At 41.5% G+C, this 143635-nt stretch overlaps 6 protein-coding genes and 1 long non-coding RNA gene across 14 annotated transcripts in view; 4 read left to right on the forward strand and 3 right to left on the reverse strand.

Annotated features, from left to right (window-relative positions):
* Positions 1-2885: 2885 nt before the first annotated feature.
* LOC146562193 (uncharacterized) lies at positions 2886-5789 on the reverse strand. The gene is made up of 4 exons (XM_085295176.1): positions 5680-5789; positions 4274-4367; positions 3807-3899; positions 2886-3170 (listed from the first exon to the last, which is right to left on the reverse strand). Exons 1-4 carry the CDS (start codon positions 5787-5789, stop codon positions 2886-2888), a joined length of 582 nt encoding a protein of 193 aa, XP_085151302.1.
* A 4947-nt stretch (positions 5790-10736) lies between these two features.
* Positions 10737-21049, forward strand: lgi3 (leucine-rich repeat LGI family, member 3). Its single transcript, XM_085293729.1, has 9 exons — positions 10737-11492; positions 12278-12349; positions 12962-13033; positions 16621-16692; positions 16834-16905; positions 17211-17380; positions 17490-17654; positions 17750-17840; positions 18969-21049. The coding sequence occupies exons 1-9, from the start codon at positions 11290-11292 to the stop codon at positions 19696-19698; spliced, it is 1647 nt and encodes a 548-aa protein (XP_085149855.1). The 5' UTR covers positions 10737-11289; the 3' UTR covers positions 19699-21049.
* Positions 21050-21291: 242 nt separating this feature from the next.
* chmp7 (charged multivesicular body protein 7) lies at positions 21292-25415 on the forward strand. Its single transcript, XM_085293730.1, has 10 exons — positions 21292-21908; positions 21998-22169; positions 22488-22673; positions 22770-22903; positions 23050-23098; positions 23214-23333; positions 23417-23515; positions 24279-24336; positions 24435-24650; positions 24730-25415. The coding sequence occupies exons 1-10, from the start codon at positions 21646-21648 to the stop codon at positions 24783-24785; spliced, it is 1353 nt and encodes a 450-aa protein (XP_085149856.1). The 5' UTR covers positions 21292-21645; the 3' UTR covers positions 24786-25415.
* A 1046-nt stretch (positions 25416-26461) lies between these two features.
* Positions 26462-34725, reverse strand: ccdc92 (coiled-coil domain containing 92). 5 transcript variants are annotated; one of them, XM_085293735.1, is made up of 6 exons: positions 34614-34725; positions 34244-34431; positions 33398-33519; positions 31463-31635; positions 30936-30977; positions 26462-28308 (listed from the first exon to the last, which is right to left on the reverse strand). In XM_085293735.1, exons 4-6 carry the CDS (start codon positions 31596-31598, stop codon positions 27500-27502), a joined length of 987 nt encoding a protein of 328 aa, XP_085149861.1. In that variant the 5' UTR covers positions 31599-31635; positions 33398-33519; positions 34244-34431; positions 34614-34725; the 3' UTR covers positions 26462-27499. The 5 variants fall into 5 exon arrangements, with proteins under 5 accessions (XP_085149861.1, XP_085149858.1, XP_085149860.1 ...); XM_085293732.1 differs by lacking the exon at positions 33398-33519; XM_085293734.1 differs by lacking the exon at positions 33398-33519 and having other exon boundaries at positions 34244-34381; positions 34614-34701.
* LOC146562197 (uncharacterized) lies at positions 34486-53878 on the forward strand. Its single transcript, XR_014894631.1, has 3 exons — positions 34486-34752; positions 35181-35411; positions 53116-53878. It is a non-coding gene; the product is annotated as an uncharacterized LOC146562197 (long non-coding RNA).
* Positions 53879-97199: 43321 nt separating this feature from the next.
* rflna (refilin A) lies at positions 97200-105422 on the forward strand. The gene is made up of 4 exons (XM_085293737.1): positions 97200-97482; positions 97593-97936; positions 102057-102166; positions 102270-105422. The coding sequence occupies exons 2-4, from the start codon at positions 97718-97720 to the stop codon at positions 102601-102603; spliced, it is 663 nt and encodes a 220-aa protein (XP_085149863.1). The 5' UTR covers positions 97200-97482; positions 97593-97717; the 3' UTR covers positions 102604-105422.
* A 6588-nt stretch (positions 105423-112010) lies between these two features.
* Positions 112011-143635, reverse strand: part of ncor2 (nuclear receptor corepressor 2) — a 90568-nt gene continuing 58943 nt past the window's right edge. The window contains exons 16-46 of one of the 4 annotated variants that reach the window (XM_085293742.1): positions 142189-142349; positions 140886-140948; positions 135604-135746; positions 135337-135475; positions 134322-134748; positions 131493-131613; positions 130659-130920; positions 129441-129605; positions 128838-128965; positions 128610-128709; positions 128319-128426; positions 127771-127874; positions 125040-125190; positions 124754-124903; positions 124563-124655; positions 123822-124027; positions 123392-123728; positions 123021-123212; positions 122622-122867; positions 121829-121963; positions 121447-121731; positions 121175-121355; positions 120668-121050; positions 118685-118803; positions 118304-118473; positions 118036-118170; positions 117017-117162; positions 116861-116914; positions 113983-114171; positions 113069-113248; positions 112011-112978 (exon numbers count right to left, since the gene is read on the reverse strand). In XM_085293742.1, coding sequence (XP_085149868.1) covers positions 112776-112978; positions 113069-113248; positions 113983-114171; positions 116861-116914; positions 117017-117162; positions 118036-118170; positions 118304-118473; positions 118685-118803; positions 120668-121050; positions 121175-121355; positions 121447-121731; positions 121829-121963; positions 122622-122867; positions 123021-123212; positions 123392-123728; positions 123822-124027; positions 124563-124655; positions 124754-124903; positions 125040-125190; positions 127771-127874; positions 128319-128426; positions 128610-128709; positions 128838-128965; positions 129441-129605; positions 130659-130920; positions 131493-131613; positions 134322-134748; positions 135337-135475; positions 135604-135746; positions 140886-140948; positions 142189-142349 — 5476 coding nt within the window. In that variant the 3' untranslated portion in view covers positions 112011-112775. Of the gene's footprint in view, positions 112979-113068; positions 113249-113982; positions 114172-116860; positions 116915-117016; positions 117163-118035; positions 118171-118303; positions 118474-118684; positions 118804-120667; positions 121051-121174; positions 121356-121446; positions 121732-121828; positions 121964-122621; positions 122871-123020; positions 123213-123391; positions 123729-123821; positions 124028-124562; positions 124656-124753; positions 124904-125039; positions 125191-127770; positions 127875-128318; positions 128430-128609; positions 128710-128837; positions 128966-129440; positions 129606-130658; positions 130921-131492; positions 131614-134321; positions 134749-135336; positions 135476-135603; positions 135747-140885; positions 140949-142188; positions 142350-143635 lie in introns of all 4 variants that reach the window. The other 3 variants (XM_085293741.1, XM_085293739.1, XM_085293738.1) reach the window with 3 other exon arrangements.

Genomic DNA, 143635 nt, shown 5'->3' on the forward strand with positions numbered 1-143635 from the left:
GCCCTTCACCTCTCCGCCACCTTTGCGGAAGAGGAGATGCCATGTCGATCGGATCATTTCTCAGCTTTGCAGGGTTGGGTAAGAGGGTCCTGGGACTCATGGCCCTGATGATGCATGTGTGTGTTTCTGCTTTCTTAAGCCTCTGGGAAACAAGGGACTGTGACACATCAGGTTCTTCTCAAATGAATTGATTATTTATGGGAGCTGTCAATGCACACGAAAAAAAAAAGACTGATAGAGGGGTTGAGCAGTACAGTACTGGAACTCATGAATATCATTCTGGCCAGCATCCATATGCAAGGTGAAGGAGACGTGTCTCTTGTCCTGACATTCCTCCTTATGCCAAGTACATAAAAAAAGGAGCTAAGACAGTTCAGGCACTAAGTGTGTGGGTAACCGCAGCAGACAGGCTTAGCTCCAGAGCACCACAGATTGATTTCAACATGGACATGGATTTTAAATTTTCTTGTTGTTTGCTCGCTGTGACAGATTCCCCACCCTTGGAAACAATAGTGAAGATGGTGTACAGCTGTTTTGGGTCTTTATGTGACCGCTGTGGTTTCGGGTGTTGTTTGCTTTTTTCTGCAGAATCAGAAATCTAATATTGATGTAAATATTTTGTCAACAGATTGTGAAAGCACGTAAGCCTTCTGCTGGCCTTCTCAAGTAGAAATGACAGTCAGAGTCCTCATCCGTGCACTTTGGTTGTTGATGTTCCAGTATCCACGGAGGATCGGGGCCTCTGTTTGTGAGAAGACTTGTCTTTATGACAGGTCCCCGGTGCCCCAGCCGCTCTCGGGGACAGACATGACAGACGGGGGTGAGCCCAGGGCACGCCCTGTCACTCACTGCGTGTTTCACTATTTTCTGTCTCTACATCATAAAAAACATTAGGAAAAAAAAGGTTCATGGGGAAGTATCTGTTTCCTATGTGGTAATTACAGTTATAATTATGTACTGCAAGGTATCATTAAAAAACTATTTCTCATCTGGTATAATAAACACAGGGAGAATGTCTAAAGGCTGTTTTTGTGTTTTGACTTTTCATTTAGTAACTATGCATTCCTACTAGTACTAAAAAAGAAGGAAAACTGTGGGATAATATTCAGACAGGGCTTTTTAATAGCGTCAGTTATTATTTAAATACTGTTACACTTGAAATACTTAAATGTTGGCTATATGGATGAATGGATTGATAGATGGACAGAGAAGGAAATGATAAAAATAATAATATAATAAGAAAAATAAGTTAGAACAAAAAAAAAATGCTGGAAAGTTTTCAAATGTCAATAAAATGGCTTAATGATTTGTACTATGTACAAATGGTACCATATACACAGAAAGACACAGCATAGAGATGTTTTATATGTAAATGAAGTGAGAATGATGATATGTATTTCATAGCTGGTATTTATCATATGTGGATATTTTACAGTCTGAACAGGTACACCCATTTAACTGCTTGTTAACACAGTCCTCTAATTCGCCATGTACAGCATTTCGGTGCATTTAGGCATGCAAACACATCAAGACAGCCTGCTGAAGCTCAAACAGAGCATCAGAATATTGAATGTGTATCCTAAAACTGTGAAACGTCCTTTCAAACCCAGATTAAGACTATTTGAAATACTAGCACCTTTGGGATGTGGTGGAAAGGAAGATTTGCATCATGGATGTGCAGCCAGCAAACCTGCAGCAACTGTGGGAAATCTCTGAGGAATGTTTCCAGCTCAATGTTGAATTTTTGCCACAAAGAATTAAGACAGCTCTGGAGGCAAAAGACAGTCCAACCCAGCACTAGCACTAAAGTGTCTGGTGATTGTAGGTCTGTTGCCTCCTGCTCTTTAAGTATCTAAATGTCCTGATAACTCTGGAGAAATACGCCTATAACAGCACTTTCCTGCAATTTCCAGTCTGACCTTTTGAACCAGCATTGTTTACATAAATGACCCAACATACACACTGCTGCATGTAAAATGACAGCAACACACTGTATTTAAACAAAAAATGTAAAACACTGACAGTATTCATTTAGGATCTGCTACAGTGTTTTTACTATATCTATATATTTCATCTATTTTTAACAGCTTCCTGATATTATTTTTAACTGCACACAGGCTGTAAAATAAAACCAGTCTCCTGTTAGCCCATTTTTCAAAGCAGTTATAAAGTGCTCCGTGTGTGGGCTACAGCACTTTATAATAATGCCGGTGATTTACAGTATCACTTTGATGTATGGATCGGGTACTTACTTAGTCCTTGGCGGTTGTTACTGGTACTTAAATGTAGGTGCAGAGGATCACAACAAGACTAATGGCAACAAGTGGATGAGCGCAGGGTTTTAAAGGTAAGGAGAGAGAATGTTGTACACTCAAAAAAATAACTCTTCAAATGAACATAAAAAAATCATGGAAAGAATTTCCACGTGATTAAATTGCTTTATTTTAGCACTATGCAATTCTGTTACTCCAACTTAATGCACTCATGTTGGACCAACTTAATTAAAGATTGATGAATCAACGTATTTACTGCATTTTGATCCAATATATTTCAATAGTGTTGATCCAACTTGAAGAGTTTTGTTCCAACTCAATTCAGTAGGTTTTCTCCAACTAATTTACTAAATTTGGTCCCAGCTTAAGTTAATTGAGTTGAACCAACTCATACAAATTAAGTTATTCCAACACAAGTCTTTAATGCTAATAGAAAGCAATTTAAGCACATGGAAATTCTTTCCATGATTATTTTAAGTTAATTTAAAGAGTAATTTTTTGGAGCATTTAACAAAGTCTAGAGTCTGGTTAACATAGATTTCACTATTACATCTAAAAATTTGTCATACACATCTTTTTGTTTTCTCCAATTTATTGAATTTATAGCAAATTTCACATAACGTATAGTTCGTGTGCATCTAATTCCATAAGAATCTTCTGCAGGACCTCAAAGGTGTACCTGAGTTCCAGAGGGTAGCTCAGGTTCAGTGAATAGACCAGACCAAGCAACATTGTCACTGCAAAAACTACATTGCCCAACTCACCCATCACTTCCACCCCCTCTAGAACAATGATAACATCCTGAGGGTCATCGCCAGGCTCCGCACCCTCTGATCGAAAGACACAGATGCTAAAGACTGTCTCTGCTATGGCAGTGGCGATGCTTTTATCAACTTCCTGTAACAATAAAACAAACAAACAAAAAAGATAAGGATTTCTCACTAATATCCATTGCAAACCGTTTTAAAAGTACATATCTGTTTTACATTAATGTAAAATACCTAAAAGCTTTATTCATTCAAGCTTTATAATAATGTAAATGTAATCAAAAATGACTGCCCGATATTTTTCCTGACTCAAGAGAAGTTCATTCAATACCTCAACAATGTCCTGTCTTTCAAAATCTTGTGATAGGGGTGACTGTGGCACAGGAGATAGAGCAAGTTGTCTACTGGTTTAATCCCTGGCTTCTCTAATCTGATACTAAAACTATCAATGGGTAACATACTGAACCCCAAGTTGCTCCTGATACATCCATTGAAGTGTAAATGTTACATAAAAATCTTGTATGAATGTGTGTATGAATGAGGTTATTATAATGATATTATAATAAGGTTAGTATAAAACACTCAAGAATGGTGCGTGTAGTATCCAGTGAGAAACATAAAGCTCTTACTTTTCCTATTTTAAAAGGTCATTTTTTACAGCCACCGGTAATTTACAGGAAAACCCCATCCCCTGAAACTTTTTGTATGTAGTTCAAGCTTATCTTTGATCGTCTCCTTAGTTAAGGATACAGGCAAGTTAACATACCAGGTAATCCTTCACCAGCTTCTCAGGATCTTCATTCAGGTACACGCAAAGACCTTTGGCGATGTATTCTCTTCTGATTTCAACAGCATCAGTCTTTATACACAGAGGGGGAAAAAAACAAATATATACGGAAATCCATCTCAACGACCTAGCAGTGGGATTAAAGAACTTTTAGTTGAATTACCAGGAATTTGTGAGAAATACAGAGGCTATTGTTTTACAGTCTTAATCTTTTCAAATAGTATTTATGCATTTTAGACAAGTCTGTCATTTTAATATTGTTTTTTACTTTGTGTATTAATTTAATCAAGCCATACCCCCAATTCAAGAAAGTTTAGATGATGTGTACATAAAATCAGAATGCAATGTTTTCTTGGTCTCAAAACTACATGTCACTTACAAATGAATACATTTGTAAGTGACATAACATGGGAATGTGATCATTTTTAAGAAAAATATTAGCTCACCTTGAATTTGATGAACTGGCCTGCCAGCTCTCCAGACCTTTCACCACCTGATAAGATTAAACATTTATTATCTTTACAGGAGGGAACTGCAAGTCTGCAAGTTTATTAAGTAGAAAAATATTTAATTTCAAAAAAATTAAAAAACAGGAAAACATATCTGTTCATGTTTTGTCTTTCCTCCTCAGTGTACTAAAAACACATAAATTGTTAAATAAACCACTGTCCATCAGTTGCAACTTACAAACTTACAAATTTCAACAACCCACACGTAAAATGTAAATTTATCACAACAGTCTCTGTGGTAGAGCCAAACTAGCTTATGTGCAGAGGTTAAGTTATAAACAATATCTATATTTGGAGTAGCTAAGTCTTTCATATTAGGCTATCATGCTAGCATGACATTGTGCTATATTCTTCCAATAACGTGTTAGCTAGCTAGAATGGCATAAACGAACAGATATTTGTTGTTGTTTTTTAAAAACAAAAAAACAAATGTGAATAAATAGAACTGAAAAGAATCGACAAACTAATGATACCTTTGTGCAAAAAGTATTTTCATCAAGATGGATGAAGATAGATTCACTCTTACCTTTCCAAGATGACCACGAAGCAAACCATGTGCTTTCCTGCCTCTTGTTGTTTAGAATCTCACATCGCAAGTCTTTAAGGCAGCTAACCACTCTTGTTAGATTTTATCATGTCATATCAACAAGAATAAATTTAAGAGGTGCTAAGTTGGTAAATTTCATGTAGATCCTATATGATTTTATTACGTTCACCTTAGAAACATAAATTCATTGTGTTTAAATTACATGTTAGAGTCTTGTAAATGCAATAACCACCAAATTTCACTTTTTTGAGTGTAAGTACCAGGTATGCCTGCACTATGTGACAGAAAGCTGGGAAGCATTATTAGTAGTTTTTCAAGTGTAAGCGTTAAGGTCACTATGATTTGAGTGACTTTAGTCATAGTGTATACTTTACCAAATAAAGCCTGCATTAAAAAAAAACTGAAAACAAACAAACAAAATGCAGTCTTTTGTATGTCTGTCATGATTTGTCCAAAGAATATTCATGGCGTCTTGAGGCACAGGTGTGGTCAGGTAAATGAGATGGGTGAGTGTGTTTGTTTGGTGTTAAGCTTGCAGAGGGGTGGAGAGGGGGTAGTGGCAGTGGTGCCTGCCTGACAAGGTGTGTGTGTGTGTGTTGGCGTCCATAGAAAAACTGACGCCTACAGGCATGGTCCCGCCTCTTTCCCACCAGATCGACTTTCTTCAGCACAGGAATGAGACACAGACACCTCCTCCAGGCTGAGACATATAATCTGGGCCTGTCAGGGCCTTTATCAAGCGAGATCAACTGGCGTGCCGGGTCTTCCTCCACAGTCCCCACAGGCGGCAGGATACCTGCACACGCATTCCTCCGACACATCCCTGTCCCAAGAGGCGTATCGCTTGTCTTTTATGGCAGCTCCGCTCGAAGGGCGGGGGTACGGGGTACAGTTGCTCCTCTGCATTGTGAGGAATGGAAACCAAGACAGTAGCACAGTCTTGAGTTTAAGAGGATTTTCCTGACGCTCAAGGTCTCAATATGACAGACTGATGATAAACTGAAAAATATGTAGCATTTTCTTGTCTGCAGCCGGTTTCCAGTGAGAAGACAATGACAACATGACGAGCTGATTGTAGGAGGTTAGCTCAGCAAGCCTTTTACAGGTCCACCTGGGAGAGCTTAGTTGTTTCAGCACCAAATACCCCCCCCCCCCCCCCCCCCCCCACACACACACACACACTCACACTGTGAGTGACCAAATGAAAGAGGGTATGAATCAAAGCTGCGGCGTCCTCGTACAGAAGACTCTAATCATATCACTTGCCCCTGAGCCATATGTCTTTGTACTCTCTTTAATTGAATTGAGCCTAGGATGAGATGGGCTGACATACCTTCCAGCGACTGTGCCTCACTTAGAGATAGCAGGGCAAGGAATTAGAGCAATTTGGAATGGTTGTTTTCTTGGCACAGTTTGGGAGGAAACCTTGAAAGTATCCAGCCTGCTTGTGCTCTGTCCCTTGCTTTCCATTTCACTGGCTTAGTTGGAGTAGTAACACCTGACTGAGAGCTCTAGCTTTATTGTCTTATATAAAATGATTATCAGTTTTACTGGCATGTTTGCGACTCTGCGATTGGCCGTCAAAGACAGGTTCAAACGTGATATATTCGTGTGGCCTGTTGTGACAGACACTTACTAACTTATTGAATTTTTGGTCACGTGTGAATGCATCAATGGCTCCTGACTCACCAGGCCTGACGTCAGCTTGTCCTCAAATTCAGTCAACTCAGTTACTGGCATGAATCGGCCGACGGCCTCATGGAGACACCTGAAGATGAAGTTAATGATTTAATGCCTCAGAATCCCCTGTTTATTTGTGCCCTTGTCTATCTCTGTTAATCAACTCGTGTAAAGAATTCCAGAGGAAGTGCACACGCTGCGCCGTGTCTGCGTGTGCGCACGTTTGACTGAAGCCTTGACAGTTTTGTGAATCCGCTGCCTGGAGCGGCTCTGATTTTCCCTGAAAAGAACTGAGGTGAAGCAAATTTCACCTCTCCTCCTACTCAGTTTTTTTTCTCTTTGCCTTTTCCTGAACAGTCACCATGCCAAACTATGAAAACCAAACAGAAATTGAAACAGAGTGACAGAGAGGTCTTTTCAGGCTGCTTGGCACATAATCAGAATGGGATGTGGGTTTGAAACGGAGGAGAACGGGGACGCTGTTCAAGTTGTGACGTAAAGTTCCAGTTGTCCAAATAGGGTTGATTCCCGGTAAGGCAGGGCTTTGGGGAGAAGAGGTGAAAAGTCTGGATTTTAGAACACCTTCGTGCCAGACAGCAGAGGATATAATGGGATGGTGAGAGTTTGGCAGACGAGAACATTTGTAATGTTCAATGACTAATTTTTGCCAAACTCAGCAAGTGTTCCTCTTAATGTTGAGCTCTCAGAGTGAGTGGTAACTTGGCTGAACTTTCCTTGATTGCCCGAAGGGCTGATATGAAACAAAGCAGTTCAAAAGGCACAGCTGTTAATTCCATATAATTCCTGACTGAGAGATGTGCTAAGGGTGCACTGCCTGTAGAAGCACAGTCCTCGAAGTTTATCCTCGGGGCTGTTAATGCAGTTACAGAATAAGCCTTGGATTATTCATGTTCTACTCGTCTTATGAGAAAAAATATCAAATTATTTATTTCTGCTGGCTATAACTAACTAATTGAAACAAAACTATGAAGAATTAAAAGTGAAAATGATGCGACAGTGTGCAACTTTTTTCTGTTTAATAGTGTTTTATAGACAGTTTTTGCTCAGTGTTTGCTATATAGGCCACAAATGTTATGCACAGCTTCATTTGAACTGCTTTAATCGCAGCCAGAAACAAGCAGACAGGGATATATTCCTCTGGAATAGGCAGAGACCAAAAGGAGGGCTAAAAATGGGTAGAGATGTGATATTAAACAAATGATGACACACACACAAAAGCTGTAGTATTATTTGCTTCTTGTTGAGATTCACAGTGCTGTGTAACACTCTTGACCCACCCCTCGTTTCTTTATATTTTGCTAGGGAAATAGGAAGTAGGTGCGGCAGTTTACTGAAACATGCAAACATACACGGATTTCCATGTATGTATACAGTATATATGTGAAAAAACAGAGTTTGCAAAGTTCTAATAAGCTTGAAAGTCAATATTAGGTATGACCACAGTTATTCTTCAACACAGCCACACTGCTTCAATAATACGTGTGTGTATTTTTCTATAGGTATGCTTTTCCTGCATTAGCAGTATGTTGGGATGATTAGCATGCTGAAGGATGAAACCACTGCCAATCTGACACTTATTGGTACTACATGGTTACCGGTAATCAAAATCTGACTGCACAAACTATGACAGAGCCTCCACTGTGTTTTACATATGGCTGTAGACACTGCTGTACCTCTCCCCTGACCTCCTCTGTAAATACTGCTGACAATTTGAATGTTTTAAAAACACACTGCACTCCACCCTAAAATCCCGAGCCACGTTTCTGGCTAATATGTCCTCGTGAGTAATCTTGTTGATAAGAAAATAATATTTTAAAGCTGTCAGACTGTGTTATCTTTGGCATTTTTTTCATGGATTAAACTAAAGAATTTGGAATAAATAATTTAGTCTGCTAACAACAAAGATACAATTTAAATTAGCTTCTTTGCCAATCCCTTGATTTAGGTGCCTTTTTTAAATGCTTGATTGATCCACAGGTCAGTGTTAAGTGGCTTGACAAACAAAAAAGATTCCTTTGAGAAAGGGTCAGATACAAGGACTGGACTGACAATGAGTGAAAAAGCAGCCAATATCCAAAGATCAACTTTGCAGTACACCTGGAGAACTATTGCTCAACATCACTTCTCAAAGCAAAATATAAAGAAATGAGGGGCGACATTTTTTTTTGCACAGTACTGTAGATTGTAAGCTCGGTGCCACTTTGATGCACTTCTAAAACTGAGTGATACTTTGTTCTAAGCCGAACTAAAAGCCTGCTGTGGGTACACTCACATCATGACTAAAGCTGACTGGAAGACTTCTCATCTATGTCTTGGCAAACAAAGTAATTCAGTGTTTAATTTTTTAAGGGTTCATTGTTTAAGACACTGAAATCATGCATGCTCTGATGTCATGATCGACTGAATTCACACAGCACATTTTTCCAAAACAGTATTTAAAACCGAGACCTATGATTTACTAAGTACACTTGTATGGGGAGAATTTTGTGGATTAAGCTCAGCGGCATTTCAGATTCCTCCGCATGGGCCATGTTAGGGTTTCCAGCTGCTGTTTCATGCTCCCTTCTTTATGCCATGCAATTATGCTGGTTCCCACCGGAGGTTTCGGATTGGGTGGAGCTCTGCAAGGACTTAACTGCTCCTGACTTGGCATAACTTGCATAAATCTACAAATACAGTTAGCACAAAAAAAATGAGACAAGTGCAAACACGCCACATGGAGTACAAAAGAAAATAAACAATAAAAATAGCTAATGTACAGGAAATGGCATTCCTAAACTGGATGAGGCACAAAAGAGACACCACCCAACTTTGTAACTGCTTCTCGAAAGCTGTTGCTGCAGCTTCACAAGTTTGAAGATTTTCAAAAACACTACACTCTTTAGAAGCTGCTCATAGATATGAATCAGACTGTCCCAAGGCAAAACAAATATATGCCCCATTCAGACATTTTTTGGTATTTTCTGCTTTTGGACATCAAGTAATGGGTTTGATTGTGTTTCACACAGTAAATCAGAAGAGAATATGGGACTGAAAAAAACAAAAGCAAAATCACACTTTTGGTTACATGTGTCTGTTAAGAGTTACCCTCTACTTAAAAAAAAAAGTACAAAGAGCTGCTGCTTTGAATCAGATGATTAAAACCACATGCTGTGCGTCTGGGTTGGGAACAATGTGCTGAGACCTGGACAGACAGCACGTCGCAGGGTCTCTGCACTTGTGACAACAGAGTCGTTGTGCAGGAAAGCTGGTAATGCCTGGCACTGAGGTTGCAGCCCCTGCCACCAGCTACTTGGCCACAGTGCAGCTGACAGCCCTAAACATGCTGTACATTTTATTGACAACAGCACCACCTGGTGTCTGGAGGCAGTACTGAGTTTGACAGGGATTGCGTCTAATTCACGCTGGCAATCTGATGTTTATCAGATATTAGATGATTATCTTCATAATCCTGTTGCTACTTCTTTTGATAAACAAAATGAAAATATTCTAGAGAAAAAAATATTTGTTTTTGTAGAAAGGCACAAAGAGAGACTCTTACAGCTCCCATTGTGCATTTTATTGCATTTAGCAGCATGTGTTTTACAACATTTAAGCAATCAAGATTTCAATTTATTATTTAATTGAAAACGCTTTTTTGAACATCTAAAGCTCACCTAAAAAATTAGGTGATGGAACTTACTTTTAGGGTAATTGCTGTGTAGACAGTGGTTTTAGTTGTGTCAACACAAATAAATAGTACACTTTTCTTATATTTGTAATTGCACATTTGTTTATTCTGATCCCCATTACCTGCATTATGTATTTGAATATATTAAAGCAACGTGTATCACCATATAAACAATCTGTAGCAATAACACACAAAAAACAAGGGTTTGTTTTTCAGCCATTGTTGTTACTGATTACACTTTTTCCTGTTTACTTACACATTTGACTGCCGAGATTGAGAAACTCATTTCAGATTATTTCATAAGATAATAATACACTTCTGTATATTGGGTAGCATTCATATTCTCCTTCTCACTTTTTTCTTCCTTCTTTTTGAGTCATGTTTATTTTAATACCTTCAAAATAAGAGAAATCTCAGCACTGGCTGCTGTTTAGAAGCAGACAGAATAAAAACACCCTCCCACACATACAACCACTGACACATGAAGTCATGCACGCACATATTGCCTGTGTCTTTGATGCCTCCTTGTCTGCTCTCCTGACTGCAGAAGCTTGACAGGATTCTGCACCTGATGAGACGTCTTCTACAAGACCCTCTCATCTTTATCCCGTCTCTCCCTGCTGCCGCCGCTGTTTTAGAGGTTTTCTGCATGCGTAATAGTAAATAATTCACTGTCAGCGGCACTGCAAACAGGTCCTGGTGGAGAGAAAGCAGTCTCGCTCATCATTCCTGCAGTGTGCATCCTGGCAGCAGCTCCTGACAGAGACACAGAAAAAGACTGCACAGATCCAGGGAGGCTGCAGAGCACCCACGCCCACCGAGGATACACAGGCTTACCCTTATTCGCCCTCCTTTCTACCTTCCTTTCCTCTCTCACCCACATCCCATCTTATCTCTCTCTCTCTCTTTCTCTGTCTTTTGTGCGCTTGTGTTGTAGGCAGGCTGACCACCGCCTCTCAAACACGCCACTTGCTACTGATCTAAAACTTTAAGAAGAAGCTCACTCAGACAGCTCCCCTTTCCTCCCGACCAACGATGCTGGAAATCGGACCAAGATGGGTGAGGCTAGCCTGCTTGTCGGTTCTGTGTCTGTTTCTCTGCCTGCCGGGGCAGTCAGACAGCAGGAGAGCCCCAAAGATACCCCGCTGCCCTGCAACCTGTTCCTGCACCAAAGACAGTGCCTTCTGTGTGGATACCAAGGCTATCCCCAAGAGTTTCCCCCCTGGAATCATCTCTCTGTGAGTTCTCTGTTTATATGTTTCCCTCTCGCTCAGCAGAAGCATCTTTATCTTAACCTGTGTGAAATCTCGGCAGTCTGCAGGCTGGCACCGACGGCTACATCACTGATGTCACCCTGCGTTATGTAATGATGCATGAAAAACCCCTCGCTTGCCTTTTAGTTACTTTAAAGTGAACAAAGGTGCGTCTCCTGCTGATGTTTTCACAATGCAGCTCGCCTCTGCATTGGCAGTATTATGTAACAGTGACAATAATGTCCCTTTACGGCGAAGGCATGGTAAACTTAGTTGAGGGAGCATGGCAGTAAAAATCCTATCAAGCTCCAGGGAGGAATACTAACAATAGCTCCCCTCTCTCACTGCAGGAGACCTGCTTCTCCTCTGAGAGATTTAATCTTGAAGAGGGCACAGAGAGCTGCTCGGTAAATGGAGCACAAATAATGAGGAGTGAAAGCTTGACTGGGGCAAGGTTATGTTTCACCGCAAAGGTTACAAGGCGCTGATGATGTTAACCCCCATCACTGGTGTTTGACTGTTGGGTCAAGGGAATTGAAGAGCACGGGCTGGTGGTGGTGCCCTCATTTAGTAAGAGAAAAAAGTAAAGTTCTGTTGGCCTATCGAATGATGCAGCCACGACTGCAATTCAAGCTGCAAGCACATGACAGGCAAAGATGACAGGCTTATAAAATGACAAAGAAATATTAAAAATCTGGTGTTTTCAACCCTTAGACACAAACATGGCGTGTGACACATCTGATGACATCTGCTGTTGTTTGTCTACACAGGACAATGGTGAACGCAGCCTTCACTACGATCCCTGAGGGAGCCTTCTCACACCTTCACTTGCTGCAGTTCCTGTGAGTTGCCTGACCACGCTACACCCTTAAAACTGCACAACATTGCAAACTTTTGACTCACAAGCTCTCAAGCAACCAGTGTACAGCTATTACCCCCTTTATAAAACGCACACACGCTGTCACGGCGCTTTGTCACACAGGTACGCTTTCATACAGCACGCGGGCATCTTTTGTTTAGCAGGGACAATGAAAGGACTTGAGCCACTGTACTAGAAATGAATGGTTATTGAAAACAGTGGTGACAGCGCAAGTAATAAGGGTTAAGTGGCTCTGTATCAGTGTCATTGCCAATGACTGACTCCCTTCACTTGTGCTCTTCTAAACAAAAGGGCCTTTATGTCCTCAGATGCAATCATAAGTAAGGCGCTCGTGTGCACATCTGCATTTGTGCGTCTCCTTATAGTCCTAATGTGTTATTGTTCAAAACATTTGCCTTGCATTGAGATTTACACACTGAAATTGTGACAAATCGTTTTAGGATAGCAGGACATTGGCTTTTTTTGGTTGTTTTTTTTTAACACTTTAAATGGCAACCAGCTGCTTTGTGTCTTCTGTTGTTGGACATGTAGAACTCTAACAGTAAGGTGATTTAACTTTTCCTTCTTTGCGCAGACTCTTGAATTCCAACACCTTCACTACTATAGCTGATGATGCTTTTGCTGGTCTGGCTCACCTGCAGTACCTGTGAGTGTCTCACTTTCCTCATTTGCAAATTACTTTTATTTTATTAATTTAGTCTTTAAAGCAATAAAATTCATTGTAGTATCATATTTCAGTTTACTGTCTTATATGCACTGATAACAAAAATGGTATCTTTGGTTTTTGTTTTAAAACAAGAGTTTGTATAGTACAGAGCAAAAATCTCCAGTCACCCCTCATTTCTGTATATTTTGCTTCCAGATTTTCTTGTGATTTCCCAAAGTGGTCTTGATCAATAGTTCTCCAGGCTTTCTGAAAGTCTTTTGAAAGTTTCTTTGTTTTTTTTGGACATTGGCTGCTTTTTCTCTCATTTTCAGTTCAGTCCTTGTACCTGAAATATTTTGTTTTCTTTGTTTAGTGTTTTATTACCAAACTCACTAAACAATTTTGCTGACCTATATGTAGTTACTCACAGATATAATTTTAATATTAATCTTAATAAAGCTATTGATGCTTCTGGACAAGATTTTATTTTCACCCTGGATAGAAAATGTGTTCATCTTCCTGCCCACATTAAGGGCTATATGCTCGATTTAGTCTGCCGTTCTGGGGTCACACCTTTTCATTTTAATGCTGTGGAGTTTCCCATCTCAGATCAAAGCTTACCCTCTGTGACAATATTTTGCCTCTAAAAAATCTCAACAGAAACATGACACTTCCCCCTCAAAAGCATTAATCTCACCACACTCACCAGTTTAATTATTTCCTCACCCTTTATTTCTGCTGCTGCTTTGGTAAATGACTATGATTACAGTTTAACCTGTGCATTCAACTCGCTGGATCTATTTAAAACCCGCACTGTCAGAGTCTTCTTCATGATCAACCTCTGAGCTCTGCCAGCCTAAACCTGTGGGATGACTCAAAAGGCTGTCTAAGAAAATTGAATTGCCTGTGCATGTAGATTGGCTCAATACTTACAGATACTGCCTAATCAACAAATTACTCAGCTTGGATGAGACAAATGGAATAACCTTATATTCAATAACCTCAAACAGCTCTTGTTAAAATCACTGGTGACCTCTTTTTTGGATTAGATCCCATGCTTCTCATCATCCTCATCCTCCTTGACATTCAGTCCCAATTTTGATATAATTCTCCATCCTCTGTTAGAATGACTGCCAGCATTGGAATCCAGGACACAGGACTACAATGGTTCACATCCTACTTTTCTAACAGGAAACAGTTTGTTCAAGGCTCTCTATCAGCCTCATTCACACATGGTGTCCCTCAGAGATGCTGGGACTCATAATTTGTAATACTTTCATAATTTATTCATAATTTATTTATAATTTATTATTTCTAATTTTGGAATACAGTTTTATTTCTATGCTGATGAAACACAACTTTATGTTTCCAAAAACCCAACACATACGTTCCCCCTTTTATCCCCACCACCTGCCTATAAGCCATCACCACTTGGATGGCAATCAATCAGGTCAAACTAAATGGCAATAAAAGTGAAGTTATCCTTATTGGCTCAAAGTAATCTCTTTCAAAAATCTACCCTTTTGTTGTCTCTATAGATAGTTGTTGGGTCCACACTTGTGCAAGTGTCAAAAGTCTTGGATTCATCTTGGACAATACTCTCTCGTTTGCTGCCCACCTCAGTGATTATTTACTGTCAGCCTTCTTCCACCTGTGTGACATTTCCAGACTACGCCTTTTTCTTTGGATTATTTTTAATGCCATTCTCGTCGGTCTACTTAAAAAACTCATTCATCAGCTCCAAATGGTACACAACTCTGCAGAACAGATCATCACTAAGTCTAAATTTAATGGATTGCCATTGAACTAAGCGAAAAAAAAATATTTTGCTCATTACTTTCAAAGCTCACAGTCAGTTGGTATCCCAAAATCTCTCAGACCTCCTTTTTCTCACAAACCTTTCTATATTCTACTTTCCTGACTGGTCCCTGTGTCAGTCATAACACTGTGTGTTTCCAGTCATAGCAGACAGTTCAGAAAAGAATTAATTTCAAAATATGACACTTCCAATGCAGTGAAAACATACCTGGACAGGTAAAAGATACTGCAACAGTATCGGTCATGGATTGGCCACCACTGAACCTCAACCTTATTGAATCAGCATGGGATCATGGTGACAGAGATCAGAACAAAAGGCAGCAAACATCCAAAGAAGAACTTTGAATGTCTTTCAAGAAGCCTGGAGAACTATTATCATACCAAATATTGATTTTTCATTGTATAAATATATATTGTGTTTTCCTTATATACTCCATTTCCATATTTCTTTTATGTTTGCCCATTTCAATAAATCGCTGCCCCTCCCATTTCTTGGTAAAACATAAAGAAATGAGGAGTTTTGCACAGCGCTGTATTTTTTAAATAGAAATAACATATTTTCCAAACTAATAAACTGAATCTTACTGTGCTACTGTTACATTATGTTTAAAAATAATTATTTCATTGGAGCTGTCAGGGATTCATTAAACTATGTCTATAAAGTAAGTCTTTTATATGGAGGACCACAACGGCAAAACTAACAAATAAATAAATAATTTTAAAAACCCAACATAAAATGTAGGAGACATTAGCAGGTTTGTTTCAGTTTGTGTCTATATTTCTTTATATTTGTATTCATTTCCATATTTATTTTCACACTTTGATTAAAGAATTCATTTTTCTCTTTAGATAGCAAAGCAAAAGTGTAAAAATAAAACACAGAAATACGTTTTATTAACAGTTTTGGGGAAATAAAAAGGCAATGTGAAAATAGTACATAAGTAGCTACGTAAACAAATTACTTTTAGATAATAATTTGATGGATAAAAGTCAATGGAAAAAAATATATAGCTAAATAAATACAGAAGCAGTTTCAATGTTATACAATAATTAACTAATTCAATCCCAAATATATTCATTTAGTCAGTAACGGTCCTCCATAGAGGGCATCTTATTTCTCAGTGAAGTGCATAACAGTAATCTGCACAGAATTCCGCAGTATTGCAAAGAACGCCAAAAGTAAACCAGAAAATAAATTTGCCCGCGACAGCAAGTGTTTTGCTTCTGCAGTGTGATCAAGCTGAATATGCCATCTGTGAATCGATGAGCTTTAGAGAGTCGTTAGCTGATGCTCTGGGGTGTGCAGCTTTCCATGATGGCTATGCCTCAGGCTGCTGGCCTGCATCAGTGCCAGTACCATCGCTACCCGCTGTGAATTCTAATAAAGTAATAATATCATATCCAGCCAGAGAGTCTGCATATGATGTACAGCATGTCCTCGGATATCAATAGACAAAGACAGAACAGGATCAAATGATGCTGAACACAGAGCTCTCTGTAAGACTGTGGGTTTTAATCAGATAAAGCTAAGACGGAAATATATTTTTTAACATTTAGTGTTTCAATTCCTTGCAGTTAATACAAGGACCATTCAATAAGAATACATCCAATACAAAAAATACAACACAAAAGAAAAAGTCAGCCCTTGAAAAAAATTGACTAATCCCTGAAAACCCTGCTGCTGCTACAGCCTCCGTCCAATGACGAATGGCTGAATTTCAGAGTTTAACATCACTGTGTGACATATGAATAATTTGTTCCCTCCTCAGGTTCATTGAGAACAACGACATCCAGGCTCTCTCGAAGCATACCTTCAGAGGACTCAAATCTCTGACTCATCTGTGAGTACTTTTCTGGTAACGCTTTCCAATAAAGAACCTGTTACTTAGCAACACGACCGAGCTAATAATCTATGCATTTATGCAACTAACGCAGCCAACTGCTTACTACAAATCACGACACGATGACAACTGTTTTTTCAGCTCTCTCTCAAACAACAACCTGCAGCAGCTGCCCAGAGATCTCTTCAAACATCTAGACATCCTCACAGATCTGTAAGTGCGCCCACACTGAAATCCGCCTCAACATCTCGAGTGCTTTGACCCTACAGTCTGTCACTATGAACAGTGGTTTGCTCAGATTCCCCCAAGGCCTCAGTGGAGCGCCACACTCCAGCCAAATGGTCCACAGAGCTGTCTGACTGGAGCATGAGCTTTGTTTCTATTTCGGTTCTTGTTTGAAACACACACGTGTTTTTAAAAAATGAACTGTTTGATTTGCACTCTTTGCTGAAAGATTTAAGTTTGAGCTTTCAAGACTGAACTTCACATGTTTTCCCTGATCACCACCTGCTACTTAGAGACCTGCGTGGGAACTCTTTCCGCTGTGACTGTAAAATCAAGTGGCTTGTAGACTGGATGGAGAAGACCAACACTTCTGTTCCCGCCATCTACTGCGCCAGCCCCTTTGAATTCCAAGGACGCAGAATCCGCGACCTTACACCACGAGACTTCAACTGCATCAGTGCAGGTTTAACCTTAATCTTTTATTAGACTACTAAGACTGAACTCCTGACTGACTACTTAGACTTCTCTTATGTCTCTGGCCATGACGCTGCCTCTGGTTTCTCCTCCTACAGATTTTGCAGTGTACGAAACCTTCCCTTTCCACTCTGTGTCAGTTGAGTCCTATGAGTTCAATGGAGATCAGTTTGTGGCCTTTGCTCAGCCTGATTCGGGGTTCTGCACCCTGTATATATGGGATCACGTGGAAATGGTTTTCAGGAGGTTTCACAACATTACCTGTAAGTTGCTGAGGATGAAGGCATATGAGTGTGTACAGCGCTGTGTTAAGGAACGGGTCCTGATGTTTTTTGACTTCCGTGTGTCTCTCTTGAAGCTCGTTCCGCCGTGTACTGCAAACCCGTGGTGATTAACAACACACTTTACATGGTCGTGGCTCAACTTTTCGGTGGATCTCACATATACAAGTAAGATTTGTTAGTTATTTCTCACATACCACTGGTGACCTGTAAAATGTCTCCAGTATATTAAATATGAGCAGCTAAGTACATAGTGCTTTATTTCCCTTTATTTTTGAGAGAGTAACTCCACTCTAATATCTGCTGGGTAAATTTGAAGCTTGAGTAAATACAGGGAAACAGGGAGAATCAGTGGAGCTTTAAATAGTGCAGGAACGCCACAGATCCACACACACAGGTCAATATTGTCTTTAGAACTTTATGCCAGGTTTTTCTGACACTTGGTTAAGAGTGTGAATGGGGTCTGTTTTAGCCCAAACAATGATTCTTTCTTAACCCTAACCAATAGTTTTGTTGCCTAAACTTATCCAAGTACTTTTGGTTCTTAAACTGTGTCTGAAAACTGAAACACAGATCTTTTGAAAAAAAAAATCAACACTAAATTTAGGTTTACTGTGGAATTCAAACCCGCATTTGCCATTTATCCACTATTATGTCATTCTAATGTGGGCACGTTTGTCTCTTTATGTACTACCTCTCCTGTCTTTGCAAAGCCTTTCTGGCAGAAAGCCTTCACACAAGTGAAAAAGATTTCTGAGAGGTAGGTACAAGGATGAAGCTTGACCAAGTTCAGAGTGCAAATGGAGTAGCTCAGGCTCCATTCATTAGACTCTGCAGTCCGCAACACTTGCCAAGAGGAGCAAACAGCTGACCCACCTCTCAATAGCCACACTGCACCCTAGCTAAGGCTGCGGTTAGTGGCTTGTGGCAAGAAGCAGTCGTGTTAGCAGTAAGCTGTCAGTTACAGTGAGCGTTCAGCAGTACAAGCTGCAGTTTGTTTGAAAAATAAGTACTGCTTGGCAGGTGTATTTTTACCTTTATAATGTAAAACAGACTCGTCAGATCTGTGATCTGCTGCCAGATGAAGCAACCAGTCACACAAGGTTTTATCAAAGTATTTTCACCTCATAGCCTAAAATTACTGATGCTTTGCAGCTTTTCTGCAAGGCTAAGCTGACCTGCTGCTCTTACCTTTATCAAAGATGTGATAAAAGAGTCAGTGAACCACTCATCTAACTTTTTGAGCTAATTGTTTAAAGTTTTGGGAATGCACTGACAGCATTTCTGCTAACACAGGTGGGAAGAGGACCCGCAGCGCTTTGTAAAGATCCAAGACATTGACACCAGTCGAGTAAGGAAGCCCAACTTTGTGGAGACCTTCCAGCTGGACGGCGAATGGTACTTTGTGGTAGCAGACAGCTCCAAGGCGGGCTCCACTAGCATTTATCGGTGGTACAGCAACGGTTTCTACTCCCACCAGTCCCTCCATCCCTGGCATCGAGACACCCACGTCGAGTTCCTTGACGTTGGGGGAAAGCCTCATCTCATCCTCTCCAGCGCCTCTCAACCACCGGTGGTTTACCAGTGGAACCGAAGCCAAAAACAGTTTGCTTTCCACTCGCAGATCACAGAGCTGGCCGATGTACAGATGGTTAAGCACTTCTGGGTGAGGAAAGTTCTTTACCTCTGTCTAACACGCTTCATCGGTGACTCCAAGATCCTCCGCTGGGAAGGGCAGCGTTTTGTGGAAATCCAGACTCTCCCCTCCAGGGGCTCAATGGCAGTGTACCCTTTCATCGTGGGCCTTCGCCAGTACCTCATTCTTGGAAGCGATTTCTCCTTCTCCAGGGTATACCTGTGGGATGACCTCACTCAGCGCTTTCAGCCCTTCCAAGAGCTCAACATGAGAGCCCCAAGGGGGTTCAATTTGGTGTCCGTGGACAACAAGGATATCCTGCTTGCCGCCAGCTTCAAAGGCAACACCCTAGCCTACCAGCACCTGGTGGTGGATCTCAGTGCCAAGTAGACACGTTCGAGCAACAAGAGGTGTTCCTGGATATGTGTCAAACGTGCCAAACGAGTAAAAGACTGTTTTTGCCATGGAAATAAAAGTCTGCTGTTTCCTCTGATGTTTTAAGCGAGGCAATTAATTAAAAGAGTATTTAAACTATTTTTATGCACTATCCCTTGATATCTGAAAGAATAACATGTTCTTTGACTTAATAACACAAGTGTCATGTCATTGCTGCATCACTGCTCCAGGTAATGTTGTTTTTGGATTACGTTGTATATCATACTAATGTGACAATGAGATGCATGTGCATCTACTGGATCATTCACTGGTAATTGTACAATTGACAGTACATCTTCATCAGTTTTCTAACTTCCAACATCTTGGCTAGCTGATCTGAGTAGCTACTTGCATGACATTGTATATCTCTATAAAACAATGCAATAACATAAATCCTTGACTATCTTTATCTTTACAAATGAGATATTCATGGATCTGTTTTGGATCTGCATTTCTAACAAAGTGTCAGAGCAGATCTGAGGACGCATGAGAAACAAACTAAACACAGAAACTACGTAGACCTACTTGAGCATTGGGCAGTTCGGTTTTCTTATGATGTTTATAAGATGAGTTTACACAGACATTCACTGATTTTATTATGCTGCAGATTTCCCTGCTTTTCATGGCTGAGTTGGAGGTCATGTACAAAACTTTGGGATTTGTGGGAGCAATACCATACCGTCTCTCTTTCTTCTTCTTTTGGCTGCTCCCGTCACAAAAGCAGCTCATCTGCCTCCATTTCATCCCATCCCTAGGATTCCCCTCTGTCACACCAACCCTCTGTTTTTTTCCTCTTTCACTACCTCTGTGAATCTTCTCTGCGGTCTGAACCTTTCCTCCTGGCCGGCAGCTCCATCTTCAACATCTTTGTCCAGTATACCCACTATCTCTACTCTGCACATGTCCCAACCAGCGTCGCCTTTCTAACTCTGTCTCCACGTATTCATTTCTAATTCTGACAGCTTGCGCTCCTGTCTTTCTGTCATTTCTTGTCTCCAAACTAACTGCCTCTCACACCTCCACCCGCTCCACCCTGCCTTCACTCTCTTCTTTACCTCTCTTGTGCATTGTCTGTTGCTTTGGATGGTAGATCCCAGGTATTTAAACTCCTTTCACGTTTCCCAACTATCCGACACTCTCTATGGAACTATAACAAAATCACTGAATTATAAGACAAGGTCAAGATCCTGTCGCAGTCTATGCTTTGAACAGTCACAAACTGTATTAATTCTTGCTGTGTACATCTGCACATGACTGGGATGGCTGTATAATTAAATCCTATAATTAATTAAATATGGGCTCCAAATAGTCTTGTGTCTTGTATTTTATGTGGTTATGCGTTGGGACACACCTTCATTTACACTGTGAAATCTGGTCCATGATGGGTAATGTCCATAGACTCCATTAAGAGACGTTGCGTACCTCTCGTATGCTCATAAGCGGCGCAACCGTAGCATTCATGAGCAAGTTGAAGGGGCGCTTGCTTTGTTGTTCGGGGTGTCCCTGTGGGTCACCCCGACGTTTTTACGCAGTGGAACGACTGTTGCCGCCTCTCCGTACGGCTGAGAATTGTGAACTCATGTTACCACACATTGTTGTTGTTGGAACGTGAAACGATAGCTCGCGTTAGCGAGATATTTTATTAATGGTTAAGCAGCTCAGTTTGCTGTGGCAGGTGGCATGTGAATGGTAGGATTAACCCAGCAGGTGACATCTGGACTTACATGTTATTAAACGTTAAGCGGTGATATTCTGGCTCTTTTTAAAGGGCTCCTGGTGGATGTTGCTAGCTAACCAAACGCTGCTTCGGTTTTAAGCTAGCTGCTTCAGCTGTCCGATTGGCAAAAACAGCAAGCTAGCCGATAAACAGGTTTACTGAAACTTTAGCTTTGTGTGTTACAAATGTCGAACTCCGCTGAAATTACGCTCCCCCTCGAATGGGACGACGATGAGCGGATGAATTTTATGTTCTCCGACTTCAAGGAGAACCGAGACGTCAACACTACGGACTGGGACAGTAAGATGGACTTCTGGACGGCTCTGATCGTGAAGAGCTGCAAGGACCGCCGCACCGTCTGTGTCAATCTGCAGGAACTGAACAAAATCTTCAAGAGAAAAGAAAAGTCACCGCTTGGCTTGGCTACTGTCATCCAGTCCATGGCCACGTAAGTGAATCTCTGCCCCCCCCTCACTAAGCCTGCCAGTCTGGGTCAGTCTACTTAGATTGTCTGTATTTTTCTTTTTCGGCGGACAGATGCGGGAAGATCCAGAGGGAGTCGGAGTTTGCTGCTAATGTGGACTGTGGCTGGTTGTCCTGGGGTGTGGGTCTGCTGCTAGTGAAGCCTCTAAAGTGGACCTTCTCGGCTCTTTTGGGTAGCAGCCGGGTGCATTTGGAGGAGTCTTTTGTCATCATTGAACTAGTAAAGGTTTGTTGTTCTCATTAAAGTTCACATATTCATAGCAGCTGACATCCATACATTCAAGCCACTGAGATCTTTACATTTTTAGTTATACTGTCAATAACTTCTCTAAGTTATTACTGTGCGCATTTCTTATCTTGATCTCCCATAATGCACTTTAAGTTTCATATTGCAGTAGATGTCAAGCCCTGATGCTGCATATTAGTGAGCCAAATTAAATGCATCTTGCATATTTTGAATTGCAGCTAGGATGAGGGATTTCTCTTTCCATTTCTCCAGTATTTTGCAGCCATTAAAATACAAAATTCTCTTTTTGTTCCCCAGGAGAAAGCAGCAGAATTACTCAGGGTCTATCGCAGCAGTGAATTTTCAAGCTGCTCCATTGTGTCATTTCAAGATCTCTGCACCCTCTCCTCTAACATCTGTGCTGATGAGGGCACCCTATGCATGGCGCTCCTGCAGCTGCAGAGGGACAAGCAAGTCATGGTTTCGTTGCACGAAGGCGAGAAGGTAAGTCTGCCCACCATTAACAATCTGCACATTTAACATTTTCAGCGACATCTTTATGTAAGGAATCTCTCTGTCCTTGTGTGTTTTCTCTTACAGATTGTTAAGTTTTGTCTACCTGGACAGGACCGCGTGTCTGCGGTTAGTGACGTGGACATAGGCATCTATCAGCTGCAGCGCAGTGAGAAACTGCTTGGAGAGCGAGTTGAGAAATTGGGCCTCGAGGCTGACAAGTAACTCACATTTTATAATAAACGATTGATTTGGTTTGTGTGCTACTCGTGTCATCAGATTTCTTTAAATTTTATTTTATTTTTTAGGAACAGTGATTCAGAAAGACAGATTGTTGCTGAAATTGCTTTACGTGATCTAATTGCAGGTGCAAAGAGGAAGCAAGGATTCTGCTGCGGGAAGGGAAGAAATCACAGGTTATTACTAATGTTGACTGTTTAAAAAACCAAAAAAAAAGTCATTTAAGCACTTGCAACCAAATATGCGATGGCAGTCACAGCACCTATTTATGTTTGCTGTCAATCCAAAAAGGCACTGAGGTGTTTGAGAGGTCGCAAGAGGGTAGAAAAGAGAGCAGACAACTTATTTGCCAAGCTGGAGTCCATCAGGGAAATCCTGGATCGAATAGCCCAGTCACAGAGTGATAAGATGGTAAGGGCAACACTAACAGGAGCTGCCACAGCCTTATTGTACAGCTGTTTATAACCAAGCTGGTTGTTGTCTCATGTCTTTAGGTTATGCAAGCATATCAGGCTGGAGTGGCTGCCCTGAGGCTCTCTCTCAAAGACGTGACTGTGGAGCGCGCTGAGAGCCTTGTGGATCAAATCCAGGAGGTACACAACTTCTTTTTATGTTCAACTTAATTGCATGTTTTATTATTTTTAAGTAGGACTCATTATGATGTGTTCAGAATTTGCAAACTGATGATGACACACAGCTCTCCCCTACATAAGCTGCCTTTTATAGGTTAAAAGTAGTGGTATCAGTGCTGATATTAGATATACTTAGGGATGGGAATTGATAAGAATTTAGCAACTCTGATAACATTATCATTTCTCATTGGCTCCACTTTGACAGTCACCACCATCTCTAAAGCAGCATAACAAAGCACCTAAAAAGGGAACTGCTTCAAAAAAAACTCCAACAAAGCACAATTCCTGCTAAATATGAAAACAACAAGTAAATGTGTTTTCACTGTACAAAAAACATCACTGAGTACAAACAGGCCATGGCGGAGGAGATGATAGCAACTAGGGATGTGCAACTCTGAAAAATTACTGATGTGATCACATGGTGCAAAAACAGAATACAAAATACAACAACCCAGGTAGAAAATACTTTTCAGTGTTATTATATGACAGCATGGTTAAGTTACTTTAATTATTGTTGGACTAAAGTCTTAAGTGGTTATTTTATACTTTTTCTTAAAATGTACATGTGGACTGACCTCATAACTTGAAACTTTAGTCATAATTAATATGAGAATGCATCACTCTAACAATATATGAATGACAAAAACATAAGGAGAAGGCATAATAGATCCACTTTAGTTAACTCCAGCATTTAACGATCTTCATGTATCCTCTCTGTAAACAGTTATGTGACACTCAAGATGAGGTGAACCAGACTATATCCAGCGGTGTGACTGCTGCAGGTAAGTTATTCTGTTTGAGCTGTATCTACAAGATGCTTTATATATGATTTTAATAGAGCTCTAAGTTAATCATGTCTTTTTGTGTTTTTGTTCTGTAGATGAAGACATGGATGAGCTGGAGGAAGAACTGAAATCTTTGTTGAATGATTCAAAGCCAGATTCCGTCTCCGGTTTACCCACAGTCCCAGCAACCAATCTGCAGCCCTCTGCTGAGTCCATCCTCAGTTGTCTGCCCGACATACCTCAACGCCCCTTGAATATTAGCACCGAGCAGCTGGAGGAAGAATTAAATCAGTTGACTCTTACAGATTCAGGTTTGCACTTTGAGTTTTGTTCTCTATCCAGCTTTGTTGTAAGTCTTTTGAAATAACACACAGTCATTTCTCTGTCCAGGCTTTCAAAAGAAGAAATTGACATCGCCAGCCAAGATATTAGATCCTGCACAGTGACGGAGCAGGCAAGACGTGGCAAGCCTGAAGGTCTTCATCGCATATCAAGACAAAGTGAAGCTCTTAGAAATTAAAGCGAGTTCGTACAAGTTAAAATAATACTCAGTAGTGATTTGAGGGATTGTGAAGCCAATACCACGTTGACAACAAAGCACTTTCTGTCATTTGTCGTTGAAAAAAAAAATTTCCTTATTGTGGGGGCATGCCAAAAAGGACTTTAAAAATATATATATTTCCCCCTCTGTGCACTTTTTAACTTGAGCGCTTTCAAATGCTCTCAAGTCAGGAGTGAACGTTTTAACCCCTTGAAACTGGTTCTTTGGTATGTCACCACTAGGACATAATTTTATGCTATTTTTGAGAAGAGTAAGAAAACAAACTGTATTTGTTGTTTATTGTGTGTTTATTATTGTGTGTAAATGTCCATCAATAGCAGTCCTGTAAAGTGCATTAAGTGGCCTTTTGGATTGTAAATATGAACCTAAAAGGAAAGAGAATGTTATGCCAAATGATTTATAAAAACTGCATTTAGTCTCAATACAGAGTACCTGTAAAGACTGAGAAAAGCCTACCTTAAGTGAGTTTAACCAAATATGCCATATCAAAAATAAAATTTATTTTAATCACTCATCTGTGGTGCTCGTGCGTCGGTCCCTGTGCTCAGGCTGTGCAAAGGAGACAGTTAGTAGTTGTTTGGAGCCGCCTCTGGAATAAACGGAGAATAAACAAGTGTAATTTGAATTGGGCAGACATAAAGCATTTTTCTATTAGAATTGACCACAAAAGCACTCTGGACTGGGTAGGGAAGCCCGCACAGGAAGGCCCACTAGGAAATTTACTTCTTGCATCAAATATGACCCTAAATATAGTTGTACTGTAAATATTTAGGAAATTACTAGCTTTTCCAAAACTTCTGTCACACAGTATCCACTCGTCAGCCACTTTAACAGGACCTCCTTTGAGTACAGTGAACCTGCTGGAGGCAGCCATCAGACTATAGGTACACTGTGGTCCTGGTCAGCAACAATACTAAGGATAGGCTGTGGCACTTAAAGGATGCTCAGCTAGTACTAACAGGCCTAAGTGTGTCAGTAAATATCCTGCACATTTTCACACCACCACAGGCTCAATGGATATATTCATGCTTTCATGTCTTTGTGCCAAATTCTGATTCTATTATCATGTTACAGCAAAACTCGAGACTCGTAAGACTAAGTATACATTTAATCTTAAAGTAACATTTTTGCCCTAAGAACTGGTTCTTACAACCAAATCATTGAAGTAAAATATTATGTTTTACAAATGTTTTTTTGGTCTATGACTTATGTTTTTAAGGTATTGTTTACATGTAATGCAGTCTTTGTTTTCATACAGTGACTAATATCCCTTCAGTGACATTTTCTTTTAAAAATTGGGACACCTAGTGTCTGGTAGAAGTACATACACAGGTAAGTATAAAAAGGCAGATTTTTTCCTGATGTGATTCAGTTTTTATTTTTGTTTAAATCTAAGAACAACAGACTGTAAATGGGTCTAGCATAACAATGGTATTGTGAGTTATAGTCATGTGACTGCATGGCTGCTGGTGTAGACAGGTGTGCAAAACAGCCACAGTTTGGATCATGGAGAACACTTTCAGTGTGGCCCATCAGCCACTAACAGAAACCCAGTAACCCTTTGAAAAAAATCATTTATTGTTTATTGTACTGTTTTGTATAGTACACCTTACAGTGAAAAGCAGATTATTTAGTGATTTTAATTACCGTCACATTGGTGGTGTAACTACAGTGAATATCTGAGGTGTTGTTGTACTTTCTATTGAGTCCTACAATCAATAATAAATAAAAAAAAAGGAATTCATTACAAATGTACAGCTTTTATAAAGTACAATTAATAATATCACAAAAATCCTATTACAGCAGTGTTTTTGAAAAAAATGCCCTTGCATGACAACATCAATGGATAAATGTTGAAACTAAAATTTAGCTGTCACAGTGGCTTACACTGTCTCTCAGAAACACGCACTCGCTGTCGCTCTCTCTCTCACGCCTATTGCTGTTTTTCCCAGTCAGCAAAGGAAAAGATGAGAGTCCAGTTTTCACCTTCGCAACTGCCAATCGTCTAATTGCATATTACACAGCTCATACCTACAGGGCTGTTATTATACTGATATCACAAGCAGATGAAAGACATTCAGGGAGTAATAGTTTAATTATTTCAGCTCTATCCTAAGCAGCTGCACACAGCTTGTTATACAGTTTGTTGATATGTCCAGAGAAGATGAAGAAGACAGAGATATGTAAATATAACTATTAGCCATGACTACATTATGGAGCTCGTGTATGGTAAAACTGGTTCAGCAGGCACTGATGCAGATATTTGGCTAAGAATTTGTTGTGTGCACCATGTAAGACAGAATGAAGTGAAAGCCTAAGCAAAAAGTCAATGTGTGATAGTACAAGGACTCACTGGGGTGTACAGTAAATAAACATTTGGCATGCTTTATAGTAGTCCATTTCTACTGTATATGAAAAAAAACAAAAGTCCTAATGGAATACCATCACCAAATCATAATATACTTTCATAGTTTCTTTTTTAATATTGCAGTGTTGCGTCAAAAGCAGGCTACAAAGTGGTTCAGGCTGCTTCTTGTTCTTGCAGTGTGGTGTGTATACAGTAGATGTGCATTTAAGGTGCAGGTTTGCAGTGCAGTGTTAAACTGTCCTGTCGGCTCCCGAGCGCTTCCGAACAACCTTCTCCTCGTTGACCTGGTCCACTGCCAGAGTCTCCACATCCGCCTGTGGCGGAGCCAAGGGAGGAGTGCCATGTGGAATGCGGTGTGCCACGCCCACGTGAGCCCTGTACTGACGGTCCCGTGCGGGGCTGTGTCGCGGACTTGCCGTAGCGCCCAGTGGAGGAGCATGTGAGCGCTCAGGGGCAATGGGAGGGATGACAGCAGGCCGCTCACGAACTACCTGTGGTTCAGGAGACTCTCTGCCTGCCTGCAAGAAGGGTGTTGGGTCAGGCATGGCATCCACTGTCTCCCGCAGCACCATCCGTCTACCGTCCGCTCCAAGGCGATACACCTCTGTCAACTCTGGATGTAGAGGCTGGGAGAGGCTCTTCTTCATGCGGCGACGTGGGGTTTCAGGCTGCCTGTCCTTGGCCGGTGGAGGCGTGGGCTTGTACGAGGTGACAGGACTGGCGTTAGGGCTGGCCTCAGAGGAACTGCTGGCTAACAGCTTTTTCTTAGTGGCATGTAGTTGTGAGGTAAGGTAAGCAATGGTACTGGCTCTCTGCTCTAACTCCCCAGACAAAACAGCCAGTTTATGGCTCTTCATCTTAAGCTCCTCCAGGTACTTCTTTTCTCTCTCTTTGATGGTGTTTTCCAGGACAGAAATCATGGCGTTCTTTTGCTCCAGGTCCCTGAGAAGCTCTGTGTTCTCCTCCTCTTTCTTCTTCAACTGGGCCTCCAGCTCCTCACACCTCCTTTGCAGCTCCCTGCATCGGGCCTCGCTGCTGTCTGCACACACAGAAAAAAACCCAACAGCTCTTACATGGAGTACTGTGCAAAAGTCTCAAGCCACCCAACATTCCTTTATATGTTGACAGGAAAATAGGAAATAGTGCAGCAATTACTGAAAGATGCAAACATACATGTAAATACAGAATAAAAGGAAAAATAGTTTGATAATTCTAACATGAAAGTCAATATTTGATATGACCACCTTTATTCTTCAACACAGCCTGAACTCTCTTAGACAAGCTTTCTTGAAATTTTCTTTAAGCAGTCTTAATAATGTTGAGGTCTGAGCTCTAATGAGGCCAATCCATTCTATGTTTTTCTATCCAACTATGCTTTGACTGCATTAGCAATCTGTTTGGGATCTGAAAAATAAAGAAAATAAAGCTGTTGCTAGTACGTTGTTACTCCAGATGGTGCTGCAATGGTATTCTACTTTTCTGCTTTCATAATTGCATCAATTTTGATGAGATCCTGAACTCCACTTGCTGAAATGCAGCCCCAAACCATGACAGAGCCCCCACTGTGTTTTACGGCTGTAGACAATTTCTGTTGTCCCTCTATCCTGAATACCTCCGTACATACCGACAATCATTTGAACAAAAATAAATAAAATAAATTTTAAAGAAATTTCAAGTTTGGAATCATCACTCTGTAAAGACCTGTTGCCACTGACTATCAGTCCAATTCTTCAGCCTTTTGTCCTCATTTCCCTTGCTTAATAACAGCTTCTTGACAGACGCACTTCCACTGACATCATTTCTGATGAGGCTTCAGTGAACAGAAGATGAATCAAATGAAGAGTCAGATGCATCTCTCAGGTCTCAAGACAGGTCTTTCTGTTGGAAACGACTTTCAGATACTGTTTATCTAGTGTAGATCATTTTTAAAACCTAACATTTCTTCTATCTGTCCTCTGCTTGTTCAGTTTTAAGGACACTGCACACCATGCTGAGACATGCCAAGTTTTCAGCTAACAGCTCTTTGGGAATCACTTTGTTGGTGCAAAAATACTCATGTAAATCTTAACTCTCTTAAACTGTGTAGTCTTTGGCATTTTTCATTTACACAACTAAAGGAACTGGAAGAAATTTTGTGTTGTTGTGACTGCTAGTAACAAAGTGCCTAAAGATACAATTTAAAATAGCTTCTTTGCTGGTTCATCCCTTGACTTAGCTACCATTTTTATGCTTGAATGATTAATGACAAAATAAACAAACAAAAAATAACAACAAACCACCACTTTAAAAAACTACAAGAAAGTCTGGCTCCTTGGCAGCAAAATATTAAAAATGACTTAAGAGTATATATATATATATATATATATATATATATATATATATATATATATATATATATATATATATATATAAAAAACAAAGACCACCGGACTAATCATTAGTGCATTAAGTGCAGACGCTGACTATAGGCTGACAGAGATGGTATGATCCTACAGAGACTCATCTGCAGTGGGCAGAGAGCTCCTGTCTCACATTACATCTCTGGTAGACAGAGTACTCCCATGTGATCTCCATCACTGCTGCCCCCACCCAGCCTTGCCCCACCCAGGTACAATCAATGTATAGCTATGTTTGTATATGTGCAAAAAATATGGAATGAAGCACATTTGTGTATTTTTTATTCAGTAGAAATCCTCAATCCTTTGCAATTCCTTCATTTAGTCTAATCAAATACAGGGGTGGTTACAGCAATGTTATATCATTTTTTTCACTTTCTGAAGGAGGGGCTGGTACATGTTTGCTACAGCTAGAACAGCTGGGCCCTGCTAAAGTGAGCATTTAGCAGTGTGTGCATTAGTGCTGTGACACATAATCTCATTTCCTGCACTCCAATCTCTGAGATGTCCCCCACTAACATGATAGTGCTTCTGACTGGAGGCCTTGACAATACTGATTGAGGCTGGGCCTTTAAGGACACCAACTACGTAATGTGCTCCTGGTGACATACTCACTTGCACACATCAGTGTGGCCATCAATAGTTTGTACATAAATTAAATTGTATTCCGCCTATCAGGTGCCTTTGAGGCTGAGCTGTGGAGCAGCATGTGATTCAGACCATGTCATGGCCCTGGTTTTATGGGGGAGGGGCAGGTGGCAATGAGCAATGGGAGCTGCAATAAACAGCAGGGAGGCCCACACTGCAATACTTCTTGGGTGGGAACAGGGAGAGTGCTGTGCTCCCAGGCCTGTCCACTGACACAGACCTCTATTTCAAAGGAAAAAACACTGATTTACAGCCTTTACTGCTGTGGGGGTTTTGTGCTGCACAGTTTGAAGTAGTTACAGAAAATGTAATATATCATTCTAAAACCCAAAAGACAAAGAATAAAAAAATATTTTACCTGGGGGAAGTGAGTATAATTTGAAACAGTTTTTTTAGCTTCTCTTGTCAGAATACCAGTGTCATGTCAGAAGATTGAACTAATAAGACTGACTGGTCTAAAAAGAAAAGGGCTAGACCAAAGGGCTCACACTGGGAAAAACAGTGTGTAAAGCATTAGCAGTAATCACCTTTCCACAACAAATTAATGGCATCGCTAACTCATGACAACAACGCTGAATGCCAGTGGTATAACTGGTGCTTGTGTACTACAAATGATGCTTACCTGAGGGATCGGAGCTTCTGATAGTGAGCTCATACGTCAGGTCTATGAAAGAAAAAGAAGAGGGTTATTTACAATGCCTGCGCTACATGAGGCTAGAACAGGGCAGCTATCTAACAGCATGCTCCTCACATACTAATTAACAGCAAAGCAAGTTTGGGGAAAACATGTCTGTGCTTTCCATATGGCAGTGTCCATTTAATAAGATTAGTGAGAGCTCATCGTCAGCTTTAGTAAACAGGTTAGCCCTGGATACAGGAAGTCAGGGGCAGATCATGCTGTTTTCTCCTTTTCCTGGGCGACCATATTTATGTCTGCTGCGTGTATCTATTACTGCCAGTAAGTCGCCATATTTTTTCAGACATATTTAGCACTGGAAACGCATCATCTTGCTGACTTTTAGTTCCAGGCATAAGCTTAGGTTCAGCAAAAGCCTCTGTTTTAAATTCATGAGCACTCCCTACCACAGTTGAGATTAAATGTGTTGGTCTTCCACAGCAGCGTGAAGTCCTACTTGTGGCCCTTCTCACCTGTGCACTGCTGCTGTAATCTGCGGATCTCTGCATGCAGCCCCTTTAGCGTGTTGGCGTGGTCCTGCTGGAGGAAGAGCAGGTTTTTCTGTGCACTCTGCAACTGATTTTCCAGTGTTACATTTGCTGACGCCATGGTGGATTTTGTTCGGACACACAACTGGCCTCGCAACCTCCAGGCGGACATGACAGAAAGGAGACGAGGTAGAGACAGAGAGAGTAAAAAAAAAAGAGAGATAGAGAAGAAGACCATAAAAAAAGTAATCACATCAATTCTCATCCATTTGGCTGTAAACGTGAGATTTAGGATACGGTCTAACTTTGCTTTCTAAGCAAACCAGCCAATACGGGATGATACCATTAACCCCATTTACAAAGAAGGGCATTTTACATTTAAACTGATCATCCAAAGGCAAAAACGGCAACTCTGTTTGTTGTTTGTTATGCACAGTAGCTGTGTCGGATATCATTATTGCCTGGGTCAATGCTAGAATAAGACTATAGCAGAGAAAGGCCAGTAATGGCTTGCTGTACTTAACGACCAATCACTGAAATTAGGCTATTGATTTATAATACAGAGTGGGCCCTGCTGGCCTTAAAAAAGGCATCTGAAAGGTAACACTAATCTAATACGTACTAATCCAATTTACATATTATCTTGTAATTTGATAAAGCGACGCAGTGGAAATGTTTTTCCTCTGTGAGAGTCTTTCAAATTCAGAATATCTAACAGACCCCAACAGTGAAACAGCATAACATATGTCTCTATTACATAATGCTCTCATTAAGTGTCCATAACACCATCAGTCATAACACTAAATCAAAGCTGAACACATTAACAGATGTCACGGTGAGTGACACTGGGTGTGGCTTGCCCCACCTTCTTCCACACTCTCTTCACTGAACATCCTTGTCTCCAGAGGCGAGTCTCAATATCTCCACCCTCTGTTAAACTGTGCTGAGGCTTCAGAGAACACTGATCTCCGCTAAAATCCCCTCCTGTATACAGAGGCAGCCTCTGACTGCAATCATAAGTGTGTTTCAATTAAACATCTCTGAGCTTCCCACTCTTACATCATCTAACTTATATGAATAATACATCCCATGCACCTGACCTAACATGCTCCCTAGTTTTAGCTCTCACGCGCCTGTGTGTTTTTGCCATGAAAACATGTGATAACCAAAACACAGCCTGGCACATACAGCTGGGGGTGTGTCACAAAGGCTGAGGAGATAATCTATTATTGATGAGTAATGTGCGGTCCTTCCGGTAGACCCTGCGCTGCAAGCATATCTCTCATCCCATCCTTCCTAGAATAGCTTTGATAGCTTTCCGCTTGCAAAGACGTGACCTCTGCCAACTTTAGTAATATGGCTCATGCCATAGCATGGAGGTGATTCAAAAAGTGTATGGATGCTCAGTGAATTAAAGAAAGACAGTTCCTCTAAGATGTAAATCCTTGCCATTTGAACGTGTTTACTTGACTCTCTTTTCCTAATGTAGCAACCAGTATTTCCCCACACAGAGAATATAAATAATCAATGAACTGCAGCAGCAGAACGAAACATTAGCAAATAGCTACTATCCTCAGCCATAACTCCTTCGCTGTCACGCCCTGTAATGACGCTGAAACTGCACGCAAACGTGCATCCTTCAACCTTGGATTCCACACTGTAAACAGAAGCTTCCCTTCCAGCATCTTCTCTAAATCTGTTGCTTGTATTTTATGGAAAGATGCAGTCTGGGTTACTCTCCACAATAATCACGTCCTCACATAGAGTCATGTTTATGTCATCAACAAAAGAATTAAAAGGAAAACAGAGGCAGCTAAAGCTTAAGTGGTCTAACTACAAACAACGCCTGCAACTGCAACAGGACAGATAACGCTACGTGTTATTAGACTGCGCTCCACGACACTTTTTCAATTTCAGCACCTGCATTGCGGACAGCACCCCGAAATGAAGCCTCCGCTGGTCCTGGCGGTAGCTGCCAGAGGATCATTGTTTTAACGTTAATCTTCATCCAGAGACTTAATTCTCGACTTGACCTTCTTTATCTGTACCGAAGAATAAGAGAAAGTCGTAAATCAGGCCTGGCGAACGGTGGAAGTGAAAGGCTTCAAAACACCCCACTTTATGTGGTCTTTTTGACTCCGCGTGCTGTTGGATGCCATTGTTGCGTTTCAAGGGGTCATTACAAAGGCTGTCTTGCAACCAATGCTATGTGCGACTGTGGTCCAGGGAGGAGCTGACCAGTGTCCAGCAAACAGTACATTTTCTTTCTCTGGTGGGTCACACCAAACCACACTTTACAATCACCCAAAAACAGCCTGCTGCACGCACAAAGCAACCGACCAATCCTAGCATGAAGATGGGGTTTTATTTAGCTTTGTGGAGGTGGTCAGGTAAATTCGGGATACACTGAATACATCCAACAGGGCTTATCCGTACTTTCGATGAAAGTCCTGCAGCAATGCGCACACATTAGCAGGTGCCATGCCATTATTAACGACATTAAGGCTTTTTCTGACGTGGAATAGACAAAACAATTTAAAAGTTAAAATGTAGTTTTATTGAGTGTGTTTAGATTAATCCCAAATAAAACTGAAGCACACAAAAATTAGCTTCAGATAAACGAAACATATATTTTAATGTGCCGATAGCCTCCTTCGAATAAAACGGGGTAACTACGTAAGCTATGAGGCTTTCATTGATGCTAGCCTAGCTTAACTGCTAACAAGGCTACAACAGTACCTTGACGTTATATGGCGGAGAGCTTACCTTACAGCTAAAAATACTCGGCCGTCGAATATCTTCTAAAATATCGGGAAATGTGGATAAACAGACTAGCCACACCGGCTAAGCGCAGTCCGCCTTGTGGGGCATGTCAAGGATGCTGCTGTCAGGGGTTCGCCTCCGCTGGGTTAAAGAGAGGGGTGGCTGTGTCAGTTTCCTATCATCTCCCCGAGCTACTAGACAAAATAAAGCGGTGCATCATGGGAAACCTGAACGTTAAGCGATACAACCATAAAATGTTCCAGACCAGTGACTTTTGACCAGTTACATTAAAGTTAAAGGTTAGAATCACAGCTTGAATTTACGTGAGCTGAAACTAAGCAGCTCACGTAAAAGTAGAATAGAGTCTACTAACCTTTAAACGTCATTAAATGTGGAAGTAGCAGCTCTTACGGACGTGCCACCGTTTACGGGGAGAGCGTCGTCACCATAGCAACAGAAACTGTCACTTGTTAAGGGGTGAGGCGTACACGCCATCTAGTGATAGAGTCGAAGTAAGTAGTTGTTATGTCAGGTGTGACGTGTCATAACTTCTTGATGCTTATGATAGTTTATTCAGGCGCTAGGTTTGATTTTTAGTTATGTCAAAGCGCCTGGAATGCGTGAAAAAATAAAAATGAACGAAAGCTGTTGGACAGTACAGCTGCAGGGCAGCAGGGGGCAGTATTGCCCCTCAATTACTGTGTAGGCGGTAAAACAACAGCAACAGTTTTTTCCTTCCACTTTTCACATGTTTTGACATTCCACTCTCTCTATCTCGTTTTGGCTGCACTAACAGAGTCACACTCTCTAATCAACAATTAAAATGATCACTACCAAGTTCATCACATTAACACATAAAAACAGAATAAAGGTAAATTAACAAATATCTGTTCAAATTAGGAGAGAGCCAGTTGAGATTAAATGTGTTGGTCTTCCGCAGCAGCGTGAAGTCCTACTTGTGGCCCTTCTCAGCACTGCTGCTGTAATCTGCGGATCTCTGCATGCAGCCCCTTCAGCGTGTTGGCGTGGTCCTGCTGGAGGAAGAGCAGGTTTTTCTGTGCACTCTGCAACTGATTTTCCAGTGTTACATTTGCTGACGCCATGGTGGATTTTGTTCGGACACACAACTGGCCTCGCAACCTCCAGGCGGACATGACAGAAAGGAGACGAGGTAGAGACAAAATGATCACTACCCAGTTCATCACATTAACAAATAAAAACAGAATAAAGGTAAATTAACAAATATCTGTTCAAATTAGGAGAGAGCCATCAATATCAGATCTGATATAATGATTATCAAAGTCAAAGTCAGTGCTTCATGTAGCTTTGTCTGTCAGAAATTTTGTCAATGAATACAATGAAACAAACATAAAAAAGTATTGATAATTCTATAAAATATATTAAATAATAGTTAAATAATAATCTCTTTTTATCCTCAAAATTGAGATCATGTGCATTCCTGTTTCTGATCATCTCTCAGATGTTTGTAAAACTTGATAGTGGTAAATTCAGTTAATTAGACATGATTTGGAAAGGCACACACTTGTCTATCTATGATCCCATAGTTGACAGCGCATGTCAGAGGGCAAACCAAGCCATGAAGTCCAAGCAGTTGTCTACAGACATCTGAGTGTATCAAGGCACAGATTTGGGGAATGATACAGAAAAGGCCCCAGTCAGCACAGTAGCCTCCATTATCTCTAAGTGGAAGAAGTTTCAAACCACTAGGACTCTTCCTAGAGCTTGGCTGCCCGGCCAATCTGAGTGATCAGGGTAGAAGGACCTTAGTCAAGGAGGTGAACAAGAACCCAGTGGTCATTTTGACATTATTCCAGCATCTGTGGAAAGAGGAAAATCTTCCAGAAGGACATCTAGTTCTGCAGCACTCCACCAATCAGGTCTGTGTGGTCGAGTAGCCAGACTGAAGCTCCTCCTCAGTTAAAGGCACATGACAGCCTGCCAGGAGTTTGCCAGAAGACACCCAAAACACTCTCAGACCATGGTCACCAAATTTGTCTGGTCTGATTAAACAAAGATTAAACTCTTTGGCCTGAGTGCCAATCATATTTGGAGGAAATTTGGAGGCAGCACTATCATCTGGCCAATGCAATCCCTACAGTGAAGCATGGTGGTGGCAGCATCATGCCATGATGTTTTTCAACAGCAGGAACTGAGAGTCTAGTCAGGGTTGAGGGAGAGATGAATGCAGGTTCAGCAAGACAACAACCCTACAAGCTGCTGCAGTGTGGGATTTTCATGAGCTATTTTTTTTATAATAATAATAATAATAATAATAATAATAATGGATTGCATTTATATAGCGCTTTTCGGGACCCCTCAAAGCGCTTTACAATACCACTATTCATTCACTCTCACATTCATACACTGGTGAAGGCAAGCTACAGTTGTAGCCACAGCTGCCCTGGGGCAGACTGACAGAGGCAAGGCTGCCATATCGTGCCATCGGCCCCTCTGGCCATCACCAGTAGGCGGTAGCTAACATTCTCTCGTCTCCCCAGCAGGCAGGCATGATTTGGGTTTATTTTCTTTCTTTGAAAGGTCTAACCCACTGTGCATTTATCTGTGCAGACTCCACCAAACCCCTTCTATTGTCTGAACTTTGAGTCAGTTCATGACACCCACTTCGACTGATGTTTCTACTCTCACTAGCCACTTTATTAGGTACAGTTGTTCGGCTGCTTGTTAACGCAAATGTCTAATCAGCCAATCACATGTCAGCAACTCTAAATATGCAGACATGGTTAGAATGTGGAAGAAAAATCATTTAAGTGACTTTGATTGTGGTATGGTTGCTGGTGCCAGAAGGCTGAGTGTTTCAGAAACTGCTGAACTACTGGGATTTTCACACTCAATTGTCTCTAGGGTTTTCAGAGAATGGTACAAAAAACAGAAAATATTCAGTAAGTGGCAAGTCTCCAGGGGAAAATGCCTTGTTTCCAGACTGGTCAGACTGCTTTAAACTGCAGTAACACAAATAACCACTCGTTTGCAGAAGAGCATCTCTGAATGCACAATCTGTTGAACCGTGAAGCATCAGCAGCAGAAGATCACACCTGGTGCTACTCCTTTCAGCTAAGAACAGGAAACGGAGAATACAGGCAGCAACTTGTTGAATCTATGGAAGCAGTGCTGAAGCTAAAAATCCAGCCCAGTCCTGGTAAGGTGTACCTAATAAAGTGGTCAACAAGTCTATATTATATTGGCAGAACTGGCAGAATTTCCATCAACCTAACTGCATTTCAATGGTATGATATGTATGTTTATTTACAGTGCTATACCGATAGAAAGTGTGGTTGGTTTGTCTGAAAGAACTAACTGTGGAAACTGTTGTACCAAGTGTGAAATAAATGAAATGAAATTTAATGTATTAAATATAATTTTCCAGAGGAATAAATGAACCTTGTCTAATCCCACGTGATATCAGCAAGTTTGACTTAACTTTGCCCAGGGTGTAGTGGGGAAACAGTAGCCTTTTCATTAGTGACCCCAAATATCACTTTAAATTATTTCTGGCTGGGTAAATTCCTCAGTGACACAGCTACTGAGTGAAATGATACAAAACAAAAGCAACAATTTTCATTCCCGACCTGAGAATGAGTCTCGCATGTACAAAAACAAAATATCGTGTGGTATAACTGAAATTATTGTCCAATCTCCAGGAATGTTATTTTTTCGGAAGCGGCCTTTAATATCTCCCTGGCTTTGGCGTGTTTGCGATAGGGATTAAATTTTTCTCATTTCTTTATTTTTAGTGAGTTTGGCACGCTTCCCAGCTTCCCACAGAAAGTAACCAATTTAAAAGAAGCAAAGTTATCCTCGCACCAGCAAAAATAATGTGAAAAATAATTCCCCAACAGAGACCCCTATACCTTCTATGTGATTTGTTTTACTTGCACATTGCCTGAGGCCTCCATACATCATAACTGGTAGTTAAAGAATCTCGTTGAGAGAAACTAACCAAATAAAACATGCAGGATTGACTCGGGACTCCTGCAATTCTAACCGCTGTTTTTCTTTTTGGCCTTTGCCTGCGGGGGATCCACTGACCAAGGCGTCTCTCCCACTTGAGGCGTCCACAGTGGCTTTTCCTTTAACAATCATCAGCTGCAATTTCATTTTTTATTGATCATCTGTTTTGTTTTTTAATGACAAAACCTAGGAAATGCATTCTTTCGAACACAGTAATATTTCCAAGTGATGGTGCACAGACAGTACTGGAAGGTACCCAGGCCCAAAATGGCATACTGATGGAAAAGCAATGAACTTCTTAGCACCAATCACACTTATGCTATTTTTTATACAGCGGACAAAGAAATGATACCATTCCTCATTCTTACACGTGTGTTGTTGGTAATGCCTCTGGATTATTAACAGATTGCGCCGCTTCTCATCAGAGAAATACAAATGAAACGTCAACCTGTCTCAAATGGCACTGTTTTACTGCCCCTGCTCTGACAAGCTGCCAACACCAACACTTCTCAGTTTGTAATAGTTTTACAGTTATTATATTGAGGTTGGCAAGGCAAAACGCAAAGCTCTGAAAACCTAATTTGATTTTCCAGGACCCTTTTTTTTCTTTTTCTTTCTTTTTTTTTTTGCCTGCTTAAAAGAAGACAGTCATGAAAGTGTGATTTATGTAAATGCTTCCAAATGTGCCAACTGCACTTTTATAATGCTACATTTAACGCTTGAGATAACAGCATCTGAACGTAAAATGCAACCACGCTTATAGTCAAAAACTAGTCTGCATACAGATATATGTAGCCTTACAAAAGCAGTGGTGCAGGCCTTTTTATGGGGCAGATCCCCGTGTTTTACTCATCTATTCAGTCATTTAAAGATATTTGCACTGTTTTTTTTTTAATCACTCGGTCATAGTGGACCCAGAGGTTTTCCTGCTCATACAGAATGTACAGTGTGAAAGTGCTGGTAGCATCTGGACTTTATATGAGGCCATTTGAAAATAAAGTGGCAGAATATGTGAAATGAGCACTTAAAGTAAAGGTTATTTCAACAGCAATCAGCTTCTCTGACAAGTTTAACCGTCCAATTTGTTCATGACAAATTTACTAGCTGACAAAACACAGGTGAACACAGAGAGGAAATTACAGCCAGCATGTTACATAGGACCCTCATGGAAAGCCCTGCTATAGAATCATTACACAGCCACTGCCAAAATGTCACCGCATTCATTCTAGTAATGAGGCTGGACTTCATAAAACTATGTTTTCTATGCAACCTTTTTTTTTCCTTTTATAGTCCAGAGAGAGCAGCGTACTCAGTGCCATTTAAAGTGATACTTCAATTACCAATGGTTAATAGACCCTTACACCAGACTTTGAAGTGGCTGTAACTCACAGTGCCAACTTCAGCAGGAAAAACGTGGGCCATGCATGGTTTACTCCTCCCACTCACACACACACACTCACACACACACTAGTACGAGACAGTGTGATAAGATACAGATGTGACTAAAATGAACTAATGAGATTGCGAGGGCTCACTGGAAAAATCAGAGGGACGCAGTTATGGAAAATGCCCCCTGGGAGTTTTGATGTTTTTTTAACAGTTAAATTAATACACAATATAGGAGTATTTAAAGTTAAGGAAGTTTATTGTTTATAAAGCCACTTTATGGTCATATTTTGTAATGAATGATGTACTGTATTCCAAAGTTAGAATAAACTTCTTTTTTCTCAGACAGGTCACAGTTATGCAGTGATTCTCTGTGAAAAGCATTCATATTCGGGTAGACTTTGGCCGAGTGCAGATTAACAAACAGATGACGACAAAAGCATGAAGGGACTGCATTACCATGAGATAACATCTAACGATGATGTAGTTCTTTTTTAGCCTTCATTTTATTCAGTGGTTTCAAACATCAGGCCCAGAAGTCAAAACTGATCCAACAAAGACTCCATTTGAGCCCACTGGACAGCTTTATGCTTGTATGAATGGGTGAATTACGCATGTTGTGTGAAGTGTTTTGAGTGCACAGGTAGAGTAGAAAAGTTTTACAAAAAACATTTACCATTACCATCTCTCGACAACCATTCATATCGACCATATAAATGTATGGATCCTATATGTTACACCTTTGTGATCGGAATCTAGAAATGGAAATCATGGCCTGAATATCCATTAGCTACAATGAAAGCTTCAGAATGCTGCACTGTGTTATAAAGTAAAAACAACAACAACAAAAATTAGAGTACTTAAATAAAGCTTTATCAAACATAGAATTTATTTGCTTTGTCACATATGAAGTAGCTATTTAGAAAAAATATAAGCAGTCTATAGGCTAACTTTTGTGGTGAGGTTATGTGCAAACCCTTTGTTTGTGGTGGGTACACACTGCTCAGATTATCGCAGTTTGAGTCAACAACCAAAAGAGAAGCAGAAGCACACATGTGTTTCCTGTATTCAGAGCATGTAAAAAAAAATCCCCCAAGCTCCTATTTCGACCACCTCAGTCATTCACTGTACCACCATAATCACTGCTCTGAGATAGAGCTCAGAGATTCTGTTTTTCCAGAGACATAGGAGACTGGCTGTAGGTTTTTCCTGTTTTCAATAGAAACTTTTTATCCTGGTCTTTAGTCACAATAAGGATGAGAATTGTGCTGACTTCTTCATTTCATGTGCCCACTTCTATTCATCCTCAAACCACTGCTGGGGTACGCCAAAGGAGCTCTTACAACACTGGACGTTTATATGCAAACATCCAAATCTTTACCAGGACTCAACTAAACACATCCCCAACACCTCAAAGAGTGATTTCACATGTTGGAAAGTGCATTTATTTGCTCCCTTGCTAAAATTTCTAGAGGTCCACTAAGGTCAGCTGGGGAAGAAAAGACTGTTCCTTTTCTTGGCACCCAAATTCAGGTGCGTATACGTGGTTTTGAAAACAACTTTCCTCAGACAGCTGACATAAAAGGAATGACTGCAAAACAAAAGCGTAATTAATGTGAAAAGACATATGCAGACCAGAACAAAGCGTTAAATCCATAAAAATGGATAAAATGGATTTCACTGGCCCATTGTCTCACCAATAAATATCCACTCCTTCTTCTAGTGACATATTTTAGCACCTACAAGGTCCGCTACTTTAACTGTTAATTCAACTCAAAATTAAGAGAAAGAAATGACAACTTAAGCCAAGCTCAGGCAACAGTTTTGTAATTTTGTTGACCGACTCTGTCTTTGTCATCCTCCGCTTTTCCAACAATTTTCATGAAACGAAAATGTTTGTTTTTGCACACAAACAGCAGTGATCCCACAGAATACTGGGTGAATAATCCTCTTTTTAAACCTACATGTGCCATACATATCAGGAGCTTTAATTATATCAGTAAAATCACTCTCATGCTCCCTGAGTCTTGGTTTGAGTTTCTGTTTCTTTATTCTCTTCTGGTTCTTTGTGAAGGGAATTATGTTCAACTTTTGTTTGTATTTTTGTTCCATTTTTCTTTAAACTTAGTGTCATATTTTTCCTGGTGTTATCTATCATTACCTTTCCAATGCCCTGTTTGTATTTTCTCAGTTCCCTGGACACTTTATAAGTCAGCTTCAGAATAGACAATGGTGAAAACTTAGCAGCACCAACATAATGGCTAATTTGCAACCTTTGTTATACATTACAAAAATACAATCTAGGAAATGTCCATTCATCTTCTTCCACTTATCCAGTTTAGGGTCTTGGGAGGGGTGGAGGGCTACACCCCGGACAGGTCACCAGTCTGTCACAGGGTTAACACAGCGACACAACCATTCGCATGTTTGGAGGAAACTCACAAAGATAGAGGTAGAACATACATACTCCACACAGGAAGGCCCCAGACTGGATTATAAAACCCAGGACCTTCTTGCTGTGAGACACCAGTATCAACCACAACAGTGCCGCCAATAAGAAAACCTTTTCTAAAAATATCTAAGGCAATAATTAGGACATCCAGCTGCTGAATTTGTTTTCCTTTTAGATCAACACTAAACGATTTTAAACGTTTTCAAAATTTTATGTTACTCTGGTAATCTAAGGATCTTGGAAAGAAAAGCATCTGGACTCCACCTGGTTTGAAAGAGGAGTGAAAGAAGCCATTTATGTCCACTGTGAGCGACCATCTTTGAACAGAGGCGGTGGTTTACGACACCAACTGTCTGCCATCTATAATCCAGTTTTGAGATCCCTTCCCAGACGCCTAAACACCTACTCACATGCTGGGCCATCTGACCTCAGGAAATCACATGATAGGGTGGGGCCAGGTTTCACAATTAGCTCACTCGAAACCCTGGCTGATTTTGACCCACACCCATTTTCACACCTTGGCTCATGTGATTAGGTAGAGGATCATCAGGGGGTCCTTTGTCCCTCTTTGGGGGGAAACTCCCACTGGGTTTAGATCTGGGACTCTCCACCATTTGACCCTTAAAACTGAAGAAGCTTCTCGGATGAGAGGTGAAACGTCTTCAAGCAACTTAAGGAAGTCCAAGCTCCTTACGATGACCTGGATGACTGAGAACCTTCACAGACATGTTACTCTGGTAACCACTGCATAAAATAGCCTAGCGCTCAACTTTAACCAAATAAGGAACAGGTGCCTTGCTTGCTGCAGTGCACAGCTCATGCAATTGCTAGATGCTGTGGACTCGTTGCATAAAGGCTTGAAATGCAAAAAGACAGTTAGTCTAGCTCTACTCAAACATAACAAAATCCACCTAACCACACCTCTAATGTTAACTATTTACAAATATTGCTTGTCTAATCCAGTGAAGACCTCCATAAAAAAAAGGTTCGTTAGTTTAACAGGTTAGTCTGACTACCTCTCCTTGAGGTTTGTACTAAGCGAGGCAAAGCAGCTGCTAGTTGTAACATTATTAACCTGACATTCATGTGTGATAGTGAGCAAATGAGCACATTTGCCAAATTGTCAAACATTCCTTTAATCTCCACGGACCCGGATGTTGGCCAGAACCTGGCTGCTTGACGTGCTTACATCCTATAACCTCAAAATCTGCAGTAAAATAAGAAGAGCGTGATCAATTATATTCTGGGGAAGTAAAATGACTAAAATAGCAGTGATGTCTGTAAACCTTGCCCCAGCTTATGGTTTCTGCATGTGTTTCTTTACATTACAAAGCCTAGATATGTCAACTCCTCTTTCCAGAGTGTGGCGCTAAGCATGAGACACATGCTGAAAGATCAAATGCTGTAAATAAACACTGTCTGCTGTTTATACATCTCACATATGGATTTTAGTGCCTGTGTGATCTCAAAAGGCCTTGGGCTCTCTCCAGTCAAGCTGGGCTACTCATCCTTTAGTGCAGGACTCCAAATAAAACAGAGCTGCTTAGCCAAGCAAAACCCACTACAGAGCTATTTTCCACCATCTGTGTGGCCAGGCAAAATACGAGGAAACCATTTACCCAGGCCTTCTCAGATCAAGGAACGCTAGATCAGTCGGATTGACAAAAAGGCCCAATCAACGCACTGTCAAGGCCCTTCCTAAAGTTGTCCACTTCCTCTGTGGGGGTAAATGAAAAGCTTCGCCTATCCCTGTGCCTCTCCCAACAGGACAGCTGCTTCACCACGTCTGAGTAACCCTTCTGAACTAAGAATATTTGCTTTTGAACCAACGTCTTTTATTTCTTCCCACCATTTGAGTCAGACGCATTTCACCAATATTGACGACATCCTGAGTTCCCACGTTGGGTCAAGATGTTCCAGTCCACTTGCCAGATATTTCCCTTCATACTGGTCCTGCATTCACCTGCTGCCAACATCCCCACGAGTCTCCCAGAGTCCCTTTCTGCAGGCCTGTTTTTACATCCTTGCAACAAGGACATCTCTCCTCAGTGAGGCTGCAGTGGGTGTATTCTCAGGGACTCACAGAGGGACTAAACTTGACTATCCTCTTTCAAAGAGGGCTGAAGGAGACCACAGAACACCCTAGCCCAGCTGCTTGGATGGAAACTCAACAACAGCTGGCCTCTGTGAGACTAGTAAGCACAGGAAAGCCATGGATTACAGCCTCCACTGCCACCACCGTCTTTACGAACGTCGCTGTCATCCGTGGCTATCAGTCCACTTGAACTCAACAATGGAAAATTTCAAGGTCTAAGTCAATATAAACTGGGGGAAAAAATGTAATTTTGCATTGCATGTAAGTAAACTATCTACTGAACAGAGCTGCCCTGTATAATTCTGATTGTGCCTCCACTATTCTACAGAATTGCTTTTAATAAGCCCCTCCAATCCAAGACTTTGCAGATGATTCCTCCAGTGCATAGTCTGCTGTTTAGTGGCAAAAGTGATTGAGTTTCATTTCAGGAAATTCTTTCCATTCTGTATTTTCATTCAGGCAGGGGCACAGCTCTGCCTTCAAACTCTGTGACTGCCCTGCTCCAGTGCCCCAGAGAGTGCAATGAAAAGAGTCTTTATGTGCCACTCACTCAGACTCATTACCATAAGTGACAACATGTCAGCAACGCTCAGGCAAACAAATGAATAGAGCATCTCTTTGGCTTCACAAATAAACGCCTTTAACGCCGTTTGAAAGCATTTAAATGAGTCTTTAAAAAATTGGCTGTGATTTTAAATCTGATGACGCAAGCAGCTGCTATACACGGACAATAATTTTAGAATTCCATTCGATTTTTCCTGGAGCAATATTCCTGATAAACACACCTTAACATAAATCAATCCGTTAACTGTTATGTTTTGTTTTTCTTGGAGGAAGAGCACTCTTAATGAATCAAATGCTTGGCAGCGTCTCCTGGCTTCGATAACAGCACCATCAGATGGCTCAGTGTTCTGACTTGCCTCTCTAAATACCAAAACATGAATATGCCAGGGTGACATTGCTGCAGATCTGTATTGGAAAGAAAAACTTCAGTAAGGTTGACTTAGCACATGGTGCAAGCACAACAGGATCTGTTATGTGGTGTGAAGCAACTGTGGACTAAACCGTACAAATCACTCCACAGAGGTGTGGAACTGTGACCATCTGTGACCAGAGGTCTACTGGTGTGGTGTGTGCTGAAGGAAATTACACTGACATGGGTGACACGCATGAAATAAACTGCACAATCGTGATGCAGGGAGAAATTGGAAGTGGGGGTTTGTGTAAACAAAACTGGAGGTTGCGCTGTCAACTCAGTGCCGGCTGAGCAGCTGGTAGGCCATCAAGGTGAAGTGAACAAGGCAGGAGCAACAACATGCTGCCAACCCAGCTCCTGCCCCAGGAGAGGCAATTACCAACAGAGCAAGGTTAGACCAAAAGTTTGGAGAACAAATTTTAAACATTTACTGTTTTTAATAATATATTTATTAACAATAAATTATTGTCAATATGAGTCTTAAGAGTATGGTGAAACTCTAAAGAGTTAACTTGAGTTTCTGTTGTTGGTCCAAATTCTGTAGGAAGAGAGTACAAATAGGTTTTTCCTGCCCACTGTCACCAAAGCACTTAATCACAGGGGGTCAAATGATTGGTGGGGTTTTCTCTGTTTTCTCTGTATTATTGTAGGGCCCTTACCTTACAATATAAAGAGCCTTGAGGCAGCTGTTGCTGTGATTTGGTGCTATATAAATAAAAGTGATCTGGTGTCAAGATCCTGTGGCTGCAAAACAAGCCCAAATCAATCCCTCTCCACCACCATGCTTGACAGCGGGTTTGAGATGTTTGTGCTGATATGCCGTGTTTGATTTTCTCTAAACATCTCCACTTTGCTCTCATCTGTCCGAACACAGTTCCAGAAGTCTTGATGTTTGTTCAGATGCAATTTTTTAAATCTAAGCTGTGCTGCCATATTCCTTTCGGAGAGAAGAGACTTTCTCTGGGCAACGCTTCTGAACAAGCCACACTTGTTCAGTCTTTTTCTAGTTGTAATTGTCCTGAACGTTAACATGCTACCTGGGGCCTGTAGAGTCTGCTATGTGGCTGTTGGGTTCTTTGCTGTGTCTCTGAGCATAGCATGGTCTGACCTCAGGGTAAATTTGTTGTCTTTTTGTTTGTAGACTCTTCCAAGTTTATTCAAATTTGATTAATTTAAAATACTTTAAAGACTGAATAAAGAGAGTCGAGTGTGAGAGCGTTTTTCAGCTCAGAGATTAACTGACCGGCACAAAAGTATCATTTCACTTAAATTACTTTCTTTTTTGTTTCTGTGTCTATTAAAATTTGTGAACTTGAAAGGTGCTTCTGACTGATCCAGACTAAGCTATACTAGGACAAACTAAACAACAGCTGGTTACTTTAAGTCTTAAAAAGAAACCCGACGCATGTATTTCTCCAAATGCTGAACTTTTCATGCAAACATCTTAGCACTAAATATTTGCATGCAACATTTTTCAACTCAGAAATATTAGTTTCATCTGTCAAATGTCTGCAAGCTGCAGGTAAGACAAATGCATTGAGAAAACGGGAAGAATCGGATGATACTGAGAACCAAAGCGAGGCGGAGTGTTTGTGCACATTCCTGAAAGCCACAACTCCTGTTGGCAGGTTGTCCTCCTGTGCCGGTTAGCCCTCCCTGACCCACATGTTTATGTCTAGGGTTTCTCTCCTTCTCCCATAGTTTCCAAATATTTTCTGATGCCACTGAGGAATGCTCTGATGTTATTGAAGCTCAAACTCAATGAGCAGGATCCTTGTTTTTATTTCAGAGGACTCTTTATAAAGAGGCCGCACTTATCTTTTCTAAATCTAAGGACCAAAAGCTCGTGTGAAGAGGTTCTTTTTTTCTTTTAAACTGATGAAACACACACACCAGTGCAAGACTGTACAGTAGCACAGATGTCAATATGTGACATGGTTTATTTCTATAGCTCTCTGAGAAATATTTGCTTTTGGATTAACCTGAATGTCTTCTTTGTTGAGTTGAAGAATGCTTGCTAAAAATAAAACTGTGGTGTAATGGAGGTTTCTGAGGCCCAGTTGGTTCTCCAGCCAGTGGGCTCACAGTGGGTCTGCAAGACCTCTCTAATTCAGCCCACATATATTTCTGCATTTTTCATACATAAATAAACAGAAATCACGCAGTCTGGCAGCGGTGTGACAGGGGAGGTGTAAACTACACAACCACAATATAGGGGCTAGCCTCACAGAACTTTACCATGCCACTCAAGTTAGACTTGGTGGTAGCTGTATTTGCAGCCTGTAGAGGGTAATTACAGGTAAAGGAATATTTTCACATTGTGGAAAGAAAACACATACACTCTGCCACTGAAATTTAGCAGATCTATACCACTCTTTTATCTGTGCATTAAGCCATAAACTGAAGCCACAGATGCATTTAGCTTGGCATAAAGCAGAGGCTGGAGTCATTCACACATGTGCAACTCACAAGTCATAACCTGACAGTTAGAGAGTCTAGCTGAGCTGCTGGAGCGCTTTCTCCTCCAATTTCCATACAACACAACTGAAATCTCAGTTATCCTTCCAGGTGTATGTATTTGATCTCAGATGATTTGTTCTGATCAAAATATCTTATTTTCATGCATTTCTGCAGTCCCGCCTTTTCAGGCAAGTAGTCATGTATTTGATAGGGCACAATCCTAATAACTCAAGAAATGGAGGAAAAGCTTCAAACATAATGCAATGTGATGTTCCCGTGTCGAAAAGGTAATAAATCAGGGTGCACTTTATTGCATTAAATTTTGCTTTGATATGAGCATGTACTGTTTTTGGTTTCTCAGTCTCAGTTATATATAGCCAGTGATAATAAGCACATTTTTAATAAATCAGTTAAACTTCATTAAAAGCAAATGTTCTTCAAGATTATTTGAAAAGTTTTGGAGGCTGTTCACATCTTTTGATATATACATGAACGTGCACATTATTGTGGCATCTAATGACGTGAATGATAAGTGATGGCTTACAGGTGCAGTACATAAATAGCCACAGCTATGCTTGCAGCAGTGGGAACAAGTTTTAATATGCAAACAGGGCAAATCAGGTAATTCTGTTCATGGCAAGTTGCCTCTGCTTAAGTCTGTTTGCTGTGTTTTTAAACAGGACAACATGCTGGTGACATCTGCCCGCTACTCTATCACATTATGTGTGTGCACACAACATACATAGCCGTACCACCCAATCCACTTTCTTCCACTTTTCCTTTTCAGAGTCGCCAGAGACTTTCACAGCTTTCGCAGGTTACACCCTGGACAGATTGCCAGTCTACTGCAGGGCTAACACAGAGAGACAGACAATCATTCTCACTCATAGCCAACTTAGAATCACCAATAACCATAACCCCGGGATCACCTGAGAGATCCCACGCAAGCAAAAAACATGTGCGCTGTACATGGTTGGTGGATTCAAACCTTGGTACTTCTTAATGTGAGGCAACAGCGCTAACCACTGCACCACCGTGCAGCCCATGCTGCTCCATAATGGGAATGTTAAGTCTTTTAAAAAAGACTTCGTTGAATCCACAGATTTGGGAATGTTCCCATTCCCCATTCAGTGGAATAGGTACATTACAACATTTGATCACGTCTGACTCATCCATTTGATTGAAGTTTACAGTCACTGAAAGTCATGATTTAACTAAATAAAAAGAATTATGAGCTTTTCATTCCAGATGTTTTTCTTTATGAGTAACAGCTGTAATATCTGAAAAATTCAGATGATCTATTCTCCATAATACATTCAATAATCTACTTAAAGTTTCAGTTTTCTCTCTGGATGTGTTACTGGATGTTATTTAAAAGACCCAGCAGATTTGCCTGCTTCAAACAAGCTTCTCCCTTTCCCACAGTAACTCTGTCTCCCCTAAACCAGCAGAGACGGAGAGGACACATCTGCTGCAGCTGTGCAGATACAAAGCTGCCTATTACGGCAGGTAAACTCGCTCATTACAGCACCGAAATTGAAGGGCTGTGGCTGCCAACTACAATATTTCAACACTGCACAGTAGTTTCATCACTTGTGATAAACAACATAAAAATGTTCCAAAGGGATAATATATTGAGATATATAAACTGTGCATTTGAGGTTGATTGTATGATTTGTGTTCGCAGCTGGCAGAGTATATTTAGACCTATATGCTTGGCAAATTGTACCAAAGGGTGTCTGCTCTGGAGTGTTTCAGGTGCACTTGGATATTTACCTTTCACCCTTAAGTCGTGGAGGAGAAAGCTTCCACCCAGAACAAGCTTCTTTAATCAGGAGCTGTTTGGTCAGGTGAACTAGCCCCGACTGAGATGTTTTCTGTGTAATCAGTGAACTACTAATAAAGAGCTGTAAGCCTTTGAAGGCTAGTACAAAACAGACGGTGCAAAGAAAATCATACCTATAATGTTTTGTATGTGCAGGAAAATTTGATCTCTCCAGCATTAGCAAGAAATATAAGTTACATTTGATTTATTTACAGCATTTATAGTTGCATCTCATTTATCCTTTGTTGATGCAACATAATGACCTGTATTTTTAAATTAAAGCTCCCTAATTAACCAGCAGTTTTAAGACTTTTAATTAACCTCTTTACGGGAGCTTTTCTTTACGACTTTCTCTTAGTGAGAAGAGATGTTGAGACCGGCTCACAGGTCCAAGCACTTAAAAAAATCCCACAGAATTAAAGAAATGTTTTATGAGAACAAGCAGATTCATAACAGGCAAGCAGTCAGGGAGTTTTTCCACTCGGGGCATGAGCAACGCAGGAAACTGCAATGAGCAACAAAACAGCTGTTAAAGTTTATGGGCTTGGAGCAATTTATTCATACTGTGCATTAAAAGAGCAAAACTTTGAAGAGGGTGTTTACTTGCGGTCATAGAGGACAGCCCATGCGGTAAGAAAAAGACAGACATGGGGGAGAAATAGCGGGGAACCCACCTTTTCATTTTTGAGATCACAAAGATTCAGACAGTGTGAGTAAACATGTAAAATCATTTACTTTTACTAAGGTAAAGGTTTTAAAATCCTAACAAACTAGTGCCAGTCAAGATGCTGGCATACAATGCTACACTTACCAGTGAGTGACTTAGTTTCCTTCCACGTTTTAAATACAGGTAAAAAAAAGAAAGAAAGAAAAAAAAGCCATAATTCTTTTGCCAAAAGAAAAATGAGGCCCAAATTGAGATTTTCTGAACTTAAAATTTGTACATGCCACACATCGGCTATTTACATCCACTCTTGTAACACCAGGGTTTCTGCGGATTGACCCCAGGTATGAATATGACCATTCCCCTGGTATGATACTTTCCAGACCAGCAGACTTGTCTGTGACACCCACTGGTCTGAACCATTTGTTATAGTTCCCTCAGCGGTCTGGAATTCATCAGGCACTGTCCTGGAGTGTCTATCATCTATACTTACTTGTGACATTTAATAAACAAGCATTAGTCTTGCACCACAAGCAAGCCAAAATGTTTGATTTATCCAGTGGCACAACTTCACATCTACAAAACAGACTGGTACAAATTTTTTGGATGGACATTCACAGTTTCCAGAATATGACTCTATAACTGCCTCGAGTACAATCATTTGTTCAGGAATTTAATTTCCACAATTCTTTTTGTATTTCTTTTAAATAAAACACATGCTGAACTAATGACATTAATATCACAGACTGTATAAAAAAGATGGACATAGATTTCAAAACAAAAACGATGCATAGGGACACTCTCGTTTTGAAGCCTCAAGTGGAGTTCTTTTACATTCTCGGTGGTTTAAAGGTGAATCCATAGACCATAGACCAAGTGTGTCACGGTCCTGGGTCGGATTGACCCAGCATTTTGAATTCCTTATGTTTTGGTTTATTTTTGAATGATGGATTGTTCTTTATGTTTCTCTGGTGCTTTGTTGATTTTTATTATGAATCTGTGTTTCAGTTATTCTGGTATGCTTCTGCATTATGATTAAGGTTCGGGTTGTATTTGTTTATTTTTGCCGGTTTAGTTCAGCGTCTTGTCTGTCTCACTCTGTCGAGTCCGTGTCCTAGTTAAGTGTGTCTTGTTTCCTGTTTTACTCTGAAGGTTCATGTTCCTGTCATATGTCAGTGTTTCTAGCTTTGTTCCCCCCGTCTCATTAGGTCTTATTCCTCCCAGCTGTGTTCCCCTTCTGTCTCTAATTCCTTGATGACTTCCTCAGTGTATTTAAGCCCAGTGTTTCTTCGTGTCAGTGTTGCATTGTACCCTCACTTCCTCTGTGTTCTGGTTGCCAGCCTGCCAACCTGTCTAGTTATTCTGTACTCCCAGTTTAGTTAGTGTTTTTCCTGTTCTGCTTCATCCCAGCAATAAAGCTGTTTATTTTGAGTTTCTTCCGCCTCCGTGAGTCCTGCATTTTGGGTCCTCTCTTCCTGCCTGCCTACACAGAGACATGACAAAGTGCTGTTTTTTTTTTCAAATGAATCAAATCAAAAGAACCAAAAGTCAACAAAAGACAGGGACAGACTGCAACAGCTGTGTGAGCATTTACTTACCAGTAAAGCAGCTACACACTTAACTTAAGCGTATATAATATTTTAACAGGTAAATTATATTAAAAATATTAACCTTGGTATAGCTGTCATGAATGGGGGATTAGCTATGGAGAGAAAAACAGTTTTTATGTGCTCTAAACAGTTGTCTTCCATCGGGGCAAGCACAGCAAATACTGCTTGCCCAGTGAAATCTAAAAATAGAAATCTAAAAATCAATTAATCCCAGAGTGAAACCTCTCTTTCCATCTCAACAGTATTCTGTGCCATTAGCATCTTTCACTGCGTCCTTTTAATTGCTGCTATCATGTGGCCACAGTTGGATATTGTCTGAGAAAGCAGGGTTAATTCTGCTTGCCTCCAGTTCCACTGAAATCTGCAGTGAAGGTTGATTTCATGGGCGCATCCATTTCCTTTTAACAATGGCTTGAGGACTGAGCAAAGTATACAAGCTTGTTTACTAGCACAAGCAAGTAAACAAGAACATTGTGCTACAAATTATTACCTTTATTTTTTATCATTTATATACAATTTGCCAGTAATCCATATGTGTGCTGAGGCATTCCCATAGTGTTTTATGGTGCCTTTAAAATGAACAATTAAGTAAAATTCCTCTAGGATTCATCATTGTTAGCTAATAGCAAATATTATAAAAGTAAATTATAATTGTTCAGTCAGGAAGCATGTGGATGTTACTGTTTAGCTCGAGGCAACTGCTGTGCTTAAGCACAGTCTCACAAAGAAGCAACACAAATATTTTCTTCAAAGCAAGTTATATCTTGTTGCTCTTTAGAAAGACGTCTTTCATCGTCATAATTATCCTGTTTTTTCTTTGTGTTTTCTTTTGATAAAAGTGAAATGACTGCATGCTTTTCTTAACCAGTTGATGAAGACTCCTGCTTTGAGTCTTTTATCCTAACCAGACATTTGACATAAAATAGCATCCTGCTCCTTATCTATCTATCTATCTATCTATCTATCTATCTATCTATCTATCTATCTATCTATCTATCTATCTATCTATCTATCTATCTATCTATCTATCTATCTATCTTTTCTGCATTCATTAGTTGCAGATTGCTGAATCACATACAGCTATAGTCTCTGAACTATAAAGAGCTATAGCTGAGAACATAAATGCAAATAAGGCAATAAAATATACTACCACTGCGGTCTTGGCTTTGATGCAGGCAAGATCCTTCTTCTGTCTGACAAACAGGGCGGTTACTGCAGACTTTACCAAGTTCGCCAGTGCAAAATTACAAACATAGAGGCTTTACTCATACAGCTTTCATATTTGGTATACTATTTTATAAGTTCATCATTTTGTGTAGCTAAACGTGTAGCCTTGTGCTTAAAAATGTCCTTAAAATGTGTCTTGAATTGAATGTGGACTCTCCTCTGCTTTCCCTCTCTCTGTATGTTTGTACAGGTGCACGCGTGATGTATGCGTTGCAGCCACTGTGTGACTGTGCACTGACCCACTTCCAGCATTTGGCACACTGGCACTACTGCCTCTGTCCTGAGTGGAGAGACGTTGAGGCCCAGCAACAAACAGCCCTCTGTCACTGGGAAGAAGTCGTACTTAGTTTTAATGGCCCTAAATTCTGCTCCTAAATTTATAATTACTCCAAGATTTCTGAAGTTACTGTTCTGCTGGTGTGCACATGTATAAATTTGCACACATGCACAGAAGCTATAAATCTGCACTGTAAGTGTCCTACAGAACTACCGTTGTTATAATTAACACCTGCAGCTCTGCTGATGACCCACCATCACTTTTACAAACCCTTTTACAGATTAAAAAAACCCAGCTAGAGTAAGGTTTGACAAATATAATCAGCATGGCAGCCATCAGCATGATGGGATCTGCGAGGTGAGTGGGGTGCATAGTCTGGCAGTAATGTTATTATAAAACTTGAACTCTGGGGTTGGGTAACATTAACTCCTGAGCCAATTAAAGCACATTAAATGCTGGAGACTCATCGGGCAAATGTACCCCTGTGTGTCCCATACTCTGGCTGTTATTCTTCAATGCTCCCCTGCAAAGTCTCTTTGCTGTTGGGGTTAACGGATATTAAGACATCTAAAAACGTTGAAGAGAAGAGAAGAGAAGAGAAGAGAAGAGAAGAGAAGAGAAGAGAAGATGACGAAGATGTGTTTTCAGCTGTGATGTTAATATGGGCTATGGTTAATATGGGTTTTGTATTAAATCCAAACAGGCCACTAGGTGTCTCCTGTCACTGCTGGCAAACACACTCAACCTCTGGCGCTACATAAATACATGGTGAGTTTCTAACAAAGGTACGCCCAGGGCTAGTTTTACATTTCCCTCAATTCACAGACCTTGAAAGTATTGTTTGCTTTTGTTAAAATATATTTGCCAACCTTTTTTCCATTTTCTGGAACTTTATCCATGTCTCGCTGTGCCTCAGTGAGACAATTTTAGGGTTCATGGGTAGGCTTTATGAGACTTACACCACAAATCCAGTCACACAGTGTCATTTCTGGAAGAACCAACAAGTCTGACATGGGTGATACTGGCAGACATGGCAAAGTGACAAGTAAAAACGCAATAAAATATACGTATGCAAATAGATCATCTAATTAGTTGGCCCACTGTATTGCTGTCTGAGTGAAGTGGAATCTGTTAGGAAGTCCAGCCCATCAGGCTGTCTTCACTGAAGCATCAGCCCACCTCAAAGCCTTGACTCTTTCATGCTGGGAGCAGTGTGTGAATCTGTCCCCCTGCCAGTTCCCTCTACAAGAACTCTACTGCATCTTAATGCTCTGAATTACAGTCATGCATTCGATGGCTGTCTGGCAGAGAGGGGGTTCCCACACCTGGAAGCTGACAGGGCAGTAAAGCCGATTGCTCCTGGCAGAGGTTAGGCTGCCACTACAAGGAACAGTCAGTTCTGTCATAGCTCGGGAGCTTTTTATTCAAGGTCATCTCTTCTCTTTTCTGGAATTAGACCAAGGATTTTGGGTGTGTGCCTGTTTTCATTACTTGAAAAAGCAATATTCTCTCAAGCTGGCATGCCTGTCCGAAACACAAATGACAGCTGGGCTCACACAAAGTTTGGTGGGGCTGCAGGTCTTTTGGTTCACTCCCTTTGACCTTAAACTGCAGGCATGTAGTAAAGCAGGTAAAGTTTCCCATCAGTTCTGGGTGTTCGCAGAATGTGAGGGTGCATGATATGATTTTATTAGCAAAATTCAAATACGTTTGCATTTTAAAAATAGTCCCCTTAAACTAAAACTTCAGCTCGAAACAACAGCAGATGTTGCATTTCATGAGGCAATCACAAGTTCTGAGAACGTGTCCAGTGGCTGAGATAGAGCGCTGCCACTGGACATTAGCACATTTTGATGTGCACGGACTCTTGATCCCAGCTTCACAGATCCTGACTGCGCATTTGTATGAGCTAAAGAAAACTCTGCACTGGCACCCAAATTCTTGATCTGCATGCGGCTCGTCAGTGCAGCTACCAAAACCACCACCACCAGCTCTCCAGCAGATGGAGGTTCTGGATTGTCTTCGCTGAAGCACGGGTGAGCCTATCCAAAAGAAGCTCAGGGAAATTAGTAACAGCTGTTGAGATCCTTGCAGATTTGAGATGCATCTTTGAGGACTGATTTTAATTTGTTTAATCTACATTTCTGTGTATTTGCTTTAGTCTGACAAGAACAGTGTGAGAAGTAACACAGTAGCAAAGGTTTTTCTGAAGGTTTCTGGAGCACAGATTTTGTGTCTGGGGCTGCAGTATGAGCAGAGCTCCTTCCTGTCTCTCACAGGATGTGGGGTGTCCTGTCTGGCAGCAGCAGAGAAGGCCGCCCGGCTTCAAAGCCATGAGGAAGTGGTCAGGAGATGAGAAGAGGTAGGGAGGACGGGGGAGGAGGCGCCAGAGAGCCCTAGCACTGCTCCGATGAATACCTCCAAAGCCCTCTGATTTGAATTCAGTATATTTCCACATGAACTCAATAAAGACACAGTATAAACTTCATGGAGAGGCTGATATATATGGACGTATAATTTATTTTGCACACAGATGTTTAGCTTTTGCGATACTACTTGTAATGAAGACACACGTCCAACCTGCAGTCTAACAGTTCAGATATTCATGCGGCGGATACACACTGTATTCTACTGAATGCTGTTAATAGCTCTAAGTGGAGTTCAGTTTCCTTCCTACAGACCCTAGTTCTGTTTACAAGTGAGGGGGCTGTCTGAAAGACTCTTGCAAATCTTGACTTCAGAAGTATGTGCAGTTGGCTCTGGGAGACGCACCCTGTTCCACTGGCATCTCAGTCAGGCCATAGTCAGCAGCGAATGTGTCGAGAGGCATGCATGCTGCACACACAAACACAAAGCAAGCAAGTAGGAGATAAACCCGGAGTGTCAAGATTTTTCTTGACACTCCGGGTTCATCAAAGAAGAGAGGAGAGGAGATTGAGAGTGAGATTTAAAAAATAGCAGCAAGAAGGGAAGGAGAGAGATGTCCTAATTAGACACATAACAGTAGGGTTTTTAACATCATTACACTCTCTTGTAATTTTATGCTTGTCTTGCAAGCTGACTTGCGTGAGATCAAAGGCTAATGCCAAGAAAAGCAGAATAGGAATCAAGTAATTATCACTTAAAAGATGAAGCATTTTTTCCCTCTCTCTGTAAAGCCTTTCCCTCTCCACACGTGTTTGACATTAGCCGTTATGTGCCCCATATTGGTAAAGACATTCTGACACGACCATCGGGACCTGACTAAAAGGAGGCCCGAGGCACAGGAAAGACTATTTATAGACCTTGGTCGAAACATGCTGCCACTAATTAGTCAGGTCCATCGTGGGACGGGAATATAGTGAAACACAGTGGGGGGATACGCGCTGTAAGGAAGTTTGTTTACAATGTTGGACTGAATTTCAATACACAAAAGATAAATATCATGGCAGAGACTCTTAAATTGAAAATTTACCATTTATTTATTCATTCATATTGTCAGTAATCAAGAAAGTGGTAAAAAACAATATTCAGAGTATACTGTAGGTATAAGTATGTTTTGAGCAACCCTTCATTTCTTTGTATTTTGTTAAGAAAATGGGAAATTGATTTACGGGTGACCGTGCTTCAGGGGGTTGGGAAAGCTCATCTTGTAACCGAAGGTTGCCGGTTCGATCCCCAGCTCTGTCTGTTTTGGTCGTTGTGTCCTTGGGCAAGACACTTCACCTACTGCCTACTGGTGATGTGAATGAATAGTGGAATTGTAAAGCGCTTTGGGGGTCTCGAAAAGTGCCATATAAATGCAATCCATTATTATTATTTATGGAAACAAGCAAACGTATAAAATACAGTGTATAAAGCGAAAAGAGGTTAATATTTGCTATGAACACCTTTATTCTTCAACACAGCCTGAAATTTACGAGCTACGTAGTCTTTAGGGATACTTCTCCAGGATTCTTTAAGGACTTTCAAGGCTCATCTTTGGATATTTTCTTTTGATTTTTTCCCTGTCAAGATGATCCCACACTGCTTCAGTGATGTTGAGGCCCATCCATGAATGACTGTGTTCCATTGTGGGATTTTCTATCCAGGTATTCTTTACTGCATTGAGATCATTGTCATGTTGAAAAATGAAACTTTCCAGACGGTTTCTGTGAGAGCCTTCACCACGTTCTAAAGAAGGCTGTAGACACTCAATTTTGCACCCCTCTCTTGACTTCCTCTGCACATTTTGACAGTCTGAACAAAAAAATGTCCAATTTGGGTTCATCGCTGCATTGTTGGCACTGACTTTCAGTACAGTTCTTGTGCAATTTGGCGTACCTCAGCGTTTTCTTCCTGTTTTCCTTCATTAAGAACAGCTTCTTGACAGATAACCTTCCACTGAGACCATTTCTGATGAGGCCCCAGTGAACAGTAGACAGATTAGCTGAAGGTCTGGGTGCATCTCTCAGGTCCTATGTCATGTCAAGTTTTCAACTAATAGCTAATCACTTTCTTGGTGCAACAATATTATTAAAATGGAAAAATATTTATGTGTTTTGATTTTTGGTTTTTCAACAAGCTTCCAGTAGCCTGGATGCTAACATTCAGATGCTAACATTCAGATGTTAACATCTGAGTGAAAACATCTGTATATTATCATATTTTGGCACATGTATGAGCAGATAAATGTCCAAGGTTGCTTATCTGCTATATTCTGCATACCTGTCAAAAGAATAATGCTTGCTGTCCACGCTATCTTGGCTACATGAGCTATAAGTTGATACTCGATTACCTTTAACTGCATTTAGCATGTGTGAATGCACCGTGAGAGTGAATTTGCTTGTCTTTGTGACTTACAGGGTATTTCAGTCAGTCCTCGCTGGAAATTTGCCATACACAGTCTGCACTGCAGAGATCTGTACCACAGCGAGGCTTTAGGCATAAATATAAAGAATACATTGGGTAATAAATTTGACTGAGCCGGAAAAGTAATAATATACGTCCTTTCACTAGCAGTTCCAAAATCCACTAATGTCATGTGGTGCGACTGAAATACTTGGCTGATTTCTTATTTGGTCTGTGGCTCTGAGATGGAGAAGTTAGTATTCACAAGAGCAAAAACGTTGGAATAACAAAATGCCGCTGATGCCAGAACCTCCTCATAGATCCTGCCAGGGTGTCAACATGCCCCGCAAAAATGTGCTGAGCTCTACTTTCACCAGGGGTAAGTAGAGTCTGTGTGTGTGTGTGTGTGTGTGTGTGTGTGTGTGTGTGTGTGTGTGTGTGTGTGTGTGTGTGTAGCACTTGTATGTGGATATATTTCTATCTGTGGGATTCACTATCTGTGTGAGAGGGGTTTAGGATGAGTCAGCTGGACCGCTATTTGAAGAGAGGCTGCAGACGGGAGACGAGCAGCTCAAGTTTAAGAGGGTGTTGGAGGACAACCGCTGACCAACAGTAACCAATACAGTCAGTTGCACTTTAATGCAACATTGTAGCAGCTGTCACTACATTACAGGGTGAGTTTTGTGTCAGTAGGCACCCGTGCCGCTGAAGTATCCTCGAGAAAGCAATAAATCTCTCTCAGCTCCAAATCTGAGCTTTGACCTTCCTGTGGATGGGGAACATTTTCCAATTATTGTCAATAAAAACTTGCGGTTGAATGCTGAAGAATATAATCATCTCTAATGTGGGCATTTCAAGCTCCCAGATGCACCCTTTGTGGGTTCTTTAGTCATGCTAATTGTAGTTAAGTATTGTGCAAGCATGCACACATGTATCTGAAACACACTTGCCCTTCAGTAAGGTGTATAATTTTCTTCTTGTCTCACAATATGTAAATCACATCTTAGTCCTGTTTATGGGAATGGGGAGGTGGAATTTTTCATCTCCATTTTGTTCGGCATCTGTTGCCCAAAGCAGCAGTCGCGTCTGCCTGCCTGGCAGTGTCTCCGCAGGCCAACCTGGCCCACACACTGTGTGGATAAGAAATGGCATAGTGAACTCGCTGGACTATCCCATAATCCCCCTTGGTAACAAGGATCAGTCACAGTAGAGGCAGGAAAGGTAGAGGGATAACCTCTATTCTTTGTGTTTTAATGTCTTAATGCCTGTGTCCGAAGTTTTCATTGCTGGGGAAATTCTCCCACAGAGTGAATTTTAGGTTCCCACTGGAGTATTTGCACCCATTTTGCACCAATGCGGGGAGGGGAGGGGGTTGTTAAGGTGCTTTCAGTCAGATGGAGAGGTGGACAAGGTCAGTGTTTGTCACAAAGGGGGAAATACAGTTAACTGCTGTCAAGGATGCTGCTCAGAGACACAAAGACTGCTTTACAGGCCTAATGGGAACATGTGTGCAACACATGGTGAAGTTTGAACAGAGCGAGAGCCACGGGCTTGAGAGGCCCACAGAGACCTGGCTACAAACAACCACCGCACACGCACACACAAACGCGTGCACAAATAACCATGTTCTTGTACATTCTCTACTTTTACAGCGGGTCGAAGGTTCATCTTATTACTTTAGCTTCTAGGTAGGACTCGGTGTGAGTGCGTGTGTGGGATGTGGTGATGAGAGATATCCGGTGCCAGCGTGTGAAAGTATTGTAGAACACCCAGGGAGCTCAGAGGGGCTGATTACAGCTAATTGCCTAGGAAAAAGCACAACAGCAGGATGTACGCTGTCATTCAAAGACAATCACGCACAGACCTTACCTCTCCTGCACATCAGTGATCTCCCATGGTTTATATTTGGTCAGAAAAGAGCTCCCTCTTTGCACCTCACTCCACATTCACCTGGCTTTCTGACTCTTGGCAAAGATCTGCAGCTCACAGAGAGCTCTGCGAGATGACTGAAAGGTTGTTGGAGTCGATTTGAGCTGGCCACGATTCAGACTGCTGAGCCTGCTTTTTTCAGCTGTGGGGTTTTCCCCCTTGCTGTGGTATTGATGGAATCCTAAAGATGCTTGCAGCCAGATGTCTCAAAGACACAGAGAAAATGGAGAGAACCAATCAGCATGCACCTCACAAGGAGCCTGCAACATGCTTGAGCGCTCTTTGGACTTGCACAGCCAGAAAAACAAAAAAAAGGATCTTCTAGAAAATTAGAATATACACAGTTTTCTAAATGTTATATCATTCTTTCCTTTGACAGACACAAATGCAGCAACAGCCAAGTCTGCTGCCATTGTTTGAATTATAATAATAAATGCTGGAATCGACCTGCATTCTGTTTCTGACAAAGTGTTATTGTTTCAGGAAGATTAGTGGTTCCAAAAAAGATGAAAAGAACAATTTGTTTATCGTAGCTTCAAGCAGATTTGGTTAATGTGTGTAATCACATTACATTTAAGAAAGTGATCACTAGCAAAGTCATACATCACATTCTTCTACACTGCTACGCTATAAACCAACTTTTTTGTTTTCTCTCACATGAACACAATCTCGCTCCACATTTTCATGCCTCATCTACCTCCTCTTTCTGTCTCCCTGACCCCTTCCTGTCAGTCCTCTGGTCTTTCTCCTGTAGAGTAGCCCTGGGCAGACAGGAAGTGTGGCCTCTTCTGGGCTGGGTCCATCACTGCAGTGTTTATTGTTCTAAGCTCAGAGAATTAGCATTGTAGACACCGAGTACAAAGTCAAGGGCATTGGTGCATTGGCTGGTGGACATTGCAGGGGAGGTAGAGGAAACAAAACAGGGCCTGACTGAGTTGTATATTTGTTTAGTGTGGGGTGCAGGGCTGCTAACAGGCTGTGAGATGTTTAGGTGGTTGAGGAGGAGGTGGAATCGTGCAGGAGGGATTGCTCTAATTTAAAAATATCTTAATGAGCTGGGAATTTATTGCATGCATTTTTCCGATTGCTGCACTCCTGATTTAAAAAAAATGAATTTCCAGGTTCTTAATGACTTTTAAAACAGGACTTTGCATCACTTTACATTATGTGCAAAATAGTCAGTGGACGATAAGAATGAAAAAGCACTTCCTTTGCTACTTTAGTGGAAAGCTAACAAATGAAAGTGCCTGTTCCTCCTTTGTAAAGTGCCAAGTTAAGCCGTTAAAGTTCTTCGCCTCCTTATCAGCAGAGAGTAAAAGGCAACAGGAATGTGCTCTGTTCACACAAAGGGAAGAAAGAAATACGCAATACAGTGAAGGAGGAACCTGTAAGGAGATACCAGCTTCCACCTACACAAAGAGTGTAGTAGAATTCCTTCAATTCTCTTTTCTAAAGTCAAACATATGTTTAATATAGCCTGAACTGATTCATATGCAATTAAAAAAAACTACCCAATATATATAATTAACTCATTTAATTACCCTTAAAATTTTACAGTTAATCAAATAAAATTTCGTTGGTACGCTACATTCAGTTTATACCAATTACATTTTTCTTAATGACTGATTATTTGAATAAATAAACATTTGATTATACATATTTCAGTTGTATTGTACTCTGAATTTTGTTTCTTCTTTTTTGGGGGGTACACAGCTAGTCATAAGGCAAGACTGTTGTTTCACAGGCTGACAGTGTTGGTGTAAGACATTTCAAAGCAAAGCATTACTGTAATCACATGACATTTTTCAATTACAGAGTAATATAATGGTTTATTGTACTAAATTCAGTAATTACATTACATTTACAATTATGTCACAAGCTATCTGTAACATGAGTGGTAACATGCCTTTCCTCTGATGCACTTGTTCTGCAACCAGCTGATTTCAATTTGTGTGCAGGGAGGAGGAAAATAGTGGAGTGGTGTACAACCTTTGAGAAGTGGAGATTTGGACACGACTTTTATTTTTATTACACAAAAGAAAAAGATGGTCAAGTGCAAACTGTGTCCAGGACAGAAACATCTGCATTATGCTGCTAAAATAACATCAACTTTTTGCAGCCATCCACACAGACAGCATGCTAACACAGAGTTAGCCAAGAACCCAGATTAAGTGTATGCAGACCCCAGCACAGCAGCCAGAGCCTGAACTTTAACAGGTAACAAAGACAGTTAGGCTTGTTGCCTTTCTACTTATTCATGTTACTAAAGTAGAATCTCCATTGCAATAGTGCATTACAGGTCATGTTACAAAGTAATGCAAAAGTAATGAGTAGTGTAACAAAATATCTTCTGTAAAGAGTAATTATGTGAGGCAATGCATTTCATTTAAGAAAAGTAACAAGTATTGTGTAATGCATTAATTTTTTGAGTAACAAATCCAACACTGCAGGTTGAATATCTACAATTTCTGACTTACACAATTTTAGCCCAATAGCTAACAATATTTGGCTAAAATAATATAAAAAATATATTTCAACATAAAGCAGTCTCTGAATAACTAGCAGTTGCACATGCATTCTGATTCACTGATACAATGTGTACGCACTGTATATGTTTTATGTTATCTCCTATCTTATTATTATAATCTTATTATTTGACATGTATTTTAATAAATGCACTATGTGGGTATTTGCATGTCCAGATGCAGACACAGACACATAAACAAACAAACAAAAGAAAATGGTCAGCCACAAGGGCTGGACTGAAAGAGAGTGAAGAGCTGCTAATCTAAACAAAGCCCTTCAGAAAGCCTCAAGAACTATTGCCCAAGACCTCTTTTCACCAAAGTCTGGCTCACTGAAAGCAAAATTTAAAGAAAAACTTTCGGACAGTATTGTTTACAGTTATATTGTTTGTTTTGTACATACATATTATTAATACTAATAGTTAATAGCTAAGCCATAATAATAAAGCGCGAATTATTAACTAGAAAAAATTAGAAATCAGAGTAAATATTTTTATCAGAAAAACATTTGTCTATTCGGGTTCTTTCGGGTTCTGTTTAGCCTTCACAGTTTTCACCATGCATTACATTTACTTTCATCATATCATACAGTGCAAAAAGCACTGTCATATGGTTTGTGTTGGCATATAGTATGTATTTTGTTACTTTCAGCAGACCTGGAACAAGATTTGCATACAGTGACACTCATATTTCTGGCCACCTGATCAACTTTCACTCTGCTTTTACAATAAAAACCTTCATTTTGTTCAACAGCTATTTATTAACTCTGCGCAGCTCGTGGTTTTTTATTTTTTGTTTTCTGCTGGGCATGATGTGTGCGTCACTTTATCACAATCCAGCTATTGACAATGGTTAAAAAATGAAATGCAAAATAAAAAAGAACTGTGAAAGGGTGCAGTAAAATAAACGGAGCTGAAAAATGCAGTGCTGGGTCACAAAGTCCCTGTGGGCTTATTAGTATGAACAGAACTAATGAAGATAATAATATAAAAAACTGGTTAGTGCATCCTTAAATTTTCGGTTTGCTTTAAAAAATTGATTTCGTGCTTTAAATGTCACATTCATTAATATATAACAGGATTGGCTTAAATATACACTTTTTTGTTTATTTACCTCGATGAGAAGCATGTGGAGGATCTTTTTGTTGAGATACTGCCGATTCACGCCGAACAGAGAAGCAAAGGAACTTCTGTGGCATTTTATAAACCAAGTCAAATGTCAATGGCTTATGCAGTTAAAGCTAATACCCATAGTTTGTGGTACTGAAAAAACGCCAAACGTATGAAGCCAAAGTGGCCAATAAGACAGAGTTATCCACATTTCAGTGTGATCCAAGAAATTATCTGTCTCATTAGATGAAGAAAACTTGTAATGACTTGCAGAGGAAAAACTCAGTCGACCAAGCTCCTCTCTGGTGAAATAGAAAGACATTTTTCTCCCTGCAAAAATCCAAATGGAGAGTAAGCGACAGTGTAAAGAAGCAAAACACCGGCTATTAGTTACGCTGTGAGCAGCCAAAGGGAAAGAAAGTTGGACGTACCATAAGAAATTAAGTGAGTTACAAATAAAAACCAGTGGGGTAATATAGAGGTAATGGGATAATAGATTTGTCACCTGTTTCCAAAGTAAGGTGGTTAATGAGGTGAGTTCAAAACACACAGCAGTAGTTTGGAGGCTCACTTGCGCCTGCTTCCATTCAGCCAGCTATGAAGGGAATGTGTAAGTAGATGAATTCTTTAGAGGTGATTGGGAAGTTGTCCTAATCAGATGTCACACAGAGTTTATGCGTGTGCCTTTGTCAGGAAGGGAAAAAAATCACAGGGTGCGCCACATCACTCCAGTGTAATCAGACTCTAAGGAAATGAACGGACACACAGTGTGACTTTGGGAGAGACTTGTTTTGGCAGGATTAAAGCTGCAGTTGTTTTGCTTCAGGTTAGGACCACAGCTCAGTCAGCCATGCATGACAAATCCTATAGATGTAGCTGATAGAAAGGATTTAGCCGCATGGGGACCGAAGGTCTGGTAGTTGGTTAAAGCAGGAAAGCCTTGGCGATTTCAGTCACTGTGCTCTCTGATGCTAATCAGGAAAATTTTGATTTATTTACACAGCACCACATCACAACAACAGTAGCCTCAAGGTGCTTTATTTTAGGGAAAGACCCTACAGTTTTCTGGAGGTAACCCCACCAATCAAGCAACACTCTGTGAGCAAGCAGTTTGAAGCCATGTTTGTGCCATGACTGGTTGAGTGTGAGGAGTAAGAGAAAAAAGAGTGCACACAGGGAGACTGGATAAAACCCACGCTAATGGAGAGAGAAGACAAAAATGTAATGACATGCTGCAGTGGTATATAAACACATGTGGAGTGAAAAGAGGTGAGTGGAGAGCTCTCAGTGCATCACAAGTCCCGGAGCAGTCGGAGCCTATTGCAGCGCAACTGAGAGATAGTTCAGGGTCACCTGCTACAGCCACAGGATGGAAAGTTTAATTTCTCCCCAAAGTAGAGAAATTAAGAAAAGAAAACACAAAATGTTTGAATGACTTGACTCCACAGTGAGAGCTGCTGTAAGGTAAGATATGGCAAACTGCCCCGAGCTTAATCTTGAAAGCAGAAACGGTTATGAGGGAGTGCCTGAGATAAAGGCGCTGATTATTGTAAATATAGGCTCCGGTGTCTGATGAATCAGCCCGTCTGGCTTTCAAAACACATTTCTACGCCTGGGAAAAAGAAAAATCTGGTGGTGGAGAACAATAACTCAGGACCTTTAAGCATGTGTGGTTCTGTAACTTTTCCCTCAGCTCTCCTACCATTTTCAAATCCCTTTGGGTTGAACTGGCGAGAGCATGCTTTAAAACTGCAGCTTGGGAGCTTGAGTCGAGGCATTAAAACAATTCAAGGCATGATTCTAATTTATTTAAACTCATCTGTTTCCCATAAGGGAAAGCTAATTAATGAGCACGGCTGGTGGAAATGCTAGGTTGCACAAATGAGAGGCAGAGAGAGAAAGAGGGGAAAAGAAATGATTGTGTGGCTTGGGGAATTAGAGGACACGGAGATGCTATACATTACTCACTGTCCCATGTGTCAAATAGGATTACTTCTTAAGTTAGACAAAACGGCTGCATTCAAAAACCATTTGCACTTTCACAATGTTTTGATTTAGACCAATTTGGCGCCTTTGTTTGGCGACTGGGAAAGCAAGGTAAACAAAAAGAGGCCGAGCTTCACTTGTGTTTACTTTAACGTTGCGGTGAACAGCGTGTGTCTGCGTACCACTCATGACAGCAATTTTCTCAATCCCTGCAAGACGCATGGAAATGATTAAAGGAGAAATTTGCACTGTGGTGGCCACAGTTATTCTGGCAACAAGCACTTGGCAAAAGCCTCAGCTGGTTGTTCTTGACTTTTTTCTTGCACCTGCACGGATCCTGTTTAATAAAGAGACGCTGAAGATTTTCCCTTTCTTCGTTCTTATTTCAATAATCACATCCAAGTGGAAAGAAATGCAAAATCCATCAGCTTCACATGAAAGCATAGAGTACCTGGAGATTTCCCATTCAGACAACCATCAGCCTGTTCTCATATCATGACAGGAGGAAGTCTTCTTGATCCCATGTAAGATTAAATCTGCAGCTAAAGTCTGCAGAAGGACAGAGTCAGCAGTGCAAAGAAATTCAGGTAGTGAAAAAGACTCACACCCCACCTGCTGCAGGCTGCTCGAATTCTTGTTTGCACAGCTGCAGCTTTTAGACTTTCTCATACTAAACTATTTCATGCACTCCTATTGCATAAGAAGAGCATTACAGAAGCCTTCCCGCAAGTAACCGAGCTCCTGGATGACCATAGCCTGACCGACCCACCGGACGTCCGCTCTCACATTTGCACCGGACAGGCTGGTGTTGACAAAGAAATATGAGGACATCTTAACTGGAAATGTGGTTGTTTTTTTCCACCAATCTAATAAAAGGCTCAGATTCCTAGAAAAGCACTAAGTCTTGGTTGACTACACAGCTGTCAGCACTTGATTTCTTACCACCCACCAGCTGAAGCATTATATATATAAAACCTCTACAAATAGACAGTTTTTGATAGATGTGATGTACCGCATGAGATAAGACAGGATTTTAAATAGAGAAGATTTTAAATAGAGAAGAAGTTAGTTAAGTAGAAATCCATTTAGATTAACCCGTGTTTGATTACCTGCCTGTGCAAGTCTCTGAGGATGAAGTTCTTTTAATTGAGTACCATGAGGTTTCAGTTTAAATATGCTGGACCCCATCCCAGATGTCAGTTTTGGTCTCCATCCATTCATCCGTTTCCTTCTCTTATCCAATTCAGGGTGGAGGCTAACAGCTAGGCTATCGTAGTGGTTAGTTTGGGTCTGTCTATAGCTAATTTCCCAGTTAGATTATTTTTATAAGTGAAAATGTACAAAGGAATGAAGTTCGAGCATGTGTAGTGTGAATGACAGTTAGGCGTTTGTAATCATCAACTCGCTGAACTGGATCTTTCAACCTCATTTGCTGTGTCGGTGCTTTTTTAAAGCAGTTATTTTTCCAAAAATCACGACTTTACGTGTGGAAGCTTACATCTACTAACAGCATATAGAAGAAGTCTGTTCTGTGCGGGTGAAGTTTGTTGACCATGAGGGTCTTTTTGATGTTAACATGTAATTATGTAAAAATCCAAATGCTGAGTTGGCTCAGATGCATCAAGTTGGAATCCTGTACACAAACACACTGGATAAGAGTGGGAGTGATCTGAACCCATTAAGATCATGCTTTTTCCATTAGATAGGTCATCTGCTGCAGGGTGAGATGGTAATGCCGAAGATAAGACATATTGACATAAAATGTGCCAAATCTGATTTAAGGGTGTGTTTGTTGACTCTGGGTTTTTTTAACACGGCTGTGCCACACCAGTTCAAGGTCATGGTGAGGTTAGGTTTCCTCTCAGTCAACACTGTTGATAAGCCTGGGATATATAAACACAGTTTCACTCCCACCCTCACTTTTGTCTTTCTCAAACAAAAGAACGCTGATGCTATCGCAACAGACACAAAGGGCAAATATACGAATACAAAAAACACAAAATGTGCCAGTGTTTTGTAGCGCTGTTGAAATCTATGTTTGATTTATCTGTGCGAGATTTCCACATTTTACCAGGAAAAAATAGTTTTGGCAGTTTTACTGAACCTGTTAATAAACTAGAAGTAATCACATACCCACCCAAACATCAGCCGCATATTGTGCACTATGTATTTTTGGACAGTGCCACTGTTCCTATAGTTGGTGGTGTCTCAGGATATTTTCAGGGCAAGTCCCTTTAAGTATTATTTTCTATCTCATATTCACCGGGTGTGTCCCATTGCCTTTTTTTTTTTTTCTTTTTTGCCTCACTAGCAGTCAGTTACAGTCTACAGTAAAAGGCGGCAACACTAGCTATTACGGCCGTAATAAAGGTCCAAACTTCACAATTGGCAGTGAGCTAATTTTAGCCCACATGTGCTAGCAACAACCAGGGAGGCCCAGCAACAAACATATAGAGGGAAATGAATGTGACAGGGCGAGCCAGAAAATGTCTCTGTATGAGAGTCAGAGACGTAGATTTGTCATCTAATCTGTCACCAGCCGACAGCCAGCAGTGCTGTGCCACGCTATCACGTCTCAGTTTCTTTCTTTGCTGTTTAAAAGTGGTACATGTGACTAATATGCACTTCTGTCACTGTCTAGACACATTAGAGTACAATGTTCTGTGTCTGCGAGTGAAAACTGAGCCTGTGTTTTATTTTAGTTCAGTGCAAACACATTTCAAATGGCACAAGAGAGCGTGAAGCCTGTGAAGTATGGTTTCAGTTCAAGTACATGCAGTTCATATGTTATTCTGCCATTTCTAGCCCACTGTAGTTCACTCAGTCACTCTGTCTGTCAACCCACCACTAAGATATTATCTCAGCACTGTACTGTGCTGAAGTTTGTGATGGTCTTACACAGCTAATCTAAGTTTGCACATTTTTATTTTTGCCAGTATTTAGTTGGATTGCTGCTTTGTTTGGGGCAGATATTTATAGAGCCTGGTGTCGGTAACATGTCTGAGATTATTTATGAAGCGCACGACTCTATGTCTTATACGTGTCCTCACTGTTCTTCTAGTGTAAAGTTGACATTTGTGGTTTTGACTGGTTATCACATACAGCACTCACATTCACACCTAAGACCAATTTAGATTCATCAATTAACCCAACCACATCTTACTCGGACAGAACCCACGCAAACGCATTGAAATGCAAACTCCACACAGAAAGACCCTGACAAGGTGGTGAAGTCAAAGTCAGGACCTTCTTGCTGTGAGGCAACAGTGCAACTGTGCTGTTCTCTCACCCTATCGGTCTTTAAGTGATGACGTGATAAACCCTGCTTCTAGGTCCAAAATACTCTGTGTTTATTGAGGCTGTTGTGTTTTTAACACGTTTTAATGCTTTGTAACTTGTTTTTTAAAATCTGAACAAGCCCCTAAAAAACAGTCAGTGGTCACTTTTGATCTCTCTCGGTTTTTATTACCACTGTCATTTAAAATCTCAGTTTTTAAAACCTTACAATGTAACTACAGCCCAGCCCATGCAGCAGTATATTAATGCCTAACCTCGTATTGTGGATAGATTATCTCAGGTGTTTTCCTGACTGAAGTTTGGTCCGTTTACAGCATCCTGCCATGCAACTACATGTTCTCCTAACCTTCAGGAACCCTCGGGTTAACTTTTATCAAGTGGAAAAAAGTTAGCATTCATCCTTGCGCTTTGTGTGTTTATATTATGCTAACCATAGCTGTGTAGCCAGCCACCACATAGCACATCATTATATACCAGCTAGCCCAACATCAGTAACCCTACAAACGTTATTACTGTTTAGTTTTCTGTCTTTGTTTATGTCAGAAGCGATGGCAGAGCTCTACAATTCAATTTTTTCAGAAATCCCTCAGTCATAACATGCTATATTATGTTTAGGTGGAAACTAGCGAGCTAACTTCCTGCTAACTTCTAACTGTGTTAAATTTCATAAATTCTGTTTTCATGGATGCCTGGATGTTAAACTTAATTGTTACACCTGGTAGAGCAGCAGCACTGATCATCATTTTATTAAACATGAAAGAATTTAGACAGATTTTAACTCTCAGTGATGCCGCAGTGTTACTTTGAATTTGGGACCTGAAGCAGAGGTTGGAACCAGAAACGACTAATGACGTCAGACTTAAAGACAGTAACGGACAAGGTCTAGCACCCTCCCCTCCCCCCAGCCACCCTTGACCCAGATAAGGATAAGTGGAAGAGATTGGATGTATGGTAGGAACACATACAGTTTGCCATGATCCTTGTTCCAGACATTCATATCAGCCTTGTGATAACTTGGAATAATTTTCGTGATCCTCTAACAACTTTATCCTCATGCCAATAGAGAAGTTTATCTGTGGTGGACTCATTTCATGTTTTTGTGTCAAACTTTTGCATCTGGCACCAGACACATGCATGTGTTCTAAGCTGTAGGTTGGACTTCTATCCATCATCCACATTTTATTTGCACAGACCAACCATCTGGGATCCTGAGTCACATTTACAGCCTCAGTCAGAGAGATACCGGTGTTATGGAAAATATCCTGGACAGTTCCTGTACCGAATAAGTCGATGCCATCAGAGCTTAATGACTTAATGACCAGTTACCCTCACGTCACATGTGATGAGGTGCTGGAGAGAATAATTTCTTGACCATCTCATCCAATGTGTACATAAACCAAATCTGGAAGTGGATGATGCCATAACCTCGAGATTGCACATAGTTTGCTCCCATCTAGATAGCAACACCTTAACCATGAGGTCCATCCAAAGCAGAAAGTCAATACATTTCTTTAATAATGCAAAAGTAAGAAAATTCAAGCCTGAGTAGCACTAAACAACATTTTATCTGATTCTGGAGTCCTTCCTGGCCTGCACTGTTTTGTTAAGTATCCTCCTCAAAACATCCACCTCCTCCTCCGGGTTTGTCTTCAGTCTTTTCACCTTCTCCTCCTTGCCAAACTCAGACATGCCAGGAATAAAAGAAAGTATTTATCGAAGCAGCACTCACAGCAATGGATGAATGAAAAATATCACACAGAAATAAATCACTGGCTCAAAAATGTGGAAAAGAATTAAAAACTTTGACTCTATCCTTACATGCAACTGTAATGAAAGTTTGTCAAGCTTTAAATGCATTAGTCATTAAAGATAAGAGTAAAAATGATTGTCTGTAACAAGACTATTTAGATGAAATGCTCATTTTGGTTGCTTTAACCCTTTCATGCATGGTGTTCCCTAAACTTCAAGTAAAACCACATTATTTAAAATAACGTCTCTAAATTAGCAGAAAATGTGATCCCAAAGGTTCTCTGAGATTTTTCTAAAGGGTGCTTGTTTTACTCATTACATCATTTTTCACAGATGTCTAATTTTAAAATAGGAAAACTTCACATAAATTAGTTCTTGAGAGTCTCTAGTTTTACAACCAGGATCCAAAAACATTCCAGCTGTATCTTATCAGTTTGTGTTGTAAAAATGTTACTCACACCCAATAAGTGATTCACCAGAATTGTGCTGTCAGTGTTGGTGGGGATGGTGAGTTGTTATGAAGGTGCGGTTTCTCTTTCTTAAATTTTCTATTTCAAACTCTTTGTCACTCTGCTTCTCTCCCTACATCCCGCTGTCTGGCCCGAGAGCAGCAGTGCATGGTCTCTGCTTCCAACTTTGCAGGTCGAGTCTGAAACCCAACACTGGCACCAGGAGTCACCTTCCACATGGCTCAAATGCCCACCACCATCTTTGTGCCCCGCAGTCACAAGACTGAGGTGGAACAGGAGGTCACACACACACACACACACACACACACACCCAACCACCCCACCACCCTTGTGGCGCTTGCATAACTTTAGAACTTGTTGGAGGTCGCTGGATGGGGGACCACCTCAAGGCATATGATCAAAGTACACCATGTTTGCATGTGTGATCAGTGCTGGGCCCGACCGTTAGGTGAGCTCTGCTGTGACCTTCCATAAACCTGCATGACCTCCCTCAAGCAGTCTGCTCAGTCTCCCACTCCCATTCTGAGGATTCAGTTTCAGCACAACCATGCTTCAGATTCCTGCTATCCACACAGGGGCAAACTGGAGAAGCAGTGAGTTTTAGAAAGGGAATAGATGCAGTGACGAAGTGACTGAGTAAGTCTGAGAGAGCAGAGGTAAAAAGGTGTAAATAGGCGGATGAAGTGGCAGCAAAGACATCACACAAGCTGGTGCTTTTCCTGGAAGTCAGTGCTCCCAATTAAGTTACTGGTGCTCACAAGGGGCTGTCTTTAGGTAATGTGGTGTCAGTGTGGGCAGAGGGTGTTGGGCTTGCTGACTTTGCAAGAGGACATTAGAACCTGAGCCTTGTCAGACCACCCACACTACCTCCAGCCTGTCAAAATGCTGGCCTTTAACAGAGTTGTGCTGCTACAGGTGGTCCCTTGAGCATTTCCAACCATGCCATACTTGCCCTAAAATGGTTTCTTTGTAACTGGGATTTATAATAAATTCCTTATTACCAATGTTTATGAGTGTACTTAACAAAATAGCTGCTGACATAAGAACTTGCTACAGTTAGGCCTGACCATGGAGGAAAAACAAATGTCATATTATCGGATAACTGCAAAAAGCAGTTTACTTTATATTACCTAAATAACCTAATTTGGAGGTCCCCCTGCAACTACACCAAATTACTAAATGAGTAAGTAATTCTATCATCTTTATGCTTGAGTTTACACCAGAAAGTCTGATCCAAATATCAGCAGTTTTGATACGAACCCTGGTATTGGATTGATACTAGCACGATTTGTTGCTATCAGTATGCAACCCACTGAACTGTGTTATATATATATATATATATATATATATATATATATATATATATATATATATATATATATATATATATATATATATATATATATATATATATATATATATATATATATATAACACAGTTCAGTGGGTTGCATATATCTTATCTTATATATTTGTAAATGTAACAACCTCAAAGATTGCAGTATGAAAAATGTCTGAACCTTTTTGTGCCGAATATCATATCTACTTTATATTTTTAGTCTTTACCACAAAGCTGACCCAAAGTGCTTTAAAGGTCAGGTCTCCAAAATTCCCAGCTACAAAATACATGAAAAATTAAAAGTTGTGTTGTAAAAGTTAAAAAAAAAAAAAATCACAGTGATGTAGTGGTCCTTAGAAGTGTTCAGAATTTGCAAATTGATAATGATTCATGTCATAAATCATGACACACTGCTCTTCCCTAAATAAGCTGCCTTTACAGGTTAAATGTATCTGTATCAGTGGGATGGATTATCTCAATATAGCAGATGTGCCCACTACCACACATTTGGACTGATTTGTGACCACTGTTTGGGAGGGATGGTTATATTGTGTATCTGGAATGAATTTTAGGTCTCTACGTCCATCCCATGGGGAATGGGAGCAGTAACAAAGGTGTTGCGTTTATATTTTTGTTGAGTGTATATTTTTTAACTAATTTCCTCTATAAACCTGACAGTAACTCACTTTTCATATATGGCTCACATAAACTGCTTTTATGCATGCACCCTAAACCTGCACCCTCTGTGACCTTGCAGCCAGTAAAGGTGACACACGCTGTCACAACATGAGATTGCACTCAGTCACAAACTCGAGCGAGTGGCCTCTGATGTAAGCTCGCGCACATTAAATTCTTGGTAACCAAATGCCTTGGGCAGCCATGCAGGAGCCAGCCTCCGTGAACCCGCAGAGAGTTATAAAAAGAGCAGAGTGCAAGCAACAGGGCACGCCCTCTTTGCTTTGTTTGTTTGTTTGTTTGTTTGTTTGTTTTCATTGTTTCATCTCATGTTTGTCTGTTTTGTTTTGTTGGGTGAGTGTGTTTGTGGGAGTGGGGGTACGTTTGTTTCTTTCCTGGGCACATCAGCTTCCTCCACTCAGTTAATTATGATAACTGCTTACACATCTGTTTAAATAAATGTGTCATATCACATTACAGTACATGTATGTTTGAAAAGTTATCATTAACACTGTATCGCCACGTGTGCAGGAATAATTCGCAACAAAAAATATAATTTTGGGTTCAAGCTATATTTTTAATCTAGCTGAATAAATAATTAGAGCCACCCATCTTTTGCCCTTGGATCATCTTCCTCTGGTACACTGTAACACCTCTTTTTGGTCCCTTTGTATACATGAACATTATGCTTATTGTCTCAGTTATAACGGTTATTTTCTGAGAGTGCACAGATTTAACCTGCACTCTTTGTAATGGCCAGCAGGGGAAGACACTGTAGTTTCAAAAAGAAGTCAGGTTGCATAGATGTCCAACAGAAAATAACCCTTTTTCTTACTTGATCCATGATCTGAGTGAACACTTTTCCAATATGTTTATGGTCTCAGTCGCTGGTTTCAAGGCTTGTGTTATAGAGCAACTGTGTTTATGTGACATATGTGTATCCATCCCTCACCAAAACATTCAGCTGAAAGGTGAGAAAATGTTTAGGGTTTTTATGCAGTTTATATAACATAGATTTACTATCTAAGCTTTTGGTTTCTTGACAACAAATTTCCTTTTTAAAAAACAACAACAACAACAATTTTCTTGTACTGAATGCACAAAATCATCATGTGTTACACTTAGCTTTTAGCCAGACCTGATCAAACATAAACAGCTGTACTTCAAAACACAGACACAGGGTAAAAGAATGTATAGCGCAGCTTTAGCGAGGTGTTAGCAGTCCTGTTGGGATAGAGTGTCGAGGTGCTGAAACGGCCCATTGAGCCAGAATGTTAGCTATACAGAGCCGATAGGATGGAGCACTAGTCTGTCAACAGCTTAGAGCTGCTGCACTGCTCTGCACCCCCCTCCACCCGCTGACAAATCAGGGTCAGTGGAAAATTTTGCAGTGCGCGTACAAAATGCACATACATGCAACAATTCTGCAAAGAGGAAGGAAACAGATAAGTATTTAGTTAAAAGCTTGTAAAGAAGATCAGTATACGTATACTGTTTAACTGAGTTTTTAGCGTGTTATACCTTTGAAGGCCCATTTTGCAAACAACCCACACTTTGAAACACAAAAATCCACTGCCATTGTGACACATTCAAAGGAATCTGTTTCTCTGAAATGCCACGTCCCTAACAGAAAACTCATGGAAACCCTTCACAAAGCCAACATTGTTTCTCAGGCCTGTTAGAAATGCACATGGAGACAATGCTGAAGGAAAAGCACCCCCGATGCAGCGCTCTGGGTAAAAGTACGGGCCACTGACTGATCTCTGGAAGTGGGTGCACAACAATCCACTTTTATGTATGAGTTATAGTATTAGCACATACTTTAACAAAGTGACACTGTTGTATGTTGTTTGTAAAATAAATACAAATAAACTACTAAATAAAAATTACCTGAATAATCACTGGCATAATATAAAAACTTTGTAAGTTATAAAACAAACCAGTTGACAGAGGATTTAACAGGAAAAAAATTACTTAAGATAAGATGATAAGACAGAGCAGCACACACAAACTGACACATTACTCAACCTCAAGGGTTGTGTAACAAGTAAAACAGCCCAGGAGAAAGAATCCAAAGCCAGATATGAATGCTCTACTTAGCATTCCCCAATCATAGGTTGTGACATGATTTCTGGGTAAACAGAGATAACACGTAAAGACAAAAGAGCTATCTGAGAGCTATCAACAGAGCAACTATCTCTCAATCAGTGAGTGAATGCATCACCTAAGCTCATCATTAGGTCCTGTGGGTCACTTAAGGCAGAAAGAAAAAAAACTTTGGGCAAAGCCCGGGTCCTGACTGTAAAGAAATGTAGCCAGTGCTTCAGAAAGACGATAACAGCTCCTCCCATGCTGGTTGAGTTTGTGGTGTGTCAGACCCCCACGGGTGTGAGCCCCCCACCCCCACCGGCACCATCCTCCCATCGGGAGACACGGACACGTCGACAGAGTTCACCTCCCTTTCAGTGCATTGGCAGAACAAACACAGGAACCACATCAAAGCAGCTGAGCCAGGCCACAGTGCCCCTGTGGACTGGTTTGTTATTCTCCTCCAAAGGTTAATTACAGTGGGGGATTCAAAGGCCTGGCTTGGCCATCTGTAAGGGATCTGAAAGTTAAAGTATGAAATTCCTGTCAGGCAAAATGAAAAAATAAACAGACCGATCAATCAGCACAGTGCTTACTCACACCCTCTTCCACTGTGGTCAGTGGTGGTGGTAATGATAAGTTAATGTCTTACTGAGAAAATAGCTTGCAACTATTAGGGGGAGCTCTGACACCTTTACCATCCAATCTGTAGAGAGGTTCACGTGACAGAGTTACATAAGACCAAATCAGTGTGCACAAGCACCGGAAGAAGCAAAACACTGATGGAAAGCATCTTTGTCTACGTGAAAACCCCTTTCTTATTCAGGTTGTGGCACTGATGGCCGGAGCAAAGTTTGTGTGAGGGGAAATTACAGGGTGGAGGAACAAAACAGAGTGTTTCTCTTTTCACAAAGAGAAGCAAATACCTTTAAAAAAAAAAGAAGAAGAGGAAGAAGAAGAAGAACAAGAACAAGAAGAACAAGAAGGGGAGACAAAAACTAAAACTCAATGGAAAGGAGAAGTTGTAAACAAATGCCTTTGTTTACCTAGCACTTCAGGCAGCCTCAGTTCCTACCCTGTCATAACTCCACAAGTGGCGATAGTGCATTTCAAGGCCCTCTGGTGTCCCTGGAAGCTCTCATTGGGGCTATGAATAGTCAGCTATTTGTGTTTATGCAACTGAATCCTGGGTTATTTTATGACTGTTTACCATGGAGGGAGTCATCCGCGCTGTTGGTTGTCACAAATAAATGATACCCGCTGCCAGGAACGAGTGAGACTGTTGTTCAAATAAGCTTTTGTTTTACCCCCTCTAAAGAAGACCACATTGGTGGGGTGGGGGTTGTTATTGTATTGGCACTTTTAAAATAGGGGCTGGTCAATCACAGGCGAGCAAACCAAAGTCAATTTAAAATGCACCAAACTTTCTCACGCTGATTGTACCGCCAGGCACACTCACACTGTACAAACTGCTCCTGTGGTCAGCTTAAACAAACCACGAGATGTATGTGAGCTCGCCTACAACCCTTTGGTCTGTTTGCCACTCGTCAACTTTTTGCCAAACCTGCACGCCACTTCTGTTTATTCTAATAAGGTACGGAAGGCTAAAAGAGATGCATTAACTGGGTATAGTGGGGCAGTACCCCTCAGTCTGTATTTATTATTCCAACATGGAGAACAGGCGTGCCTAATTGCTTGAACAGCTATGTGTGTGTGTGTGTGTGTGTGTGTGTCCCTTTTTTGGGCTGGGAGCACACAGGCTGAATTGAGAAGTGGGTCCCTTGCAGAGCGAGCGAAGCCAGGCTCACATGGTTTTAATGCTTCCTGCTTGTTGTTTTATGTGTCTGCATTAAATGGAGCCACATGCTATCAATAAACTTATACACATGTGGATGAAATATTCATCCTTAAAAAAAAGGTGGGCCCATTTATTTCAACACATTTCTCAGGGTAATCAATAGATGAATCAATGGAAACTTGCCGGTGCAGCCATAAAATTACATTTAAAAAAACAAAACAAAACTCGTAGGCCTACAAGGTCTTTCTGTGCCTCGAGGGGCGGACAGGCAGGATTCATTTTCATTCATTTTCATTTGCCTCGTTTGCGTCAGAAGCTGAGTTTTTTTTTACGCAAGCAGGGTGTGTCTCGGTGACATGCGATGGCCCGGACAGTGCGGGTGTCATGTTCACGGTGTGAGTCACAGTCTGCATCCCTTACTGCACAGTCACTCTAACCCAGCGGCTCAGGTGTGTGTAGGTGTGTGCGTGTGTGTTTGTGTCTGTGTGGCTCAGCACCCGCTAATAATATCAGACCTGCTCGGCCCGCCACACTCCCTCCGTGCCTGTGCGAGCACGTTCAAATACGCATACTCACACGCCATCAGTGAGCAACCACAAAAGATGACTGTTACACAGTGTTTGTGTGTTTTCCGTTGAATAATGTGTCATATTTTGAAATAACCAGACAACAAAAACGACTGTGCACATGCTGTGGTGTCAAAGGATCAAATTATATGTTATTACTTCCTGCTGGATAGAAGCCTGTGCCTGCTAACATACTGTATATGATCAGTTTTTCTTTATAGCCAGCAATGATTTGTTAACAAGACAAATGTCTCCATGTAGTTAAGAAAGCACTGATAAATGTTCTATAAATGTTCGATCTGAGGAAGCAGAGATGTCACCTTCTTTTATAGACCTCCAAATACTAGTGACACCTATTTTTATAAGATAGAAAGAATGAAAGTATCCTATTTTTCTTCTGATCTCAACTTGATATATGTATATTTAACATGTGGATTCTCAGTGAAGGTGCAGAAAGAATCACACAAGGAATAGGTTGTAGCCAAGCTCTTATCAGCACAGCCTGTTCATACACGTGAGTAGGGGAGACCGGGGATAGTTGTAACGTGGGTCAGTTGTAACACTTCCAATTTCTCCAATCAGGGTAAGTTTCAAATGATGTGACTCATCCTGTGCATGCCCATCTCAGTTCTGCTATCACATGTGAAAAATCAGCACATTTTGTCAAACACAGACAATTTAACATGAAAAAAAGTAATTTGTATACCAAAAAGTAATTTTTTCTACTTTATTTCAATTTCTAATAGCATTATCTGCTTTGCAGTTAAACTCATCAAACTTAAATTATGTTATTTGTATGTCTGTGGGGATATATTCTGTGTAGGTCTTTAGTGCTAATGTTTTAGCCATTGCCTGTAATGTTAGCGAGTTCATGGCTATAGGAGTCTGGGTCAGTTGTAACAGCAACAGTCTGGGTTAGTTGTAACAATAATGTATGTTACAACTTACCACACTATTACTTTAACTTATATTAAACAAGTTGGGGCAACGACATCAGCAGAGAGAGGTTCACTGGTCGCTTTTGTATATGCGGTTAATGCCATTGGCAACACAATTCCTCCACTGTTTGTGTTCCCACACATACATTATGCAGACCACTGTGTCAGAGATGGACCAGTAGGAAGTACTGGTAGTGGAAATAAATCAGGATGGGTGCAAGAAACAGATTTCCTCATCTTTCTGAAGCACTTTGCAAACCACACCAAGGTAAGCCATGATAAAAAGTAATGGAATTGCGATGCTGGTGAACAACTACATTTTTTCAGCTTCATTGTTATGTTCAAAGTTGGTGCAAGAGTTGTAGGTTATAATGCCCACTGAACCAATGAGGCCAAACTCAAGGAAGACCAACCAAAATTAATGAAATATTCAGTTGCAGAAAATTCCATAATTTGTCTTTTTTGGGGGGCTGGAATATGTTCAAAAGCTAGATTTCTGCATTCTGTCACACACACACACAGCTACATAAATGGCTCTAAGTGCATTCATGTGTTGAATAAACAAAGATTACATGTTAATGTTTTGTTAGTACCCTTATTTCATTGTGTTACATTTCACCCCAGGATATGTTACAACTAACCCAGACTATGGGGTTAATTGCAACATTTCACTCTTTGTGTTTGAGGCCATACCATGCAATGGGTAATTGTGCTGCAGAGAAAATAGCTGCACTATTTAATAGCAGAGACATGTAAATACTTTGCATTACATTTTGAATCCACTACCTTAAACGAGCTCCAATTTACAGACAGAAATGTCAAAAATGTTACAACTATCCCCGGTCTCCCCTACGTAACGATGCCATTTACACATAAAGAGCCAGGAGTGATGGAGCCTCAGTATGAACAGGAACACCATATGTGCACACAGTGCTATACAGTAATATTTTGACTCACTATTTTCCCTTCTGCGCGGCTTTGAAAATGGTTAAAGTGCTTTTGCAAAATATTATGATATCCAACTGAAAATGACCTTTGACCTTTCAGATGTAAAAATGCCTTCACTTCCTGCTTGAATCCTTTGAGACATTTGTGTGAAATTTTGCAATAATCATTGCATGGATTTGTGAGTTACAGCTAAAGATGTGTTTTGTGTGGTCATCCCAAGTTCCTCCCAGTTTTTAAAAAAAAAAGTTACCTCAGGGTGGATTTAAGAAACAAAACAAAGAAAAATAAACTGAATGGATAAAGGGCAATCTAAAAGCACGATGCCTCCAGCTACACCCGTCGCCCGTGTGGCGTAAAATCCCTCTGCTCTCTGCTAGACTTCCTGTCAGTTATCACATCATCAGCTGAGTTTAGATAAATCCCTGTATGACATCCAACCCAAACATCATGTCACTCGGCCCATGGAAGAACCTTCACGATGAGTTGGCAATGAAAGAGTGATGGTTTTAAATATATCTGTCAGCGACGTTGGTGGCAAATCTTCTTCATCGGGGATTTTTGCCTCCCAGTGCTGAGAGAGTAAAGAAGGAGTGTTTTGGGGAAACTGTAACGTGACGGATCAGATGCAGAAGTTCATTCTGTAAAAACTAAAACCAACACATGAAGTCTGAGAGCCAACTACCCCCAAAGCTATTTTTTACTTGACTATATGGGATATGTACAGCAATAAAGTTGTGGCAGTCAAAATTTTCAGCATTGTGGCAAATTTTATATATGTATAGCTCTAAGTGCAATATCTATGGCAACGGTCCACATCAGGCAACGGTAATAATCGGCACACTCAGGGCAGTAACCACCAAAATGGGATCCCAGGAACAACACCTGAGATCTCTGTCCAGAAGATTGCAGTCCTAGGAACAGCAAAGATACTGCACTGGACCCTCAAGCTCCCAGGCCTCCGGTCAAGCACCAGAGCCTAAATGATCAAGTAAAATAAGAGCAACAAGCTTTACAATACATATAAAGGTCTGAGGTTGAGGTGGGACCACCTCTGATGATAAGTGGCACCACTTTCCTTGCAGCTGTCCACAAAAATTTTCACAAAGACTCAAAATTACAAAGCAGATGCAAATGACGTGCTCCAAAAGTAAAAAAAAAAAAGGTGCCATTTTCAGTGAATAGTAAATAATTACATGCAGCAGGCAGGTTGAACCTTTCCAACCAGCAGCTGCAGACTTTTAGACTCACATTAGCAGAAACGTGTGTTTAAATCTTCCTTCTTAGTCTTCATGTAACTCCCTTTGAACTTGATGCATTTTTTTAAGCTGAGGAACATTTCTCTAAAAGAAAACTGCAAAATAATTGGAAATAAAATGAACTCCACAGACCTCTCATCTTAAACCTTATGCACTATACAATGATAGCTCTCGGTCTATCAGCCTGAAATTACAACTGAAGAGCAATATTTCCCTACCAGCCTGTATGTAAAATGGTAAACACAGTCTGATGCAGTGGTGACGCAGACAAGGGAAACTAAAAAAGCGTAATAAGACGCCCGCAGGACCAAACAACCCAGAGTTTCCCTGCAGCTATAAATCACTCGTACGTTTTGATCAGCCAAAAAAGCAAAATGAACATCCTATGCCAAAAACTGCACATTAAATTCATTAGCGGAGTCCTTACAGTAGGGCAGCACATACAGAGTGGCATTTAAAAAGTCATTTCTAATTCGTCTCAACATAAAACTTTTGAGCTGTCGTTTGAACTCCGCCCCGTCCCATTTTCCTTGCGGTATTTGGGCTTTGTGAAGGATAAAAGCAGCCTGTGAAAGTGGATCGGGGAAAATGGACCAGTTGGCTCAGAGCTCAGAGCAACGAATAGAAACACATCTCTCCAAATCCGTCCTATCCAACGCAAATACTGCTCCTGGTTTAGAGGCAGGCAGAGCTGCACTTGCCCCACCACTCACTGCTCTTTATAGCTTACATATGCACAAATCGCAGATCCCTGTTTTGGATGCTCAGGGGCTAATGGATGCCGTAAATGTGAAAATAAACCATTGTGGAGGGAAATGGTCCGTGACTGTCTGACTGAACAAAAATAAATAAACCTTTGTCACGTTTGTCTGACCTGCTGTTCCTGCTTGACGGCCTTGCAGGTCAGCTTAGGGAAGCCCGAGAGGCAGCTGCATGCTGTGCTGCTGTTGGCTGCATGTTGGTCGGTTAGGGTGAACGTGGACTGGTGGGACAAGCGAGTCTTCAGTCCAGCCCCGCACAGCTGAACAAACTCACTGCCAAAACCAGGCTGAAGCTCAAGTTTGAACCATCGTATCCTGTGTAAAAATGGGTCACGTAAAAACAGAGAAGCATCTCCAAGTTTTAATCACTGCAGGTGGAGTTCTAGGAAACTAAATTGCAGCGGCCTGTCTAGACAGGACACCAGAATATTTTGGGCTTTTCTTAAATCGGTGTACCAAATGATTTGCCACTGTTTGTGCACAATATACTGTACTACAGCAAAGGGCGTACATTTGCATGAATGCTTGTGTAGAATATGTCTGACACTTGTTGAAACCACCTGTTGCCAGCAGGTTAAAAAAATGCATTGTTTCTACACTGAATCACAGTATCTGGGGTTGTGCTTAGACGATATCAGAAGCTTTGAGTGGCTCCTTTTAGGAAATAACATTGTGGAATGTGGCCCGCCTCTCTGACTGATCACGTCCTCCTGACAAAGTGTAGACACTTACAGGAAAGAAGCCGCCATGTTCTGTAATTGTATTAACCAGAACTGAGTGGAAAGTGATTACAGTGATAAAGGAAGATATTTTGAGGTGGCAGCATAGTGCTACATGTGTTCAGGAAACTTGTTCAGTTTTGCAGGGAGTTCCTTTCTTTGTTTTTTCTACTTCACCTACTGACTTCCATTGTGTTACCCTGTTTTTGCTGGATATACATTGTGATGATGTACTGAATTATGTCTGGATGGACGCGGCAGTAGTTATAATTCCCTCGAAGCACAGGCAGACGCAAGTGGTTTTCTGTCACTGGTTTATTTGAAGACTTCATACAATATCATCATGCCAACAGTTACAGTAGTGGTGTGCGATACTACATATTTTGGTATCGATCCAATACCAAGTAAATAGGGGCCAGTATCGCCGATACCGATACTTTTCAATAAATACGGTGGATGCCTCATTGAATTGCTAAATCTCAATTTTCATGACCTTAATTATTTTTTGTGATGTTTCCTTTTTTATTATTAAATAGCTGAAACTCAGGACACTAAATACAAAATGCTTATAGAAAATGAATGTTATCAATTTTTTTAGAAAAATCTTAATTAAAAAGTGCACGCAAACTAGTTAACAAATTAAAAACAAACAAGTACTGTTGAGAAACTATTATACAAAAAGTACAATTAAAATTCTCAACAACAAAAACAACAACTGGTGAAAATATAAATAATATGTAAACATATTACATAAATAATATGTAAACAACTAAACACAAGAGGGGGGAGGGGTAGCAAAGTATGGGATACACTCCAGGGACATCCTGAGCTAGATGAGTTTAGGTTTTTAATAGCTGCTTGTTAATCTTCAGTGTGATATCAGCCTATGATGTGAGTAATGACAGAGTCACTGACTGTGATTAGAGCTGTCTGTAGGTAACATACTCAGTTGTGGTCTGTTAATATGATGGTCGATGTTAATATGTTTTAATTTGGTGGAATTATACATGGAAAGACACACACCTTGTTTTAAAGGAAAATTTTGATATTTTGATTTAATAGGAGGTCACTGTAAAGCGTTTTCAGATATGCTAATTATCTTTAATGCAATTATTTTTACAGACTGTTCTGCAATGGCACAGTTTCTGTAAAAGTATGAAACAGACATTTCTTTTTCCCCTGTGTACAGTATTGCCTTTCAGTGAGTTATCCCCCACAAAAACGTCCTTAAATGATGTTTACTTTTTCCGCTTTCTGACAATGAGCTCGTTTAGCGAAACCGGCTTCAGATTACATACCACTCAGGATTAAACGCTGTTACTTTCCCTGCTTAGAAGCCCTACATCTCTCTGCAGTGTGCAAAAGATGCGTGCATGTTATGCTCTATAGGTGTGCAAGAGTACAATTTCATTCAGTCTAACAAGTTGTGGCAAGAGTTTTTGGTGTGGCACTTCGAGCACACCCACTCTGTATCGGTTTGTGCGCCTCTGCGTCCTCGCGTGTCTACAGGTTGAGACACGGGCATCTAAACACAGCCTGTTTACCCACAGCTGTGTTAAGCAACAGCTCAGAGATGTACCCTCCCTGAGGCCAGAAGCCAGACAGGGGCTGCAGAAAAAAACAACCTCAGTCAGCATGTGTCACTATAGACAAGTCTGATTCCAGTCTACCATTAACCGGAGTCTTGAGGCACTTCCAGCTTTGATCAATTATCTAATAATTTTACAGCCTGCGTCTGGTTTTTCTAAAGAATTCCATTTAATGATGAAGCGCTGTTATTGGACTGGATGGTAAGTTGACCATTTGGCTCTTTGGCAAGGTAAATTCTCCCAGGTGTTCAAATGGTTTTTACTTTGGATCTCGGTGCTGAAAATGTAACGGGGGGAAAATATGAGGAATTTGCTTCTCTTTCATGTTGGCAAGGCTTTTCCAGATACCTCCAGCCCCGCATGCAACTGTAAACCATCTCCGCACTCTGCCACTGTCAGACAACAAAGGAGAATTTCAACACGTGCTGTAAACCACAGGCTGACATATGAACAGTAATTCACAAGACTATCTCCAAACACAGCCGCACACTTCTCAAGTCATGACCTGGCCAGGAAGGTGGAGAGGGAAGGAAGAGGCAGGCAGTGGAATGAAATCAGAGAGTTCAAAGGTCAGCGCTTTGTTGACGAGGTAATGCCAGACTGGAGAGGGGAAAACAAAAAAGATGTGAGGGAGTTCAAGCATGCCAGAAAGAAAGTGCATGAGTAAGTGAGTGATTAACTGAATGGGTGAAACTGGGTGACTTTGAGTGAAGGAGAAAGAATGTAAGCAAAGGTAAAAGAAACTGACAGAGACGAGTGAGTAAGAGCAACAGACGCAGATTCAACTCACCCCTCTGTGTACAAATAGTGGCACATTAACATCCGTGTATGTCAGCAGTATGATGGTAGGAGCTTTCTTAATTCTGACTAAAATTTTCATCTAAAAAGCCTATTTGGATTTTTTTTTGTGCTTTTCTTACTGAAAGGTTGTCATTACTTTGAGAAGCTCTCTGAGTTACCTCTGCTATTCACTGAATGTTTATGCCCGTTGCTTCCAGTCCTAAATTACCACTTAACCTTGTGTTTAGATTTGTGTTCAGTACACCGTCATCGCTTATTTCCTGTTTTTCATCTTCATATCCATTTTAGTGCCAGTTTACCTGCCCAGTATTAATGTGGTCCAAAGTCCAGATGAATGTTCTACCTGTCCAAGTCTTATAAGACTCACCAGCTTTGTCAGCTACACCTTACCAGGACTGGGTTGGACACCACGTTTGCCTTCAGAACTGCTTTAATTCTTTATGGCACCGATTCAACAAGGTGCTGGAAACATTCGATCTGCGTCCAGCAGACATTTGGGTACTCGACATCACAACAACATTATTGGTCAGTTGTGATGTTAATTCTGGACAAGACAACCTCATTTCTACTAAGAAAGGGAAGGTTTACAAGGTTTGCAGATGGTGGCAGTGACAAAAAGAGAGTAGGTGGTGTTGGAAACTTTGAGACTTTCATTGGGAGTGACCAGAATGTATAGATGAGTACAAGAGAGGGGCAGCTCATATTGAGCATTTTGAAGACAAAGTTAAAGAGGCAGGGTGGAGATGGTTTGGACATGTGCAGAGGAGGGATGTAGTGAAGGAGGACATGTGGAGGGTTGGTGTGACAGTGGAGGAATCCAACGAGGGGGTGAGATGGAGGTGTATGATCTGCTGTGGTGATCCATAAAGGGAGCAGCCAAAAGAAGAAGAAGACAATGCATATTGCTACTGAAAAGATTACAGTGTTCCCTAATAATAAACCATAGGTGACAAGAGAACACAGCCAAACCTTCAAGAAGAAAAAGAGTTTTCTTCTCTGGTTTACAAGCTGATAAAAAAGGAGAACAGAGAGGCCAGGCGTACTTTAAGAAATCTGCCAAACATAAATGCAGCGATAAAGTGGAGCAAAAATTTAAGAGCAGAATTCTTCGCTCTGCCTGACTGGATTTGAAGAATTTGGCACCTGTGAATACAACCTAGTCCTCCCACGAGTTTATTCAGGTTGAAGGCAGTAGTCCAGCATCAAATCTTAATGACCTTTCACATCAGATTTGAGCAAGATAGTAATTGCCACTAAAATGTTACCATCTCCCCACTTAAACCTGGAGACGCAGCCCTTGCAATAACTACAGAAGCACTCAAGAAGACCTAAGATAACTCAGCACCTGGGCCAGATAACAAGAACTGTTTAAAGATTGTGCTGAGCAGCTAGGAAGAGGCGTTCCTGCTCTTGTTCCTGAATTCTATCAATGGCTCCACTGTACCATCGATGTATCAGCTATGGCAGCAATCCCTGATTATTCCCATTCCAAAGAAGAGCAGCAGAGGGGCTGAAGATTCTTGTGGATGGACACCATTCACAAGTCCCTGGAAACCTCTAACACAACAACCAGGCTCCTGTTTGCAGATCTGTCTTTTTTTCATTTAACACATGTAGCCACATATTCTTCCCCAGAAAGTCTTCATTCTGTTTCATCTATGTAACCAACAACTCAGCTTGTTCCCCACAGACTTGTGTTCTCTCACCCTTTCTTTTTATTCTATTTATTGTAGGGCCAAATTCCTTAATGTGAACAAAGAGATGGTCTTGATGTTGTTGTTTTTAAAAAAAAAAAAAAAAAAGAGGCAAGTGGCTGATATAATCATAAACACCATCCAAGGGGAACAGGTAGAACTGGTAAATGAGTAAAAGTATTTGGGGCCAAACTTTGAAAAACAACTAAAATTCAACACCAACACAGAGAAGACTCAGGAAATGCCAGCAATGGGAGTGTATCCTGAGAAAACTCTTTAAACAACATCCTTGCAATGCTCTACTATTCCTTCATAGAGCGCTTTATGAAGTTCTCTCCTATTATTGGATTCCCAGTCAGAGTCCTCTCTTTGTGAGCAGTAGATCAAAATAAAGCTGTCAGAATCACGCATGACCTCTCCCATGTGCTGTGGCCCGTTCATTGGATACTTTTTAGACGCCGGCTTCGCTGCCCAGCCTGCAGGTCTCAGGTGACACCTCCATGCCCAGCTTTTTAAAGCATAATCATTCCTCACCCAGTCCTTCTGTGTGTTCACTCTGTCTGTGAGAGTTATGCATTATGCTAACAGGTGAGTCTAAATTGACTATATGTGAATGTGAGTATGAATTGCTGTCTTTCTCTATGTGTGAGTTCAGTCACAGACTGCCACCTGTCAAAGGTGTACCCTGCCTAGATAGATGAATGGATACTTAATAATCCTTTATAATAACTGAGCTCCACAGCATGTGAAAAGCATGTCACTATAAATGAGATTTCTTTACCCTCTTTCCAGGATGCTTGAAGCTAGAAACCCATGTGAGTCATTCAGCAGACAGATACACATGGAGAACAGTTTGTACCCCAACAATGAAGCCAAGTCAAGATGTGTGTTTTTTTTGTCACCAGAGAGCAGCAAACCGTTCTGCACAGCAGGTCCTCTGACCTCTGGAGAATGGGCAGCTCATGAATAACTCTCTGCCCGAACTTTACAGGGAAGTCCTGTTACTGGTGCTCGGTTCTGGCCCTCCTTAAGGCTCAGAGAGAAAAGGAGAGAAAGAGTAATGGTAATGCTGATTGCATTTGACAGAGGCAATGAGAAATATTATACATTACAATGCAGCACACAGTGTTAAGTAGGAAAAATCTGGCAAGGGTCTGTCAAATCATGCTGTCCGCTCCAAGCCACGTGTTCAAAAAAGGGAACATTTAACTGTCACTTACAAACAAACAGGTTATTGTTAAACTCGAGCAGTGCCGCATCATTTAAGCGAGCATTTTGAGAAGATTAAAAGTAAACCGATGAAGCCAAAAACGATTGGCTCTAACTTTCCCAGAACAACAGCGTATTTACACCACCTGTCAAATAAGTGTTTGCTTTATGTAATGAAAAAGAAAAGAGTCAATTATCAGTTATTACGGTGTGATCTCTTTAAGTCTTCATGTCAGCCTTTCAAAATAAAGGGTCATGATGCTGCCCAGGGTGCAAGCATGCAAACATAAACGAGGGATTATGGTTTCAAAGACACATGCGCGCACGCACAAACTCAAACTGGGGAACAGTAAGGCAAAAGCACACATGGGTGGTCCTCGCTTGTCATTTCACTCCTGCAGGCTAGAAGGCAAACACAAAGCACCATGGGAAGCGCAGCCATGCTCTGATGGCAGAGGGGCTGTCAGCCTGCAGGAGACGAGTCATGAGAAGTGACTGGAGCACAAATCACTCTGAGATGAGAGTTTAAACTATCCCCCAAGGCAGCAGAGGAAAAGAAGCTCTCTGGAGAAAATGAACTGTAGAGAATAAATCCCTGCGTCACTGAAGAGGAAGTCCCAGATTGTTTCTTTTTCCTACAACCTGGGCTAAATTGCTTTGTTCTAATTGTGTGGTAATAAATATCATGTTACTGTGGTGAGCTGCTTGTCGTTGACATCAGTCTCAAATTGTTGCGTTTGATTCGTTACTTATGCACAGCTTACGCTCGAACCCAAACCGCAGCCCTGTGCAAACATGTTGAGCAAATAGGCAAGGCTCCTGTCACGGCCCGGGAGCGGGGCTTGTTTATGCCTCCAGAGCACAGAGCGCAGGGCCGGGTGTAGAGATGAATGGAGAGGAATGGGACAGGAAACATAAACAGCTGTTATCGCTCTGTCCTTTACACATGCCGTGACCTTTTCTTGTCTTCTTTGGCTCACTCACTTGGCTGTGTTTGCTCCCCCGCTGAGCCCAGCTCTCCCTGTGACCACTGCACACCTTGTTCGGTCAATAAATGCCACTGAAAATCAATAGAGTGTCACAAAGCTCAGATTGTATCTCTGTTCGCATTTCTTTTTTCTGAGGGTGGATACCACTGACACTCCTGCTCCCTGCTATTTGTCTTACAGAGTTTTGTGACTCACGTGGACCATGTGCATGTCATATCTATAAGCCAGAGACTGACTATCGACTGTCTGCGCACAATGTCAATTTTTTATGACGTTACACGTGTTTAAATTGTCACTATGCAATTACCTCAGCAGAACATAGATCCGCATGTGTGCTGATAAAAGACAATGCTCTAAGTCTGCATCATGGAGTATATCGATAAACACAGTTAGCCGCTGTAACTGACACGTTAAACAAAAGTCAGCTCGTGTGTTTACCTACTTACTGTTCACACAAAGCAAAGATGTCAGAGGAAGAAGAGTGCAGGTGAATCACTGATTACAGCTGAGAGTGGATGAGCTGCTAACATGCAAGGCCAACAGCTGTGGAGCGCCGGGGAAGTCCAAGTAAGGGGGTAGCAGAATGTGCAAGACTGCACAGAGCAACACAAACACTAATCAGCTCAGTCCAAGATCAAGTCAAGACATATTCATGTAGCTTCCTCTAAAAACAAGACTCTCCAATGGACAGAGCTCAAGGCAATATATGTATATATGGATAGATCGATACAATACATCAGGGTATGATTTAGGGTCCTGCGTACATTCAACATTTGTACCAGCAGCAGATTGATGAAAGCATCCTTTAGATCGAGGATGTCATACACATTTTGCATTGTGGGCCTTACAGCTCACTTTGATGTGGGGATGTGAAATGGGTTGGACTCATGAATCCGCCCTCTCTCTCAATGTGAAATTTAATTACAACCCGAATACCACAGATATCTGAATATAAGGAGAAGTGCAATTTCAACAGTAAGTCTGTAGTACATGAGACATCTGTCAGCACGACTCTTTGTGCTTCAATAGTAAGAAAAGGGAGCTGATTGGCCACACTGTCCTGGAATTATACACAAGAAAGCTTTTGTTAGCTCACAAAAAAACTACAAGCATTTTTATAGTAACTACTCTGGTGTCGTATGATTGACCATGGGGGAGGTCATTATCAATAGGGAAAATGGTAAAACCTATAAAGCATACAGTAAAAAGTCCAAAATGTATGTAGGTCATTTACCAAAGACACCCAGTGGGCTGAACTGAAGTTTTTGCCAGGCCAATTCTGGCCCCATTGGCCTTGTGTTTGACACCCATGCTTTAGCTCAGGGGTAGGCAACTCCAGGGCTCAAGGGCCGGTGTCCTCCAGGTTTTAGATGTGTCCTTGCTCTAACATGGCTAATTTAAATGGCTAAATTACCTCCTCAATATGTCTTGAATTTCTCCAGAGACCTGGTAATGAGCTAATCATTTGATCCAGGTGTGTTGACCCAGGGTGAGATCTAAAACCTGGAGGACACCGGACTTTGAGGCCTGGAGTTCCCCACCTCTGCTCTAGCTGTTAATACAGTGACTCATAACTGCGGAACCGATAGCTTGCTTCTACGTATTGAGCCATTGTGTTGAACTTTTGCTTCCTCCTTTTAGAGTTGACAGGAATTTTACACTAAATGCTTTTACTTTAGACATGTTCCCTGGGGGTCCAGACACCATTTAAAGGTTCCAGGAGAGACCATGGGTTAAGAGAGTGTGGTGAATCTTTTTGTGCTTGGGTTTTGGGGTTTTTATAAAATTGGGTTTGGTGCAAAATTAAAGTGTGAAATATTTATTGATATAAAAATGTGAAATGTATTTATTTATTCAAATTGGTATATTGTATACTGTGGTGGAAGGCTGGCATTTAAGAATTTACCTGAGAGTGGAATAATAGTTTAGTGTGTGAACGCTGAACATATTTAAGGCTGCTGGTTGTCATTAGAGAAGGTTGATTGTGCTGTGAAGAAGCTCGACGAGTGAATTGTTTGTAAGGAGAACTGTATGGCAAATAAATGCTTTCTGTTCCACTACATTTGCCTTGGTCCATCTCACTGTGTTTCCAGCCGCTAAGGGCCACCCTGTTACATCAAGTCAACATGAAATTGTGGGGGGAAAATCCACACAGAGCTAGACTGACGCTCCAGATTTGAACCTCTTGTTTACATTTTTCTGTAGCTTTATGAGGTATCTTTGAGTTGACCCCTAGTAAAGAAATATTCCAATTTCAGACCATCTATATAGAAAAAGAGTTTAGAAAGAATGGAAGGAGAAGAGATTTAGTGGAGATAGAGGAAGTCTCTGTACATTAATAAAACCAGATGCAGCCAGGCTCCTGAGAAGTGCATTTCACATTGAACTCTGTGGTTTGGATGGCACACTGAAAGTCAGCCAGGCTCATCAATCATCATGTCAAAAACTGTTTCTTTTCAAACGGGCAGGGGTAAGGCTATCAGAGGAGAGGTGCAGCGGGGCCACATGAGTCTGCTGAACGAGCAGCCGCCGTTTACGTCTATACTGTGTGAAAGGCAAACTGGAGAAATGGTCACCTATCTGCAACATGGAGAAGATTCACAGCTGAGTCTGTGTGTGGAAACAACTCTGACGTCCCCGTCAGCTCAAAATATTCGTCCTGCTGGGAACTGCCCCTCTGTGCCTTGTTTACACTGAGGGCTGCGCCGAAGCAGGCACACACCCCGTCACGAACAGTGAGCTGCACACATTCGAGACAATATGCGTCTCAAAGGTGTCACAGTGAAAATGTGAAAAATTGGTCACGGGGGCTAAATGCCTGTTGCTCTGTTGTTGCATGCAAACAAACTCGCACAGACACACCTACACCAACCCCCCTCCTCGTCCTGCTGTTACTCTGGTGCAGTTCGTACAGCTGGCTTGGCAGGGTTGTGTGACTGCGGAGAGAATGCCAGAGATTTCTGCAGATCAGGAATGTGTAAGAGAGCGAGCCTCTGACTCTATGCAAACATGTTTGTGTTCTCCCATGTGTGTGTGTGTGTGTGTGTGTGTGTGTGTGTGTGTGTGTGTGTGTGTGTGTGTGTGTGTGTGTGTGTGGCAGGATGTGAGGAATGATTGCCCTGTGAGGGGGAAGGATGATGGAGTACTTAAAAAAATGAATCATCAGCCGACAGCTTGACTTTCCTCCCCCACTGTGTCTGTATCAACGCCTCCTGGGATCTCCAAGCACTCAGAAACTCAGGAAGAATATTGATTGCAGAACTCTTCAATCAGCTCCAACAGAATTGGGTCAAAATGGTAAAGGTGCCTGTTAAATAACATTTACTGAATAAATTGAAAGGATAAAACAGGTATGCAAATTGCCGTCCCAAACATAATAATGGAGTTAATCATCTCCCTGAACATGTGATGAAGGACATGGAAAATACATTCAGTTTGGTCATAAAGTAACCTCCTTCTTGTCAGCTGAACTAACTTCCTCTTTGTAAAACCTGTAAAACCAAACAATGGGCACTGAAATATGCCGGGGAAATGAGCTCTGATGTGGTGTTTGCGTGTTAGAAATGAAGCTAAACTGTGTCAAACTGTCTCAGATTTATTTGTAACATAGATACACAAAACAACATTAATGTAATAGTCATAAAAGTCTATAAGAACCTAATCAATATGTTTCTAAAGAGGATGTTTAATAACTTTGCAATCAGTTCATCCAAATAACAACAAGGTTTTCTGGTTGCTATTTAGTTATACTATTATTATCTCACAGTTTATGCCTTTGCAACGACTTACAAACTTGAATTTGAACAAACCACAAGACTTCTGTCTGACCATAAACACCTTGTTATGCCATGCACAGCAAATTAGCATAAACACTTTATATCAACTGTCAAGCACGGTGGTGAAGGGATGATAATTTGGGCTTGTTTGCAGCCACAGAACCTGGACACCTTGTAGTCATTGACTTTACAATGAATTCCTCTGAATACAAAAGTATTATAATCAAAGATAAGGTCATCTGTCTGACAGCTAAAGATTTTCCAAGACTGTCATGCAACTGCAGCAAATCTACAGCATTGACCCAAAGTCCATACCTCAACCTGAGAACCCAGTTCTCATGAAACTATTCGATTCCACATTTCTATATGTAAGACAGCTTCAGATATTCACTTGCAGACTAGAATTAGATAGGCTGATTGTGGGTTTGAACTGATCTATCAATGCGTCCACGTGCAGCATGGAGAAACCGACCCATGTGTAAAATACCAAGATAAAATTCCACCATGCTCACTCCTGTTATTTTCACAGTTCTCTGGGTTATCCTTCGCTGAGGTTGCAATTGAGCAACTCCTCCTTTCGGCATGCTCACAGACATGCCTGCACCCACGAAAGTGCTCATCATCTGGGTCCCAGTGTTTTACGGCTAATCTGTACCAGATCTCCACACTAATCCTTGGAATGTCTGAGGATCAGCATCACTGGGCTCTTAAGGATGGACACGATGATACAAAAACACACCTGATGCGGGGAATGCTAGTAAAAACCTCTCTCCACGGTTTCCTGCTGCGGCTTCCAAACAGAATACATGGAGGAGGGAAAACAGTTCTCAGCAAACAAGATTACAGCTGTGCAGGCTTAACAGGCATGCCATTAAATATATCTTCCAGACAACAAAGGCAAACACAGAGTTATCTCAGTTTTTATGAGAACTGAAAAAACAAACAAGGAGGGGGAAAAAACCATCATGCATGATTTCCTGGAAATCTGTGGTAATCACCATGAAGAGCTGCTGGACCATCAAAGATACAATCAGCCACTTAAGAGTCTGTGCAGTTCTACACTGGCTGTTATTTATGCTCTGATTTCCCTTTTGGCAGAGCTGCTGTTTGTAAGAGTATGAACAGAGAGTGCAGATGTTAGTCGAGGGAATGATCAACAAGGATTCAATTCAGTCTCCTCTGTCTGACACAGTGACTGCTGCCTGTTCACTCAGGTCTGCTTTGTTTGTGTCTGTGTGTGTGTGTGTGTGAGAGCAACTCATTTGGTTGCTGCTGGATGGAGAGTTACCACCCGTCTCCACCCAGTCCTGAAATATACCAGGAAGGATAGCTATAGACACGCAGACACACAGATCTCCTGAAAAATAATGAATCACTCTTTTCCTCACTAAATGCTTTCCAAACAAAAGCAAACTGCTTAAACAAAGCAGCTGACTGAGCATTTCTTCACTTAACTAAACACGACTGGCACAAGGATGCTTCTTGACGGGACAGGATTATCTTTGAATATATCTGGGGAACTTTTGAATAGCTTTGTGTGAAAAGCTTTCCATATTTGGAGGTTTCAGGTCTTATCAGAGCATGTTTTCAAAACAGATTGTGTCAAAAACGATGGTAGATAACTCTATTTTGTTTAGCTGTCCGACTTCTTTCTTCTTCCTTTTTGCAAATGCATGCCTACACATGTCTACATCCACAAAATACTTTGTTAGATACATCGCTTGGACCCCCTGTTGATTTCAGAACTGCTGAAATTCTTCATGGCATAGATGTAGTAAAGTGCTGGAAACATACCTCAGAGATTTTGGTCCATAGTGATATGGTAGAGTCTCACAGTTGATGCAGATTTGTCAGCTGCACGCCCACAACACAACTCTCGTATTCCACCTCGTCTCAAAGGTGCTCTATTGGCCGTTTGAGTACAGGGAGCTCATTTTTATGTTCAAGAAACCAGTTTGAGAGGATCTGAATTTTGTGACATGGACTGTCATCCTGCAGTAAGTAGGTATCAGAAGATGGGTACACTATCCTCATAAAGAGATAGACATGGTCAGCAACAATACTCAGGTAGAGTGTGGCTTTTAAATGGTCCTCAGTTATTAGTAAGGTTCCAAAGAGTTGCAAAAATATATCCCACATTCTTACCCCACCATCATTCCTCTCTCCAAGGTTGTCTTTAAGATTGCACTGATGTGTTTCACATGAAGAGGGTTTTATTCATCTTCAACCTAACTGGGACTTAAAATTCAGAGAGGTCTTTTTTTTCTAAAGCTATAAAGGATACTAAACATTATATGCAAGTCTCAAAGGCTAAAAGTCGGCGTTGTGGTTGGTTTAAAAAGTTTATAAAGCTTTAGCATGAAAGTATTTAGAAAGTTTCACAGTGAAAAACAAGATTATGGGGAAAAATATTGTAACAATACTGGCATTGTGTGTTTGAAAAGGGTTGGAGTGGGAAAAAAAGACTTTTGAAGTTATCTAAAATACACTTGGAAAAAATATCTTTTCATGTTGGTGAAATTGCAAGAAAATGTCAGCAATACAAGTTTCAACCTGATGAATCACAGCAGTAACACAAAAAATGGATAACACCCAGTATACTAACATTGCTAACAGCAAACTAAACTACAGTGCTGACTGCTCAGTGCACAGACAGGACTTACACCAGTTACTCTTTATGTATGAATGGCTACTGGGCCCTGCAGAGGCCTGTGACAAAATAAGCTGGCAATGGTGCAGATGATGAAGGAGAATTTCTAAACGCATTTTTATTTAACTTCAGTCATAAATCAATGAGTGATTTATTGATTTGCAAAATATGAGTAGCATGTATTAATTGTAAATGACCAATTCACAAGTACATATTATCCAAATAGGGGAGACCGGGGATAGTTGTAACATTTTTGACATTTCTGTCTGTAAATTGAAGCTCTTTTAAGGTAGTGGATTCAAAATGTAATGCAAAGTATTTACATGTCTCTGCTATTAAATAGTGCAGCTATTTTCTCTGCAGCACAATTACCCATTGCATGGTATGGTCTCAAACACGAAGAGTGAAATGTTACAATTAACCCCATAGTCTGGGTTAGTTGTAACATATCCTGGGGTAAAATGTAACACAATGAAATAAGGGTACTGACAAAATATTAACATGTAATCTTTGTTTATTCAACACATGAATGCACTTAGAGCCATTTATGTAGCTGTGTGTGTGTGTGACAGAATGCAGAAATCTAGCTTTTGAACATATTCCAGCCCCCCAAAAAAGACAAATTATGGAATTTTCTGCAACTGAATATTTCATTAATTTTGGTTGGTCTTCCTTGAGTTTGGCCTCATTGGCTCAGTGGGCATTATAACCTACAACTCTTGCACCAATTTTGAACATAACAATGAAGCTGAAAAAATGTAGTTGTTCACCAGCATCGCAATTCCATTACTTTTTATCATGGCTTACCTTGGTGTGGTTTGCAAAGTGCTTCAGAAAGATGAGGAAATCTGTTTCTTGCACCCATCCTGATTTATTTCCACTACCAGTACTTCCTACTGGTCCATCTCTGACACAGTGGTCTGCATAATGTATGTGTGGGAACACAAACAGTGGAGGAATTGTGTTGCCAATGGCATTAACCGCATATACAAAAGCGACCAGTGAACCTCTCTCTGCTGATGTCGTTGCCCCAACTTGTTTAATATAAATTAAAGTAAAAGTGTGGTAAGTTGTAACATCTGCATTATTGTTACAACTAACCCAGACTGTTGCTGTTACAACTGACCCAGACTCCTATAGCCATGAACTAGCTAACATTACAGCCAACGGCTAAAACATTAGCACTAAAGACCTACACAGAATATATCCCCACAGACATACAAATAACATAATTTAAGTTTGATGAGTTTAACTGCAAAGCAGATAATGCTATTAGAAATTGAAATAAAGTAGAAAAACTTACCTTTTGGCATACAAATTACTTTTTTTCATGTTAAATTGTCTGTGTTTGACAAAATGTGCTGATTTTTCACATGTGATAGCAGAACTGAATTGGGCATGCACAGGATGAGTCACATCATTTGAAACTTAGCCCTGATTGGAGAAATTGGAAGTGTTACAACTGACCCACGTTACAACTATCCCCGGTCTCCCCTACAACTTAATCTCCAAAAAATGATCTAAAATAGTGTTGAAATTTTATATATTTATTCGTTTCTAATGACACTTTTGAACTTTTTTCATGACATGAATGCCCAGAGACAGGAAGCGAGGCCTCGTGGGGAAATGAATGGGAAAGAATTTACTGTCAGAAATTCTTCCATTTTATTCTTATGCTTACATTTTTTTCACTCTCTCTTTGGTTAGGGTGAGGCAACAAAACTATTTGGGTGAGGTCTCCAAAAAATACAAACACGCTTCCAACCGAAACAGTCCTGCTGAATATCCATGCATCCTCATAGACGCACAAAATCGCATTTTGTGACTACTACATGAATTGCCACGAAACGGTGCTAATAATTAATAAAAGGGTTGCTTTGCTGAAGTCGTATATCATTAACTTACAATTAATTATTAGTTATAACCAAGTGCAAACGCTGAACAAGTGCCAGAACAATTTGCTTATTATACTTATTTGTTTTTAATTTTTTCTTCTTCGCCAACATTATAAAACGACTCCATCACAGCATCTGTTCTCGTTACTAGCGGATGATTAATTACTTGTCCCTACCTACTAATTATAATATATCTAAGCAGATCGGCGACTGCAGCAGTCAGGAAATTAGATAATTTGCTTAAATGCGCGTCAGCAGGTTCGCAAAACACACCAGCCAAAGTGTACGGGAGGAGCAGGGAGGATGTGCTCGCCCCTGTCGGTTGTACATGGAAGTGATCCAGATCATGAGGGCTGGACTAGATCCAGGTACGAAGGGGGGGGGCCGAAAAAAGCCTGGCAGGATCATTAAGAGGGAGCTCTCCAGTGAAGAGCGCGCACACACAGGGCGCACACATACTGGAACACACGGTCAGAGCAGAGGAGCTCTCATGCAGCTCGGTGCCAGACGCGCTGTCGACTCTTTGTTTTTTTGCGCGAGTTTTACTACATAGTTTTTTTTTTGTTTGTTTATTTGGTTGGGTTTTTTTTAATTATAAATCACATAATATTTCACGTTGGAGCTGAGTCCGTGGCTACCGTGTGTTTGTTTCGGACTTCTTCGCGCATATTTGGAATATCTTTCCGGATTAAAGTGGATACTTGACACCGAGCAGGTACAGTAAAGTTTGAAGCTGAGCTGATATCAATCTGAGGGTTTTGTCCAAAGCCTGTGGCCAGTGGTTAAATGTCATTCCCTGATTTTTTTTCTTTTCCTTACTTGCAGAAGTCTTCTTGAGAGAGTTCGCACAGGATTGTTTCTGCTCGACTCAGGAGCGCTTCAAGGAAAGAAAAAAGTATTGTGAGTGCGACTGGGCTTCCTTTTTTTTAAATAACTGAGCCGTCCCAGAAATGGTGGGGCACCTACATTTACAAGCGATGGATGACAGCCTCAAAGGAAAGAACCGGGAAGGTCTGCTCGACAGTCCAGATTCGGGTTTGCCCCCCAGTCCAAGTCCGCCCTTCTGCTCGCTTTCTCCGGCTCTGATCGAGTCGCGCTCGGGCAGCTGCACGACGCCCGTCGAAAGCCATCATGGATATTATAAGAAGGAAAGCAGAGAAGGGAAACTGGTAAGAAACAAACTGTTGCACTTTATTGTTTTAATACCGCCGTGTGAGCGGAGAGCGGACACTTATTCCTGCTCTTTGTGCCCAATTTTGCACTCAGATGCTTCAGTGACACAATGAATTAAAGGACAAAGGAGTTCATCTTCAGTAATGACGCTGAAGGAAGAGAAACTGAAAACCTGAAAGTCATTTTAGCTTTTGGCCAGGAACAGATTTCACATCAGTCCCCCTCACACAACATCTGGAAGCTCTCTCTTGCTTTCTCTATGAGTGCGTGTGTGTGTTTCTGGAATTCAGTTGCAAACTTATGAATTTGCACTCTTGCTACTGGGCCCTCCACAATACAGTAAAACGTTTTTATTTTTTCAGCCTCGTGCATCAGCTGGGCCCTGAGTCTAACCCTGTTACGAAATTAGGGCCCAGGGACTCCCAGGGGTCCTTTCCTGAATTCCCTCAGAACGATGACACTTATTAACACCGTTACTTCATCAGCATGAATGAAGGTGGCAGGCTGAGCAGATCAGTAAATAGTCAAATGTGATCAAAATAATAATGGTATTTGAGGATTTGCATATGAAAAACCTTGGATCAGGCTTTTACTCAGAGTCTGCTGTTGCTACAGGATCGCGACTGTGAACTTGTAGACAGAAAACCAGACTTTTAATCCTGTAAATTAACCGTCAGCAGCAGGTCAGTGCCCTCTTTTTGAAACCTGCTGGTTCAAATTAGTTGATTTTTAGGGCAGTACTTCAACCTGTTTTGCTTGTTATCCTAAAGCTATGTGCAGTATTAGCCTTCACAGTCTGTCATGTTGCATTCTCATGGGGGGTGGGGGATTTAGAAAAGTCAGTAGCACAAATATGTACAGACAGTCCCCTACAGGTGCAAAACTGTCCATTTCAAACACTCATTTATTTGGCTATTTTACTCTGACTTTGATCTCTTGCTTAATATTAATATTTTTGTCCATATCTTGCTAGTCCTGCTCAATCTCTGAACACTCACAAGCCCAGCTCCTTAAAAAGAATAGAATTAGAAGCATCAAAATGAAGTTGCAGGGTATCCAAGAACCTCAAAAATCACCAAAAAGATCACTGAAGTCTAAAAAAAACATCTGGACATCTGGAAGCCAGCATCTTTCTGCATTAAATGCTGTTCACAATGAGTTTAAATGTGGAAGTAATAAAAACTCTGTCTTTATATAGCCTTTTTGATCTTTGCTGTTTCTTGTCTTATCTGAAAATCCTAAATAGCTTCCTGCCTATATGATAAACAAATGTGCAAAATGAGTCAGACATTGCAGTTTAAGGCAATACTTTGTTTTTTGTTTTGTTTTTTTGCTGGGTAAGCAACATAACATGAGACATTGTCTCTTCTTTCAAGGCAAACGCTTTTCATTGGCACGTCCTGCAGTGAATCACATGACGAGACTGATTTGATTGAAAATCATTTCCAGGTCACTCCCAGTTCCAAAAGTCTTAAGAACATGTCTGCACAGGCTGAGGTGGCTTTTAAAGTGTTTCAAAAGAGGCCTCAGAAATGCAGCGCTGCATCCTGGGAGGTGCACGAAACTGGTGTGTGCTGGGACGTGAAGCAAAAAAAAACGATCATCTAATCCTCTGGAGGTTTGGATTAGAGTGACTCCTCCGCTTTGTGGTTTTTCCCTCTTCTTTTTCTTTTTTTAAAGAAAGGAGCTGCTCCCGCTTCTGTCTGTGGGCCTGTTTGAATTAAAAGAGTCAAATATTTCTATCTAAAAAACAGTTTCCCCAAGTTTACTGAGTATAAATCTGCTGGCAGGATGAAAGGAGGTGTAACTATGCGCCGAATTTTGTTTGTTTGTTGTCTTTTTACTCCTTCCAAATCTATTTCTGTGTTGTTTTTGTATGCTACCTAAGAATAATCCTCTGGTTCTATTTCGAAGGTGCAGGGGGGGCTCGCTAAAGCGACCTCAGGCCATTGCACAAGTGTTTGATGACCTCTCACTTCTCAAATTAAACACAGATAAATGCTCAGCCAGCTTCGTCCGTTTTCAAACGTCGTTCAAATTCATGCAGATGCAGGATAATTATTCCTATATCTGCATCTTTTTATGTGTGAAGAGATTTACAGGAGCGACAGGATGCATGAAAAGCACATGCGTGGTCGTGTAATCGCGTGTATTTCAGAGGCTGTGGACGTGTCCAGCTCAAGGAGGTGGCTCCAGCTGCTGGTGGATTAGACAGGAAGGACAGGAAGGAGACAGATGACTTTTTCTTACATTTGGCTTGCTGTGGGACACTGATGAGCCTGGCTCTGCCTCTAATGCCTCTACTGCTGTGCAATTCAGCAAATTTTGGTATCGATCAGATAGCAAGTGAATACAGGGTCAGTGTCGATACTAATACCAATACTTCAAATCTATAAAGGTAGCTTATGTAAAGGAGAGCAGCGTGTCATGATTTTAGGACAATGCAGTTATTTACGTTTCATAATAATTAGTTTAGACAACATGCATTTTGAAACTGGATGTTTTTGGAGACTACTCGGCTGTCAGCTCTCCAGCTGTCCGTGTCTGTGTCTGCAGCCAAGTAGAATCTGGGCTTCAGAAAGTAGAAACAAAGTATCGATCCTACCGGGCTAGTATCAGTCCGATACCAATACCAGCACTGGTATCAATACTATTGATATTTGGATAACATCCACACAAACACAGACTTTGCTGCAACAAACAGCCTACAGTTGGAAGTCTGTGTTTGGGTTGGCGTTTCTCTCCATAGCTCGGCATTGTGTGGGTTACTCAGTTGCACACTATTTCTTCTTACGTGGATATGTGCTTCCAGTGGGGTGGTGGTGGTGGGGGGTGCTGTGCTGTGTGTACATGCTCGGGGATACGGCGCCTGGAGGAGGCCTCCCCTCCATTCACAACTGTTTGCTTTGCAGACCTTGCCAGAGCGCACCGTCTGCGGCGAAATACCTGGAATGCTCTCCACGCTGGAGCAGCGGTGGAAAGACAATCAGACCCTCGCGCGCTGTTTCCAAGTCACAGAGCAGAAAAACGAACCAGGCTGAGGTTCGGCTTTTTGTTCGCTGCTGCGTGGCAGCTGTTGAAGCGCGGCGCCGTCGTACAGACAGCCCCGCGCGGCAATGATGGTAGGCTGTAGGTAAGACGAGCTTCTCGCGGTGATCTGCAGCGCCCTTGGCCTTCTCTTGCTCGTCCCCTGTAGCGGCATGTGCAGTCCAAACCGCAGCATGTGACAGCTTCTCCTGTGTAATGTGAGAGGGAGCAGAGCTGCGGTTGTGGAGTGGTTTGATTCAGACAGGGTTAGAGTTTTAATCGCACGTGTACAGAAAAGGGTTCGTTGCATTGTTGCTGTACCAGCTTTTGTGTCCACTGAAGGCTCCAGAGGGGGCCAGTCTTGTAGGTCAGAGGTCAAGTCACAATCAGAGCTTCAACAGACAAATTATACAACAAAACCAAATAATGGGGGTGTGCTTAAAACAATACTTCAAATTTGTATTGCGTGATATTTGGAAGAGAAGTGTTGTAATCCACATGTCATAACAACGTGAACAACCCTGTGTAGTAACATATAGCCAATAAACTGTACAGGTATTGATTGGAGCGTTTTTGACTTCAGTAAGAAGTCAGCTTTAGCTTCAGGAGGATATGGGGACAAATTTGTTAATGGATTAAAAGAAAATGTCTTCAATCAACATAATTAATGCATGTGAGGTAGTGCAGCTAACCTTTTGTAATCTAAACTCATTTTTTAAAAAGCACATTGAGTAACACGCTGCATCTCTACCAGCAGTGGTGTGGGTGTGTTAACCTCCTTAGAGCTGGGATGTTGGAACATAAGGGCAGGAAAAGGAGGGCTACGTTTTTGAACTTTTAAATGTATTTTAACACGTTTTACAGCTTTTCCTGTTGATAAAGACAGGCTGGAGAGTGAAAGTGTTGTTGTCGTCTTTCTGGTCTAATTGTTGTAGTACTGGCCTGTACCTTTTAAAAGGAGAGTTGTTGCGAGGTTGAGAAGAAACAGGGTGGGGACTCCAGTGATTTGAACTGGCTCTTTTGGGATTTCTTATCTGGGATGATTGTTTGCTTATATGTGAGATTGTAACCTGTGTTTTCTCTGCACAGCTGCCCTACCTGCTGCTGAACTCCACGGGAACCGACCCCAAGACTCGCATGCACCCCGTGTTCTTTGGAGAAAGCATCGAGGTCAACCCCAAACCAGAGAAGGAAATCAAGTAAGGGCGCATGTAAAGATGTGGCACTGTTTTTGCATCCTCTTTCATCTCTTTATTGATCCACTTCACGTGAGTTTCTTAACAGCCACTTTGTCGTTTTCAGGTGTAACTCTGAGGTCAAGTACGACTCCGACAAGCACTACCGCGACCGGGTGTTTTGCACCCCCGTTCCCACGGCTACGTCCTTCAGCGAGACGGTGGTGGCGGTGCGGAACTGCACCTGGAGGAGCTACAAAACCCAGGTGTACCTGGAGCCCCGGCAGAGGCCCGTCAGCTACCAGAGCACCACCATAATCTACCCAAAACATGCCAAGAACACTTACCGCACCACGCTCAACTACAACGCCACAGGCTCCCGCCGTTGGTATGTCTCCACAGTGAAACTGGAGTCAAGTGAGGATACTAGTCCCTGCATCATCTACACAGAGGACCTGTAGGGTCTGGACTGCATCAGCCTGCACAGGAACAAAAGCTATTTGGTGATTGTCCTGGTTCTTTTCTCTTTTTTTCTTCTTTTTTTATTTCAAGGACAAAAAAACTCACAAAGGCCCACACTGAGAGGGAAATACTTCAAGCAATATCTGGACTCCATGAAAACCCTGCTCTGTTCACCTTTACTGGCCATGGAAGAAACTGCAGTGGCATTTAATAACCTGATTATATTTAGATTTTCTACTGTTGCAGTCTCTAAAAGGAAGGGCGCTGGGTTTCTGGCAGCTCAAAGCTGCGCTTCGGTGGTTAATGTCTTATTTAATTACAACGCTGACAAGTGGCCTTCGCACTACTTCGGGTTCCTTTGCAACCTCAGTGATGGCAATGATCAGAATGTAGATATCTGTGTATATAGAGAAAAATCAAGAATGACTCGTGTTTTGGATTTCAGCCGAGCCTTTGAAAAATCAGTCACACACAATGTAAAGCTTTCTAAATAATGGCTTTATTGCACTTGTTTTCTATATATCACAGTTCTCTCCAAGGGCTTTTGGCACAGCACGGGGGAATTTCAGGACTGCGTATGAAAATTTGGACCAAAGAGCATTTTGAGTGAGACTGCACACTGAGGCAGCGCACTCGCTTATCATTGGACACTTTCAATTCAAGCTTGTGCAGTTTGATCGAGAGAGCTAAGGCTTTTATCAAAACAACACAGTTAGAGAGGATATATGAGGAGACATGGGATCTCCGTAAAAACTCTCTGTAGCATTATATTTAACTGTGTCGGACCACGACAGCTGTTCATATAAAACAAACGCGCTGGTGAGTGCAGTCAACGATGCAGTTTTGGTGACTGGTCCTTGTTTGCTCTCTAGGAGGTGCTGAAGGGCTGCAAAACAAAAATGAATAAATAAATTAGCAATAAATTAAGAGTTTAATGCTTAAAAAGTGAATTAAAGTGTGGGTAAAGGACCACATCATCTGTAGTTCCAGTATAACTGAGATCAGGACCTTCAACAGTAATTCCCTTTTTTCCCCTGTCTTTTTCAAACAGTTCACTTTTAACAATCAGATTGAAGTATGTAACACTCCCTCGTCATAATTCTCAGTACAGAACAAACTGTACAGTGGCGCTCACTCATCTGCTTCTCTGTTAGGCCTACAAAACAAGAAGCTTTTCCAAATTCACTCTGTGCAGTGATCTTACATCTGTTTTAACTGTTCCTCGTGTTATTGCCAACACTGCTTCAGTGGCAGCGGACACTATGAAAGACAACTCGTTAAGTGATTTCATTTAAAGATTGAGGAATACCTTAGCGAGTAAAACCGTCCATACTTTTAAGTGATAATAAGAATAATAATCGATTTAATCTCTGATGTCGAATCACAACTTGTAGCATACCTTCCAAAAAGCCAGTCTTACACAACAAGCTAAACTAGAGTCCTGCCAATACTGTCAGCTGATATTAGCAGACTTATCTGTGATAAACACATTTGAAAAGCAAGGAAGAAACGGGAGAAACGCTCTTAAGTTGAACTCATGTTGTGGTTGTTGTTGCACAGTTTGTCCACCAGAGGGCAAACTATGTCTGCAGCTTTCCTCCAGGCAGGGCACTGGATCAAACTCCACAACCAGCTGATGTGAGCAGTCAGCAGACAAGTAAATAAATAACTACACAGGAAAAATGTGAAAAGTTGGGGGGGAAAGGAAATCTGCGAATTTTGAGAAAGTTCTGTGTCTGAGAAGAAAAAAAATATTGGCCGATAAATCGGGATATCTGATATTTAAATCACCCGATACTGGTATCAGTCTTAAAAATCCGGTATCAGTCGGGCTCTAAGCTAAAGTAACATTTAATTAAGAAAACAGAGCACTGTTTCTGTTTATCAGATATTTAGTAAAAACTAGCCTGTGAAATCAAACCTCTGTCACCGATGTGCAGACTTTATTTAATAAAATCTAATTAACTAGGCGAGTCTAGAATAAACTGAGCATTTCCTTTTTTCAGATCCATGGTAGCACAAAAACTCACAAAAGTGAAGCAGTGAACCCACGCCACATTTCTCCATTGAGGGTTTCATCTATTTCTTTATGTGTGTCTAATATAAATATATGTACATGTTTTAATTATTGAACATGGCAAATATTGAAACTTCAGACTTTACCTCAAATTTTCTTAGGTATCAATTTTAAGTCATTGCCAGTGTGTGTTGTTGATTGTCAGTTTAGGTTTTCTTGTATTTTCACAGTTTGAAATAGCCTCCGGGTTAAGTGTCAAACGGAAAAGTAAGGCGTGCACGAAGCCGAGGCAGTGCATCAGTACTGTAAGATGGGGGTATTTTTAGAGAGGAAGAAACAAATATAAAGGGCGAGAAGAGACGAGACAAGCAGATCTGCTCTTTTCAAAGTAAAAAAATAGAGAGCGGCTGAGGAAATTGTTCAGGAGACGGTTTTTTTTCTACAAAACAAAGCTCCTCGGGAAGATGTTACGAGTTTTGCAACGTGCAGATGGTGCGAGAAATGTCAGAGACAGCCTGTGAAATGTCAGAGGATAATGAGAGACAGTCGACCAGTGTCGAGTGTAATACTTTGGTGGCTTTATGTGAGATCCTTTGTGTGTTTTCTAACACTTGATTTTTGTTACTGTAAAATATTTTCCTGTTGTATATGTGGTATCGAGGCACTTCGCAATTCTCTTTCTATTTTTGTACGCCAATCATTGTTGTTATTCTGATCGAAGAAAGTAATTTAAAACAAAAGATGATTATCCTGATGGAATAAAAGACAAGCAGTTCCCAAACCTTACTTCTGTTGTTTTTGTTGCTCATCTGTGATCACGGGAAACAGAAACAGGTGTTTCTATTTGACAGACTGTACCCCATTAAAATAGAGTCGAGGCCTGTCCATCAGGCAGAGTGTAATGTTAATGTTTTTAAAGCGTTGTCCAAGAGCAGAGGCTGTAAATCAAGGTGGCGATCGTTCCGCATGTTCATCCTCGGCTGGTTTTAAATATCAGACTGCAGCAAAAATAACATAAGCTGCTGCTGGCAGTGTTGGTGCAGGTTTTTGGATGGGAGTCTGCTGCAGCCCACATCATCATTCGGCGCCTCATCCGTCTCTCCCGTGGCGAGGCAGCAAACGGGGCCTGACCGCACTTTCACATTTAGGACCTCATCTATAAAAAGCTTTTTCTTTTAGTGTGTTAATCCAAACTGTACATTTATTATTTTTAAACAAACCACCAAAAGGGAAGGCTCACCCCAAAATTAATGTTAGAATACAGTTTTTCCTCTATTTGTTTCTAGCAGGGTTTTAATAGTTTTGCAATTTTCATTAGTTTTTATTTTTATTTAGTTTTGACTTCAGATTTTCAATTTTATATCAGTTTTAATTAGTTTTTACCAATTGTTTGCTAGTTTAGTTTTTATTTTTTTGAAAATCCTTAGTTTCAGTTTAGTTTTGATTAGTTTCAGTTATAGTTTTAGTTGTGTTTGCAATAATTAAGTGCAACAAAATCCCAGTTTCGTCATATCAGTCATGCTCTTCTGCTTATCCTTGGGTATGTTGCTATTCCAGCTACCACACCCTGCACCGGTCGCCTGTCTGTCGCAGGGCTAACACGCAGAGACAGACAACTCACATTCCCACCTATGGGTTCTTTAAATAAATAAATAAATAAATAAATAAATAAAGGCAGATGAACAACCATTGATACCAGGCAACTATAAAATGTATATCTTGGCCCCAATGAGACTATTAACTCTTGCAGCACCGGGTGTTCGTAATTTTGGTTCAAGTGAATTGATAAACTTTTTGAAGGCAATTGACTCACACGGTTATGTAGATATCCCCGTCCTGTTGTCTCGGGATGCATCACGCTGCCTTGCCTGGGGTTAGCTTCTGTTTTCTGGGGATGAGGGTTGAGTGTGCTCCCTTACCTTCTCAAGGTAAGCTAGGTTAGCCTTCTTGTGTGAGCTTTTCAAGAGCACTTTAAGGTTTGTGGGATTTTTTTCCCCTTTAGAAATGTCCCTCATAATTTGTCTCTTTCCACTACAAGACACTTGCTTTATCCAAAACACAGTCATATTCAAAGTAATCCCAAATTGGACTCTGGCGCTTTCTCTCGACTTTTCCTGACATGATTCTGCGCGTGGACGGAGCAGCAACACAGACGACTCGACTAACGTACTGCCACCTGCTGGCATAATGAGACACAGCAAGACAAAAATCTGGAAACTAAACTTCATTTTCTCCCTTGACTATTGTATGACACGCACACATCTACGAAAACTAAACACATTTTTGCTATAAATTCAGTTAATTTTAGTTTTGTGAACACTCATTACAGTTTTCCTTTTTTATTTTTATTTCTGTTAACGAAAATGTTTTTTCACTTCTAGTTTTCGTTATTTCGTTAGTTTTCGTTAACGATAATAACCTTGGTTTCTAGTGTGTGTTCTACTTTTGTAGACATCAATAGTTGTGGAAATGTCTGCTTCCTCTTGAATACAATGTAATTATTATCAGCTGGCTTCATGGTGCTTACAACCTTTTAGTGTCAGCTTCCTGTAGGAACTACTTTATAGCTGCATCTCAGTAAAAGAAAAACTATCATTGTGACTAGAGGCTTGTTGTAGTGAGAGCATGCCCCACCATATCTGAGCCATTTTGGACGGCTGACAAAATAGGAAAACCACAAGCAGGTAAATATTAGGGGTGCAACGATACACAAAATTCACGGTTCGGTTCGGTTCGATACTTTGGTGTCACGGTTCGATATTTTTTCGATACAAAAAAATGTTCATGCCTTTTTAATTTGTCATTTATTAAAATTATAAATATATATTTTAACTCAAAAGTACAGTTTTTAAATTTAACCCTAACCCTTGTGCGCGTTTTTTATTTTGACAGCGAATGCGCACCTGCGGACCACTTATGTGCACCCCTGGTTATTTAGCTCGTCATATTGCAGCCACAGAAATTCTTTTGTCCATGAAACCATAAAGCTGCACTTTCTTTTTACCTTATAGTCTCATTTGTCATAACTTCTCCGTTTTGTGGTAAGCTTTTCTTTGGCTGTCACTTCTTCACCCCGACCTGTCTTATTTGGCTCAGCAGAACTAAAATATATATACTGCTACTTTTACACACGGACTCACATAAGCTCAGCGATTCTCTGCGCGATCAACCTCTCACATGTTTAAGCTTGCTGCGGGAGATTTCACTTGTCATGTTTGCATAGTAAGCTAACGATTAATAAGACGATGTCAGAGGAATTGGTGCACAAATTATCATCACTCACAGATCAGTGCTGTCATTGCAAAGTGAAAGCAAAAAAACAAGCGCAAATTCAAACGCGATTTCAATATGTCACATATTGACAGTGGCTCACCGATGCCAATGACATAATTACCCAGCTACATTTCTGAAAGAATGCAAAAGCATTGACATATATTTTTCCTACAATAGCCCGACGGGCAGGGCAGAGAGATTTTTGTAGCCCGACTGGAAAGATCGCTAGCTCCGGGACGTCGGGCTAGCGATTTTGCAAGCCCTGTATCTGATTGAGGAATCACTCATCTTTGGAAAAGAGAGTTTATTACAGAGAAATGTCTCTTTCCAAAATAAAAGCTATACTATCCGCTTCTTCTGGGCTATATTCTCAGCAGCATAAGGAGAATCACGTGCTAACAGCTGTCTAAATGACTCGGCTAAAGTTAGTAGCATGCTTGTTGTTTTTGTCTTTGCACTAGGATGATGTCGGCGTAAATGTGCAGTCATATTCGTTGTGTTCCCACTAGTGCTTTCAGGTTAATCTCGTTGAAATGACCTTAACGCCACAACACGGCAAATCTCCGTTAGACGGCCAACACGTTAACGAGCTAACTGCGCTAACACACTAGTTCACACCAATGTAATTAAGCATTGCATGGCACATCCAACATACTGTTTTACTTTAGTCCATGACTCGCTTACCTTCAGGGTCATACGTCACATGAAAACCAAAATAATTCCAAACGCCAGATCTGAATGAGGGTGGGGGAGGTCCATCTTGCAAGGAGAGCTTAACTTCTGTCTTGCTAGCTTGCCCTGCGCTCTTCCTCCTGACTATGCTGTCTGTGTTGAGCGCTCAGTGGATCTGCGCTCGACAGTGCAGCCTAGGCGGAGTAGTCGAACGCAGATTCACTGAGCGCTCAACACAGACAGCATCGTCAGAAGGAAAGTTGATAAAATAAATTACAAATGTTGTATTGTTCGATACATATGCGTACCGAACCGAAAGCACTGTATCGAACGGTTCAATATCGATACGAATATCGTTGCACCCCTAGTAAATATACTCTCACTTTATTGTGAAACTTCAAACTTCACCTCAAATTTGATTTGTTATCAATTTTAAGTCCCCCAATGAGGTGCTGGAAACATTCCTCAGAGATTTAGTTCATTTTGACGTGACGGCATCACACAGTTGGAGATTTGTCGGCTGCACATCCACGATGAGAATCCCCTGCCCCACCCACATCCCAAAGGTGGGTTGAAATCTAATTGGAGAGGCCATTTCAGTAAAGTGAGCTTGTTCTCACATTCAAGAAACCAGTTTGAGATGATGCGAGCTTTGACAAAAGAAGATGTGCACACTGTGGTCATAAAGGGATGGGAACGGCCAGCAATGCTCAGGATGGCTGTGCTGTGTGGTGTAAAAGAAGTGATTTATCGCATCTTAACACCACCAGCAGCAGCACCAGCCTGAGCTGCAGATGCAAGGCAGAACGGATCCAGCCTTCAGAGATGCTCTTCTGCATACATTCTGGGTCTAACAGTGGTTATCGGAGTTACCGGTGCCTTCCTATCAGCTCAAAGCAGTCTGCCAGTTCTAACCTCAGACACCAACGATGCATTTGTGACCACAGTCTCTTCTGTCAGTCCTAATAATTATATAGCAGATTGAACTGGAACTGTGCTGCTGATGCTTACCGACTCTCAAATCTTATATATCATATGATTACAAAGTGAAATTGCATTCTACTGGTCGGTTGATTTTCGGTTTTATCAGGGGTTTGTTGAATTCGGCAAAATCTCCGCAGAGCACATGAAGCAGTTTTACTTTGTAGCTGCAAACTTAAATTTAAAATGCAGCTCGACCCATTTTCTTCAATTCTTCTGTTTAAGAAAGAAGAAGAAAAAAAAAAACCTCACAACAAGACATTCAACATGCAACTGAAATATTTGCTTGTACCGCCCCCTGCTGTAAATCAACCGCCATTACTTTAGGCTCCAGTAATAAGTACAAATGGAAAAGGGCAGCCCCTCAATCAAAGCCCCTGCCAATAAATAACAAGACTGAGACCATGAATGGCAATAAGCTTTTTATTTAAACATTAAGGCAGTGTCTCTTTTGTTTTTCATTTTTACACTGCTATCCACAAAGCTTGCTGGTGGGCATGTAGAATTTAACCATGTGAATATGTCTTCTTTCTTTTCTTGTAATACCAACCTTGAAGCAAGCCACATAAATATTTACATCTCTTCAGTTGTATATACAATCCTTGCTATTATACAGTGGGTTATAATAAAAAAAAAAAAAATGCACAAAATGGTTGAACAATGTGTTGTTTGTCAATCCCCCACCCCTCCCTATCCCACCCCCCCCACTGGACAGTCCAGGGAACACCATCAGCAATCACCTTTGTCCTTTTAGGTTTGAATGATTAATCTGGTTTCCAAATGAAACAGGCGTGCACTGAACAAACAGTGAGAACAAAAAACAAACTGGATACATGTTAAAATTAATTTTTAGTATACTTAAAAAAAACAAAAAAACATATTAGTCAGGGAACAGCTGGATATGGCTTAGTCTGTTTAGCGTCACATTCTTAAATTTCATCAGTGGATAAGTGATATACACGCAGAAACTGTTTCTGCCGTGCCTGATCAAATAAACCATCCATCAGTCTTGACAGAAAAAAAACTTTAAAATAAAAACTAAAAGAAAGAAAAGAAAGAGACCTCAAACACAGCTGAGATGAGCTTTTTGCAGGTAAGGCCAGCTAGATGCTTCACCGTCAACAAGGTAGGATGAAGGAGGGAGAGGAGGTAGTCCTATAACAGTCATGTTTGTGTTGCGAGTATCACGAGCTTACTGCCGCTGCTTCCCAGTCCCAGGCAGGGAAGGAAAAACAGAAGCTTTTCACATCAATTTACAGAGTTAGGGTGACCTTTAAAACGCTGCACGAAAATGTGCTAAAATTGTGAGAAATCGTCGTGTAAAAACTACCAGGATGCTTCTGAACGCCTCGCCCCTCCACCTCCTCTGACTCGTACAAACTCAGGAGCTGCAATGAAGTACACTTGAATTAATTTGTCATAGGTCTGTTGTTTAAGAAAGCGTCTGATGCAGGCCCAGGTAAGCAGTCGTTTGACACAGTTTTGTCTTGTTTAGTGTACAAATCGAATGAGTGAAACATTTAAAAGCTAAGGCAGTGATGGATTGGGAAGGGAGGAAAAAAAGATGTTTCATTTGTTTATTTTTTTGTTTGTTTCTTGTTTTACATTTCCCTGTGTGGACAGTATAAATCCCGGCATGTGGGGGCTAAAAAGAAAAATTGTGCGTCACTTGAGTACTGTATATTGTAAAATAAATGGCACTTAACACTAAGAATATCTCATAACTGTACAAAATCTGCCTGGATGAGGAGTCGAGTCTCAGTGCCTCTTCTGGGCAGCAAAAGGTCAGAGGTCAGATCGGGATTCTAGCAGGCCAGAGGAACCCGACACTGCCATGGACAAATAGTCATAGAAGGATGGCTTCTTTTTTAATTCTTTAAAGTCACCTTTTTTAATGCAAGGAAACTCGAGTGATGCTGTGGAATTCGCCTTTAAGCAGCTTTAAGTTTGGTCTGCAAACTGGCTCGAAGCGGCTTAAGTCATCGATCACCGAAATGTGATTGTCGCTTTGAGTGCGGGGGAGCTACACAATAGAGGTGGCAAGACCAAAGAACAAAATGAGCAGATGTTGAAGGAGACCTCCACAGTGGGATTTTCTACGCAGTTCTTGTGTCCATTATTTTTTCCCACCTGACACAGGAAACAATTTCTTAAATGCCATTGTGAACAGATTGACAACTAAGTGCTTAATATCCAAAAAACCGTTTCAACAAACACAGACATGGTTAATATATATGTAAAAAAAATAAAATAAAAAAAAACAGTGAGAGTGTCACTTGTCTCAGTGCCATCCATCTGGCAAATCATCTCTCCGCACATGGATTCCTGAAGTCAAACTAGGGCTTTGCCTTTTCTCCAGGGCCCTCCCCACTATGTGACGACATCAGCAACGAACAGCATGTTTACCCTGTAAACCAATGATATGACCCACCCACATAACAATCTCTGCCTGCGCCCCCCCCCCCCGCAAAAAAGATACATCCTTACAACAAAATGACACCATCAAAAGTTCACCATCAAAATGTACTAAAGGTCTCAGCTCACCAAACACAGGACTGGACTGACAGAATTTAAAGTAAAAAAAAAAAACAAAACCAACAAAAAAGAAAAAAACCCAAGGAAAAAACAAACACGTCGATTCTCCTCCTGTCCACCCTCGCATGTGTTCTTGTAGTGGTAGCAGTGCTCAAGCCACGTACACCTGGAGTTCACCATGAAGAAATACGAGAGGGTCATCCGTGTGCATGCCGCTGCTCTCAGGTCAAATCATCTGTCACTAGAGCAGCAGTCATCGGCCTCCTGACCGGACCAACGACACAATCTCAGTCCCCTCCACACAAGTGTAAAAACATTAGACCAGGATACCCGCAAAGGGTGGAGGTCCATGTGTGTATATCGATAAGGCCAGTGAGGAAAAGTAGTAAATTAAGAAGAAAAAAGAAAAAAAAAAGAAAAAGTGATTTGTCCTTTGGAGCAGTCCTGGAGTGAATGCATAACATGTAAGCGCAAACATACATACACGTGCGTGCACACATGCATGCACGGGGGGTGCAGCAGTGCTCCACTTCGTCGCTGTTTGGCATATCAGGTGCATGAGAGGACGCCGCGATCCATTCTCGATGACTGATGGAGGAAATACGTGTTGGAATGGTGTGGGAAGGTCTGCGGATGCCGTGTTTGTGGAGGTGAGTGACCGTACGCAGGTCCTGTTTAATCTGCCGTTTCCAGTCACTCGCTGTCGGACAGGGTCTCGTATTGAGACACAAGCAGAGGTTTGTGCTCCTCCTCCCCCCAGGAGGGGCGACCCTGTCCGGGTCCCGACCCTGGTCCCTGGCTCCCTTGTTGGCCAGAGGAGGGTGAATGAGCAGGCATCGGTCCGCTGGGGTAACGCATGATCAGCGGGTTGCATGGAAACGGAGTTGGTGTTGAACCTGCAGAGAGCAAAACCAAAGAGTTGTTAGCAAGTGTTCACACTGCACCTACAGGATCTCATATGAAATCAGTGTCACAAAGGTTTATACCTGCAGACAAAGGCCGGTCCTCCCAGACACGGTTGGTGAGCGGGGTTCGCCTGTTGCAGTCTCCCTCTGAGTGGACCGAGGACACTGAGGAAGGTCTCTCACCTCCTGAAAGCCCTGGTCCTGGAGACTTTGCCTTGCGCCCATTAGAGCGTCCACTACCCTTCGAGGACTTTGTGCCTCCTGCAAACAAAGGAGATCAAGCGCCGATCTGAGTCTACAGTATACTCCGTTTAAAGATGCTTATTCTGAGCCACCTTTGGCCACATAAACTATAGCTTCCAACATTAATGTTTACGTGTATGGTTCTGTTTGTCACAGCAACACATCAGTAACGCCTAACGTACTCAGGAGCAGGTTTAATCAATGTAAACAAGATTACAGACAGAGCTAAACCGTGTCATTTCAGGAAAATTACCAAGCACCGCTGCTCTATTCTTGGGTTGCAATCAGTGTATTGATAATGACAAGAGCATCGACATGTGTGATGTGTATGCTGAATCAGCCAGTTGATTTCGTAACTTTTAGGCAACAAACAGAGAACTCCATAGTGCTTCCTTTATGACTTAAAACTTGCTTTAACCCAAAAATACACTTCGGTACGGTTGCACAACAGATCATATAATTCAGCTAACTGATAATATTTATTACTATAGATGAGAAGCATGTTAGACCAATTGTTAAAATGGAGACATCTGTTTAAGTAGAAACACCACTCCATAAATAGAAATGCTGGCCACAGAGATTTCCATATATATGCCAAACATTAGGTAACATGATACAAGGACAGTGCAAGGTGCCATTGATCAGATGGCACGGATGCAAATTCTATAAAAATATAGTGTAGGTGTAAAATTTGAACCTTTGGATTCAAATCCAAACCAGATAACGTATGAAGGTTTCTTAAGTGTTGGCACCTTGTGACAAAGAGTCTTCAACTCGCCCCTCTGCAGACAAACCGGAGCTCAGCGGGGTAGCAGCGTTGGATGGAGAGCGCTCCTCAGATTGATCATAATTGCCCATCAAAGCCTTTCTTATAATGGCCTCCAGGCCTATTGAGTTTCCAGGCGTTTCTGGGGCTGGGTTTTGGCGGATGTTTACAGGTACTGTGAAAGAAGAGATCATTATAAAGGTTAATAGTTGGCCGAAAATCACAACAGTGAGATGCAAAATGGTCAGAAAAGCAAAAAAAATATGTAAAAACGCTGTTAGGGAGGACGAAGAGCATCAGCAGTGAATAGAGTAAGATATCAAAAAATACAGGATTTCTACTTGTTGGTATACACCAGCCTGAGTGTTTCACACTTGTACTTAAATTCAGTTACAGATGTAGCGTTGAGTGAATAAATAAAAATTAAAAAAAAATGGTTGAGCTGCAGCCTCTTCTCCGCATGCGCGCGCACGCGCGCACACACACGCGCGCACACACACGCGCGCACACACACACACACACACACACACACAAAGAGACAGCACATCAGCAGAGGCAGTGAAACCAGGTTAAGTTAAAAATAAATGTTCTGGCAACAAGAACCTTCGTTACTGAAAGAGCAATCAAAGCCTTGGTGTAGGCCACTATGCAAAACACCTGTTAAATTTAAAACCACTGAGCAGCTTCAGTTCACACTTGTTAGCACCTGTATTAGAGCGCAGAGGACTGTGGAGAAACCAGAAAACTCCACTCAGCGTTTACTAAAGCCAATTTCCAACTCTGTCCTGGTTTTAGATTTCTAATGGACTTACTAAAACTTGTTCTTTATCTTCAAGATTAAAAGACAAAAAAACCCCTTAAAAATGTATTTAGGAAATGGCAGGAGATGCACTGTTTGGAACCAAACTGACTCAGAGAACAAAATTAGTGCAAAAAATTACTCCAGAATCAAAGCATCCTTTTAAATTCGTGATAGATTTGCAAAATCTAGAAGACTGGCTGAGAGAGCAAGGAATGCACACAGAGTATAAGCGCAGATTTCAAGCATGTGTTCCTCTTCAGTAACAGCACGGCAATTTAGATCAGAGATCGACAGCCGAAGAAATATTTGCCCTGATATAAAAGCGTGCTCTTCTGTCACAACCTGACAGGTAATGTTTGGAGTTCAGCAAAATCTGAATATCCTATGACTGATTACTAGAGAGGAGTATATATACATGAAGGTGTGCTGACTAAAGGTTTTCTTTATGCACTGAATTCTGTAGAAATATGACAAAACCTGAACTCTGTTACTGCTAAAAGTACCTTTGCTGCCTGTAATACATCTCTGTCATGTATACTTCTTGTATCAGGTAATGTTTTCCTCCTAACAGCTCACTTCAAGCTTGGCTCAGTTACATTAAGATACCAGCCTTTTTACACAGCAGAAATGTGTGAGGATCAGGTCTAAACGTTCTGCAGGACCGAGCCAAAGCAAAGGCAACACATTCTTGAACAATCCACCTGTGCCTACAATACTGCCAACATCTCCCACTTGCATTCCAAATAAATTAGCACTCCTAGTGTCATATATCACAGCTATGTCAGGCACAAACTAAGACATGCTTTCCTCCCCTGGCATTAAAGATTGATGCAGTAAAGTGTTTTCTGTGGTTAGTTTAAATCATCTCCTTCCTAAATATTGTGCTCTGAAAGGGAAACTACGGCAAATACATATTCATTCAGTCCACTACTGTTTCAGTTGCAAACTGCAGCTATGGCAAAAACAAGCAAACAAAAAAAACCCTCAGGATTTTTTTTGTTTGTTTTGTTAAACACTTTCAGAAACAGTAAACAGAGTCATAATTGTCAGCCCAGTTATATGAAAACTATGTGTTTAAATTCAAGTTAAGCAACAGAGGAATTCACAGGCTAGCATAAAACTGCAGAAGATGATCGTCTCACAGAGATATGGAGCCCACCACCACCCACAATGCTCTCAGACATGTGCCCATTCCAACCACACCCATCTTTGACTGATTCTAGCGGTGCATTAAACTGCACGTCTTCAAACTTTCGTGGCTGCCTCTTGCACGGTTGTGATGTGCCAAAGTACACAAAACTGACTTTGCGTAACAGTACAAGTCTCCAAGAGCACAGTTTGCTGATACAGTCTTAAGTACTGTGGTTGGTAATTAGCCAAAGCTAGCATTCAAATCAGAGCTTTGTGTCTGCACACAGAAATGGATTGTTAGCTAACGCTTCCTCACCGATGGTGAGACTGTAGGAGGAATTTAAACTGTAAAGGTAACATGTATAGATGCTCTCATACATTTTCTCATATCTAACAAGTAGGAGACCAAGTCAAGCCTACACTGCACCTGCAGCACACTTGAGCAGAACTTGAAAACATGCAGCTAGCACTGTTCCCCAGTGAGCAGCTGATAGCTGTGATCCATGACAGATTAAAGTCTGCCAAGGTGGTGGACATCAATCTTCTTAAACCTAAATCAAATGTGGTGTAGTTGTGTAAGTACAAAGACCGGTTTTTCAAACAAAACAGAGCTAAAATGAAATTTCTGCACTTGGTCAACAATATCAACATGACTGATTTCTTTCTACATTTATTTTACTTCACACTCATGTAGCATCTGCCTCTTGCAGACCCTGTATTAACCACACAAAGGAAGATCAAGCGCAAGTTGCATTTTGAATGTTTGACTTTATGAAAATGCAAAGTTATTTTTGTTTGTTGATGATGCCAGTTATGCAATTCTTAGGTAAAGCTGCCGATCCATTATTATCAAGAAGGCACGGGTATCTCGGCCTAAACGTTCGCTCATTGTTCTGCTGTTTATTAATAGCAATGTGGCTTAAATGATTACCTGCAGTTGTAGATGCTGGCATATTGAAGATTTCTGTTCCAGGCTGACCAGCATCTGAAAGTGTAAACAGGGTTTCTTATTTACGCTCCATTTAAATTAGAATAACATTGTTTAGTACTGAGCACTCGGTAAGACCAGTCCTGATGTCAGACTTACTGAAATCAGTTTCACTTCCCACTACTGAAATCATCTTCTTGATGATTTCCTGTTTTTTTGATTTCACAATAGCCGAGTTGCTCTCAGTCAGTTTGCTGAAGAAGGCAGGAGGCTGGGAGGCATTTGGAGGAGAGTGGGAACCCATCCTGTAGAAGAGAAAGTACTATGATGTCAACATGCACACAGACACAAACTAACCCGACTCCTGTGACAAGACAATTTAATAAGCACACATGTAAATATAAGGGCTTCATCATTTTAAAATTGCAAAAAACTTCCAAAACAACAACAACAACAACAAAAAAACACTCATTTATCCAACCATCTACTGGTGTGCACTGCTGTGACGACAAGCCCACATTTTTTGTACTCAGCTGTGGTACCTGCCTTCTATACTGAGAATTTCCTAAACAGTTAAGGTGCTACATTCAAGGCATCAGGTCATGCCACCTTATCAAGGAGCAGATGCTCTTTATTGACGTTAAAGCTCCTCCTTTCTCCTACCTCAGAGATGAAACACAGCACAATCAGTTGTTAATAAATGCTGAAACCTGGCAATCACAATTTATGGCCCAGAGGATTACGTGACAATCATGCCACCCACTTCGGTTGTAAAAACTTTTTCAGTGCAACAAGGCTGCCAAACAGATACGCAATCATTAAAGTTTCCTATTTCTCTGACTGAAGAAAATAAAAAGTAGGTTTATTAACCCAGAAGCAACTCTGTTATCTGGAGCACAAACTCCGGAAACCACAATCCAATGTCAGAGTCTGTCACTGTCCTTTAAACATGACTAAACTACACATACACATGTGACAGGTACAGTATATATGCAAGCACAAAACAGTGGGCTACTATTTCATGACCAGGACCTAAATTTTGACATTGTGTTACAGAATTTGCTCAGTGAAATAATCTAATTAGTGGTGCTAAATGTAAATAAACTGTGCTCATAATGGACTTTTTGGAGCGGACTCTTGATTTTCATGCTGCTGCTCCAACCCAAATCCAAACTTACCCTTGCTCTCCCTGCTCGCTGGGGTAGGAGGCTCCTCTCTGGACTTCAGGTTCAGAGTTGGCTCCAGCAGGAGACACCGGTTCGATGCCGTCAATAGAAACACTGACAGGTGATGTTTTAGGCTGAGGTGGAGATCTGGAAAACAGCATGAATATCATAACTTTGATTATCCATTACATATATTCTATGACATAAAAATCTTTTTATCACTTATTTAAGATAAGACAAAAGGTTAGATGCACTAATTGCACCCAACAGAGATTCCTACCGGTCTCTGTTGCGTTCTCCACCAGGTCCCTCGGCATAGCGGGTCCCCTGAGCAGACTCCTGTGAAGTGGGAGGGGGCTGGGAGGCACTGGGTGGACGGGTCAAGTCCAGGACAGGAGAACCGTGGTAGCTTTGCTGCTGGCTCTGCCTGTAGTCTTTAGTTATCACCTCCTGTTTGGGTGAAGATTATCAACATCAGACATTACACAACACTGTCTGAGATAAACTCTATCAGGAGACCCGTGTGTAAGGATTTTATTTTACTCTAAAGAAAACTAAACACATTCGACATGCATGCATTTGCTTTAATACAAACGCCAACTTCTTTTATAAAGCACTTCTAATTATTAGATTATTTTATGCAGTAGTTGAGAGGGCTTACGCTGATGTGCTGTGCCAGAGTGACCACCCTTTGGCTGCCTTTGACACAAGGGGACTGGGGCTGCTGGCCTGGAGACAGTCTCTCTTCAGATGGAGAACGGTAAAGACCGTGTGTCATAGCTAAGAGTCGAATCCAGAAAACACACACACACTTTAAAAATTAGTTTGGATTTTCAGGTTAAGGTGACATAATTCCAAACCTTTGGAATGTCCTAAAGAAAACAAGCATTTTTTTTCCTGAGATGTCTCTACACTCATCCAGACTTTTGTAGGCTCAAGGTGCAAGCTTTGGAAAAAAAAAAAGAAGAAGAAGAAAAAGAAAATATATCTAAATATGAGTAAGTGTGAAGAGGTCTCAAGATATTTTCAGTGCACACTTTGCATACAGCCTTGGCAAACTCATCTTTGACCAGAAATGGTGCTAAAATTGACAGGTTTTGCATCAGTAACTGAAATGAAGAAGTTCAAAAAGACACTTTTACATCCTCCTTTATATCACTTGAGGGACTTAAAAAGTGTGTACTGCATGTTATGAATAGAAATAGGCTATTACTATCATACTAGAGTACAAAACCTAACTCCAGAAACTCCATTCAGTCGAGGGTCTAAAACATTCTCCCTGTAAGCTCTCGAGAGCACTACAGCACATGGATTTCAAGACTTTGTGTCCTTTGTGTGTCATATCTCGCTACGTGTTTTTCTTACACAACTCTTACACTACATTATTCATTTCAGAGGATGATGTAAGTTGAAAGAGGGGACCAGGATTGACTCTGTGAATCCCAGAGAGGGAATGAGTGATCCTGTGGGGACAGCAAGCTCTGCCTTTTGTTGTTAGCTAGAAAACACATGAGAGACTGGGTTCATTTCAGCAGCAGCTTTATAAGCACCTGTATTTCTCTCTGTGGATCCATCTACTGTTTTGTGAACAACATCATCCTGGTGTTGTCATCTAGCTCAACCATCTCATCAGCTTTGACAAGCATGCTTCTCGAGTACATTAGCTCGCAACATCCAAAAAAAAGAAAACCTAAATAAATCAGCATAGATTACAGTGAGCAGTAAAACAGGAACATGCACAGATTTGGAAGGCCAGAAGCTGTAGTACCCCCTCCCCCTGATTCGCTGAAAGTGTCTCCAGTCTTTGCCGTGTTACTTCCCCTTCCCACCTGCCTTCTCTGCAACACTGGTGCACTCTGGGACCCCAGGGAGTGAGTTTGGTGGATGGTAATGCTTTTCCTGTTTAATGAAACTATCAGACCAATTTTCTATTTCAATGTTCTTTTTCATCTGAGTTACATATGTTTGAATTACAGCAGTCTTACTGAACAGAGGGTATAAAAATACTACTCTGATGATCTAACTGTCTGTGGTGAAATATTTTCTTAATGTAAGCAGCCGAATGACAGGGAGGAGGGTGCCACATGTTAAATTCAAGTCACATCCTCTTAGGAAATAAAATGAACATAAGCAGCAAAGGATGCTCAACCTAAATGTCCCACCAGCTTTAGCTACCTTAAAGGACACCTAGGATCTTCTTGGAAAAATCAAGTTTTCACAAAAACACTATCAAAACTCATTCAAGCTCGCCAAATTCTTTTAAAAATTTAATCTAATCAAGTATTGTCCAATTTGGGAAAGCTAGAAGTAAGGCTTTCCAGAGGGCACCCTTGGTGGACTTTAAGTCTATAAAAGGGAGAAACTGGGAAAAAAGGCAAAAAAAAAAAAAAACTACAGCATTGAAACAAAAATGTAAATGAATTCTGCTGATCTGATAATGCCAACCACCACAGCGTGCAATAGGCCACACACTGACGGGGGAGTGGGTCTGGGTGATGAGGGGGGACCCCTGGGATCCAGAGCGTCTTACCATTAGTGGCGCTGCTGGCAACAAGCGAGCCCATCTCTGGCATCCCCGTTTCACAAGAAATTTGACGCATAATAATTGCGTTTATGAAGTTGGCCGCAGTCATGGTGGTCTTACCGAGTGATCGGAGCTCTTGTTCCTGAATGGACATCTGTTTGTTTTGAGTCTTTTCCCTACTAGGTGTACCGCTTTCTCCACGGCCAGGAGGGTTGTCTGACTGCAGAGGCAGTAGGTGCTGGGGACGGCCTGAAGCAGAGGTATAAGACCCGGGGTATAGTCCACCTGGGCTGGGGCTGGACAGCTTGGGGTCAGATTTACTGGATGGGCCATGCTGGTCCTGAAAATGTTTGGGTAGACCTCCCCTGTTTTTGCCTGCATCGCGACTCTGCTCTTTGGGTGCATTTAAATCCATGGCAGTTGGGTAGGCCTCAGAAAGCACACCTGTCCTTTGGAGATGGCTAGGGTAAGCTTGGTAGTGGGATGACCCTGAGGGCATGGACCTAACAAAGCAAACACATTTAAAAAAGCGAATTGTATTTATAAAAACAAACAAACAAACAAACAAAAAGCGCGTACAACTTTTTATCTGTTTATTCAAATTTTCTGTGTTAAAGTTCAGTTTACCGTAACACAGATGAGCCGGAGTGTTCGTTGACAGAAAGACTTTTCCCCCCAGTGTGCAGGACACTTGGCCTCTGCTGGACGTTTTCCTGGGTACGAGGCGACACTGGGGAGTGCTGGTGGCTGTGCGGCTGGGACGCAGGTCTTACGCTGCTGCTGCTGCTTGACAAGCTGTGCTCTGTACCTAAGTAGCAGAAACAGACTCGTATAACTTTGCAAATTCCAAACTAGATTCGTAACTTAAATAAAAATGAAGAACACCATATTCTCCACACCTGGTCGCCAGATGGGGGCATGCTCCACATTTCCAATAGAGCCGCCCTTGTCTCTCTCACGCTCTCGATCCCTCTCTCTCTCCCGGTCCCTTTGCCTTTCGCGGTCCCTCTCGCGCTCCCTTTCCTTTTCCCGATCTCTCTGACGGTCCCGTTCGCGCTCCCTCTCCTTTTCCCGTTCCCGCTCCCTCTCACTTTCACGCTCCCGCTCCCTGTCACGTTCACGGTCTCTTTCACGCTCTAAAGATGAGGCCGTGCCTTGCATTTTGCTCATGTGTGAGGAGCCAACTGCACATGCAAAAAAAGGGAGAGAAAGAGAACTTTAGAAATAAAAAGAGTGCAACATATTTATTGTGTGAGTCTGCTTGAGTGAAATTAACTGTACCGGGTGAGATGGGAGAGGTGGTGTAAGGTCTGCCAGGGAAGCCGGTGCTCGTCCCAGGGATGTAAGGGATGCGATCCACTGTCCCTGGAGAGGGAGGGACCAGTATGTGTGATACCTGAGAAAGATCGATGATCCCTAGAGGACAGAGAAGGGTCAGCTGATTACAGGGCATAAAAATAATGAGAGGCTGTCAACAGTCATGCAAATGTTTTATGAGGGAATGTGATATTTATATTTATTAAATCTGAAATGATGGACTGACTATGTGAAATTCTATATTTCTGACAGATAAATGGGAAAGCAGAAGCAAATTACTAAAACATAAACCCTTAATAGATTCTGCTCTAGTGTTCTAAGACAAAGTAATAAATGAGTCAAGATGTGTTCCTTCAATGCGTTATATTGGAAAATAGTCTGACTGGCAGCTCCCTCAATCATCCTACATGACAAATTTTCAGCAACCACTAATGCAGTTCAGTTTTTTTCTATTATATTTATTTGTTTTTGTAGGAAAATCGTGGAAAATGCCATAATAAAGGACAATAAGACTCTCCCACAGAGTGTGATGACAAAATCAAATGCTGCTTTATTACTGTACATCAGCTGACTATAAATAAACTGTCCACCAAATTGATTTAAATAACTCCGAGCATGAACAGCACTAACATTAAATTTTGGCTTGCAGGTGCTTCTATTAATAACAACCACCCTGCTGTTGTTTCATACTCCTATTTGTATTCGTAGTGCAGGTGCAGCACACTTGACTGCACTTTCAGTTAGTGACTGCCCTTACCCCGAGGAGGGTAGGGCAGGGGGACAGCCTGGTCACGTGATGGAATGCCCCTCATGATGTCAGATGAGCGCTGTGCAGCCATGGCAGCAGCTGCGGGCCACTGATGCATCTGCTGAGAAGTGATATAGTCGTTGAGCAGCGTCTGCCGGTTCTCCAGGGCGGCGGTGTCAGGAAAGCCACGGATGATGTAGGGGTAGTGGGGAGAGTATGGAGCGCCGGAAGCAAGGGGCCTATGCAAGTAGTATGCTGCTGTGTATAAACAAGAAGATGATCTATCAGGAAGTCACTCAACTTGGAGTAAAACTCTCATCACATTATCACACAAATGCCTTGCAGATGATTAAACTGTTCTCTAATGAGGATGGGGGCAACATGTACACACTATAATGGACACAGTACCTGAGTCGATTGGGATACTACGACCCATTGCAGCAGGATCAAAAGCTAAGGAAATGTGACGGTACATTTCATGTCCCAGACTCGGAAACAGGGTCTGCTGATCTGGAAGAGTGGAAAGTGGTGATTTGGTGGTAGTCATCTCTCTGGGGGTTGGTGTGGCTTTACGCTCCTGAGTCAGATTCTTACTGGAAACTGGTGGGGGAAATAAAAAACAAAAAAAATTAATAGGAAACAGAATAATTTTTAGTACAGAACAACTCTTTTACATGCCTGTCACACATATACACGATTTATGCATTTTCATATACTTCTTGATTCTTTTTTCGTTTAAATTACAAACTCTCAATCATTTTAGCATGTGATATACTTACCCTCATGCTGCCTTTGACCTGCCTCCCTGGACAGTGGGGAGCTACGATGTGAGGATCCAGGGTAAGGTGTCCTTAAGGCTCCTTTATCATCGTAGCCCACTGGGCTGTGATGGGCTTTGCCACCCTGCTCTGACCCCAGCGTCAGTGGAGAAGAGCGCGATATGGGACTAGCTGTACTGACCACTGCACTGGGGCGCCCTTTAGGTGCGTCTTCATATCGGCTTCTCTCAGTACGCATCTCCAGGTGTGACTGTGTACCGTGGTAGGGACTGCCCATGATGGAGCGGACATCATGACGTTTCCCTGAACTAGCCACCTCCTGCTTCATGGACGATCCCTTCAGAGACCACAATGGGAATTAACTCAGTTAGCAAGCATGAAGTGTTTGATTGTCTCTACACGTGTCATTAGCATTATCTTTAGTGTGTACCTGTACAATGATGCCCTCCTTTCCAGGCTGTCGGAGCTCTTCCCTGGGAATGAGGTGGATAGAGCGCCCAGCCTCCTTCACTATGGTCTCTCGGCCTTTCATAGAATCAGACAAAGAGCCAGGCCCACGAGGTGGGGGGCTCTCTCTTTTCATCTGTTTAGGTTCCCTCCTCATGTAGGTATCCTGATCTAGATGACGAGGTATACCTGAAATTTTAATATATGACTATTATTGATCTTCAAACAAGAGCAGGAAGCCTAGTGTTCTCATTTCTTTTCATAATTTAGCCATACGTGAGCCAAAGGATAAAGAAACATGAGCGACAGACACAAAGGTTTTATAAGCTTAGCTGAATAATCTGGGGTTCGAGATCTGCTTAATTTGCTGCTCTTTAGGCAAATAACTTCAGGTCAGCTAGCACTATCCATTTCTTTGTAAAGGAAGAAACAACAGAAAAATGTGGCTTTCAGTTCACTGGCGGGAGCTCTGGGAGTGGAGTCAGATGAAATGAGAACACGGACTACATCAATCAATAACCTGTTACGCCTTTAACCATGCACCATCACAAAACCAATGGTGACTGGTAAAGCAGCATCAGTCTTTTCTGGGGTCGCCAAAAACACAGGCTACATTAACATTCTCCTTTAATGTATGTTCTGCTTGAGGAAATTTTTTAAGTACTTCACCAGGATGAAATGAGAATTCAAAATAAAATCTCGTTGGAAGTAAACCGCTTGCTACCTTGTGAGATGGAACCACGGATGTGATGAGAGTCCTTGTAAGAGGCATGGTGGGGACTGTCACTATCATGAGGCATGGCTCGTCCAATCAGTCCTGAGGTGGAGGGACCAAGGAGGGAATGGTAAGGTGTAAGACTATGGTGAGTTATTTCATAAACAATCAAAGTCAAACCTCTATATGTCATCTGTTACCTTCACAGTTGGCAGCAGACAACGATTCCCTCATAGGCAGTCCCCTCGAGATGCCTCCTTCCATTACATCATAAGGACGCTTGAGGCCCAGGATTTCCCCAGACTGCCCTCCACCTCGGCCCTCATCTTTAGGAGTCTGGGATGCTGAGCCTATAAATGACAAAGATCTCAGTAAATATACTGACAGTATTTCTTAAGGTATGTGCAATTTGAATCAATATTATTTCTAAGATTAACTAAAAGCAACACAGCAAAAAGTAGGACAATACGGCCAAGTGCTACTTACGATCATATGTAAGAATGTGCCCACTAATGCCCTCATAGAGCACATGTCCTTTAGACAGGGCCTCATCGCGCTCCCTCTCAACTCGGCTGGCACTGTCCTCAGTCATTAGTCGCGCTATGGTTCCCTTATAAAGCGAATCAGCCGGCGTCCCCTGTGGAAAACAAAAAGAAGAAATGAGACCTGTACTTTGTACCATCAGTGTGTTGTAACAGAGAATCAAAAAAAAAGAAGAAGTCTGATTAGGATTTTGATATACAAATGACAGTGAAGCCTGACAGCAGACAACCTTGACTACAAGCAGACTTGGTTAACAATCCTCATTTCGGTAAAACTAAACAGTGCCAACGTCATAACAAAAAATGTTACGGAAATGACAAACTTTATATCACGAGTGTTAAACTGTTATTTACAATTACTCCACTAATTAAAAACAACAAGAAAAACAAGTGAACAAACATCTATGGAAATTTAAGCTGACTGTTCTTGAGTCTAATCAGACTCAACTATGTCAAAGAAGGAAAACACTAAGTTAAAAATAAGTACAGCTTGAGGTTAAACATTTCAGAGGAATCATCAAGTGAACCCACTCACACAACTTGAGTCACGTCACTAAAGTGGACATGAAAAGTAGTAGCTTAGGGAACATTGTTACTGTGTTGCATGCAGCTTTTCCAAGAAGACACTGAGGAAGGACGAGGCCAGACTAGCATGGTTTCTTATTATAGGATCAGATGGCGCTGACTTAAGTTACCCGCACCTACCCTTTAAGAAGAGGCATCAATGCTATATGGATTCGTGCACTGAACAGTAGCCTGCACACTAAAAAGGTATCCCTCTAACAATGGAGATGTTACACTTTCAGCCATCTCTCCTTTTACTAATCCACAACAGCAGATAGAAGCCAGTATGGCAGCTGGATATGATATTACAGTGGGCATATCAATGACTGGTTTTGCCCGCGCCTAGAGTAAATAGATAAAGTAAAGAGGGAACAGATGCGGTACATTGTGTACCTGTTGCTAAGGTGACGGGGCCACCCAGAGCTGCAGTTATGTCACAGCACCACGGAAATCCACCAGCCTTATGACCTCTAACCAGCTCTGCTGCTCTCGTTTCCATCAAAAGGACAAAGCTCAGACGCATGAAGGCTGCTAAAATTGACTGTGGCAGGTATAAAGACATAAAGCCTTCAACTTTATGAGCAGAAACCAGTGATGGCATCAAAATGAACCAATGAAGTACTGCTAACAATGCGTGGCCCGTCAGTGTATGAGCTGTACATGCTGCTGTCACTATGAACCTTGACTTAATTTAACAGTGTTAGTTTCAGTTCAGTATTACAAGGGGAAATGGTGAGCTAGGGCTGGGCAATAAAACAATAAAGATAATTATTGCAAAAAAATTCTCCCCTACAGAAATATGAGACATGGTCAATATTAACCTCCTAAGACCCGAACTCTTCCACTACATGCTTTTTTAATTTTTCATTGATATTTGGACATATTGGGGCCCGATGAATGTAAAAACAAAGAATTACCAGATTTTTTTTTTTTTGCCTTATTTTTGTTTTTAAGAAAAATGAGAGCCACATATGAGCATATTCGTTTAAAATCTTGATAGAACAGTAGCAGTATAATGTCCTCATAAGTGGATAATCAGGCCCTTGTAGAGCAAAATTCAGTATTTTGGTCTAAATAACCCAAAATGTGATGGCCACATATGTGGACACCAGATCCTAGGAGGTTAAAGTCAATAAAAGCCAATTCATGTTTTGAGATATAACACGAAAGGGTCAATGACATCAATCATGTGGTTGGAATTGAGTTGGAGCCAGCATGCACCTTGCTAGGTGGAGGCAGTGTCAAAAATGTGTGACATAACAAGACCGTGGGCTGTTGTTGGCCCATCAGTCAGAAGGAAGAGCAAAGTTTTAACATACAAAGACTCCTGCAGAAGCCGTCTTTGCTTTTCATGTTGTATTTTTTTCCCCCTATCTTTGATTTTCTCGAGATCTCTGCTGTCACTCCTTTCCCTTTCCCAGCCTGTTTATTAACAAATCGGCATTCAACCAATGCACAGTGTCATCTATGTCGAGCAATGTGCAATTGAGATTTTGGAGGACTGCACAGGAGTAGCGCCGCTTGAAAAGCACTCTCCTTATATCTTCACCTAGGAACAAAAATGAACTTTTAAGCTTGACTTAAGAAACTGATTTGATTTAGATCCTAGCCGTACGTGCTAGTTATGATGTCAAACAAAAGCAGGTCACTTCTAAACCTGCATACTGGGGAATTATTTATAAGCGTGTTCAGTGAATTTGAAAGGTTGCTCGGAGGTTCCTCGAAAAGGGGAAGAGAACAGTTTTCCAGTTGTGTTGTAATGCACAACTCAAACTAGAACAGAGTCAGCAGAATATTATTAACAAACACGAGGATTGCCCCACCCAACAAACTGTACATATGGGAGACTGTTGCAACGAGAGTTGTAACAGTGGTCAGGGATTATCTGTAGGTTACATCATCAAACCAACAGCCTATGAGTATTTTCAGTGGAAACAACAAGAACCTTTACATGAGTAAAATTCTTTGGAAAATACAAATAAGCCTGTTGTTATTTTCTGAATAGAGTTTGTCTCTCCACTTTTGTACCAATTTTGAACTTTATACTGGAGCATTTTTAACTCCAGTATAGCAGCTATATTACAAGGACTACTTCAGCGGTCAGCACTCACCTGAGTAATGGAGCCGCCTCGATAGGGAATTGGGGAATCAGGATGCAGTCTGGTCCCTGGGATGCCTTTAGTGATACTACCCCCCTGAACAGCTGAAATAGACGCTTTAAGGACAGTAAGAGAGAGACAGCTGTCACTATAATCCAACATGTAAAGTCACATTAAGAGTAAAAAAGAGGAATGCATTTAACTGGAAATAAATATTTGAAACTGTTTTGCAAGACCACCCGAAAAGAAAAAGTTGAAGCATCACCGAGTACAATCACTTCTGCACATACAGATTTGGGCAGTTTCTCTCAATCTTCACATTTTCCCAACATCAGTGAACTCAACTACCCACTGACTTTATAATAAACAGATAGATGAATGACCAGACAGAGAGAGATTGAAAGTCTAGCCTAGGTTACATTCAGTACATTTAGAAAAGTCACTCCAATTTGGTGTGTTGGAATAAAAAGCAAGTCATGATTTGACTTTGTTCAGAATCTGTGGCTTATTGCTTGTAATCAGTATGGCAGTAAAACAGTGGGAAAAGACAGAGCACCCACCACGTCCAGCAGCACTATCATGAGATGGCCCTTGGGCTGACAGGTTATCAGCTTGGGAGGACGAGCTGTGAGGGGACAGCTGTTCCTGCTTTACTATTGGAAAACCACCTGCTATATATTAGATTACAGAGAGAAAAGAGAACAAAATGAATAGGGACAATTTTATTATCCTTTATTTATCCAGGTAAAAGTCTCATTGAAAGTAAAATCTCATTTTGAAGACAGACCTTGCTGAGAGGGGCAGGGCACAATAATGAGAGAGTATCAATCCCCTCAGCCAGATTTACTCACCCCCTTTCCTCTGATCCATCCAAGGCACCCCCATCGGTGCGGAGGGCATCTTCCCATGGTCCAACCCATGAGCTGGGCTGTGCAGCTGTACTGGTGTGCCCTGTTTATTTAATTAAAAAAAAAATGTACATGGTCATAAGAACAATATGTAGGATCACTGATCAAAACAATTACATGATTTCTACTCTCAAACTATGTCTACTTAATGTTATTGGTGTGGTGCTGTACCTGTGTGATAGAGCCTCCTGGCTTGGAGGAGGAAATGAGAGGTGGAGGCTCTGGCATTGTGAGCGGTCTCACTGCTGCTAGCCTTCCGCTGTCCTGCGGCAGTGAGGGGTGGCCTGATGGCTGGAACGCTGGCAGATGGATGAGATTGTGAGAATGAGATTTGAGCAAGTGATCTTTAGACAAAGGCTTAAAAAAGCAAGTTAAGTAGACATGGATTTGCTAAATGTTCTCACAGTACAGATAAAAGATTATGTAAAGCAGCGGTCCCCAACCTTTTTTGCGCCACGGACCGGTTTATGCCCGACAATATTTTCACGGACCGGCCTTTAAGGTGTCGCGGATAAATACAACAAAAAAAACTTAGTACCGGTACCGAAAAAAAGAAGATTTATTCATAACACACGTGAAAAGACCCAGGAAAACTGAGTTAACGATAAAAACAATAACAAAATAATGCTGAAAACCGATAAAAACCCTGAAAACCATACATTTCAGACCTGAGCCTCAACTCTCGCGGCCCGGTACCAAACGATTCACGGACCGGTACCGGTCCCGGTCCGAGGCCCGGGGATTGGCGACCACTGATGTAAAGAGAATGCTCACAGTTGAAGTGGATCAGGTGCTGGTCATGAGTGCTCTTGGACATGTCTCGTGGGGACACAGGGTAAGGGGATAGAACTGAGCGCCCCAAGTTAGAGGTCCTCGGGTCATCAGGGCCGAGTGCCTGCTTCTTAGCTTCACTGTGTGGAGAGAATGCTGGGGGCTTTTCTGCAACAGTGACACACAAGGAGAGTCAGGACCAGGTAACAACACACAAATGGTTATCCACTAATCCAAGAAGTTGTCCTTTGGCCATTACCAACACACTACTGTCCACACCTTCATCAATGTCATCATAAGAATTACAAAGAATATCTCATGCTACCTCCCAGACAGAGTGACACGCCACTGAATTAGTACCCTTACTTAATACAATCACACCATCCCAGTGCTAATATTTAAAGTGAAATCCAGCTGAGGAGAAGTTAAAAGGCAATGGATGAACCTACTTAATCCCTGCAGGAGGAGCAGCAACTGCTTCTCATTGCTCTGAATGGACATAAGCACACCACAGATCATTAAATCCTCACAGCATTTTTACAATCATCAAATCCTCAATTTTTTAAATCCCCACAAGCGCTTACTTGTAACTATTACTTCCCCCACACGGTGATTAAATGCTGAGAAATATCAATAGATATCAGCTGGAATACATGTTTATATCTGTCCTTATGTTAGCATAAATGAATGAAAAAGGACTTTGGAGTTCACAGCTGCCGTGCACATGCTGGTTATAAAAGACCTCTCTTTGTGTGGACCTTTAAAAGTCCATTCAACAAGCTTACAGTAACTGCACTGAACCAGACTGTATTCCCTTTTGGGTCAATAGCAATACCAGATCATTTATCAGTTCCCTCTCCCTGAGTGTCCCAGAAACACTTCAATGCCCTAAACACTAGAGTACACAGACTCAAGGTTACAGGATGTAGCAAGGACCAACAAAGTAAAACTAGATCAAATGCAACTAGAACAGCATGTTGTACTGCATTTTCATTAACCTCATTTTAAAAAAATAATTTCATTAATCCTCTAATCTTGTTTTCATAAAACACCAAGCTGTACACCCTGCAGTGGAGTGACACTAAGGTCATACAGAACAGTGATAAAAAGGATCCAAGCTGAAAACCTAAAACTGTGAAGAACTTGTGTTTGCAACTTCAGCAGGTAAATATAGTTTCTAGGCAATAAGAGAAGTTTCTGTTGTGATGGAGGTGTGCATACCATCCTTTTCGCCGGCAGAGGGGCTGCGCGGGCGAACACGTGGGCTGTTGCTGTGCAGAGCCTCCCTGTCTCTGTCTGCCTGTGGGGTATAAGGCTGCTGTTTGCCTGGCTGGCCTGGAAACTGCTGCTGCTGTTGCAGCTTGACCTCCTGGGAGGACTCCCCATGAGCCATGGTGATCTGTTGCTGGTACAGTGCCAAAGCGTGGGGAGGCAGTAATGCCTTCCCACTCTGCTGACCCCCGTGCACCGAGGCTTCTTGCATCTGCACACAGGGCGACAAGAAAATAACAGAGTTACATATGTGCCACACATATAACACAAGCCCACTCCTATCCAGGAGCTGACATATGGTTAGCCACATAAAATATCTGATAAGCATGTCAGCTAAGACGCATCTCTTATTTCTTGACAAGCTAAAGTTTCCCTAATGGTCATTATCTCATTTCTCGTTATCCTCCATCTGGTTGGCTTATCTTATACAGTTATGACTTAACAATTTCACCTACTATGGTGTTAGCCTTGTAAGCAGAGAGACTTTGATAGGATTCACAACTGCAATGAAAGATTGTGAGTGCGTGAGTTCATCAGTTTTATGTGGCGAAGACACTTTCAAAGGCTGGGAAAGCCACGATGCTCTTCACTTAAAAAGGGACATAAAGGTTTATAGGGACACAATAACAATGCTCATTATCAAGTCCATATGTGTATTCTTGGATTCTAGCAAAGTAGTTCTGCATGAGTCATATTAAATAAAAAATAAATAAATACATAAAAAAGATCTGTAACTGTTTGAAACAAGAACTAAAGCTAGCAACTTTAAAATTAGCAACTCACAATAGGTGGTATAGCAGCTGCTCTCTGTTTCAGCTGTTTCAGATCCATGGGCTTCTGTAGTGGGGATGATATGACCCCATCATGAGTGTAGTTCAGTAGGCTTGGCCGTGGAGACATCATTCTACACAGACGGACAGAAATAAGTTAGTGGGAGTAAAGAAGAGGTTGAAAAGAAGAGCATACAAAATCACTTGTTTAGTTTTTCCACCCACTAATGTAGTAGGATGTGTGCTGACATAGCCTGAGACCATGGGAAAAAAGTAAAGATTCATATTGATGTATTACACATCTGTCAAAAAACACAACAGACTCTGAATTACAGTTAAACACACAAATCGATGCACAGAACCACGCATGCACGCCCCCCCCAACCCTCCCCCTTTTGTTTGCCTTGGCAGAGGGCAGCATTTCCCTGAGCTCTGCCAGTACATGCAGTCTGCTGTCATGGAAAAAACTGAACAAGTACCGTGCAAACACGACTAATCAGTTCTCCTACGCACTCTGACACCAATTTCTAGCGGCCTCATTCACAGACACATACGACATGTTTTATTAATATTATTATTTAAAATATATATATATATATATATATATATATATATATATATATATATATATATATATATATATATATATATATATATATATATATACATATATATACATACACACACACACACACATATATATACATACATACACACACACACACATTTTCATACTGATGTGCAAATAAAATCCTTGGCTAATAGAAAAGTGCAACCTGTGGTACATGAACACACAAACACAGCTTGCCAAATATGGCTTCAATGCTGTACAGTGTAGCTAGGCAACTACTACCACTTCAAAGCCCTCACTGCTTTGTGTTCTTATGTCTGCTGTGTCAGAACAGAGATGTAAGATACCCAAGAAAACTCAAAAACCAGAAGATTTTTTACAACAAAGCTCTCAAACTGGTATAACGATGTAAACAGGGGAAATAAAGCAGGGAAGGGATACACTGATCAGCACTCAATCTGCCTAATACTGTGTAGGTCCCTATTATGCCAGAACAGCTCTGAGGCCTTTGGAGCTTGAACATGGCATCATTGTATCTTATGACTGCATGGCATTGGTGATATTGGAGTGTTTGGGTGCTGCTGTGGTATTAGGCCACTGTGCCTCATACTTTTATATGCAACAGATGTTTGATAGCATCATTGTCTGTAGAGTTTGGAAACAGGCTCACTGTCCAGAGGTATTTCTTATATTCTCGAGATGGTTTTCTGATATGTTTTTTGCTTTCTGTTGGAGGACATTAAGGTACAGCCATTTTTGTTGATCTGCAACAGTGTTAGGTGGGTGGTAAATAGCAGTAAAAGTAATAACCACATAAATACCAGGGAAAAGATGTCCCTGTAAAATTCAGGGTTATGGCTATAAGCCTGGTCCTCTGATTAGTGCTGATGGTTCTCACTATGGGCCTCCTGCATGACCTCATCAGAACCTCAAATGTCCCTATTCTTGAGAACAGCTGCAGCCTGAGGGGCTGGTACTTTGGGAATCCTGAAAATGCAATGCTGGGGGAGACGCTGCCTGTGCTGCAACCAAGAGGCCTTGGCAGATGACAGAGGTGTCAAGGAAATCCTTTTTCCTTTGTCATTAGGGTGGGGAGCCCAAGCCAGCATGCCCGCCCCACAAGAACCATTAGCCCCATGGCTTTCCCAGTAGCCTATATTCCCACTTTCTGGAACTGGAGGACATTGTCGGATGTAACAAATATTTCTTCCCACATAGTGGTATCTGGTTTAGCTATCTTACCCTCTTCTGAAGGGATGTTGATCTTAGCAGCTGTGTGCTTGCACATGTCCTGTATGTTGCGCTATAAGGTAGACAGCGATGGAGGTTTAGTTGGTAGTGAGGGAGTTGGAAATTATAGTTAGAAGACAGGAGTTCTGAATCAGCTGACTCATCTCCATCATTGTTAGCGTCGCTTCCCAGGATAGCTCTAATAGAGAAAAGCCCTCACATCGTCAGTCTGCCACCAGCGATGGGAAAGAATTAGCTACTGGCTCAGAGTGTGCTTCTGCATAAAAGTCCTTAGGTATTAGCACTTTTCCCTGTGGCAAAGCTGCCTCACACACCAAAGGGACACTGCCCTGCAGGTTAGCCTGGTGAGCGAGCCTGCAGTGGCACAATTTGTGTCATAAAGGAATACAATGGATACAGATTTGGGGGGAGGTCAAGGCAGCCTCAGCAGTCTACACATGCCACACAAACTGGGTGTGTATCTCTTGTTGCTGCAGAGAGACAGATTTCCAACTTCACTCAGGTTGTTAGCCATAGACATGCTGGTGGGCCTGACAATCGGCTAAACAGCCACCAAACTAATGTGCAGGGAAGAATACTGCTGTTCTTTGGGTAGCGCAGACTAAAAAGTAGTGCTACTTATTTTATACAGTATTGCTACCTAATAGGGTACGGCTAGAGCCGTTAGCTTAGTACCCAAAGAACAGCTGCCAACAGGCTTCCGTGAGAAGAGAGAAGAGGTTTTTGAATGACATCTCACGCTATGTCACACCCCATTATGTGGGTGTCACTGAGAAAGCCTATAGCAGGTGGCGTAATAGTATTTCAGCTTCTGATGAGGTCAGGGAGGAAGCATTACCCCATAGTCATGAAACAAATGCGATGAAAGAGAATACTGCATTGTAGAGAGAGCATCCATCATATTCACTTCACGGGTCACAGTTTTAATGTTGTGCCTGTATAAAATTGTTGCTTTAATTTAAACAAATGGGAAATTACCATTTACCATTATCCACTATATCCATTGCTACGAACCCTCACCTGTTCTTATCTGTGTTGTCCGTCTCCTCCACCTCATCAGCACTGCAAGTGGCACTAGAGTCACTGTCTCCATGGGAGCAAGTTTTGGCCGCATGGTCCTTCTTGGAGTTCTTGTTGGAGCTCTTGACTTCCTCCGTGCCTGCAGTGGGAGGTTTTGTATCTGTGGCATCACTGGGCGGTGTTGGCTGCAGCTGGTCTCTGTTGGGCTCCCCTGTTTCAGTCTTAATCTCCTGTTTAATGGAATCTGCATCTTCCTTGACTGGAGGTTTCTCATCCCCTGCCTGACTTGTGTCTGCGAGGTCCTCCTTCTTGTCGCCAGTGTTTGAGCTGCCCTTTGCCTTGCTTGAGGCTTCCTCCTTAGCCTTGCTGTCCTCAGACGAGTGCGGCGAGGGCAGGCTCTCCGTGTCAGAGCTGTTATTGGCTCCACCTGGCAGGGACACAGGGTTCGAAAGGAAACAAATTAGAGGTTTGTACTACAAATGTTTTATCTCCTTCACCTTTTTTCTTCCATTTTTCCTCTTATCTCTTTCTGCTAAAGAAGATTTTTCGCAGTGCCAGTCTTCTGCCTAATCAGGTTTCACTGTACAATAAGGGGAAAACAAAACCAATTGGAATGATGGATGAAAGCCCCCAGGACTTCAGTGCTCTATTGAGGAAGTACAGTCTACGCAGTACACTTCTGTCAACAAACTACAGCAACGTTTCATGATCATTTTCCCATTTGTAAACCATGATTCTTTAAGCCAACGTGAGCTGCTCAAACACTTTTTTCTGTCATATGAAACGATGCCACTTTATAAAGTTTGTGTAGAATAAAATGCAATTTAAAAAAAACAACTCTGGCATAAATTCTACATTTACAACCATTAATAACTAAACTGTAAGAGAGTTATTAAGTCTATGTATGCAATCTAGTTTGTAGTTCGGCTGTAGTTGTCCTGAACATTCAATGCAATACAAACAACTTTGTAGACAAAATAGAAGGCTTAAAATCAAGGCATAAGGATTGATATACCTTCTCCATCCTCGGGGGCTTCTTCTTCATTGCAGCTGGCTCCTGAACCCTCCATCTCCTCCTCCTCTGCTGGATATGGGGCATTAGTTTCCTCATTCTGTGAGGCTTTGCCTCTACGACGGGCCTTTCGTTCCTTCTCCTGGGTGAAAATAAGCCCAAAAAAAAAAAAAAAAAAACTCAACAGAAGCAATCTTACAGTATAACATTACACAAAGTATAAAATTCATTTTATTTTTTTTAAAGGCTTGCGGATGTCATTTTGATTACCGATTTCATTTTATGCTGCTGCAGAATTTCATCCAGTTTCTGCCTCTTCTTGTAGTTGAAGTAGAAGTTCTTGCACTGTGACACGGTCTTTGATCCCACCATCTTGGCGATGGCGGACCAATTCCTACCATACTGGAGAAGGCCTAGAATTAACAGATGGACAGGCAGAGGGATTAGGATAGACATACAGAGACAGACGTGTGGATGTGGCCCTTGATGATCTGCTATTCTCTCTGCAGCTGTAAAAGATGTAAGCTGTGCAAAGTGCACTGCTTGTGACGATTGTAAATTTAATGGTTATTTTGGCTTATATACTATCAACGCCATCTCTAATCTCTTCAAGTGTACAGCGTTGCCATTGTAAATCAATAGCCAAGAACATCCGTCTCTATACAGCTGTCTAAACTGCGGCACAGCCTGGGAGTTTTACCCACAGTGTAACATAGACACTGTTCCACTCTGCCAGGAGCACCATGGCTTATTAACATAGATTTCCAAAGTACAGACAGAGAGTGAAAGAAAGAGAGAGACTGATAAAGCAAAAAGGAGAGGGACGTGCTAGTGGTAGGTAAACCGCCAGTCAAACCAATGACATCACTAACTCACTCCACTGGGGTCACTGTGTGTCATATTCTAACTGACTTTGATGTGACCCACTTCCAAGAAACCCAAGTCCTTTACTCAGTCAAGCACATGATTGGGCCTTACACAAGAGTCTACAGGCACCCGCTGGGCCAGGGCTGTGATAGATCAACCTGTCATGAAACACACAAGAATGTAGGGACGCACACATAAAGTGTGTATATGTGCTATAGTAAGATATGCAGAGAGCATTCAGTGCATAAAGACAAGTAAATGAGAAATACAGATAGCATAGAATCTGCTCCAGCGCCCCCCTCCCAGAGTCTGCTGTTAGCTAAAAGGCAGCTCATTAACAGTGTGTTGTAAGAGGCTTAGCTTACACCACCCACTTGTTTCCTGTGCCAGCCTGACAGGTCCTGGCAACAGGACAGCTCTCAAAAGGTTGCTGGGGGCTGGTGGGTGGGAGGGGTGTTATTAACAGGCACAGAGCCAACACGTCTTGGGATAACCTTGGCCATGGGTTCAGAGGTCTCTGCATCTCATCGCTTAATGGAGGTAGTAGGACGACACGCAGAGCTGCGAGCCAAAGGAGAGGAAAGGACAGCTGTTTACAGCCCCATCAGTTCAGCTCTCATAATAATCTGAAAGCCTGAATCTGATACCAACACTGGATTGAGTAGTTAGTGATAAGACTATTACTAAGTAATATCTGCAATAAAAACTGATCTATTAGTTGTTTACAAGTCTCATTTCCTGGAAATGTTTCATAAGACTTTGTGTACAGAGATACTTATAACACTGATATTACGACACATAAAATGCCACCTAAATATGAAAAAGTTTTTTTTAAAACTGCACAGTCGTGTTTCACTCGCACAATAGTTGCAATTGTATTAACATTAGCACCTACATAAGTGCTGTGTCACACATACAGTGTGTAAATGTAATTTAAAAAAAAAAAAATCTCTAGCTAAAAGGGCTAGCAAAGCTATGAATCATGCAGAAAAAGTGGAAAGACCTATAATATTCACTGTTCGGCTGAGAATTTATTAATACTATTATAAAAAGAGCTGCCATAACAAGCTTGGGTGATCTTCATGTCTGAGCTTCTGGAGTCTAAAAGTGGCAGCGCACCTTGAAACTGTTAAAGTGGAAGAGGTTTTTCAGCTGAAATATTCATTGCTGCCACCAAAGGTATTGCTAGAAAAGCTTCTCCCAGGAAGAAAAGACTGGTTGGCCTGACTCGCTCCATGAGGACTGAGACACGTGACTGCTGATACCTAATAACCTTTTAAAGTCGGTGGGTGGGAGGGGGTGGACTGCCCTACAAGTCATACACCCTCGAAACTGATAAGAGTACACACAAAAATATATGCCTTCACACCAACCATGAAACAACGGTGGCATAAGAATAAGCACATTTATAGAAGTTAGATTAACTCTTCGCAGCATGCAGTGAAGCTGAAGTGCTAAAGAGTTCAATTTATTTACTGAAGGTCAAAGGTCACTTTGTGATGACCTCTAGCTATATCCAGTTTGATCCGCCACACGCAAGCACACAAACCACACAAAGCACAATCCCAATAAGTTATAGTTGGCTCAGGGCCTCAGTTGCTCAGAGCAACACACATGTAGCATACATCCAATCAGCTGTAAGAATACTGAAACAGGTGGTAGCCTCACACCCAATCAGGACATCGTATTTTCTTTAGCTCCTCCCAGATAAAGTCCAATCAACACCTGGTGCGGCCAGAAAGTGGTTATTCCTGTCTGTCACATGCCTGTCGCTCTGGTCGTCGTCTCGTGCCCCTGCTCTGGATAACGCTATCAGACGGTCTGATCTCTCGAGGGCCAGCAGGGAAGCTGTTCAGGGCTGGGCCTTCCGGATCCAGAGCAGAGGAGATGAAAACAGCTCAGTCTCAGTGTTCTTCTTGCCAGCTGGCTCGATACATGAGCCGGTGTCAGGTTGACATACTCTAAACCAGCACATGCTCCTGGCCTCTCCCCTCCTTTTCCCTCTCCCTCTGTCCTCCCTGTGCTTCGGTGAGTGCTGCTCTGTTCTTCTCAGTCGCTCCTCTCCCCAATGGCGGTCGTCTGGGAAGACTTCCACAGGAAAGTGGGACTGTGGGGCGGTTCTATGTGCTCAGCCTCTCTCTCCTCATCTGATCTCTCCTCTATCTCTCTTTTTTTCCCTCCCTCCCTCTTTCCGTCGGTCTGTCCCTCCCCCTACCTCACTCTGCCAGCAGGCACCGCGGCATGCACATACACACACATGCACACACAACCGCATGAGTGAGTACAAACTCTCTCTCTCTCTCGTTAATACTCTAGCACACAGACACAAACATACACTCGGGCAGTCCAAGAGTAAACAGAGAGAGAGAGGGGGGGGGGGGGGGGGGTGGAGGGGGGGGGAGAGAGAGAGAGAGAGAGAGAGAGAGAGAGAGAGAGAGAGAGAGAGAGAGAGAGAGAGAGAGAGAGAAGCCTGGTGAAAGCGAGGAAACACAGAGAAAGCAGAGCCACTGAGCCAGAGAGACAATGGAGAAAGGGAAAGGATATAGAAGTGGAGAGTAAGCACAGAGAGAAGAGTGGGGGCAGCAGGGGTGAGAGAGGGAGTTGATGTTGATACCATGAGAAAGCATAAAGGCTTTCACATTTTTCCTGACTGACCTGCTTTTCATCTTGAATGTGACCTCTCTAGTTTATAACAACACACAGTGAGAGGAGAGAGAAAGTGAGTGGGGGAAAGAGGCGCTTGCCAAATCTTCCACAGCTCTTGCCAATCTGGGCTGTTGCCATCTTCCCAACCGAGAGACAGAACGAGAGAGAGTTGGAGCAACGGCGGAGGAGAAAGGGAGAAAAGATAATATGGCATTCTCTACCTGCTGCTCCTTTAAATGGGTTCTTCCAGCATGCAGAGCTGGGCCTATTATCCAGCTGCCTGGCTGCCCGCACCCAAGCGAAGCCTGGCAGATTAGCACACTTACATAAATGCTGGCCAAGACTGGTACGCACTCCAGCACACACAGGCATAGCCTTTGCTACACATTACTTGCATGTGCCCACATTCACGTAGGCGTAGGGTGGTGGGTTTAAGACAGAGTTACAAAGCCTGCTCATCTCTTGTTTGAGGTGCCAATCTTTGACTGGGGAAGACAAGGGCGATCCATCTCCAAGTGTGGCCATGCCATCCTCGAAGGCACTGCTGGCTGGCACTGCCACGCAGGAATGGTGAGGCCCAGCCAGACACTATAAATGCCATTATTCAGATCTGGTTAGCTCAAAGGGATAAACACATTAGCATCGGGACACCTAAACCTCTTTAAAACATATACATGTCAAGCACCTGCTGCGGAAAAGCACCTTGACAAGCTTATTCAAAACTAAAGCGCAACTGAGGAAATGGGAGGACGGAGGTTGTGATCTTGGAATGTCTGAATTCTTGGAAAGGGAATCCCTTTTGACAGGTGTGGGGGTTGTTGCTAGAACTGATGATAAAACGACCTCCTCCTCCTCAGCCCTTGGTACTGTAGCTGGGGTTCTGTGGTTACATAAGCCCTTCACAGAAGCACCGCTCCCACAGAGCTGCCAGGCTAATCCTCTTGGATGGAGTGCCCCACTAATCCTACAGCAGGAGAATGGAACTGAAGACATTAACCAGGATTACTACACAGGACCGTGTTCGAGCCAGGCTAGTGCCAGTTATCACAAAATAACCTCTTAACACACAAACCTGCACAAACACCCAAGTAGCAATTTGCAGGAGACGGGACACAAAGCACAAAGCAGGTGCAGACTAAATGGGATTTTAATATCACACTGGAGCTTCTGATAGTTGTTTGCAAGGCACCTCATCTGCTGTTCAAAACATTCAAAAACAGGCCTGCCAGTCGCACAAAGCACAATGACACATCACCTATAAATTACCACAAAGCAGCCGCCTTGTGAAACCCAGTGAATCATGTGCAGAAGACCTAGCACTACAAAGAGGTAGTTGATCAACTTTGCCCACTATTTTAGAAGTTATCGAAAAAGGATACATTTATTGTGAAGAGTAAAGAAAGATCTTTATATGCAATGTCACTGCCAACACACACACACTCACCTTTTCTTGCAATATGTAAACGTGTCTTTAAAGCATAGTAAACATTACTGCAGGTAAAGGGCTCATTGAATCAGCAAATGAGGGTAATGTACTGCATATTAAAAAAACGAAACCAAAAAAAAACAAAAAAAAACAAAAAAAAAACAACAACTTTAAAAGCATACTCAGAGAGTGCAGGTGCAAGGAAAACTGACAGAATGTCAGTGACCTTTATGAATCAGCCAGTAATCTTCAGTGAGAGACAATAAACAGCCGCATTCGTTAATGACTGCCGTATTCGCAGGGGTTGGTTGATAAGGGGTAGACTTTACAGCCTCCTTGATAAAATACAGGCTTGCCTTGACCCAGAGACACAGGGAAACGGCTCCAAAAAGCAGCAGACTCCGTTCAGGCAGACTGACATACACATGCATAGACATAACCTAGCAGCACGTGGTGGTTGCTACCACACCAACAGGAAGTCACAGCCACATCACTTGTCTATGCTTTCGAACAGTGCTTGAAGCTGATAAGTATTCTTTGCGTTGACGAGTTTATTATAATACATAAAACATGCAATAAAGCTACTTCACATGAGAAAAGAAAGGTGTCTTACCTTTTTTGGCAGTTTCCATCTCTTCTTCAGTCCAGCGAGAGCTCTCATTCATTTCAAGATTGGCTGTTAAAATTTTTTTTTTAAAAAGACAAAAAAAAAAAAAAAAGACAAAAAAGGAGAACCACCAAGTTAGAGAAGGCGGGAGGAGGTGGAGGGGGGAGTGGGGAGTTGTCACTATGTCTGTTAGGGAGTGACTGACGAGAAGAAAGACAGAGAGAAATTAAAGAAGAAAAAAAGAATAAGAGGGGGAGGGAGGCTTGAGTTGCTTGCTAGTGAAGCACTGCAGCATGGGTCGCTAGGGACTGTTTGTTTTAGATGGTGGAAGCAGGAAATCCAAGGAGAGAAGTCAGTTAATGATTATAGACATAACAACTGGCTTCTTTCGCTGCACAGGCCATAAGCCAGGCTGTCCCTGGCCTTCCATGACAGGACAGCGCAGCAGTAGTCTGTGCTCACGTGTCCTCTATATGGACCTGTGAAGGGCACATTGCGCCAGCTAGCACTTCTGCTAGCAAGGGAGCAAACAGTGGCAGGGGTGTGGCCGCTGACTGAGAGCCCCTACAGCCCGAGTCACCAGGGGATTCTTTGTGACTACACCTGCAGCATGTATGCACAAATGCTGAAACATCAAAAATGCCATCCTAGCCTGAAGCTAGTTTGTCTGTGTGTGCACAGCTTACACACCATCTGTTAGAACATGAAACAGAGCTAAGCAGGGGGACAGTGCTGACACACAGTCCTTTATTAATAGTTCATCTTTTGCCAATAGGATTTTGTGTGCGTACCTAATGCTGCCACATTTTACACCCATTACGATTTCTTTTTTTTATGGTGTTTGAGTGACAGTCAGGCAAAAGTAATGAGTTTAAGACTGAATAAGACAACACGAATAACAGACAAAGGATCAACAGTGCACTCTTGTGGTACGGGACCAAAGACCACAACTAGATCAAAGGTGACCAAACTCAGTGCTGAGTGATGATGGCAAATATTTATCTGTAAAGATTCTCTCTTGTTCAATTGCTGTTAACAAATGCACACAATTTATTCCTGCATGCCATCTTAATCTTTTACATCCAGTTAAAAATTATAGGGTTAATTTAGAATGATTTTGTAATAAAGTATGTCTTTACATCTGTATATAAGTCCAATAGCAATTTTATCATGCTGTTTACCTACATTGTTTTCTAAGGCTACAGAGTTCAGCGTGGCTTAAGTCATATGATAATTTGTTTTTTTTTAACACTGAAAGAAGAGAGAGGAGAAATCTGCACCAATTTGCTGCAATGCAAGAGATACTGACCGAGCTCATTGTTGAGTGGCGGTGCTGAGGTCTCCTCTGCTTCGCTGGTCATAGAGCGGGTTATACGGCCCTTGCGGCGTCCCTGGCTATTGGCTGTTCGTCGACCCTTGATAGCCACGGGAGGCTCTTTGTCCTCTGCATCTTCTCCAGAGGTGTCGTCCCTGTATTTGGAAAATGTCAACAGAGTCAGCAAGAGGATGCACCGGGTTGCTGAATGGTCGGGTCTATTAAACGGGACATTAATTTCTGGGCAGCACTGTGAGGCACTGATAATAGTCTTTTAAAGAAAAAAACAAAACAAAACAAAGGTAGGGTGGGGGGTATGATTCAACAGCATAATGGCTTCAGTCTGAAACTGAAATCAAGTGTTTTATTGCAGAAGAACAGACTACAAGCATGATCTGTGGTGAGTTTTGTGCAGGCAAAGTTCATCACAAAATGATGACTCAAGATTTTAAAAAAAATGGTTCCAAATATTCATCAGGGATATAAATTTTATTTAATATTTATTGGGACTATAATAATTTCTGAAAAAAAAATGCAAATGATAGGATGCAAATATTGAACAAACAGGAGCTGTGACACATTTCAATACTACAACGCTAAAAAACAGCAGGACCAAGAAAAAGCATCTCACTGAAGTAACACTGGGAAATTGTGGTACATTATTCAATATGTGGACAGAGAAGCAGGTAAATGAAACTAATGGACTGTTTTCTGATATGCAAAAAATAATGACCTTATATGCCTGATGCAATTACTTGCGTGGGTATACTGTCCCAATCCTGGACACGGACATGTTTGTCCAAATGAGGATGGGCTAGGGCTGTTCGATATAACGATACATATCGGATGACGATATAAAAACGTCTATCGTTTCATTTTACGCTATCGTTTGTTTCGTGGGTCGCAAAATAAACTGTTTACAACAATATTTTTTCATCGTTTTGATGGTCACTGCAGTGGCTATATTCATTTCTTAAAGTTCTCTCTTTCTCTTATATTTTATATAACCACACTACGGACGGACAAGCGCCTGTTTTTATGCGTTGTCGTTAGCAACAACGACGGTAACACCATCGCGTGTCCGCTTGTTTATGTTCCACATAAACCTTTCACAATAAAGCCAAAGATCCTGTTGAGAATCACGTGAAAGAGCAGATTATTTCCGGATGAGAAATAAAAAAAAGAGTCGCCAGGTGCTAAAAAAATAAACCTTAGACTCAAACGTTAGAACAGGCTTTGCCCCGCACCACGCTGTGTAATAAATACTCAAAGTAAATAACAAAGAAAATGGCGGCCATTACAACTTATGTCTAAAAATGTATAGTTTCACGCATCTGTTAGAACACTTGACTACAGTTACATGACGCGCAGCTGGAAACACTTCCCGCAAGTCGAGCTGCCCGAGATTCACAGAATTTACAGAAAATATTACATTTTTGTG

Source organism: Mchenga conophoros, linkage group LG12 (assembly GCF_057382185.1).
Source record: "Mchenga conophoros isolate Kocher_MC1m ecotype Shallow Benthic linkage group LG12, M_conophoros_male_GT1.1, whole genome shotgun sequence".
Lineage (NCBI taxonomy): Eukaryota > Metazoa > Chordata > Actinopteri > Cichliformes > Cichlidae > Mchenga > Mchenga conophoros.

Coding starts and splice junctions, on each gene's coding strand:
- LOC146562193 (XM_085295176.1), bottom strand. CDS start 5,789: ATGCAGAGGAGCAACTGTACCCCGTACCCCCGCCCTTCGAGCGGAGCT. Junction 3,900..4,273: donor GCCAGTTCATCAAATTCAAG/GTGAGCTAATAT, acceptor CTGTGTATAAAG/ACTGATGCTGTTGAAATCAG. Junction 3,171..3,806: donor AGCTGGTGAAGGATTACCTG/GTATGTTAACTT, acceptor TTATTGTTACAG/GAAGTTGATAAAAGCATCGC.
- lgi3 (XM_085293729.1), top strand. CDS start 11,290: ATGCTGGAAATCGGACCAAGATGGGTGAGGCTAGCCTGCTTGTCGGTT. Junction 16,906..17,210: donor CTAGACATCCTCACAGATCT/GTAAGTGCGCCC, acceptor CCTGCTACTTAG/AGACCTGCGTGGGAACTCTT. Junction 17,655..17,749: donor GAGGTTTCACAACATTACCT/GTAAGTTGCTGA, acceptor TCTCTCTTGAAG/CTCGTTCCGCCGTGTACTGC.
- chmp7 (XM_085293730.1), top strand. CDS start 21,646: ATGTCGAACTCCGCTGAAATTACGCTCCCCCTCGAATGGGACGACGAT. Junction 22,674..22,769: donor CGTTGCACGAAGGCGAGAAG/GTAAGTCTGCCC, acceptor TTTCTCTTACAG/ATTGTTAAGTTTTGTCTACC. Junction 23,516..24,278: donor TTGTGGATCAAATCCAGGAG/GTACACAACTTC, acceptor CTCTGTAAACAG/TTATGTGACACTCAAGATGA.
- ccdc92 (XM_085293732.1), bottom strand. CDS start 31,598: ATGGCGTCAGCAAATGTAACACTGGAAAATCAGTTGCAGAGTGCACAG. Junction 30,978..31,462: donor ATTACAGCAGCAGTGCACAG/GTGAGAAGGGCC, acceptor TTTCTTTCATAG/ACCTGACGTATGAGCTCACT. Junction 28,309..30,935: donor CAGAAGCTCCGATCCCTCAG/GTAAGCATCATT, acceptor CTGTGTGTGCAG/ACAGCAGCGAGGCCCGATGC.
- rflna (XM_085293737.1), top strand. CDS start 97,718: ATGGTGGGGCACCTACATTTACAAGCGATGGATGACAGCCTCAAAGGA. Junction 97,937..102,056: donor AAAGCAGAGAAGGGAAACTG/GTAAGAAACAAA, acceptor TTCTCTGCACAG/CTGCCCTACCTGCTGCTGAA. Junction 102,167..102,269: donor AAACCAGAGAAGGAAATCAA/GTAAGGGCGCAT, acceptor TGTCGTTTTCAG/GTGTAACTCTGAGGTCAAGT.